The 144,179-nt window shown below is 39.1% G+C and overlaps 9 protein-coding genes across 9 annotated transcripts in view; 2 read left to right on the top strand and 7 right to left on the bottom strand.

Annotated features, from left to right (window-relative positions):
• The window catches only part of LOC134796170 (differentially expressed in FDCP 6 homolog), a 32,287-nt gene extending 10,465 nt beyond the window's left edge, over positions 1–21,822 (top strand). The window contains exons 2-11 of the mRNA XM_063768147.1: positions 5,481–5,669; positions 6,128–6,268; positions 13,990–14,226; positions 14,769–14,880; positions 15,184–15,301; positions 15,974–16,163; positions 16,725–16,861; positions 17,040–17,176; positions 20,243–20,367; positions 21,573–21,822. Coding sequence (XP_063624217.1) covers positions 5,481–5,669; positions 6,128–6,268; positions 13,990–14,226; positions 14,769–14,880; positions 15,184–15,301; positions 15,974–16,163; positions 16,725–16,861; positions 17,040–17,176; positions 20,243–20,367; positions 21,573–21,716 — 1,530 coding nt within the window. The 3' untranslated portion in view covers positions 21,717–21,822. The remainder of the gene's footprint in view (positions 1–5,480; positions 5,670–6,127; positions 6,269–13,989; positions 14,227–14,768; positions 14,881–15,183; positions 15,302–15,973; positions 16,164–16,724; positions 16,862–17,039; positions 17,177–20,242; positions 20,368–21,572) is intronic.
• Positions 21,823–23,532: 1,710 nt separating this feature from the next.
• Positions 23,533–62,397, bottom strand: LOC134796514 (dynein regulatory complex protein 10-like). Its single transcript, XM_063768701.1, has 7 exons — positions 62,283–62,397; positions 56,726–56,973; positions 54,471–54,578; positions 51,728–51,890; positions 51,199–51,334; positions 50,570–50,719; positions 23,533–23,686 (listed from the first exon to the last, which is right to left on the bottom strand). The coding sequence occupies exons 1-7, from the start codon at positions 62,395–62,397 to the stop codon at positions 23,533–23,535; spliced, it is 1,074 nt and encodes a 357-aa protein (XP_063624771.1).
• LOC134796465 (uncharacterized) lies at positions 31,899–36,432 on the bottom strand. Its single transcript, XM_063768658.1, has 3 exons — positions 34,134–36,432; positions 32,836–33,767; positions 31,899–31,934 (listed from the first exon to the last, which is right to left on the bottom strand). The coding sequence occupies exons 1-3, from the start codon at positions 36,430–36,432 to the stop codon at positions 31,899–31,901; spliced, it is 3,267 nt and encodes a 1,088-aa protein (XP_063624728.1).
• Positions 62,398–64,216: 1,819 nt separating the features above from the next.
• Positions 64,217–79,708, bottom strand: LOC134796169 (dynein regulatory complex protein 10-like). The gene is made up of 10 exons (XM_063768146.1): positions 79,567–79,708; positions 75,936–76,183; positions 74,562–74,669; positions 73,480–73,512; positions 71,839–72,001; positions 69,665–69,800; positions 69,114–69,263; positions 67,540–67,669; positions 65,266–65,436; positions 64,217–64,808 (listed from the first exon to the last, which is right to left on the bottom strand). The coding sequence occupies exons 1-10, from the start codon at positions 79,679–79,681 to the stop codon at positions 64,614–64,616; spliced, it is 1,449 nt and encodes a 482-aa protein (XP_063624216.1). The 5' UTR covers positions 79,682–79,708; the 3' UTR covers positions 64,217–64,613.
• Positions 79,709–80,078: 370 nt separating this feature from the next.
• Positions 80,079–89,046, bottom strand: LOC134796168 (dynein regulatory complex protein 10-like). Its single transcript, XM_063768145.1, has 11 exons — positions 88,896–89,046; positions 88,002–88,131; positions 86,418–86,662; positions 86,054–86,161; positions 85,960–85,977; positions 85,543–85,705; positions 83,960–84,095; positions 83,281–83,430; positions 82,470–82,599; positions 81,675–81,845; positions 80,079–80,350 (listed from the first exon to the last, which is right to left on the bottom strand). The coding sequence occupies exons 2-11, from the start codon at positions 88,129–88,131 to the stop codon at positions 80,105–80,107; spliced, it is 1,497 nt and encodes a 498-aa protein (XP_063624215.1). The 5' UTR covers positions 88,896–89,046; the 3' UTR covers positions 80,079–80,104.
• A 598-nt stretch (positions 89,047–89,644) lies between these two features.
• Positions 89,645–109,790, top strand: LOC134796512 (dynein regulatory complex subunit 2). The gene is made up of 9 exons (XM_063768700.1): positions 89,645–89,786; positions 90,610–90,723; positions 97,098–97,236; positions 98,652–98,875; positions 105,223–105,420; positions 105,937–106,131; positions 106,730–106,879; positions 108,605–108,837; positions 109,646–109,790. The coding sequence occupies exons 1-9, from the start codon at positions 89,652–89,654 to the stop codon at positions 109,788–109,790; spliced, it is 1,533 nt and encodes a 510-aa protein (XP_063624770.1). The 5' UTR covers positions 89,645–89,651.
• On the bottom strand, positions 99,427–103,273 carry LOC134796167 (uncharacterized protein DDB_G0284459-like). The gene is made up of 5 exons (XM_063768144.1): positions 103,154–103,273; positions 102,565–103,065; positions 102,278–102,490; positions 101,512–101,638; positions 99,427–99,660 (listed from the first exon to the last, which is right to left on the bottom strand). The coding sequence occupies exons 1-5, from the start codon at positions 103,256–103,258 to the stop codon at positions 99,551–99,553; spliced, it is 1,056 nt and encodes a 351-aa protein (XP_063624214.1). The 5' UTR covers positions 103,259–103,273; the 3' UTR covers positions 99,427–99,550.
• Positions 109,791–110,520: 730 nt separating the features above from the next.
• Positions 110,521–110,940, bottom strand: LOC134796511 (uncharacterized). Its single transcript, XM_063768699.1, has one exon. It carries the CDS (start codon positions 110,938–110,940, stop codon positions 110,521–110,523), a length of 420 nt encoding a protein of 139 aa, XP_063624769.1.
• Positions 110,941–121,624: 10,684 nt separating this feature from the next.
• On the bottom strand, positions 121,625–141,523 carry LOC134796510 (G-protein coupled receptor Mth2-like). The gene is made up of 7 exons (XM_063768698.1): positions 141,305–141,523; positions 138,155–138,346; positions 134,146–134,224; positions 130,723–130,910; positions 123,454–123,613; positions 122,712–122,897; positions 121,625–121,919 (listed from the first exon to the last, which is right to left on the bottom strand). The coding sequence occupies exons 1-7, from the start codon at positions 141,363–141,365 to the stop codon at positions 121,625–121,627; spliced, it is 1,161 nt and encodes a 386-aa protein (XP_063624768.1). The 5' UTR covers positions 141,366–141,523.
• Positions 141,524–144,179: the final 2,656 nt, after the last annotated feature.

Genomic DNA, 144,179 nt, shown 5'->3' with positions numbered 1-144,179 from the left:
TTACCTACCTACTTACAATTACTTTTATGGGTGTGGTACATATAAGTAGGTAGTAGGTATATTCTTACGGTTTCTAATTTCGTTGGAGGTCGTAGATGACCTAAGTTTAAATGGGTACCTACTTGATATACATGTATGATATGTATAATATGTGCCTATAATATAATGCTAACCGCACCAACGAGTCATCTGAGTTGTAGAGATAAGCTATACCTACTACAAACTATAATAAATATCATAAGTAATTTTCATAATAGTATCGAGTTAGTGTGGGCGATAGGTCATTCCTCGCTGACTCACCGTCTGACTGTTTTGGTTCACAAATTATAACATATCATAAATATAGTACACCTTACGCTATGTTGATAGAGGTGTTATTCCATTGACAGGCTAACCGAGAAGTGTTAAGACTACACGTAGGCGAAATAATTGATTACTATAGACACAATGTTTAGAGTACCGATATTTCGCCAAGGCCATCCTAGGTAATTATATGTATCGTAACTATCATACCGTACTACTGCTGCGCTGTTATTTAAAGTAATAGCCTAGGCACATAGCTATTAGGTACTCGTTATATTTTATTTTAGCGAGCTGCAAAATTGCATGGACAAATTATGAGTGGAATTCATTCATACAGTGGACATGCACTTTTGCAGCTAGGTGTACAGTCAACTTTCAGAGACGTTTGACTTGTAGGTATCTCTGCTGACTGATCTTTTATTTCCAGAGGTACTAATACTACTACTTACCTAATACTAACTAGTTTTTCTTGTAAAACGGTAGAGAAAAATGGATATTTTAAAACATCATAAAGGCTATAATTTTATTTATTTATTTATTTATTAGAGCTTTCATTTATTCCACAGAGAATTGTAATTTTTAAGTTATTTATAATTCTTATATTCTATCATTACCTACTACTTATTACAAAATTCATAAACTGAAGGCTTTTGAAACCGAGGCATTTTAACATAGTCTTGCAAGTAGATACAAATACTGTTCTATCAGGAAATACTTCTAACCAGATCTGTTAGATGAGTTATGTGCATATATTATTGCTGTATATTATGTCTATTGAATCAATTTGGCACTAGAGCTAAATTGGCTCGTGCTATTACCATTTAATATGTGTTACCGTTGCCTACTAGAATCAATTGATCGTTCTATTTGAAACTAAAAATAGCGGGCTTGTTCTGCTCTATTTTATAAAAAAAAAACTCTTGGAAAAGCCCTCATAAAAATAAAGGACTCGATGGAAACATTCAGCGGAATCGAGAAGTCATTTTAAGCTCAGTTGGAAATAGTCGTAAGAGAGGCTAAATTTTCCTTAAAATTAAATCATGCAAGATTACTTACATCCACACAAATCAGCTCTAAAGGGACGTGGATGTTATGTCTCCTGGGGTATCTCAAATGGTTCAAATAAAAATAGCACAATGAGATAGGAAAATCACCTGTTTTGTTAAAAACATTACCATCACAACGCTTAAAACAACAGCATGTAGGCAAGTCTTTCTATGTTTTCAACCGCGCCTTATTAACCAAACACTCATTATTAAAGCACGTTACCTACCTACTCTGTCGCCATGATGGATCACGTTTAGCGTCGTCTTACTCACTTAGTTGCACATTAGGTACTCTAAGATAAAGTAACGTAATACTTGGGAGGTTTGGGGGTCGAGGTGAAGACACTGCTATACTGATAGCGAAGCCATTGCTAAACATAGGTAGGTACTGGATATCCTTTATTCGGTTAAGGACAGATTCTGGTTATGGCAGATTCTTCTTATGACAGATTGCTAAATACAATCATCAAAAAAGTGGATAGAGTTAGACCAAGCTTAGTTGTCAGCGATTTTGATAACCCAGACTGTGCAAGTGTTATTTAAAACGTCAACCTTCTATTAAATTATGACGTTTAAATAAGTTAGTTCTTTTCGTCAAAAGTTATTTATGTATAACTATATAAATAACTGCTGCTGAGTGCACGACAAGCTTAACCCTTTGAAAGTCAACACTGCCAGTGCGTGCCTCGGACTCATTACCTTCGATAATCGGCACTTCGGAGAAGCCTCACCTAATTTTAGGCTTTTCGGTACCTACCTACTATCTACCTTTTTAAAATTAAAGTGATTTTAGGGTTCCGTACCCTAAGGGTAATAAACGGGACCCTATTACTAAGGCCCTTGGCCTACGAGAAGTTAGGGGAAACGGTTGAGAAGTAATTAAATAAACACTAAGGTGCAGAGAGGCAATTTCAACTAATGTAAAGCCTGACAACAGTTTATTTAACCCTGAGATAGTGTCGCTGCAAACAGCTTACGTATGGCAATAATGTGCGTACGTCATGTATAGTCGGGGTAGTGGGCATTGGCTTCATGTTGATACTCGTATAATGTCAAAACATTGCTTACAGAGAATTCGGTTCTTTCAATTTACCTATTCGTCAAAATCTGATTCTAAATATTCAATATTTATACATATATTCTTCGTTTTCTGACTCTGACGAAGTCTGATTTTCATCAGATGTTGTGTCGCTTTCAGGACCACCAACCTCGATTATAAAACGTTCAGTCTCCAATTCGATTATAGGATTTTTATCGTTGATCTACATAAACCTTAAATGAAATATTAAAGTTTAAACCAAACAACTAACCAGTTCAATAAAATCGCACTATAAAATGTCAATACCGGTCATGTCAACAACCAACTTCAAAACATTGTTTATTGGAATGCTATGTAATCCTTCGTCTTTTTTAAGCTGTAAGTATTTGATTGCATTCACTACAATTTTTTTCGCATCTTTGGTAATTTTTTTGGCATTTTTGTAATAAAACCGTTTATATTTGAATATATTCGTAGATATTTTCCGTTTGTTTACATCGGTGACATTCGATGACATCCAACGTTCGTTGTCAAACAGTACTTGTTGCCAGTAAAAGAAATTAGTACCATTGAAAATCCGCAAAATGGCGAGGGTCAAATAAACTGTTGTCAGGCTTTACAACAACTAATCTTCCATGTTTTACATTATAACTAGAGTGCGAGAAACTGATAGCGAAAAAGATGATTTTCATTATCTGGACATAGACGTGTGCGCCGATTAAAAAATGATCGGCGGCGGCGTTTGCCAAAAAATCGGCGGCGGCGGCGTGTTTTCGGCGTGAAATCGGCGTGACCTTGACTTTCAGGTTTCTTAAGAAAAATCATTAAATTGTTGTTTTTCTTGAAAATTTGATCAATCCAGGTTGCTGGTCAGAGAACTATACGTTACTACGTATAGTTATGAATAGGCTGTGAGTAAAATAGGGTTTGTAAATCAATATAGGATATGTATAATAACTTGCATTAAGGGGTAAACTGGTCAATGACATTCGATCCGATCGGTAACCCTCCATTTTCTCATGATTTCCATGGCTTATCGTATTATTTAAAAACGTCGTACTTTATTAACACACTCCAAATATCCTTAAAATTTGGCATAGTGACACATGACATAGTGACACACTGCTATGGCTTCCTTTTACCGGATACCGGATAGTGACATTGCTTGATTTCGGAGTAAACAATTTGTATTTAAGAAACAGTCACGGTCATAATCGTATTCGTTTATTATTTTAAAGCAATTTAAACATTCAACTGACTTGCACGCGCACTCATTTCGAACCTAGAAATGAGTCCGCGCGAACGTTTACTAGGAAACAGGTCAAACCTGCATAATGCGCACCTGAAAAACCAAAATGAAGATATAGTTCCGCCGGCCGAATATTCGGCGGCCGGATACCAAATATTCGGCCAATGGTCAGGCTGAACATCCAGTATTCGGTATCCGGCCAAACAACCATCCGTTGCATCTCTAGTATCTTCTTTCTCGTTTTCTTATTACTAAGGATCGCGACCACAAGTAATTTGTCTCCATTTCGTGCGGTCATGTCATAGGACGTGTGGACTGCACGGTGCAGACTGCCGCAAGCTGACCGACCTCTTCATAACGTTCGTCCATCTCACAGATGCTCCAACTCGAGCACGTTTGCCATTCATTCTAAAGTCTAAATTCATGTGTTTCTCCACATCATGCGTTGGATAATATGTCCAATGAATCTAAAGGTTCTCCCATAGCATGTTGTGAAGAGCTGAGTGTCGATATTGAGCTCTCTGAGAATGGAGGAATTTGTTCTTCTAGCTGTAGCTTCTAGCGCCAACCTTTGCCAGTTCACACTTTTTGAGGCTCCATGATTCGGCAACCATACTGGAATATTGAAAAGACGACATCTCGTACCAAGCGCACTTTAGTTGCACGTCGAATACCTGTGTTCTTCCAGATCTTGTCGAGGTTAGCCATGCCAGCTCTGCGGCGTATCTAGGCGATGCAACCACCGGCATTGTTTATTAAACCAAGATACTTATACAAATTAGCTCGCTTTTTCGTAATCGCCGAGTGCGTCGGTAACTGGCAGTATGTTTGCCCTGTCTACTACCATTACGTTGGTCTTGGAATGGTTGATCTTTTAAGACCTCTCTAAAACTTTCATCTTGAATTTTCTTCAGAAGAGCCGCCATTTCGATGAATTTCTTGTTGCCATTTCCAGCTTGCACATTTCTGCGGGGCAAGCATTTGCGCTAATCGCCAGATTGATAGTGAATCTGCAGCGTTGTCACTCTTTCTCTCTTTTTCTATTTCTCGACATTATTGGCACACGACTTTTTTAGGAAACTCAGGGTCTCTAGAGTTTTCGTACATGAATGTTCTCAGATGTTTGCTGGACTCCACTACATGAGCCCTGTATTTTCGTTGCCTAGTTAAGTGTTTTCATGACGGAGCATTCTGCCTTCGTATATGGAAACAATCCTTCTTTTCATATTATCGCTCTCTCATCTTTCTTGACGGTGAATACTTAGGATTACACAGTCTCTTTAATTGGTGTGTCAAATAACTTGTGTAACTGGCTATTCTGTTTCATTTAATTAATAATTGATGTATATTTGACAACTGTAACATATACAATACAAAAAGAAACATATTGTAATCCAAATACCAACTTGGAATAGCTAATTAACAACACTCAAGGTCACGCCGATTTCACGCCGATTATTTATCGGCGGCGGCGGCGTGGCAAAAAAGCCCGGCGGCGGCGGCGCGCCGGCGCGGCGCACACGTCTATCTGGACATATGTATATGGCACTCTAGTTAATAATGTAAAACATGGAAGATATTTCGATTAGTTGAAATTTCCCCGCAGTCAAAATTGTCACTCTGCACCTTACCTACTTATAATCTATTTTAAGCTATACCTAACTGTTAGACTAATTCAAAATTTTATGCTCGAGACTTGAGGACTGGGGATCTCGAAATGGCAATTATAGGGACCTAGCAATTTTATTCTAGTTTGGTAAAATCGAGATCTAAAACAGAGACCGAGGTTTAAAACACAAAATAAATAAGAAAATCCTTCTAACTAAAACTTTGTTCGCGATAGGTGCTCACTGCGAACATCGGCACACTCCTCGACTTATACGGAGTTGAGAAAGGCCTCGACCACTTCAAGTCGTCTGCGGAGCTGACCTTCGACGAGTTCAAACACTATCTGCAGCATGAGGTGTTCAGCAGCCTGCCCAAGACCACCACGCTTCAGGTCGTCAGGGAATACGAGACGAAGATTAGTGAGGTGGGTTGGTTTTATGTGTCTGAATGAATATTTTCGCACTTGCACAACGAAGCTGAATACTATTATGTTTTAAAAACATGACATTATTTTTTTAATTTCAAATAGTTTGATTACATGTATGCCACGAGGGCAAAAACGCCGACCACCATTTATTTCTCATGAGTGACGTCACTATATAGCTGAAACAAGTAAGGTAGAAGTACTAGTGCTCGACGCTGCACTAGTATTCGACATGGGCACTTTATGTCAAACTTCTACCTTAGGTATTTATAACAACGACGAAAAGTTTGCATTTGACGTTTCTTTGTTACTGCACTGCTATTATGACGTCACAATCATGGCATTACGAGTATATAAAAAAATAGCCACAACCGAATAAAGAACCTCCTCCTTCTATGAAATTGAAGTCGGCAAAAAAATAGACTATCCTATTGAAGTCGATTGACAATCTGTTCCAGGTGTGCTGGCTGGTGTGCCGCAAGCATCACCTGAGCCGTGATAAGCCTGTGTTCGACGATGAGTCGGTCTTCAAGCTGTTCCGCATCTTCTGCCTGCTGGCCGACTTGTTGCAGGACGCTGATGCAACTGACCGATATGTGGTAAGGACTACTTTTTATTTATTGACAGCTATTGTCATACACATTGTAAAGTTTTAAACAAAGTCCATGGAGTATAAAGTAGGTAAAGGAGTGGAAACACTTATGGTTGAACAGTTGTAAAAGTATCCAGCAGTCAGCTGCAAATAGTTCCAAATCTCTCCGGAGTAGCACTAGAGTAGCTAGAGTTAAGCCACGAAAAGCCTGCAGCGATTTTGATAGCCCTCGCATTGCCAGTGTTATTTATACGTCATAATTTCATAGAAGTTTGACCTTTAAAATAATACTTGCACTGCGTGGGCTATCAAATCCGCTGCAGACTTTTCTTGGTCTGACTCTAAGAATGGAGGCGTTATTAACGGAGTGAATTGCGCTGTCAATGATTAGAATTTTTTTTCAAGTATTCTAGGTATTGTAGCGCCACCTATTTAAGATTTTTTGATGGATACTTTTTGAGACATGGAGATTGTTTTCCTTACCTTACCTTCCATAAAAAAGTGGTCTGATATTTTGGCTCAACGCCATTTGTAATTTAAGAGCGAGTCCCATTCACAAATGTAAGCGAGAGTTACGACAGCGAAGTAATGATACCAGGGACGATGCTGCCGCGCCGACCCCTTTAAAAGGTCGAATTAAGAAGATGTATTACTAACGAGTTTTAAACCATACATTTGTATAACAATTTATTTCCGTAAGAGGCGTAAGAGAAAGCTCAATATCTTTTGTTCTCAATACATATCCCTACCAGTTTGCCCCAGAAATTTTAAAGGTTATCCTCATTAAGTTAATCATAAATTACAATCAATAACAACCTATCATTAAAAGCGCACATAAATTTAATGCTAAAAAGGTTGCCCATGTTTTTATGGACCTCCCGGGACTAGTGACGTCACGCATATCAAATATCCATACGTTAATCAGACTTGCTTATGAAAGTCCATGTGTACACCATATGCGGCTTGAGAAATGTCGTTGACATTTACACCACTCAACGAGATAATAAATATAATTATCTTTATGAGTCATATTGTAGTCAATTAACGTATTCTTATTGCAGTAATAATTTGGTAGTAGTAGGTAAGTTGCAGGGGCTCAATTACGACTGGGGGACAATTTCGACTGCGGGGATATTTCAACTAATAGAAATATCTTCCATGTTTTACATTATTAAGTAGAGTCACACACAACACACACATACAACACATCTTTTTCGCATATATGGCACTCTAGTTAATAATTGACCGAAGCGAAGCGAAGGTCTACGTTTTGACTCGGGCATTTTGCTTTCGTATGTCCGGATGTTCTCCTCTACAGGTCGCAATTCTTAACCGATTCTCATGAAATTTTGTGACCAGATTCTATGACTAAATAAAATTTTTTTGTCAATCCGGTTTTTGGAAATTTTAAAAAATGGCGGAGTCGTGATACCTGTCGCCTAAACAAATAGTCGTATCGATATCATAAGAGTTTTTTCTTTTTGATATATGTTTATAGATTAAATGGCCAAAAATTCAGAAAATTTGTATCTCTGGTTTCGGCGGTATTTAGATATTTAGTTTTTACTTGAGAATGAGTAGCTAAATTTCGTCAGCTTTAGTAAGAACTATCATGGCGCATTTTGCAAACGTTCGCTTTTTTGTTTGCATAGGGAGGTCCCTGGTTCCATCCCCAGTAATTGTATGCTGCTACATAACTTTTTGTATTTTTTTATACTTAAATTTCGTATCAATTGTTGTTTTTTATTTTATTTTTTTATTTTGAAAAAATTAAAAAAATCGTATTTTTTATTTATCAAGCGCGGGCTAAGCGCATTCGTTTATTTTTTTCAAGAGATGATGGCTTTTTGCGCTTTAAAGAAAATTTGATTCTTGAATATACGGCGCCATACCTTTGGCCTATGCTCGTCTAGATGGCGACACCATTTTATATTTAACAATTTTTACTCATATCAGTAAAAGAACATGGGTCAAAATCATATGGCGTTCTAAAAATAAAAAAAATCATTTATCCATACATATATACATTTATTGATTTTTTTTTTTCATTTTCATTTTAATCCTGTATCGAAAGATGGCAGTAAATTTACTGTGACTACAAAATTTAGTATGACAATAACCCTCTACTACATATAGGGACCGTGCGCGTTGGAGGGTCTGCCATCTTGTGGCCTGAATCGGAAACATGTACATTGCCAAAACAAGTTCTACCATCTACCGTTCTTGTAGGTACGTTTCCTTATGCATAGTAGGTTCTGTCATCTTGTGGACTACATCGGAAGCATAAACGTCACATTTACGCCTCACGCCAAAAATCTGACGGCTCCTATGCTACCCCCTATAGTTCACGCGCGCCCACTATAGGGACCGTGCGCGTTGGAGGGCCTGCCATCTTGTGGCCTGAATCGGAAACATATGTGCACATGTACATTGCCAAAGCAAGTGCTACCATCTACCGTTCTCGTAAGTACGTTTCCTTGTGCATAGTAGGTTCTGCCATCTCGTGGGCTACATCGGAATCATAAACTACATATCTACGCTTCGCGCCAAAGATCTGACGGCTCCTGTGCTGCCCCCTATACACTTTATTCTCTTTAGATTAGATATTTAAATTCATACTCGAGAATAAGTAACCAAATTTCGTCAGCTCATCTAAATGCTATCATAGCGCAGTTGGAAAGACGCTTACAAGCAAGGATATGGGATAGGTACCCGGTTCGATCCCCAGTAAATGCAAATTTTTTTATTTATGTTTTGCACTTAATCATCATATTGCTGATTGATCAAGCGAGCGCGAAGCGCGAGATAAGCGTATTCGTTTGAGTTTTTGTTTGAAAATTTTTTTAGCGATTTTAGTTCAAGGGCATGGCTGTTCCAGGAGTCAATTTCCACTTACGTTTATAGCATGGGCGGTCACCATCCATAAATCGCAGGGGTTAACATTGCCTAGGGTAGTGGTCGACCTTGGGCTCAGGGAACTAGCTGTAGGTTGCTCGTACGTTGCGCTTTCCCGGGCTCAAAGTCTAACTAACAATAATGTTAGTTAGACTTTGAGCCTTTTAATTTGGATCGCCTCGCTAAAATGGCCCATAATTTCCGCAAATCATTTTTTCTTCGAGGCAATTACTCCGTTTTCATTTTTTCCCAGTGGAATTTCTTCGCTTTATTTAATTTTTCGTGTACATTTTTTCATAAACTAAATTTTCCTTTTCTCAATTTATTCCCTTTTCTTTTTAATCCCAGTAGTTAAAATAACCAGTAGGTTTTTTTTTCACTAACTAAATATTCTCTATCTCCATATTTTCTCTTTTTTTTAATGCTAGTGGTAAAAATAACCAGGTTTTTTTTAAATAGGTAGGTTAGGGTTATTTTTTTTGATGACCCTAAAAACGAAACTGCTCCCAGAGATAGGTAGGTTAGGGTTATTTTTTTTTTGATGACCCTAAAAACGAAACTGCTCCCAGAGATAGGTAGGTTAGGGTTATTTTTTTTTGATGACCCTAAAAACGAATCTGCTCCCAGAGATAGGTAGGTTAGAGTTATTGGCTGACAGCGTTTGGTTTTTTACTTGTAGTTTTGTAGATTATGTTTTAATGTTAGTGTTTTTGATATTTGTTGTATGTGAAATACCTACAAGTAACAAATATAATTACTACACTATTAACATACAGTAACAAGAAAATATTATCCTAGATATTTAAAAGAACGAAACCTATAAGGAAAAGATTAATTTAAAAATATTAAAAATAGGCGATTGCGGAAGAAAACCATTGGGAAAATATGGGAACGGAGTAATTGCTACCGAGAATGAATGATTTCGGGAAATTATGGGCAACGCAAAATATGAGAACGGAGTAATTGCCTCGAAGAAAAAATGATTTTCGGAAATTATGGGCCACACTCGCGCACGAAGCTTCTTAGTTGCAGTTTACAGGTTAATTCAAAGGTAATGTTGGTTTCCTAACATAAGTAGAGTTAGACCAAGAAAAGTCTGCAGAGATTTTGACACTGGCACAAATAACATTGGAACTGCGTGTGCTGTCAAAATCTCTGCAGACTTTTCTTGGTCTAACTCTATCCACTTTTCTATACAATTAGTATGGCGACGTGTATACTTAAGGGGCATCGACCGTACACTGACATCGGGATGATATTTAGTAGTCATCGTGCGACTCGCTTGCGCCAATACATGTACGGACAAGAACGAGTGAAATGCACGATAACTAAATGACATCAGTTAGATAGATGTCTTTCTGATATCAGTGTAAGTTTGAATTGGCCTGTTAGCCAAAAATTGTTTCGTATGTCCATATGTTCTACTCTACAGGTCGCATATCTAAACCGATTCCCGAATTTTGTAAGCAATTGATAGTTAAGTTTTTATGGTCAAATTCGATTCTCTAAATTCTTCAAAACAACGGAACCATACATTTATTCAGTTTTAAACTCTGCTCGCGAGGTCTACAGCTCACAGAGCCACTAGTGTAAAACATGGAAGATATTTCGATAAGTTGAAATGACGAAAAGGGTTGATTTTAAACATGTTGTTTAAGTACTTAAATGTGAAATTAAATAGATAGTACCTTAATGTCAGACCTACGGGTTACAGAGGCTTTACTAAGTATAAGTAGGGGGAAGCGGGGTAGATAGGCACAAGGGGCAGTTTTGAACACCCACACTAATTCCTTAACTAAAAACTTATGTTGACCTTCTACAATGCAAAAACGTGGCTTTGTATGTGTGAGTGAGGTACCAGCTTCGGCACATCTCTCCTGCTAGCCGTTGTGGCTTGGTGCGTGAAAACGTGTTTCCGCGGTTGCATAGTAAATAAATTAAGTTTTTTTTATCGAGATGTGGTGCGAAGTTTTAGACTTTATCGGATGAACATTATAATGAGCGCTAAGTACGTTTATTCAGTAATAAAGTTAGCTTATTATTTTAAAGTAATAGTTACAGCCTGGCAAAAAAGAGTAGAAATTAAAAAGTGGCAACACTGTATTGTCGTCCCGTTCTCTTATATATGTTGATTTGAAAGGGACGATACTACAGTGTTGTCACTTTTTAATTTCTACTCTTTTTTGCCAGGCTGTAATAGTATATTATTAAATAAATATTTTTAATTTATTTGACCATTGGGGTACTTTGGTACAATAAAGTTTGGGGCAGCTTTGAACATATCAAAGTGCCCCTCTAGTGTATCTAAGTGCCCTGCCAGTTTTTATGCTAAGAAAAAATATTAAATTATTTTTTTAGTGAATAGTGCTAACGTACAAGGAGAAAGAAAATTGACAAAGAAAAGTTAAAACAACTCAAGTAGCTTTTTGTCAAAAACTGACACTGATTTCATTAAAAGCTTTTTTTTGTTGTTTTAGTGCACCTGCTTAATAAGTGTAGTATGTTCTAATATCACCGCACTTAATAGACGTTTTATAATGTTTAAAAAGTTTACTACCTGGTCAGCTAGCTGAGTTGATCTGTAACGTGTGCTCTGCGGGGCAGTTTGTAACACTTACGGGGCACTTTGATTCACGTGCCATAGTACCCCAAAATGATGTATCAAAGTGTCCCATGTAATATATCAAAGTGCCCTGCAAGTGGGGCACAATTGAACAAATCCCATTTTTTGTTAAAATCCATATATCTCTTTTACTGGCCATAAATTTAACAAAAAAAGGTATACTTTGTGTACCTTAGTAAATTTGTCATCTAATACTAAGTACAAAACTAATGTATTTTGAGTTCATTTTGCGGCCTAAAATCAATTTCAAAAAAAGGTGTACCAAGCTGCCCCGCTTCCCCTAATAGGTGTCACTCGTTGGGTGCAGTAAAAATAAAATAAAGTATTTTTTAATATTACGACGACAGTAGGTACTAATCGGAAATGGTCAAATCTTTCAGCTTAGGTAAACTGAATTAACAAGGGTTAATATAGAAAAATTGGAGTCAAAGACCTCTGATTATCCCTGCATCGTCTCGCATAGCTCACCGTATTAAAGTGATTCACCCTATTAAACTGATTGCTCCGTTCATTCGGACTTTTAGCGTAAACATTTATTGAGTGTATTAACCGTTTAGGGTTATCAGAAATTCAGAATTACATAGTCGGGACTGTTAGTATGGTTTTTTCGATGTAGGTAAGATTGCATATACTCAGGGTTGGGCAGTATTTCAATTACATGTATTTGAAATACGTATTTGAAATACATTTTAGTATTTTGTATTTGTATTTCAAATACTACCTGGAAAAGTATTTTGTATTTGGTATTTCAAATACTGCACTCACATGTATTTTGTATTTTGTATTTCAAATACTTTAAGCTTCAAAATACATTTCTACAAAATACATTTTTTTATTAAATTCTTTGATCCTAAAATGGAACGTTTTTTTAAATATAATGTACGACTTGTACGAGGTACAAATATGTAGGTACAATGCGCGAGCTATTCTGCGCGGAACTTTTCGTCAACAGCCAGGGGATAGGGTCATTCCAGTAGTTTCCGTCCATGCTCTAGTTTTCGACCACTTGACAGATTAGCAATTATATATTTCATTTTTAATTTACTATTTGCCAAATATATTTTTTATATGTAGACAGATATATTGTTTAGCTAAGGATTGAAATCAGTCCAAATTTGTGCAGCAATGTAGGTTTATACCTATTCAAATTTCGTCAAGTGGAAGAAAACTAGAGCTGGACGAAAACAAGCACAATGACCCTATAAGTTTTTAGGAAAGGATATTCGTTAAAAACCGGCCAAGTGCGAGTCGGACTTGCGCACGAAGGGTTCCGTACCATAATGCAAAAAAACGGCAAAAAAAGACGGTCGTTGCTTAACTTCGGTCAAAAATCACGTTTGTTGTATGGGAGCCCCACTTAAATCTTTATTTTATTCTGTTTTTAGTATTTGTTGTTATAGCGGCAACAGAAATACATCATCTGTGAAAATTTCAACTGTCTAGCTATCACGGTTCGTGAGATACAGCCCGGTGACAGACGGACGGACGGACGGACGGACGGACGGACAGCGGGGTCTTAGTAATAGGGTCCCGTTTTACCCTTTGGGTACGGAACCCTAAAAAACTAAATGATTAAACAAAAAAAAATTAAAAGTATTTTGTATTTGAAATACATTATTTTAAACACTGTAATTTGTATTTTGTATTTCAAATACCAGTCACCAAAGTAGTTTGTATTTGGTATTTCAAATACTTTTAAAAATGTATTTTGTAATTTGTATTTGAAATACGTGGAAGCCAGTATTTTGCCCAACCCTGCATATACTTTTTAACCATTTAGGTTCAGTGCAGATTGTACCTACCAAATGAGCAAATCTACTAATTCTAATACCATGATCGTAATAAATATGCTAAAGTTTTTGTTGACAGTCTATTGATTGTGTTTTGTTTGCAAAGTTCCGGTTGTCCCGATCTTAGAGCGTTGAAGTATTTCTGTAGAAGTATATAGCTCAACTGACAATTCTTGAGGTACAACGCACATCACCCAATGGCTCTACCTTTGGTATGACCTTAGGGATATTAGGCATATACGGTAATGTTGATCAAGCATCACCTCCCCAAGCTTTCTATATGGATACCTATATCATGGTCGCACGTGGCACATGACAGGGTGATAATATCAGTATCTGTTTCTTTCAATCGCGCAGTATGAGAAATTGACGTCTGCATTGTAACTTCTGGTCAACTGTCATGCTTTTATACTGCTTCAGGTAGTCCTTCAACCATCAGAAGCCGGCATCGTCGCAGAACAACTGGTCCACTGCCTCGGCCTCCGATGGGACGCTGCCGACTGGGAAGCCCTGGGGGTCTCCATCGGGCACTTCAAATGGTCCGCGTTCCTGGCAGTCCTCGAGGCCAAGTACTGCTGCGAGCAGCTGCACGCGGCCGCTCTAGTCGAGGCCGTGGATGAGATATATGATGTGTTTATCGAGGATATTATTAAGAAGGTAGGAATTATACACGCTGTTGGTTCTTCTGATTGGTACAACCATCAGAAGCCGGCCGGCATTGTCGCCGAGCAACCGGTCCACTGTCTCAGTCTCCGATGGGACGCTGCTGACTGGGAGGCGCTGGGAGTCTCCATCGGGCACTTCAAAATGTCCTCGATATGTTTAATGTTGTGGATTTGATTCTAGAGATTTCGAACTTTGGTTGCTTTTGAGCTCCTAGTTTGATTGTGTTATAAGCATGGATTACCGGATTACTATGTTCCTCAGCCGTCTAGAATTTACTCATTCCATCCACCAATAGTATCTTATTAACCTTTTCGACGCCGTGTCAAACACAAAAGCTGTTACTCGGACGCCACGTCACCGAAGTGTCAAAACTGAAATTGGACTTTAATTATGCATATGCATGTAGATCTATGTTGCTCTGTGGTCTGTGACCGATTAATCCGTCTTTGGCGTTGGACCTGCGGTGCGGATATATCGGTCATTGGCATCCAAAAGGTTAAACCACTTATTGATTCCTCTTCGTAATTTTTCAGGGCTACCTCTTCAAGCGCGGGTACCTGCTGCCAACCATGCGCGAATACTGGTGCGTGTTACAGCCCTGCGCACTCACGTACTACAAGAGCTCGGCGCAAAAGGAACAATGTGGTAAGTATTCTTTAACTTAGCAGGCAGCAATATCATCGGGTTGATTTCATATGTTGCAACCATAATGAAGGGTGATTTACCATCACGCTCCGCGATTGTTGCGGCATTTAGGCTCCTAGCTACATTGGTTGTTCAATATTTCACGCTATAGAATATCCAATTTGGCTAGGAACTACAACCAACAAGTAATTGTGATGAACTTATCATCTGTCCCGTTTGGAAAGTTCCCTTTTATTATATGTCAGCCTAGTCGCGTCGACCGAGAATCGCTGTGGATATTAACTTTCATATGATGACCCACAGGTCGCATCGCTATCGACGAGTATTGTTCAGTAGAGGCGGCGGCGGGCGAGGGCAAGATTCAACGCTTCCAGCTGGTCACACCCGAACGCACGTTCGAGTTTGGCACTCAGGACCATAAGTGAGTAAAACCTCCTACTTTCAGCTCTCCTATCAACACAACAACATTAGTGAGGCTTGGTGAGGCGTAATGAAATTTAATTGCCGAACATTTTACTACACGGTCGAAAACAACCAAGGTCGCAGTGGTCAGAAGCTTCGTTCGTCCAACAGGGTCTATATATACAAGTAGTAGAGTAAGTAACTGCAGAAAATGGAGGGCAAAACGACTGCTTTTCATCTTTAAAATTTGCAAACGCAAGTAATTTGTAAGCGTTCTAAGTTTAGTACCGATACATATATTAATATTGTTGCGCTATATATAATATAATATTGATCGCTGGTGGCCTAGCGGTAAGAGCGTGCGAATTTCAATCTGAAGGTCGCGGGTTCGAACCCCGGCTCGTACCAATGAGTTTTTCGGAACTTATGTACGAAATATCATTTGATGTTTACCAGTCGCTTTTCGGTGAAGGAAAACATCGTGAGAAAACGGGACTAATCCCAATAAGGCCTAGTTAACCCTCTGGGTTGGAAGGTCAGATGGCAGTCGCTTTCGTAAAGACTAGTGCCTACGCCAATTCTTGGGATTAGTTGCCAAGCGGACTCCAGGCTCCCATGAGCCGTGGCAAAACGCCGGGACAACGCGAGGAAGATGATGACATATATTAATATTGCTATCAATCACTTTCAGGAGTCGTCTCCAATGGGTATCAGCGCTAAAGCAGGCGGCGGCGGTGTCGGGCGGGGCGGAGGGGTACCAGCGCCGCGCGCGCGCGGGGCGGCGCGGCGCGGGCGCGCGGCGCGAGCGCGAGGCCAGGGAGACGCGCGCAAGGTTGCAGCATGAAGTGCGCGCTAGGCTAGCAGCGGAAGCCCAGGCACAGGTAATAAAGAACTGTACTGTATTACTGGGGGTGTCGGCTGGGGTGGAGGCCTGGAGGGGTATCAGGAGGCAGGCGTGACTTATGCGAGGCTGCAGCAAGAGCATAACTATAGAACAGTAGCTAACTCCATTACAGGAGAATATCGATATCAGGTGAGAACATGCGATTCGTGCTTGCCACCGCGGTGCAGTATATGTAAGATAGGACATAGGTATGCCAAAAACTTGCCTTACTTAAAGGCAAGCATCATACTACATATTTGGTTTCATATACCGCTGCTGTACTCATCTAAGTGCACGGATTTTAAGATCATAGAGCATTCCTAACCTTTAGAACTTATAGAGACCTCACAATAACTAACATTATTTAAATAGTGGTTTATATATACTTATTGAAATTTTATCAATGTTTACACTTAAATGGAATTTAATAAAACTAATAAAATAAAAAAACCTTGCCTAAAAAAATATTGTTAATTATTGTTGTTGTTGTTGTTATTAAATTATTATTATTGGCCTTGCTAAAAAAATTATGGTATGTAGTGTCAACATTTTTCTGCAGGAGCTAGCAGAATTAGCACAACAAGACAACAAAAAACTGGAAGAGTTGAAAATAACGCAAACAGAACTCGAACGTCTTCTTCAGGAAGAGACCCAGGCGAAAAGAGACGAAGAGATCGTACGAGCCCTTCAAGCTAGGTAAGCAGTAATACCAAAAAATTCAAAAATATATAGTACCTATTTTAGATACAGGGGTAGTAAAAAAAATTATCACTCTGGCCGGATCCATGATAAAGAACAGAAACTTTTAAGGCAAATTTCATCTGATGTTCTCAATCTATACATATGTAACTGAGATTATAATTCTACTTTTCAGAGTCTTAGCTGAAGAGTGGGAGAGGAGAGAAGAGCTAGAAAGACTCCAAGAAGAGCAGAATAGAATGCTGGAAGAAGAGCGCCTAAAACGCAAGCAATTTGAAATACTGCAGGCAGAAAAGGAAGCGCAATACAGAGGTTAGATATAATGTGCCGCATGAAGCAGTCTATAAAAATGCTTACATACTTTAGCTTGAGACTAACAGTCACACTCCATAATCACTTCATTTTTTTACCTTTAATAGTCGATAGTCATAGTCATATATTTATTAAAAAAAAACAATACAGGTATTGTGTTAAGTTTGAAATACATGTCTTAAAACTAAAATTATTAAACACTTAAATAAAATGTAAAGATAATAATATATCCTAAACCTTAAACATTATCATAAATTTCATCCACTGTGTAAAAGCAACTTCTCAATAAAAATCTTTTCAATTCCCTATGAAACAGCGAGGGAACCGTAATGATTTTTAGTTCAGTAGGCAATCTGTTATAAAGGGTTATGGCTTGATGAGCAAAGGAATGCGCAGCAACCTCGAGTCTAGGACAGAACTTAACTTTCATATTTTTGGTGCGCGTAAGTAAGCGTTCATATTGCTCTTCACAAGACTCGTTCTTAAGAAGCTTTGTGAGCAGCAGCAAGACATACACACTGGGTACCGTGAGAATTCCTAATTCTTTGAAAAAATGTCTACACGAAACCCAAGGAGGTATGCGAAACATAGTACGAACTGCTCTCTTTTGTATTATAAGAGCCCTGTTAATATTATACTGGTAGCTGTTTCCCCAGAGTTTAATGCTATATTTTAGCTTAGATTCTATCAAAGCGTAATAGACTGTCTCGAGCTGATCAATTCCCATGACCTCCCTGAGACACCTTAAGGCACCTTCCTTATGCTGATTCTCCATTGAGTCCTGTCGGTTCTTTTTTCCCACCATGTCATTAGGGATTGCAATCCGGTCCGGCGTATCCGGTAATCCGGCCGGATCCGGAACTTTTTAGGAGCTACCGGATCCGGTTGAAATCACCGGATGCGGACCGGATCCGGGAAAATAGAAAAAAGACCGCACGCAGCACCCACTGCGCGTTTTAGGTGAGATAAAGGCGACGGATAGAAGAAAGAAGTTAAACAGAATGAAGAACGAATGAAAACATCCATATTTAGTAAAATAAGAAGATATTAAATATGATTGAGAACAGAAGAGGATTTCCTCTTCTTTCATGTTGGTGGCACGAATCGGCACGATACGACGATTACTTAAATAATTAGAAGTAAAATTTAAAGGATGGAGATGCCATGGAAGGCATTTGTAACGACCGGTCTGGCCTAGTGAGTAGTGACCATTCAGTGACCCTGCCTATGAAGCCGATGGTCCTGGGTTTGAATACCGGTAAGGGCATTTATTTGTGTGAGGAACACAGATATTTGTTCCTGAGTTATGGGTGTTTTCTACGTATACCGGGTGTGGTTTGTAATATGAGCAAAAAATTTAACAGTATGCTGTACTCCTCATACTGACCAACATTTGATCAGCGACTTTTAAAATAACTTGGGGTTTGATTTTAAATACACTTTAAAGTTTATTCTTAGACGCAATGTATTGCGAATTTTGTTATGTTTAAGGCGTGACAAGCAACGTCAATCACAATGATATGTCGTGGCGATGGCGTCCTTTGAAGATAATATTTATTTTGTATGAAAAATAGGGAGTCTAAATACTTCATAATATTTATAAGTTGTTGAACAAAAGTGTCACCGTTTGAGGAGTGCAATCTATGTTTTAATTATTTACTCATGTTACAGGCCACACCCGGTATAAGCATGTATTTATCAATATACTATACGTATATATACCTATCGTCGCCTAGTAGTACTACCTAGAGCTAGCTAGTACCCATATTACAGGCTTTGCTTGGTTTGGGGCTACGAGTAGGTCGATCTGTATAAAATTGTCCCCAAATATTTATTCATGAATTATTTATTTATTTGTGATTTAGGCTATAAAACTATTTTCACCGATAAAAAATGAAAGCAAGATAATAGTGGAGCGCATTTCATACAATTTGGGTTAAAAGTAAAATATCTTGTTACTAGAATGGATGTCAGCGTTACAAATAATTCCATCAAAGAACAGTTACGAAAACTTGTCCTTTCAAGGAGTTCCATTTCCCATCCCATAATTATTCCATTAACAGGCTTTGGAATCAAATTTATATTTTTATTGTAAACGTATAAATTTGACGACCGGTCTGGCCTAGTGGGTAGTGACCCTGCCTGCGAAGCCGATGGTCCTGTGTTCGAATCCTGGTAAGGGCATTTATTTGTGTGATGAACACAGATATTTGTTCCTGCGTCATGGGTGTTTTCTATGTATATAAGTATGTATTTATCTATATAAGTATGTTTATATCGTCGCCTAGTACTACCCATAGTACAAGCTATGCTTAGTTTGGGGCTAGGTCGATCTGTGTAAGATGTCCCCAATATTTATTTATTATTTATTTATTTATTGAGCAGAATGTGAATGATTAAATATAATAAAATTAATAAATGACTTAGATTTCAAATTTTATTTTTAAATTGAGATTGACTTTGACTATGTGACACTTTTTAATACTTAGTTTTATTTTATTGTTAAAAAGTTATTTCTTATTAACTTCAAAATGTTGTTTTATGAATACATTTGTAAAAATATACCCTTTGTTTCTCATATAACGCATACAACTTGAAAAATATGTCATTTAATTAATTTTAATATCCTTATACCTAACCGGATCCGGTCCGGCCGGATCCGGCCGGATTGAAAATCAATCCGGTTTGCAATCCCTACATGTCATATACAACGCATCTACATCAAAGTAGACGCGCCATCTCCCTTTCGATCAGGCTGCCTTCACTCTTCACTGTGGTGTCTAGTGTCCACTGTATCCCACACAGAGCCATTTTGATTTTCGGCTCGCCTTTCCGGATGCATGAAGCAGACATGCCATCATGCCAAGCCCAGTAGTTCTGCTTTTGTGTGTTTAAGCCTATTATTTATTTTTTTACATTTTTAATACATTCATAGATTCGATAAGTTCCGCTCCGCGAACATAGCTCGCTGGCAAACCTTGAGTTTGGACTGGGCAGGTTAGGATGAGCAGAATGCGCATATCAAGAATGGCTATGGAACTTAAAGATTCATATACCTATTTACAGAAGCAGAAAAACGTCTCAAAGAGCTGGAGGAAGAGAAACGAAGACTCGACCAAGAGCTTAAAGCGGCCCAACAGAAGATATCCAAGACTGACCACACTGCAAAAGCTCTGCATGTACAACTCAGGGTAAGAACTGATTGCAAAGGAGTTTTTACACTATTTACTAGTGATACCAGCTCAGTGGGAACCGTACATTGTAGCAGGCAATCCTATCAACTTCGCTCCATATTTTTAGGGTCCATACCCAAAGGGTAAAAAGGGGACCCTATTACTAAGACTCCACTGTCCGTCTGTCTGTCACCAGGCTGAGTTCAGACACAGAATAACTAATAGTACTACCGTACAGAAAATTCACTAGATATAAAATTATACCTATACTCGCCGCCTGCAACAAAATTGAAACTTAAATAACCGCGTATGAACCGTGAATCTTCTTTGCACGCCACAGTTTTATGACCGAGCTGTGAGTGTCGGCACGGGGTTGTCACTTGACAAGTTTTAGTTTAGTTTAAATATGTAGGAATTACAAACATTGATTCTGTAAACATATTTTTTTTATTCGGAGATAGTATGTCTAATTCTCACGGAAGTAATAGGTATGCCACAGCTGTAGGTATTCCTTTGAAAATATGTCGATCAGTTCATAATATTGTTTCTGGGCAACCAATATTCAATAAATTAAGGATGTTTATTTTAACTATTACTAAGTAAGGACTTAGATTTAGGTTTCGAAGCCATTGTGTATTTTCAATAATGCGCGAGCGCCACGTGACACGACTATCGTGCGAGCCGAGTGGCAGCCCACTGCCATACGCCTGCCCGGGAGGCGCGCCGGCCAAATGTACCTAAACTGCGTAGTGACACTCCCCTGGTTCGGGCACAAAAATTTGCACTCTGATCAATTGCCGCCATATTAAAAGGTACAGTCGACGTCAACAATATGTTTACACTTTTGCACCTTACTCCTTTGTAATAAGGAAAAAAGTGTAAACATATCTTTGACGTCGACCGTATGTTCGTATTCCACAACGAATTGCAGTACCATCTATATGTATAGCTTTGCGGATTTATTCTCAATGCCAATAGAATTTGAGGCCATAAGCCATAAGTCACTCGGGAGGAAACGAAACAGATGTGAGGAAAAATAATACATACAATAGAATAAAATACTAGATGTGAAAGTTGCTCATGGGGCGCCGATCTGCTTCTGACAATTTTTTTTCGTCAAAACTTGATGACAATCTTATTGTAAGCATTTATGTGTCCCTCTGTTTCAAAGTCCATATTCCGTGGAAAGTTTCTGATGATGCTGACGATGGTTTTGGTTACAGGGCTTGAAACCAGCAGTATTAAGAAGTTGTGATAGATCTCGTCGAGCGGTTTCCTTCATGCCAACTACCAAGAGTTCATCCGACACTCTCATCGATGTCAGGGCTATACACTGCAAGGTCTTCGACGATGACGACAATTTATGATCTGATTAAACAGTGCTTAGAGTATTATTATAATATTTGAATTACGAAATATAATTATTATTATGCATTTTACTTCGCGACACCCAAGTTTAGTTTCTCATATTTCGAGAAGGTACCATTTGTATGTGTATGAAAAATATAGGCAACTTTGTAACCTGAGCTTTATAATACCGTAGCAAATCTTTGATTTTTATATAAATAGAGTCAGCCAATTATTTGGTTAAATAAATTCAAATGTTTTTATTTACTTTGCATTTATTATTTTATTAACCATAACATAATACAAGTAATAACCTGTTACCGTATATTACACATGTAAATTACAGTCGAAATATAAATATATAAGTTAATCACTATACTGATCAAAAATTAAAAAGTAGAGTAAATCACGCACAAATTAAACTACCTAACATTCATCCAAAAACTAAGCCTACCTGCCTTCTCACTGTGTATCGTACAATATGATGGTATTTCAGCATACCACAAAGCCATAAACCAAGGTTGTACTTACCAAAGCTTCTAATTATTCAAACACAATACGTTGATAATCTAAACCAAAAATAAACATTCTTATTTTTTCGCTTGCCCTTCTGCTGGAGTTCCTAGCCCTTCTGCAGGAGCATCTTTCCCTTCTTTCGCTTCTAGCTTGGCTGTTTTGGCTGCTGCCTTTGCTTCAGCTTTCTCTTGTTTCGCCTGTTTTTTCGCAAGTGCAGCTGCCTTCTTAGCTTCACGTTCTGCTCTTAATTCAGCTGCTTCTTTCTCTGCCTCCATTTTTTTCTTTAACTTCAACAACTGGAATTCGAAACGTGTAGACGTTAAAATTATACGCTTAATCATTTTCATCAATCTATATTGTATTTGTTTAAAGTCCTCCGAGTTTTAAAATTTCATTTAAAATGTCCCTTGTTCCTGTACATATATTTTCAAGTTTCATAAAATATATACGAAGCCAACCAAGCAACGAAGTTACCAAACAGGATCTTCCTGATAATGTCCTGCATTTCTGACAGACAGACAGAAATTCTTAAACTACGTAAAAAAGAAAATATTACCTTTTTCTTCTCTGCTCGGTTCCTCAGAGTATCCCGCCACGCGGTCTGTATGACCCTCGCGGCGTGCTCGATGATAAACTTGTTCAACTTCTCGGTCATCTCCTGGTGGTATTCGGCTTCTTTCTCCGCCATAAGTGGATCGAACTCTTTGTTTTGCTCTTCTAATTTAATCTGTGGAGACAATTGCATTGTTCGCTGCAAAGGGTCTATCGGGAATCGGGATCATCGTAAGTCGAAATTTTGCTGCCTCACTATCGTTGTTGCATATTCGAGTGTTAGAGAGACAGATAACATTTCAATTTTCGACGTTCCTAATATAAACTGATTACGGATTTATTCACGGATTTATTTAATGTTAGTATGTCTCACAGTTTAAATTCGATTACGGATTTATTGTTTGAATTGCCCATGTTGGTGCTTTTCAGACTTTCTTATTTCCAAATTCATGATACCATGTCAGTAAATTAAGGAGCTGACCCATTCCTTTGAATAAATAAAAGTATCATTCCATTTGCTGCCTGCGACTGTAGGCAGCGACCGAAATTCCTCCATAGGTACTACAAATTTAAAATCGTATTGGTAAAAGTAAAAGGCTCAATTTGGAATTACAGAAAAAGTGCATGAAGCACGGCGATACTTTGGACGCATACTTCAGGTTGAACCGTGTGCATTTTATTAAAATTGTTCGATTTTAAATGCTAAATTTTATAGTATTTTAGTCAGAAATGTCAATTCTACCCCTCATGGCCCTACCTTACTGAAACCTAAGAAAAAACACCGTATATTACCTTCAGGACTTCGATCTTCTCACGCTCTTCTTCATGCACCTTGATCAACTCATCCAGCTCTTCTTGCTTAACAATCATCTCCACATCGTATTTCTGCAGCCAAGACTGCAGCTGCACTTCGCATTTCCTTCTGAAATTGTTAAAGCAGAAATAGTAAGCACTTTTTAAGAGGCCCACTGATTACCGGTTCGTCGAACGATACCAGCCTGTCAGTTAAACGCAAAAGGTGACAGTTCCCAACAACTGACAGGCTGATATCGTCCGGCGAACTGGTAATCCAGTGGACCCCTTTACCGGTAGAGGAATTCGCTTTATCTTTTCTTTGCACTATTAAACTTTCTGCTTTCTTAGAGAGTTAAGAAACCAGGAATTTGTGGGTGAAATGTTTCCGTAGGTACCTACATATTCATCATCATCATCTCAGCCATAACACGTCCACTGCGGAACATAGGCTACATATTATCTTACATAAATAAAGCCCAAGAAGATATCTAAATAGATATCTTAAGTTAGCTTAAGTTACTTATAAGGATTGCCATGCCCTAACGGGGCTCATGTTTGAAACTTTTATTTCATAAGACAACAACAATGTACAACATGAATGCAAATAAACTACTTGAATACTTGAATTAATTCTACTGAAGGCATTTAAAGCACTACTGTTTTTTCTGTAGCTAAAATCAGAGAGCACCGTAAACCATAATCACAACTTCTTTAGGTCTTCCGTTTAAGCAACAGCAGCAAAAATACTCCAATAAATTATAAAAACAATGATAAGAAGTCAGATATCTATATTCCTCCTCACACCAACAATAGTCATACATAGTCATAGTTTTAGGTTCGGTTAGGTTAAGATTAGATTCTTTGGTGCTGCTACAACCCATTTTTAGGGTTCCGTACCCAAAGGGTAAAACGGGACCCTATTACTAAGACTTCGCTGTCCGTCCGTCCGTCCGTCCGTCCGTCCGTCCGTCCGTCCGTCCGTCCGTCCGTCCGTCCGTCCGTCCGTCCGTCCGTCCGTCCGTCCGTCTGTCACCAGGCTGTATCTCACGAACCGTGATAGCTAGACAGTTGAAATTTTCACAGATGATGTATTTCTGTTGCCGCTATAACAACAAATACTAAAAACAGAATAAAATAAAGATTTAAATGGGGCTCCCATACAACAAACGTGATTTTTGACCAAAGTTAAGCAACGTCGGGAGTGGTCAGTACTTGGATGGGTGACCGTTTTTTTTTTGCTTTTTTTTGTTTTTTTTTTTTTGCATTATGGTACGGAACCCTTCGTGCGCGAGTCCGACTCGCACTTGCCCGGTTTTTTATTGGAACTTCGTGATATTAAAAAAGAAGTGAAGTATTTCAGGTATTTCAGAATTTCGAGTAAGTCAGAAATAGTGACATTATGTAATTATTATACCTTTCGCGTCGAATGATGCCAATGATGGTCTCTATGACAGCTTCTTCAAGTATATTTCGGTTGGCCTTAGGGTCGGTTGCACCAAACTGTTCGTATAGTTAAAGAGTTCGCTAAATTTTTATGTATGGAAAGTTTCATAGTAAGGCGCCGGGGCGCGCCGGCTGGTGCAACTGGCTCTTAATTTAAAAAGTTATTTAAGAAATATATGTATTATTAATAAATTACACACAGTTTACACAACTAATACAAAAAAGAGATACAACATGACGACATAAGTAGGTACATGACACTGATATATGTCACGTAGTACCCAAAATGTTTGTAGACATTTTTTGATAGTCTAAGGGCCAGTTGCACCAACCACATTTGACAGACTGATCAACGTCAGCCGGCGCGCCCCGGCGCTTTACTATGAAACTTTCCATACATAAAAATTTAGCGAACTCTTTAACGATACGAACAGTTTGGTGCAACCGACCCTAACACATTAATTTATCCCGGCTACAAATATAATGACCACCAAAAAATACTTTGTACCCTAAATAAAAAAATCATGCTTACCAAAAAAAATTACTGAACACCAAAAAAATAAGGCCTAAAATTACAAAAGTACCACCGTTTTAATTACGACTGCACTTCAAATACAAATATATTGAATGATCACCAAAAATCAATCATGAATGAAGACCAAATTAATGCGATATTTTCACCTAAATAAACCACTATGATTACCAAAAAATGTATACATATTACTAAATAAAGTAAAATGATGCCAAAATTACTAGCCCCTCCCGCTCAACCCCCCGTAGCCCGCACCGCATACCTACCTAACCCAACCTACTCTTTTAGTAGCATACTGAAATGCTACTAGAATAGTGGGTTAGGTTAGGTTTGACTGCGACTCTTACAGAAAAGAAATGCTACTAGAAAAGTGGGTTAGGTTAGGTTTGAACTGCGACCCTTACAGAAAAGAAATACTACTAGAAAAGTTTAGGTTAGGTTTGAACTGCGACCCTTACAGAAAAGAAATGCTACTAGAAAAGTGGGTTAGGTCAGGTTTAAACTGCGACCCTTACAGAAACGAAATGCTACTAGAAAAGAGGGTTAGGTTAGGTTTGAACTGCGACCCATACAGAAACGAAATGCTACTAGAAAAGTGGGTTAGGTTAGGTTTGAACTGCAACCCATACAGAAACGAAATGCTACTAGAAAAGTGAGTTAGGTTAGGTTTGAACTGCGACCCTTACAGAAACGAAATGCTACTAGAGAAAAGTGGGTTAGGTTAGGTTTGAACTGCGACCCATACAGAAAATAAATGCTACTAGAAAAGTGGGTTAGGTTAGGTTTGAACTGCGACCCTTACAGAAACGAAATGCTACTAGAAAAGTGGGTTAGGTTAGGTTTGAACTGCAACCCATACAGAAACGAAATGCTACTAGAAAAGTGGGTTAGGTTAGGTTAGAAAAAGATGACGAAGTGGATTAATTAATTAAATAGGATAACGATATATTAAATATTTGCACATTTTTAATTACAATGAGGTTACAATTTTGGTGGTCATTTACTATTTTTGGGTTAACAATGATTATTTTGGAGTCATTTGCTTTAATAGGATAGCAAGATTTAAAAATTTGGTTAGAATTTTACATTAAAATGGAGTTCTAATTTTATTTTCTTTATTCAGTGTTGGCCGAAAGTTAATGCGAATTGAAAATGTTGGCCATTAACCATTATAAATTGAACCTTACACCGTAACGGACGATTACAGTTTACAATTCAATTTATAATGGTTAATGGCCAGCATTTTCAATTTGAATTAACTTTCGGCCCACACTGTCTTTATTCATTTCTCATCTTAAGTTAGGCTATTTATAATATGAATATAAAAGTTAATTTTATTATTATTATTATTCTCTTTATTTATTTTTCATCTCAAGTTAGGTTATTTATAATATGAATATAAAAGTAAAATATAAAAACACTTACAAAACGATAAAAAATACATATAAACACATTATAAAAAACCTAACCTAGGGTGCCGCCAGCAGCGGGGCAAGGCCCAAGCTACCGGTGGTCAGGGCCGCAGAGAGAGGAACCGGCGGACTATCCGCGCCGTGTCCAAGATCACCGCCTTCTGCATCTGACCCTTGATCCAACCACCTAGCGAGAGTCTCTCAAGATGTTGGTCGAGACTCTTCGCTATTAGACCGTTCACTAAAACGACTATCGGGACAATGATCGTCAAATCAACATCCCACATGGCGGTTATCTCGTGAGCCAAGTCTAGGTACTTACTGGACTTGTCCTTCTCGGCCTTCACGAGATTCTCATCATGGGGGATGGTGATGTCAACGAGCACAGCCCGACGTTGCGATCGATCTATTATCACTATGTCAGGCTTATTGGCTACAATAGTCCTGTCAGTGATGATAGATCGATCCCAATAGAGCGTGGCACGACCATTCTCGAGAACAGGCGCAGGTAAGTACTTGTACTACGGTACTTCGCGGTCCACAAGGCCATATAGAAGAGCAAGTTGCTGGTGAATAATCCTGGCTACGAGATTATGTCTGTGCAAATACTCGCCGTTAGCAAGATGAGAACACCCGGAAATGATATGCCTGAGTGACTCTCCGGGACGGCGGCATGCCCGACAAATGTCGACCGTACCGTCCTTCAGGATATATTTCCGATAGTTGTTCGTCATCATCACTTCGTCCGCAATTGCACAGGCAAAACCCTCGGTTTCTCCGAAGAGGTCCCCGAATCGTAACCAGTTCACCGACGCGAGCAGGTCCACATCGGGTCCCGTGAGGGCCTTGTAGAACCGCCCGTGTAGCACCTTACTCTCCCATGTCGCCTTGCGATCCGCAGTACTTAGTACCACAGGTTTGCGCCAGTTCTCGTTTGCCAAGGAGAGCGGCGTGAGGTTCCTGTCTACTGCCACTACATCACGATGCATTCCACACTCGTTGTTAAGGAAATAATTCCTGAGATTGTACACCTCGCGGTTATGGAGATCCTTGGCGTTTAGGAAGCCTCGGCCTCCACACTTCCGTGGGATGTACAATCTCATAACTGACGAGCGTGGGTGTAGCATGCGATGTGCGGTGAGCAGTGACCGGACCCTCCGATCCAGGGCGTCGAGCTCGGTCTGAGTCCACCTTAGTATGCCAAAGGAGTATGTGAGTAGGGGCATTACCCAGGCGTTGAAGGCGCGCACTTTATTGCCTCCTGACAAAAGACTGTTAAGGACTTTTGTGAGCCGACTGAAAAAGCGCTCCTTCACAGACCGTCTAATACCCTCGTCCTCAATACCCAACGACTGTGACATACCAAGGTATTTATAGGTTTCTGATTCAGAGATAGATCTGAAAGACATTGTCTCAGAGAGTTGTAAATTTGTTGAATTTACAACCCTCCCCCGCTGTACATACATAACCGCACATTTATCGACACCAAACTCCATGTTGATGGCACTACTGAAAACTTCGGTGATTTTCAGTAGTTCCAACAAGTCTTGGCTATTTGGTGCAAATAATTTGAGATCATCCATGTACAGAAGGTGAGAGATGACTTCACCCTCTCTCCGAAGCCGGCAACCTAGTCCCAAATCCTTCAGCAGGGTGCTGAGGGGATTCAAAGCTAGGCAGAACCACAGGGGACTCAGACTGTCGCCCTGAAAGATTCCTCGCTCAATCCTTATAAAATCCTGCGGGCCAGGGTGGTCATCCCCGCCTCCTGGTTGACGAAGGACTGTGGTCCACTGCCCCATACACACGCTTAGGAAGGCTCTCAAAGCTGCATCAACTTTGTACAGCTCTAAGACCCTCCCCAGCCATGAATGAGGCACCGAATCATAGGCCTTCTTGTAGTCAATCCAAGCGGCTGAGAGGGCCCCCTTGGTCCGCCGGATTTGTTGGCAGATGGTCATGTCTATGAGGAGGAGCTCTTTAGTACCACGGGACCCAACCCTACATCCATTTTGAGCAGAGGCCAAAATATTGTTTGCGACAATGTGCGCGTTGATTTTTGCTCTCAAAATGGATGTAAGGAGCTTGTAGAGTGTAGGCAAGCATGTGATGGGTCTGTAGTTCTTAGCTTCCGTGGTACTACCGGACTTATAGAGCAGGAAGGTGACACCAGTTGTTAAGGAAGGTGGGAGAGAACCAAGCTCGAGGGCTTGTTGAAATTGTGCTGCCAAGCAGGAGTGCGAGCATCGGAACCATTTTAGCCAGAAGTTGTGCAATCCATCCGGCCCAGGACTTTTCCAGTTCTGGGCCGTGCGGATGGCACAACTGACGTCATCGGGGCTGATGGTGACTGCCCCCATAGGTTCGATGGACTCGCACTCACGCTCGACAACACTCATCCAACTCCCCTCGGTGTGTCCGACAGGCACCGACCAGGCTCCAATTTCACCACGGTGACAGGTGCGACAATTGTAAAACATCACTGTTGCTGACGTCACAGGCATCCATGGGCTACGGTTACCGCTTAGCATCTGGCGGGCCGTATTCCTGTTTGCCACCATCATTGTTTTATTTAAAAAAACTTTATTATATCGGAAATAAACAGATATTTCTCTTGCTAAGTTTATGACAATTGTCACAAGAAACACTACAATTCTCACGAAATTCCGACATATACCTCATTACCTGTCAAGAATTACCTACAATTCTTCTAAATCTTGACAATTGTCAGAAACTTCGCAAAAGAAATATCTGTTTTTTTTCGATATAATAAAGTTTTTTTTTTAAATACAATGATGGTGGCAAACAGGAATACGGCCCGCCCGATGGTAAGTGGTAACCGTAGCCCATGGATGCCTGTGACGTCAGCAACAGTGATTTTACAATTGTCGCACCTGTCACCGTGGTGAAATTGGGGCCAGATGCTACGCCAGAAGTCAGTCATGGCAGTAGCATCCGGCGGCTGCGTGTCGGGCGTACGAAGGTTGGTTTCCTCCCACTTTCGGTACACCTTCCTTTGGTCACTTTGAAAAAGGCGATTCTGCTGGAATCGATCCACACGCTCTCTGTAGCGGCGAATACGGTTTGCCCATGCATAGACTTTCTGCTTTAGAAAGTCGATGCGCTCTGTGACATTGGCCATGTAGTCGCGGGGCCTGATATCCATCCCCGCGAACGCCTGGTTCACAAAGCGCATTACTCGGGGACGATTGTTGCCCCCCCTGAAGCAGATCCGTTTTGCGATGAGAGTCCTAAACGAGCTGATACGTCGCTCGATCCGCGCTTGCCATGCAGGGACACCTCCGACGGTCCTAGGTGCACGTTCAGCGTCCGGGAACTTGACGCGAGCAACACGGCACGCCGCGATGGCTCCGCAGTACATGATCGAGTGCGTATCATCTAAATCTTTACTAGTCCGTAAATGTGGCTCTAGTAAAGCGTTTAGGGCTCCCATTAGCGCTAGATTGCGTCTATTCATAGGCAGACGTGGTAATCGGGGCCTAGAGTTGGTTGTGGCGCGATACTGCGTAATCGCCTCTTCCAAAGTCCTCCTCAGTTGCTCATTAGCAGTTGTACTCACATTCTGACTCGCGAAGTCCCCCTCGTCGGTACAGAAATCAGCCCGTGGCGCCCCCGGTGCCAGGTCGGGTGCGGGCACCGGATCCGGCGACGTGGCGGGCAGATCTCGCACCGAGGTGGAGTCCGCGCGAGCAGAGAGAGCCTCCTGGCGAAGCCGATCAAGTGTCGCGTCATCCAAGCGCTTTAGCCGCTGAATGACGCGCACCTGATCCGATAATCGCTGCTCCGACACGGTGATGGTTGGTTCAAGAGCCTGAAAAAGAGGCAGTATTCTCGAACGGTAGGCGGATAGCTGTTGTTAAGGATCTTCTCTAAATTGAAATACCAATCTTCTGTTAAGTAATTTATATTTTGCACGGTTAACAAACACATATTACAACATCTTATAAATGGACGCCACCAATGTATCCAATCAATCGTAGACAATAGACCTCTTCTTACTTTTTTTTCAATGAGTACAGTAGTGTTGCCAACTCAACACAGTTTTCATAACATCCTCCCACAGGCAAGAAAAATGGGAAAATTAAAACAACATAATAATCGACATACTATAGTGTAACAACTACAAATACTCTCTAATAATCGACATATACTTATCTCAACAGACAATAGAGCATTAACCTTAGCTCGCAACGATTGGCACATAACACTTAACATTAAATGGCAAACAATAAACAGTTTTAAGTGAAATTAATTTAAATACCTTTGAGGTATTTTTATAACGCGGCCTCTTCGCGTTTCGACAGGAATAGGATTAGGGCTGTCATCAGAACTGGGTTCTGTTGCGTCCCTACTAACACCCGGCTCAGTAATAAGATCTAACTTACCTGTGTCTACCTCTTTTAGGGAGTCAGCTGATAGCTCGAGGGGGTAGAGTTTTTGACAAGCTCTTACCTTAGCTCCTGTACCTGTCCTTACCTTAGCAACCCGAGTGAATCCGTCATTCCCAACATAGACTTTCTCTATTACTCCAATCGGCCAATGAAGTCTGATGCTCATGTCCGTCTCGATCAGCACGACATCCCCTACTTGAGGCTCCTTGACGTCATTCCTGTAATTCTTACTTGACAGTAGCGACAAATACTCAGTCTTAAAACGTTGTCTGAAATCCTGCCTTAGCTTCTGTAAGTACTGGTACCTTTGACCGAGATTCTCTGCATCAATTTTATCGAGGTCAGGAGTTTCATTGTTACTTAAGCCTTGAAGAAACATTTGAGGAGTTAGCGGTCTCAATGAGTCATCTTCTGTCTCTATGTATGTTATTGGCCGGCTGTTGATGGTAGATTCACAGTCACATATTATTGTAGATAATTCTATCCAATTTACTGATGCTTTACCCAAGATTCTTCGCAGCATTTCTTTTACTACCCGAATTATCCGTTCCCACCATCCTCCCCACCATGGAGAACCTGGTGGTATAAATTTCCACTGAATGCTTTGTGAGGCAGTACTACTTTCTACTTTAGCCCAGTCTATATTCTGTAGTAAATTTGCTGTTCCTTGAAAATTGGTCCCATTATCTGTCCAAATCACACTGACTCTTCCTCTCCTTGCTAGAAATCTCCTGAGTGCCATAATGAAACTAGCCGTAGAAAGTGATTCTACCAATTCAAGGTGTATACCTCGGTATGTGGCACATGTAAATAGCACAATCCAGCATTTTTGCTTGTCTATGAGATACAGAGGTCCTGCTAGATCGATTCCGGTTACTTGAAAAGCTGCTGTAGCTTCTGTTCGATCCGTAGGTAGTGGGGCTTCAGGTACTCTATAACTTTTACATTTGTATCTTTTGCATATAATGCACTGTGCTACAATTTTCTTAGACAGACGTCTTATATTTAATATCCAGTAGGTATTTCTTAAATCTGTCATCATTGTTAAAGTACCTGCATGGTTCAGCTTCAGGTGTCTGTATAAAACTAATCTTTGTACTATTTCATTCTTTCCAGATAATAGTATTGGACAAATGAAGTCTTTACTCTCGTTACTGAAATCTAATCTTGTCTTCACTTTTATTATGCCGTTTTCGTCTACTTCTGTACGTAACTTTCTTGGTATGTTAGCTTTGTCTTCAAAACTTTCTTTCTGTACCAACCTTATCAAGACTAGTTCAGCATACCTATATTCATCATTTCCTATATCTTCTTTTCTTGACGAAAATCGGCGTCTCAATGTAGGATTCATTCTTAATAGCCATGCAACAAGTCTGACTATTTTATTGTACTTTGAAAAATACATCAATCTTTTACTAAAAGGTAGTGTGTTTGTGTCGACATTTATTGCTGCTCTCTTTATCTCTTCGGTACATACAGCTTTCTCGTCAATAGGGATGTCATTGATGTTTGATTTTGGCCACTTATCTTTTTCTAGTTTAAGCCACTGTGGGCCTTCCCACCAGCGACTTTCGAGCAGCGTTCTTGCATCACAGCCGCGAGATGGCAGGTCAGCAGGGTTGGCGTTTCCAGGTAAGTGGTACCAATCTTCCTTTTTTGTGTTCTTGCAGATCTCTGTGACCCGATTACTAACAAAAGGTTTCCAAGATTTCTGTCTTTTCAGCCATGCCCAGGCTACAGCCGAATCAGTCCAACAAAAAACTTCATAGTTTTTACATAGAGTCAATAGACCAGAGTTAACAACTTCTGTGAACAGTCTTGAAGCAATTAGACAACCCATCAGTTCAGCTTTTGGTAGACTCATCTTTCTTTTGGTTGGTGTTACTCGACTCTTGGCTAGCACTAGTTGGACATTGACTTGATCACCTTGCTGCGTACGTAGAAAAATGCATCCTGCATATGCATCTTTGCTAGCATCACACATCACATGGACACTAGTTTCGCATTCTTCAATTGGTGCACTAGTCAGTCGTCTGGGAAATCGACATTGGTTTATATAGTGCAGTGTGTCTAACCACTCTTTGAACTCTTTTTCTAATTCTTCTGGAATTGGTTCATCCCATCCTGTATTATTCAGCCATGCTTTCTGTGTTATAAGTTTAGGTATCAAGGTGACCGGAGAGACCAATCCAAGCGGGTCAAATACTTGCTGGGTTATAGATAGCAGCTCTCTCTTAGTTATTCTGTTTTTGATTCCGTGTTTCAGGTTTACACTGCACTCTAAGTCATCCTGTACAGTGTTCCATATCATACCTAAAACCGGTACGGTAATCGTGTCATCTATTCTTTTTGGAGCTGTTACCCATCCTCGAAGGTCGAATTTTCCCATGTTCATTAGTTCTTTTGACTCTGCAATAAATTTGTTCATCTGGTCTTCGGTTTCCACACTTGTCACACAATTATCTACATAGAATGACTCTTTTAGTTTCTGTGCGGTCTCTTTGTAGTTCTCAGGGCATTTCTCTAAATGGTAGTTAATTATGGCCGCTAAAATAAAAGGGCTACATGTCAGACCAAAAACTACTCGTTGATGCCGATATGTTACTACATCTTTACACAGTTCTGTATTTTTCCACCAAAGGAACTTTAAGTAATCTCTGTCTTCTTCTTTTATTGATATGTTTAAGAAGGCTTTTTTGATATCCGATGTGATTCCGTAGGCACTCTTCCGGAATAAGATCAATAACTTCGGGATGAACTCAATTAAATTTATACCTTTGTCCATGCAGTCGTTCAATGACCATCCATTCTGATCTTTCATTGATGCATCATAAACTGGTCTCACTTTAGTGGTGTTGCTCGACATCTTGATAACAGGTCGGTGGGCTAGATAGTGGCCTTTCCCTTTATCATCATCTTTGACTTCTTCGATAATTCCTTCTTTTTCCCATTCTTGGAAAACGTCATCATAAGCCTGTAGATTTCCTGTTTTCTCAAGCTTCTTTGATGTTATTTGAAGTCTCTTGAATGCTTGGTCATAGTTCGGTTTTAAGTCTGGAGTGTCTTCTTTCCACAGCAGGTTCACTTCATATCTGCCTGACTCAGCCTCTGAAATATTATCATTAAAACTTTTTAATATTTCCTCCTGTTCTCGCTTTTCTTGTGGGTCTTTAATTCCTAAGAGCTCTATGCTCCACAAGTCTGTAATATTATTTGTTTGTGAGAAACATGTTTGTAGTACTGTACAGTTATAAGCACTTAATGTAGGACCTTGTAGCGTCCATCCCAGCTTTGTTTTCATGGCAAACAAATTGTTTTCAAGATATATTATTGTGCCTGATATTACTGCACCCATGTAATCTGATCCTATCAATATGCCAATGTCAACTATGTCATTTTCAATGTCTGATAATTGTACATTCAAATTGTGAAGTTTCTGCATAACTTTCTTATCATCCATTTTAGGCAGAACACCACAAAGAGCAGTGTTTTTAGCAAGAGCTTTTATGGTTATATCAGAGGAATTGTCTAATGAACTCACCTTAAATTCGTATTTGTTGTAGACCTCAGGTTTTGTTTGTATTGCCCCAAACAATGTGTGTCCAATCTGCTCTCGACCTATTACCTTTAGGTTCAGTTCTTCAGCCAGGCTAGTCTTGATATATGTCCGCTGCGAACCACCATCCATAAGAATCCTCACCTTCTTTTTCTTGCCTCCGTATTCAACCACTGCAACCACTGTCTGTAACAGAGTGTTTGTTATATCCTGACACAAAGTGACATTTTCGTTTGGTTTTTTCGATACTTCAATTTCTTTGTTCTTTTCGCTATGCAAATCTGGACATAAAACAACTAAATGCCTTCTTTTACATGCTATACATTTTAAAAATGCTCTACATTGTTTTGCCATATGACCCCGCTTTAGACATATATAACACCCACCTTTCTTTTTAATTAACTCTTTTTTCTCATCCAAGGTCAAATCTACCCCCTTACTACACTCATTCACTGTATGATTCTCCTTATCACAAAAATAACAACATTCCTTACCTCTCTCCATTGTTACCTTTGTTGTAAGGCATGTCGCTGTCGGTTGAATATCTGATCCGGACACTGTCTTGGGAGACTTGCTAGAAATAAAATCTGATCTAGCAAGCCTAATCCTCTCTTCTGCTTGTACTTCATTCTCAAGGAACTTCAACAACTGTGCCAATCGTTCTGAGCCCTGATGTAATTGTATACTTTGTGACTGCGCCCTACTGTATGCTAACAGAACTTGTTCGGGCATAGCCGATTCAATTAAAGGAAAAAGCATTGCATCATACCTATCTTTAGTTACTTTCAACGTTTCCAGAGCATGCAGGTATGTACTAATTCTATCATATAAGGTCCTTAAGTCTAATACGAGTTCACCACGGACTTGTGCGAGCACCATATTTAACAGTTCTCGGATGTACACCTCCACTAACATTTCTTCTCGTCCATACCGGTTCTTCAGCTGTTCAAGAGCCTTCGGGTAATTGCCTGCAGAAGGTGGGAAGCTCTCCACTAAGGCACGGGCATTCGAGTCATCCTTCAAGCTCTGAAGTAAGTACTGGAACTTGTCCTCTTCTGTGATGTTGCGGTCCTCATGTATCTTCTTATATTGGCCCCAAAACTGAATCCATCTTTTGGGGTCATCGTCGAATTTCTTAATTTCTATTTTTGGAAGTTTGAAGTTTTTCTTGTTTTCTGGGACGGCCATCATCGTCATCGTATGATTAGTCTCTTTGACGTCCGGCTTCAAAATGTGATACTTATGTTTGAAGTACACGTATTTCGTAAGAAATTCTTCTGCCTCATCCACTTCCTTAGTGAACTCCTCTTCATCGAAATCTGTCTTCGCCGACTGCAAACTTTGTATGATTTCGTCGAGCACCCGCAAGCGATTGAATTTTTCCGATAAGTATAAGAAGTCCACTTCCACCGCGCTGACATCCTGTTCTACTATTTTTTGTTCTAGCGCGGTTGCTGTTCTATTGAACAATCTGCGTATTTGTTTCCTTTCGCGGTCTGCTTTGAGATATTCCGCCATCTTGATACACTGTAGTGTGCACCCCTTGTTGAAATAATGCGCTTTTTTCCCACGGTCGCCACTTGTTAAGGATCTTCTCTAAATTGAAATACCAATCTTCTGTTAAGTAATTTATATTTTGCACGGTTAACAAACACATATTACAACATCTTATAAATGGACGCCACCAATGTATCCAATCAATCGTAGACAATAGACCTCTTCTTACTTTTTTTTCAATGAGTACAGTAGTGTTGCCAACTCAACACAGTTTTCATAACACTGTGTTCCCCCCTCTATAGCCCCATAATAGGCGCGCATGACATTCTCGTTCATGTCTCGAGTCCATCGCATGCGTCGCACTATACCACCGGTAGCGGGAGCCGTGGGCGGGGCAGGATGTCCCGCAGGCCCCAAGCGTGCCGGCAGCGGTGGCCGTCCTCGTCGCGCAGGTGGTCGTGGCGGCGGCGGCGGCGGCCCGGTCTCGTCACTGGACCCGTCTGTGTCAGGCGCCGTTGCGAACTCGTCGCCTGACGACGATGTGGACGAGGAGGTGGACGAGGCGGGCGGGGGTGGTGGGCGTGCGCTTGTTGTTACCGCTTTAGCTCGACTCCTTGTAATCATCTCTAATTTCGTAGTTTTGCCAGTGGTGTACTCGTATGACAAATGTCAACACGGTAGTAATGCGACTGCGACCCATGGTCGCGGTGTTTATAGTCAAATATACCAATTGTCCGCATTATTTACTAATAACTCGGTTGACACAGAGCAAATTATCAGTATTTTAGGGCAAAAACCACATGTAAAAATATAATTTACGAAGAGAAATGTAAAAGGACGTCTGTCAGTGTCAGCGTTTTTTTTATTTAATTATTATTATTATTCTCTTTATTTATTTTTCGTCTTAAGTTAGGTTTGTTATAATATGAATATAAAAGTAAAATATAAAAACACTTACAAAACAATAAAAAATACATATAAACACATTATAAAAAACCTAACCTAGGGTGCCGCCGGCAGCGGGGCTTGGCCCAAGCTGCCGGTGGTCAGGGCCGCAGAGTGAGGAACCGACGTACTATACGCGCCGTGTCCAATATTACCGCCTTCTGCATCTGACCCTTGATCCAACCACCCAGCGAGAGTCTCTCTAGGTGTTGGTCGAGACTCTTCGCTATGAGACCGTTCGCTGACACAACTATCGGAACAATGATCGTCGAGTCAACATCCCACGTGGCGGTAATCTCGTGAGCTAAGTCTAGGTACTTGCTGGACTTGTCCTTCTCGGCCTTCACGAGATTCTCATCATGGGGGATGGTGACGTCGGCGAGCACGGCCCGGCGCTGCGATCGGTCTATCAGCACGATGTCAGGCTTATTGGCGACAATAGTCCTGTCAGTGATGATAGATCGATCCCAATAGAGCGTGGCACGACCATTCTCGAGAACAGGCGCAGGTAAGTACTTGTAGTACGGTACTTCGCGGTCCACAAGGCCGTATAGAAGAGCAAGTTGCTGGTGAATAATCCTGGCTACGAGATTATGTCTGTGCAAGTACTCACCGTTAGCAAGATGAGAACAACCGGAAATGATATGCCTGAGTGACTCTCCGGGGCGGCGGCATGCCCGACAAATGTCGACCGTACCGTCCTTCAGGATATATTTCCGATAGTTGTTCGTCATCATCACTTCGACCGCAATTGCACAGGCAAAACCCTCGGTTTCTCCGAAGAGGTCCCCGAATCGTAACCAATTCACCGACGATTTTCAATGTTATTCCCGTAGTAGTCCCATATTTTACATTGGCGACGAGCTGAACTCATGTTATTCTCGATGTTGGATTGTGCATAAGCGTGTGGTGTCGTGTGGGCGCAATGACGGTCGGTAAAATTGAACCATTCGACGCGAACAAAGATAAGTGGTCGTCATACATGGACCGCCTTGAACAATATTTTATTGTTAATGATATCGAGGAAGCAAAGAAAGTTGCTACACTAATTACGTTTATTGGCGGCCCTACATATGAACTGCTAGTGACTCTTTGTTCACCAAAGAAACCACAGTGAAATATGATGACATCAATAAAATTATGCTACAACATCTGCAGCCAACGCCTAGCATATTAGCTGAGAGGTACAAGTTTCGGCAAAGAACGCAAACTAAAAGTGAGTCTATATCGGACTACGTGGCAGCTTTGAAGGAGTTGGCTAGAACGTGTGACTTCAAGACGGGATTAGACGACAATTTAAGGGATCAGCTTGTCTGTGGCTTGTTTAGTGAGATGATCAGACAGAGACTTTTTGCGGAAGATGAAGTTAGTTTCTCAAAAGCTTATAAACTAGCCACCGCCTTAGAAGCGGCGGAGACGAACGCGGCGGCAGTGGTGAACGGCAAGCGACCGAACGACGACGGTGCCGTGGCATGTCATGCTGTCACGAGTGAAACTCGCCGCAGCGAGGGACGAGCGGGACGACGCGCGACAGCGGCAAGCAGCGAGCGAACGCGCGGTCGCTACAGCGAGGGCGCAGCCGGCGGGAGCGGCGCGCCGGGCGCAGCGGCGGGAGCGTCGGGCACGGGCCGGGGGCGCGCGGGCCAGGCTGGCGGAGCGGCGAGCGGGCGCGGCGCCGGGAGCGGCTGGACTCGCTCGACTTGTCGGGCTTGCGGCGGACAACATGATGCAGCCGGATGCAAATTTCGCGTATACGTGTGTCGTGTATGTAATCGGGAAGGCCACCTTAAAAGAATGTGCCCTAAACTTGGCGCGGGCGGCGCGAGTTACACAGACGGCAATTACGTAAAAGAAGTAGCTGATTCGGATACCGACGATAGCGTCGAGGTAATTACTTCAATTTATAACATATAGTAGTATACCCTATAATGGACACGGAACCAGTAATGGGACAAAAAAACACAATTCCTCTAAAATAAGTATATAAAAGTAGTTTATAAACACTCGATATATTTTCATCATAAATAACAGTCCTAGAGCTGATTATGTTTGAATTTTTATTAAATTCGGTAATTTTTTAAGAAATGTGCGTCAACCCAAAAGTTGTCGTGCCACTGAAAAAAAATATCACTAAAAATTCTTAACAACTTCGCTAAGAGAGGTGAGTTAATTTATTAAATTTTAATTAATTAATACTTGATGAAAACTAGAATGTGTTTTGTTAATTGCATTTACCATGAGATAAGGTATACAACACACTATGTTGTGACTCCACAGATGTAAAAAAATAGTGGTATTTGGCCCAATCCCATTATAGGAGCTGTAAAACTGCATACCTCCTATGATGGGACAATTGACATAATGATGCTTGCCATGCCATAATTTCATGTTTTAAACAATACAGAAGTAAAATGTAGTTACGAAATATGTCAACCAGGAGGTATTCTCGAACTTAGGATAAATTAATATCGTCTTTCCAAACTTTTATTTAACTTGCCTTGTTAGTTAGTGTGGGTCAAATCTTGGTAGCTGAATTTGACCCACTTTTCGATTTCCGATTCAGTTGAAATTTTGTGTAAGTACGTAATTAAGTATGCAAATCGGATGATAATGCAATATTATGATAACATGGACTTGATCTGATGATGGAGACAGGAGGTGGCCATGGGAACTTTATCGCAATAAACCCTAACTAATTGTGTTTGGGTATATTAGAATTGTCTCGATGAATCTAATACAATAATAATTGGCTGTGGAAAGAAAAATACATTCAGCGATAAAAGCTTATACCAAAAATTGATTTTTTTGCCATAACTTATTCCCCATTTCAATATTTTATACTGATAGAGCAATGTCCATTATAGGGGGCCCATTACTGGATCCACGTCCATTACCGGGGGCCCATTACTGGAGCTTTGGTGTCCATGACTGGAGAAAAAAAGCATAGTTTTAATTTGTTAATTATGTGGAAACTCATTGCAGTATCTTTGATACAACACGCCTAAAACATGAAAGGCGGATAGGACTTTCATCTTTTAACACGCTAAGCGGAAGACCAATTACATGTACAAGGGAAATATCATAAATACTCCAAATTTCCTCTTAAATGTCCCATGACTGGTGCTGTTACTATAAGTCCCTCAAAAGACTACAAACCATATATCTTAACATTACTTGTTAATAATAAACAGTTGGAAATGGAGGTAGACACTGGTAGTCGCATATCGTGTATTAGTCTTGATTGCTATCGCGAAATGTTTATTGACTGTGATTTAATAGATTCCAATCTGTCTTTGAGATATTACACCGGACCGCCTGTAACTATTGTAGGCAAAATAAGGCCTGTTGTTAAATATAAGGATCAGGTACGGGAATTTACTTTGTATGTCGTGAAGGGCGGGCGGACGTCTTTAATCGGGCGCGAATGGTTAGAAGAGCTCGGTATTGTGGACCGCGACAGTTTCCCGTGTAATAGTATTGTTACGGGAGGGAAATTTGATTTGCACACGTTCAGTTCCAGATACGCGCAAGTTTTTGAAGACGGGCTGGGGTGCTACACGGGTGAGCCGGTGGGCTTTCGGCTGCGAGACGGCGCGACGCCCGTGTTCTTGCGCGCACGCCCTCTAGCATTTGCCTTGCGCGAACCGGTCGACCGCGCGCTGGACCAGCGGGTGAGTGACGGCATCGTAACCCCGGTCGAGTGTTCGGATTGGGCCACACCTATTGTACCAGTAGTCAAATCGGACGGCTCGATTCGTATCTGTGCTGATTATAAACTTACGCTCAACAAATGGCTAGAAATAGATAGGTATCCTCTGCCTAGGATAGACGATCTGTTGGTAAAATTAAATGGCGGGGACAAATTTTCTAAAATCGATCTAAGACAGGCTTATGCGCAATTTCCGTTGGATGATACCAAGAAATTTACCACAATTAATACCCATAAAGGCCTATTTCAGTATAATCGCCTCGTCTACGGGCTCGCGTCGAGTCCTGGCATCTTCCAACGTAAACTTGAGCAAATGTTTGCTGACTTACCCTCGGTCGGAGTCTATCTAGATGATGTGATCATAACGGCGAAAAATGACGATGAACATTTAAAAATACTTTGTCAGGTTTTTGACAGATTACTAAAGTACGGTCTGAAAATAAAGAAAGAGAAGTGTACTTTTTTCGCAGAGTCGGTCACCTATTTAGGGTTTGTTATTTCAAGAGATGGAGTATCAGCAAGCTCAAGTAAAGTAGAAGTCATCAATAAAATGTGTAGTCCACAGAATGTTTCAGAGTTGCGATCATTTCTTGGAATGATAATGTACTACGCAAAATTTGTTAAAAACTTGAGCACAATATTATCTCCGATGTATGAATTACTCAAAAAAGATGTCAAGTTTGTTTGGAGTAAAGAGTGTCAGGCCGCATTTGAGAAAATAAAGAAGATGTTGCAGTCGAGTGAGGTGCTGGCGCACTACTCGAGCGAGCTGCCGCTGGTGCTGACGACGGACGCGAGCAGCACGGGCGTGGCCGCCGTGATCGCGCACCGCCTGCCCGCCGGCGAGCGGCCTGTCGCCTATGCGAGTCGAGTGTTAAGTTCAGCGGAGAAACACTACTCGCAGTGTTACGTTTCAAACGTAGCAGGGGAAATTCCTTTTTTTACTTTGGTACTCACAACGACACCTAGCGGCATTGTGGTTGAATAGACCGCACAGGATTGTCTTCAGCGCCATCTATCCGCACAAGATGGCACTTGATCACTTAGTCGCAAGCTGTTACTCTAGGAAACTTTATGGTTCTTATTTAGTATTAAAGATTTTCTTTAATGATTGAAAGATTTAGGTTTAATTCTTCTAAAATATTAATACTCAATATCGTTAGTCTTTTAATATGATAATTTTCAAATATTGTTTGGGACATCGTTTGCAATGCCTGGCAAAATTCCTTGGCTGTGAAGCGCGGATGTGGATTGAAAAAAAAATAACAAGAGAGGAAATTAATTGTCGAGCGCGATCAAGTCACTGAGATTTCCGCAGCCATGTGAGAAAGTTGGTGCAGATCTTCTCTGGTCGCTTTGTACGGGAGCCATCCCCGTAAAATATGGAAACACACCTCGACTTCTTGTAGCAAGCAAACAGAACTCAACATGGCGTCCCATATTAAGTCCCTGTAAGGGCAAATTAGGATTATTTTTTTATAAATGTCGGCAGTGTAGCATCGGCAGCTTCAATTGAAATCCGGCTTTAATGCCGGTCTCTACCCTGGGTTCTTTCTTCGGGCACGTGTCGGCGCTGGGCGTTGCTGTGGACCTTGGGCTGGAGCTTCGTGCTGTTCAGCGCGACGTTGGCGAAGCGGGCAGGCAGCCACCTGGACACGTGGCTGACGGTATCACCGCGTGTCACCGCGACTCTTGGCTGTTCCCCTGCGCGCCTCTAGAGCAGTGCGTGGCCACGGCTTCACCGTCGTCCGCTATGGACACGTGACTCAGGTGTGGTCAGATCTAATTTGTTATTGGCTCTCTCGAGCTCGTGATTACTGTTGCGCATCGCGACGTTGGCGTGGTAGATAGGCGGCCACTTGGACACGTGGCTGACGGTTTCGGCACGTGTCACCGCGGCTTTTGGCTCCAACCTATGCGCCTCTGGCGTAACACGTGGACACAGCCAGACTGCCTTTTACTATAGACACGTGATTTAGGTGTGCTAGTATTAATAGACTTTAATTAGCTTCACGCAATAGTGGCCTCTTAATAGACTTCAAGTGCTCAGTGCATAATTAGTGTATAGACTTAATAAACTTTAACTGAGACTGCCTAGCCAGTCCGATAGCATAGTGTTCTTAGTATACTTAATAGCATAAGGTTATTTTCTGTACTGCTTTACTGTACTACTACTGTTTTCCTTGTGTGAAGCTTTGGAAATTATATTTAATTGTGTCGAGCTTGAACAATAGTTTTCTTTTTTTCATCTTAGCTTTACCTATTTTGTACGCTCTATAGCGTGCTGGCGCCCAATATTACTCATTTTCTCTCTCTAGAATTAATTTAGTTGGCAAGTAGATTTTTAGGAATAACACAGACATGTAGTGTGACAATAGAGCGTCAGACCCACGAACCCTGAGTACCACCAATAGTCCATGGCTTAATAAGACCAAAACGCTTGTTACAGCAGATCGAGAAAGAGGCACTTGCGATTATATATGGTGTTCAAAAATTTCACCAGTATTTATATGGAAGGAAATTTCTCTTGAAGACGGATCACAAACCCCTGGTAACCATTTTTGGAGACAAAGCCGGAATACCTGCTATGGCTGCGAGTCGACTACAGAGATGGGCGGTGATCATGTCTGGGTATAATTTTGATATAGAGTATGTTCGGAGTGAGGAAAATGGAGCGGATGCCTTGTCGCGATTAATAACCGGACCCGATAGAACAGTACGATCGGAGGTGACTTATCTTAATTACGTGCAAAACTTTTTACCTATAACAAGCACGGATATTAAAAAAGCAACGGACAAAGACTCCATTCTGGTAAAAGTTAAAATGTATATTGCTTCGGGATGGCCGACTTATTGCGATGATGAGAATCTTAAACCATATTACATCCGCAGAAACGAGCTGTATATGGAGGCCGGGTGTATACTATGGGGGTAGAGGGTGATAGTACCTACGGTTTTTCAAAATAACATTCTACAAGAGCTACATGTTGGCCATGTCGGCATGGTAAAAGTGAAGAGCACGGCCCGCAGTTACGTGTGGTGGCCCGGCATCGACGCGGACGTGGAGCGCGTGTGCCGCGAGTGCGCCGCGTGCGTGGCTGAGAGCAGCGCGCCGCCGAGGGCGCCACCCAAGCCGTGGCCGTATATTACAGAACCATGGACGCGTCTACATGTTGATTTTTTAGGCCCTATTGAAAACGAATCTTTTTTTGTTATTGTAGACTCGACGACAAAATGGATCGAGATTTTCCGAATGTCAAGGACAACTGCGTCATCGGTGATTAAAGTTTTGTGTGAAACTTTTTCTAGATTTGGTTTGCCTAGGTCGATTGTTTCGGATAATGGCCCTCAATTTTGTAGCGCAGAATATGATCAATTCTTGCAATCAAACGGCATTTAAAAAATACTTACACCGACATAACATCCCGCGTCTAACGGCGCTGCCGAAATCGCCGTGAAGCTCTGTAAAAAAGCAATCAAGAAAGCAAAGCGAGAGGGGGTCGATATCGACTTAGCCTTGCAAGCATACCTGATGTCCTACAGGAACGCAATCCATGGCACGACGGGCGATTCTCCTGCGCTATTGCTGCAAAAACGCAGGCTGCGCTGCCGATTAGATTTACTTCGTGGAGGGGAGGAGCGTGAGCGTACTGTGCAACGCGCGCAGGAGCGGCAAGTTCGAGCGGCTGGGGGTCGCGAACGTCAATTTTAAGTTGGGGACCTAGTGCACATGCGTGAGCAGGCCAATCCGGATAGGTGGGTAAAGGGTACAGTTCAAAGAATATAATACTCACTAGGAGAAGAACGGTAACTCCATACAAAAAAATGTCCCCAACCGTTTATACGTTTATACTAGTGGCGCCGTCTTTGTGTACCAATGGAACTAAAGTTGACAACCGGTTTAGCCTGGCGGGTATTGGTAGGTAGTAATTCTGTTGATAAACATATTTGTTATCTTCATATCACGAAATATATGCAAGATGCAAATATTACCCCTTGTTTGTGGTATTATCAATTGATTTAAATAAAAGGCATGTTTATGTTTATAACATTATATATATTATTTATTAAAAAATGTTTTACATATAAAAATATACACTGAAAACTGGCAACTGGCACTTTATAAAAAAATAGACATTAATAAAGCGCATTCAGAAAGTTTTCAGTACCTTTTATACAAATAACATTAGGCATGCCTACCTATTACACTTTACACATAGATACACTACACTTTACATACGGCATTTTACACAGATTTCCAACTTGTATTCATACATTTCTTCACGGTTAATTAATACGCTTTCCAGATGCGTTATGACTCGGTTCCTTCTGAACCCACTAAAGTTGTAAATTTCACTCTGGCTGCTTCAACAGCCGTTGCTCCGCATTTAGCACATTTTCTATGTGCATTGCTGTAATCCATGTAGGTACAGACTTACAGTCTTAAGTGGTACGTAGCGGTACACGTTGTATGTATTATTTAAAGAGTTAATAAATAAAATTTTCGTTATGAACTTTAACCACAGCAGTTGGACAGAGTCATTGACAAATATATTTTTTATTATGGTGGGTAGACGTACCTACCCTCCATATATTTTATGAACATTGATAAAGACAGTTGGAAGCAAATATTCATTATAAAACTTAATCGCATGTAATTAAGTTTTAAGCGTTTTAAGTCCCGTTTTATGATTAATATTGTATAAAATTCGTGATAATTTAAATCAGAGTTGGGAGCAATGTTGCTGTAGAAAAATGTTTTTATTTTTATTACTCGCAACTTTTTCCCGGAGGCCAACGCACACATAGAAGATTAAGGCGCACACATGCGCAATTATTTGGGGACATAACTTTCTTAGGAAGTGAACAGGCCTTGGTACAGTTAAAGAGGTAGTAGGCTCTAGGAATTACATGGTGGAAAGGGCGGATGGTACCCTAGTCAAAAAACATGTTGACCAAATTAAGCACAGTGTGCACAATCGTACAGGTACTCGGTTGGTGTGGCCTGATTGGGATACGTCTGGTGGAGAGGTGCCTGGTCCAGTCGACGCGGCTTCGGCAAGCGCGAGTGTCGCGGCTGCGCATGAGCACGGGCCCGAGCCGGCCACTGCTGAACAAGCGGTACCGTTGCCGAGAGCTCAAGCGGGTACTAGTAGTTATGGTCGGCCCTTAAAACCCGTTTGATACTTCCCGATGCCAGAAATTGATTAAAACTGTTTTGTTATAATTACATGAAGATTATAAGGTTTTGTTTATTAATGTTTAAGTAGTTATAATTCTGGAATGCAGTATACCTACTTAAAAATAAGTGTGAGGGTGTGTTGTATGCATACTGCATGTAGGTTATGATAAGTCTTCTGTTGACATGTGTCTATTTGCGATGTTCATTCCTTTAATACAGATAGTCTTGGTAGCACGTATTTTCAATGTTATTCCCGTAGTAGTCCCATATTTTACAGAAATAATTCCTGAGATTGTACACCTCGCGGTTGTGGAGATCCTTGGCGTTTAGGAAGCCTCGGCCTCCACACTTCCGTGGGATGTACAATCTCATAACTGACGAGCGTGGGTGTAGCATGCGATGTGTGGTGAGCAGTGACCGGACCCTCCGATCCAGGGCGTCCAGCTCGGTCTGAGTCCACCTTAGTATGCCAAAGGAGTATGTGAGAAGAGGCATTACCCAGGCGTTGAAGGCGCGCACTTTGTTGCCTCCTGACAAAAGACTGTTAAGGACTTTTGTGAGCCGACTGAAAAAGCGCTCCTTCACCGACCGTCTAATACCCTCGTCCTCAATACCCAACGACTGTGACATACCAAGGTATTTATAGGTCTCTGATTCAGAGATAGACCTGAAAGACATTGTCTCAGAAAGTTGTAAATTTGTTGAATTTACAACCTTCCCCCGCTGTACATGCATAACCGCACATTTATCGACACCAAACTCCATGTTGATGGCACTACTGAAGACTTCGGTGGTTTTCAGTAGCTCCAACAAGCCTTGGGTATTTGGTGCAAATAATTTGAGGTCATCCATGTACAGAAGGTGAGAAATAACTTCACCCTCTCTCCGAAGCCGGCAACCTAGTCCCAAATCCTTCAGCAAGGTGCTGAGGGGATTCAGAGCTAGGCAGAACCATAGCGGACTCAGACTGTCACCCTGAAATATTCCTCGCTCAATCCTTATAAAATCCTGTGGGCCAGGTCGGTCATCCCCGCCTCCTGGTTGACGAAGGACTGTGGTCCACTGCCCCATACACGCGCTTAGGAAGGCTCTCAAAGCTGCATCAACTTTGTACAGCTCTAAGACCCTCCCCAGCCATGAATGAGGCACCGAATCATAGGCCTTCTTGTAGTCAATCCAAGCGGCTGAGAGGGCCCCCTTGGTCCGCCGGATTTGTTGGCAGATGGTCATGTCTATGAGGAGGAGCTCTTTAGTACCACGGGACCCAACCCTACATCCATTTTGAGCAGAGGCCAAAATATTGTTTGCGACAATGTGCGCGTTGATTTTTGCTCTCAAAATGGATGTAAGGAGCTTGTAGAGTGTAGGCAAGCATGTGATGGGTCTGTAGTTCTTCGCTTCCGTGGTACTACGGGACTTATAGAGCAGGAAGGTGACACCAGTTGTTAAGGAAGGTGGGAGAGAACCAAGTTCGAGGGCTTGTTGAAATTGTGCTGCTAAGTAGGAGTGCGAGCATCGGAACCATTTTAGCCAGAAGTTGTGCAATCCATCCGGCCCAGGACTTTTCCAGTTCTGGGCCGTGCGGATGGCACAACTTACGTCATCGGGGCTGATGGTGACTGCCCCCATAGGTTCAATGGACTCGCACTCACGCTCGACAACACTCATCCAACTCCCCTCGGTGTGTCCGACAGGCACCGACCAGATGCTACGCCAGAAGTCATTCATGACAGTAGCATCCGGTGGCCGCGAGTCGGATGCACGAAGGTTGGTTTCCTCCCACTTTCGGTACATCTTCCTTTGGTCACTCTGGAAAAGACGATTCTGCTGGAATCGGTCCACACGCTCTCTGTAGCGGCGAATACGGTTTGCCCATGCATAGACTTTCTGCTTTAGAAAGTCGATGCGCTCCGTAACGTTGGCCATGTAGTCGCGGGGCCTGATATCCGTCCCCACGAATGCCTGGTTTACAAAGCGCATTACTCGGGGGCGATTGTTGCCCCCCCTGAAGCAGATCAGCTTTGCGATAAGAGTCCTAAAAGAGCTGATACGTCGCTCGATCCGTATTTGCCATGCGGGGGCACCTCCGGCGGTCCTAGGTGCACGTTCAGAGTCCGGAAACTTGACTCGTGCAACACGGCACGCCGCGATGGCTCCGCAATACATGATCGCGTGCGTATCATCTAAATCTTTACTAGTCCGCAAATATGGCTCTAGTAAAGCGTTTAGGGCTCCCATTAGCGCTAGATTGTGTCTATTCATAGGCAAACGTGGTAATCGTGGCCTAGTATCGGGTGTGGAGCGGTACCGCGTAATCGCCTCGTCCAGAGTCCTCCTCAGTTGCTCATTGGCTGTACTACCCACACTCTGCGCGAACTCCTCCTCGTCGGCACTGAGATCTACCCGCGGCGCCCCCGGTGCCTGGTCGGGTGCCGGCACCGGATCCGGCGACGTGGCGGGCGGATCCCGCGCCGAGGTAGAAGCTGCGCGAGCAGAGAGAGCCTCCAGGCGAAGCCGATCAAGTGTCGAGTCATCCAACCGCTTTTGCCGCTGGATGACTCGCACCTGATCCGATAGTCGTTGCGCAGTCACGTCGATGGTCGGTTCGAGGGCCTGAAACAGTGGAAGCATTCGGACACGGTACGCGCATAAGTTGATTCCCCCCTCTGTAGCCCCATAGTAGGCGCGCATGACGTTCTCATTAATGGTTTGAGACCATCGCATGCGACGCACTACACCACCGGCAGCGGGAGCCGTGGGCGGGGCAGGATGTCCCGCAGGCCCCAAGCGTGCCGACAGCGGTGGCCGCCCGCGCCGCGCAGGTGGTCGTGACGGCGGTGGCGGCGGCCCGCACTCATCGCTCGACTCGCTGGTGTCGGGCGCGGTGGCGAATTCATCGCCCGACGACGATTGCGAGGAGACGGATGATGCGGACGGGGGTGGTGGGCGTGCGTTTCGTGGAGACGCTAGTTGAGCTCGTGTTTTGCTTCTCGTTTGCATTTTCTTTCACAGGGAGTTTTGTCGTACATGTTAGGACATCATATTCTATGGCCAATTATAACCCTTATATATATGTAATAGTACGCAGCAGTCTTGGGTTATATTTTTCATAAAAATAATGTAGAAAGCAACATGTAAATACAAAATCTAGAAAATAAGTTGAGAAAATTTATAAAAACACGACTGACGTTGACAGCGTCATTTTTTTTTTTTATATAATTATGGGCGAGCAGCTATTTAGCTGATGAGCCTATGTCACACAGTGTCCAGTACTATATAGTTCAAAGTTTGTAAAGTCATATCACATCACTAAGTAACATCGTCTATCTTATTGTTTAAAAGCCACTTGTCCAATCTGTTTTTAAACACATTGACCGAAGGAGCAGTCACAACACTATCCGGTAAACGGTTCCAAGCCACCACGACACGGTTGGACAAGGAATGATATGCAGCTTTAGTAGTAGTAGTAATTTTGGTGGTAATTTACTATTTTTGGGTTTACAATGATTATTTTGGTGTCATTTTATTTAATAGGATAGCAAGATGTAAAAATTTGGTTATCATTTCACATTAAAATGGGGTTTGAAATTTGGTAATCATTTACAATTTTTGGGTTGATAATGATTAGTTTGGTGTCATTTCCTTTAATAGGATAGTAAAATGTAATAAAATTGGTAATCATTTCACATTAAAATTGTGTTATAATTTTGGTGATCGTTTATTATTTTAGGGTGGTAAAGTAGATTTTTTTGGTATTAATTTTTATTAAATCTGGTGATCAGTTAAATAGCAGCCATTTATCCCTTTAGAAATGCATGTAACATTTAAGTAATAAAAATACAGTTTCCGGCTTATTTTATGTTTCTTGCCTTTGTTTCTTTTTTTTTGTCTGTTACCTTCCGTGATTATTTTTCACTTGATGGCCTCGTCGGAAGATCAGCGCTGGAAGTCGCCAGCAACATGCTGAGATGGGGCCATTTCGTGACACTATTTTCACTGTGTTCTTTCTATGTAGGTACGTCGATTGTCTGTGCGTTTACGAATAAAAACTATTCTATTCTATTCTATATAATATAATACATAGGCCTACCTACAAATGAACTATCATAGGTACCTACTCTCATTTGAAACGAAAGGTAATTTTTGGAATTACCCGCAGAACTCGAATACACCCTGTGTAGGTCTGCGGGCGCAGCACGGTTTCATTTTTATCGACTATCACACTCTCCCTTCCGCACTTACATACTTGTTAGAACGTGACAGGCATGGTGACAAGGGATAAAAACGCGACCGTGCTACGCCGCCTGATGTGAAGTTCTTACCTACGATCTCGGAGTTGTTTTTCAGCCAATAGACCGCGGTGGAGCAAGGAGTGATAACCGTCTTGGGTCTCTTCCGCCTCCTCTTTCAGCATCTGGTACTTGACCGTGTGAGCTCGAGTGGCCACCACCATTTGCCGTTCAGAATCAAGGCTGCAAGGTTTTTTTAGGACTTTTATCCTTGTAGGGTCCATAGTTCTACTTGTAGTAGATACTAGTTACTTCAATATAATTTAAAAAAATATTTTCAATGGACTATATGTAGTAGAGTTAGACCAAGAAAAGTCTGCAACGATTTTGATAGCACACGCATTAGTGTTATTTTAAACGTCATACTTCTATAAAATTATGACGTTTAAATAACACTTCCGCGTATGCTATCAAAATCGTTGCAGACTCTGGTTTAACTCTACTAATATCCACTATAGATTTCAAATTTAACTGCATTTAAATACTAATATTTTATAATATTAAATTTTATGCAATCTAAACAGTGAAATCGTGCTAAGTGAACTATGATTTAGACGTAGCAGCATAAGCTGCCTGTCTAAAACGAAATAATAAATACATATATATAATAAATAAATATTTTTGACTTTAGAGTAGGTATATTATGTTGAAGTTCAGCGTACATTTCCTTTTTCCTCTTTATAATCGCCTTATGGTGGTTAAGTTCGAGTTCTTGCTTCAGCTGCTCAATCAATTCTAATTTCTCACGCATTATCTGCTCGTGGTCCAGCTTCTCCTGTTCAAGGCATTCTTTGTCTTCTAAAGAGACATTAACATACTATTTATTGATAAGAACTGAAGTAATTATACATTTAATATTATTACAGTGACCCGCCCCGGCTTCACACGGGTTAACAAATATGCACCCAAACCTTCCTCAAGAATCACTCTATTGGTAGGTGAAAACAGCATGAAAATCTGTTCAGTAGTTTTTGAGTCTATCGCGAACAACAAACACACAAACAAACAGACGCGGCAGGGGACTTTGTTTTATAAGGTGTAGTTGATCATTAAGAAGACGGGACATATATTTAGGTGAGTTTGGAAAAACTCACATTTGCCGGCTATTCTATGTTTACAAAAACGCCTACCTATATAGACATAGGATAAACCACCGTAAAAGCAATATAATAAGTGTCATAATCAACTAACCTCGAATCTTCTCCAGACTCTCGTTATTACTTTTCTCAAGCTTCCTCGTGTTTATTATTGCAGCCAACTCGTCTGCAGCCGTAGTTTTCATCTGTATCACCATCAGGTCGCGGAACTCCTCCAACTTTTGCAGATATTTCAATCCAACGGAGGGGCCTTTGACCTAGATCATTGTAGTCCAGTAGGCCAAATGTATGGGTGCCATCTTTTCGAGCGATGGCGCCATACCTTTGGCCTACTCTCGAGTAGATGGCGATACTTTTTGACATTTAACTAATTTAACATATATCAGGGTAACCGTTGTGACTATGTATCATTTTAACATCTTATTCGACACGGTAAACAATAAACGAATTCTTATTCTTATCAGTGAGAGAATAAGGATCAAAATCAAATGGCTCTCAAAAAGTTTTAATCATTTGTGTCGAAAAATGTTTGCTTTGACAATATTCCTCTATTTCAAATCTCTTTGATTTGTTGTTTCTTATTTGTGTGTATCAACATTCATATACTTTAGTACGTAGCCATCTTTGCGTAAAAAAACTGTCTGTACTAAAATCTGTAAATTTTTTTAAACAAAAATACTGACAAAATATACCAACATTATTTATAGCTCCGCAATATGAGACATGCATGGGCTCTTTGCTATTTCTCCTTATTTCGTTTTTCTTCAGCTGCGAAATTAGAATGCGGATAAATAAAATTACAATAAACTAGTAGTTCGCCCCGAACTGAGAACTCGCAGTTAACCAAAAATTATTATAGAGCGATTGACTTTGTTGCATCTACTTAGGTATCGTATAGTGCGACATAAAATAGAGTCAGACCAAGAAAAGTCTGCAGCGGATTTGATAGCCCACGCAGTGCAAGTGTTATTTTAAACGTCAAACTTCTATGAAATTATGACGTATAAATAGCACTTGCACTGCGTGGGCTATCAAACCCGCTGCAGACTTTTTTTGGTCCGACTCTAGTAGAAAATAAATGAGAGCACCACTTTCTACGTAACCTTAGAGGATATAACCAACGGAGACGCCATGTCTAAAATTTTCGGTACAAAATAGTCTGCTGTTTTTTGCGGGGGAGGGGCACATCAAATGTATAGGTACGTCATGTCAGATAAACGTCAGTCCATACATATGGTTGACATGTGGTTGACCATTGGCCGCCTATTTTCGACAGAGGGGAACGCCTGTTAATGGCGGCTCCATTGTTAATTACTCCGAGTACGTAACTGTCACATTTTTGACGTAAAATGCTTACACATGGCAACAATTTAGTATGGACATTTTTGAGTTCCATTTTATTCAATTTCTACTAATTCATGTCGCACTATAGGCGGCAATGGATCAAAATCGCCTGGATTTATTGCAAGGTCTGTGGAGCCCTTGACTGATAGATTTAAGCAAAGAGTAGTATGTATAATATATAGGACAAAGAGAGCCCTCTCGTGGAACTTTTTTGCATCCATTTTGAAGTGCCATCTGTAATTCTTAACCAGAAATATCAACGTCAATATCAGGGGGGGGGGCATAAATTAGCGTCTAAGTATGTTGCGAACGTAATAAACTTTGAAGAAAGGCTTCAGGATATTTATTAATACACGAAAACAGAAAAGATACTTTTAAATTGACTGTTGATTTAAATAAATTACCTATCATACACGGCTGGAATAACACACAATTGACCACGAAACACAATTACACGCAGCAGGTTGTGAATCTACCCGCCATAATCTTTCTATTTTTTTGGTAATAAAGTTCTCAGCAACTGTGATGGCGTATGAAAACTTTGTTTCTTTTAACATTGTAAAACTGAAAGTATTTTTATTTATCAGAATTATGTCGTAGTACAGACAATAAATGGGGTGCTATAATATTTTGAGTTTTATTTGACAAAGTTGTTTTTTTGTGACAATCGCCTCCATGGCAACGATGGCCATAAATAATCTGTTCTAACAGATGTTTTTTGTTAGATCCATGCCTTAGATACAAGACTTTTAACACGTTCTGACGAAATAAAGTGAAGCCATATTTAAAAAAAAAAGTTTAGCGTTAAGTAATATAGATGTCGCTATTTTTTTCGAAATAAGTGCTTTATATACGACTGTCCCTCCCCTAGATTTAAGTCATAATAGAAATCATAGAGATTAAAATAAACTGTATCTGTGCTAAGCCCAAATATTTCCTGTCAAATGTCAAATACCTATATTATGTTTATATTATTTTATTTTTATCTTGCTAATTATTTCAAAAGGGTAAATTTAAAAACGTTATTATAAAAGTGCAAACCGAGCACTTTCATTTGATACTAAATTCGACCATGTTTTTTGCAAATAAAATGACCAGAATAGCTAGGCCCCTCACAAACAGCGTTTTGGCCTTCTAAGCTAACTATATACCTCAATAATCCCTTAATCGAGCCTGCTCATAATTTAATGACTAAATTATAATGCCCTCAACTACACGTTTACCCAATTTCATTTAAATTAGAACAAATTTACTTAAGTTCTTGAGTATCAAACTATCCTCTGATAGTTCAGCTTAAAAACATCGAAATGCCGGGACGTGCCCCTAGCCAGCCGCGTATCCCAAGTCGAATGTAAGAACTTCGTTCGCTTCGCTCGCTCGTTCGAAAATATAAGCACATCAATTTACTCTCTAAAAATGAGCTAGGAATAGGCAGGTTAATGTACGAAATTCTTCGCGCTTAGCGTCTTTACTTTAGTACGATTACTTTTTACCTGTTCCGTGATCCTTTCTACATGCGGTTTCAGCTCTGGATAACTGCACAGAGTGTACATCATGAAACATAAGTCAGGATTGACACGGTTTTTCAATGATAAATCTCCCTGAAATAAAAAAGTACTTAATTGTATTCTTAACCTTAATAATTAAGAGTTCCTAGTCCTAGTGGACAACGGAACCCTAAAAAACCTTGGGCTATCAATTCATTTTTTTTTTACTTTTTTAAATTATAAACTGAAATAGATCAAACACAAATCAAAATATTTAATATAATAATTTGATTTATACCCAAAGTTATGTAGGTACTTTTTAAAAGTTTTTTTTTACTTTACCCGGGCTTTCGTTCATTTGTAGGTACCTACTAAGGCCAAATATTGAAAGCCAAACTCACTACACAGTTTCGTGCAGCAAACGAGCATCGACAGGCGCTCTTTTCCTCAATTTTTCATACATTTTGATAAAGCAATGGTCGATAATAGGTAATTGACCGGCAAATATGGAGCCTGCCTCAGATTTTCGTATAGTAATACAGTAAAATTATACATTTAGCGTTTGCGTCTAATCCGGTAGTTCTGATTTTTTGCAGACTTATTTATAGAAATAGAAATAGAAAATATTTATTTGGCATAAAAACATACATTAGGTACAGCAAATTAAATAAGTACAAAAAAAACGTACACCAAATAGGATGCCGCTCAGCATAAGCAGTGTCTGTAAGACACGGCGCTGCATGGTTTTCAGGGCACCCAAAATTAAAACTAAAACTTAAAACTAATACAGAAACAGATAGAAACAGAACAAGACAGAACACGGGTAAGAAAGAAGGAGAGAGAGAGAGAGAGAGAGAGACCACATTTATTTCTCATAGTAGTCATAGTTCACAAATATGTTTTTTTTTTGTTTTTTTGAATATGTCCGCTTAGCTATTATAACTGGTTATAAACTTTGTTGGGTTGCGAGTAAATACTGTTTTAGGTTGCACTTAAAAGAGATAACGGATTTGCAGTTTTTGATTGGTGGCGGTAAATTGTTCCAACATTTCGTTGCAGCATATCGGAAGCTGCCACGAAAAGCGGACGTGCTGTGTTGCGTAACGTTAAGTTTGAGAGGACCTCGTACATGACCTTTCGAAAACTTAAGTTTTTCAAAAAGATAAGACGTTATGATGTTGGTCCAATGAATAATCCAAGTTGGTGACCTCGAGCGCCGAACGCAACTCTGTTCTCTTAAAAACACGTAACAATAGTACAAGTACCTAATCAATCAATAGTACAAGTACCATTGCGGCTGTGTGCCAGATACAAATAGTCGCATTTTTTGTCTTCAGTCCGACTCACGCTTGAACCTAAAAGCACGCCACTTCGGAACGCTCCGGGCCTTCGGTTTTATGCGGATATCGGCTTAGGGCCTTCGCAATAGCTTGTATACTCCACGTTTTACTTAAACCATTGCGGCTGTGTCCCTAAAAAGCCACACCGCATTTTTGTTCTTAAATCCGACTCACGCTTGACTGTAGATTTGTAATAGGTTTTCTTGTCATCTTTCAGTAAAGAACTATTTTGTGTATTGTTTTCAATATTTTAGGCCCAGTAGTTTCGGAGATAGGGGGGGGGGAATGGTCATTAATTGTCCATTTTCTTGAATAACTTCTAAACTGCTTATTCTAAAATTATAAAAAATATATATTTGAGATTCTTACAATGAGCCCTTTTGTTTATATAACACGATATAGTTTGCAAAACTTTGTTTTTTAATTTTCTCATTTACCCCCCAAAAGAGGCCCCTATGTTTAAAATGTATTTGTTGACGTTACATGTCCGTCTTTGGGTCACAAACTTACATATGTACCTATACCAAATTTCAACTTAATTGGTCCAGTAGTTTCGGAGCAAATTGGCTGTGACAGACGGACAGACGGACGGACAGACAGACGCACGAGTGATCCTATAAGGGTTCCGTTTTTTTCTTTTGAGGTACGGAACCCTAAAAATATCTAAGTAGGTATTTAAAAATGTATTTTTTTACAAGATTAATCGGATCCTACTAGTTTAGAATTACCCGGATAAAGAGACAGATCAAATATAATTCCTTGAAATTTTCTATTATATTCAATAGTAGGTAGGTACCAAATTAGACTGGAATTGGCACTGTACGTTGGAATTATTTGTTGCCTTTTTTAGTAGTTAATAAGTATCATATACCTATTTTGATGACCTAAAGATAATGATATAATATTTTAACTGATTCTAACCGCCGAAATATCATCCGCGGCTGCTATATTTATTAAACTCGCAGCATACTCGTACACAGGTCTGTGGTACTGATAAATTGTAGAAGTAACAGCGTCCAAGTGTTTCTTCGTCAAAATATTGGCCAGGATATTGTCATTCATCAGGTTGTTAATGCAAATGGCCAACTTTGTCTGGTACACCAACTTGTCCAAGGACTTTGTAATACGGTCCGTTTGGATGATTCTTTCCATATCCATCGGAGAAGACCCTGGAAACGAAAGTACCTACGTATGAACTCAAAAACGTAAGATATTTAACAGGATGTCAGATTGCTCGGTCCAGCTCATAATATTTAAGCCCAGAGCGAATGCACGCTGAACGCATGTATCATTTGTGGTATATTGTACAAAAAAAAACCGGTCAAGTGCGGGTCGAACTCGCGTCCCAAGGGTTCCGTACTGCACACATTTTCGAACGAGCGAGCAAAGCGAAGTTCATAAGCACATTCAACTGTTCATTCAAGTTTTCCACACACGGCTGGCTATCTTTAATTTTGTTCGAAGTTCGCAAATTGCTGGCATCTCACTCTGTCACTCTAATTACCTACGTTTCATTGGAGTAAAAGAGAAATCCCCGCAATATGCGAACTTCGGTGTTCGCGCTCGCGGTAGACCCTCTGGTATACGGCAGTTCAGTACGGTTACCATCAGTTTGTCACTGACATAAACGCCGTCGAGAACGTAATTTACTTTCTATACATCTCTCTCGCACTCGCATATTAGTGCAAAAGGGATGTATAGAAAGTAAATTACGTTCTCGACGGCGTTTATGTCAGTGACAAACTGTACGGACAGTTCAGCCTTCTCATTTAGCTACTCGTACTTAAACCAATTATTTGTTCTGTTTGAGCACTAACCTCTTAAAGCTCATCCTTCGACCTTGCGTGGAGGCGCACCTCTCTTGGATGCTTCAGGCCTTCGGCCCAACGCAGAGCTCGGCCTTGGACCTTCGCACTAGCTGGCCACACCACGTTTCACGTAAATAAATTGCGGTTGTGGCCATGTTAGAGCTTATCCGCAATTCTTATTCTTAAGTCCGGCTCACGCTTAGTTGCAGACTTCTTATACGTTTTTCCAGTAATCTATAGGTATCGGGTCCAATCGCTTAGCAAACGATAGAACAAAATCGACGATCTCCTTTGCAGGAAGCATGTACATGTCGGAGGCTCCGGGCCTTCGATCTTCGCATTTAGACACTTGTACTATAATTGTTCTGTGTTTGAACACTAACCTCCCGCATCTCGGCCTTCGGCCGTGCGTTTCAATAAGCTACTGGGGGATGCTTCTTGCCTTCGGCCCTACGCGTAGCTTGGCCTTCGGCCTTCGCAAAAGCTGTCCACATCGAATTTCACATAAACCATTACGGCTGTGTCCCTAAACCAGCCCAACCGCGTTTTTTTTCTCAAGTCCGACTCACGCTTGACTCTAGATTTCTAATAGGTTTTGCTGTCATCTAGAGGTAAAGAACTATTATGTGTATTTTTTTCAAAATTTTAGACCCAGTAGTATCGGAGTTAAAGGGGGGGGGGGGGATGGTCATTTTTTGCCTATTATCTTAAATAACTTCTAAACTATTTCATTTAAAATTATAAAAAAAATATATTTCAGATCCTTAAAATAAGCCCTTTCATTTAATTAGGGCGAGCGAAGCGAGCCCTATCACTATTCGACGAACTATGCATTCTTGTGGTACACTTTACGGAAAAACTACTGCACTGTTAGGTTTGAAATTTGACATAGTAATGTAAATTCATGTCTAGATGTGTTATCAAACATAAAAATATAATTTTATAAACCTAAAAAAATTAAATAAAGTAATAACACTTTGTATTACTACTAGCGCCATCTGTTGGCAAAATAATGAATTATCTACTTCTGTAACAGATGGCGTTACTAGTAAAAAAATAAATAAATATTGGACATACAAATTGACTAAGCCCCAAAGTAATCTCAAGGAGGCTTGTGTTGTGGGTACTCAGACAACGATACCTATGTGGTGTTTTCAATTTCAATAATGTCGATGGCGCTTACGCCATTAACAACGATGAATACAAAAGTGGGTTAAAATTTTGGATTCAGACCCACCTCGCTTCGCTTGGTTTGACTCCCAATTTAGCAATTAAGTTTCTGTGAATACCTACTAGAACAATCAATCTTGCTGTATACCTATTCACTGCGGAGGTCAATTTTGGTTTTGTGACGCTGATGAACTGATCAATCATGTTGTGTTAGCAAACTTAAATCAGGGTATACTCAGTTCGAGAAACAGTTTTGGCGCCATTAATTTATTACGTAAGACGATTTTGGGGTGGAGGGGGGTCGAACATATCTTATTTTTTCTTACATGGGGGTGGGAGGGGGTTTTCATAGTTTTTACGTAAGATCACAAAGGTGCGACTTTTTATTTAATTTCTATGAAATTATGACGTTTAAAATACATAATAATAATACTTCCACACTATGCTATCAAACACGGTGCAGAGTTCGCTTAAACGAGCTCAAGTACCTTTGTACAGGTACATAATTATATCACATTCAAAAAAATTTTTTTTGAAAAATAAGCACTAATACAAACCAAACGTGTAGGTACTCAATTTTTCCTTTAGATTCTTACGTAATATATGGTAATATAGGGGAATAGGAGAAGGAGGGGGTCAGCCTATTCTTATTATTTCTTACATAGTGGAGGGAGGGGGTCAAAAACTGGCAAAAATTGTCTTACGTAATTAATGAATGGCGCCTTTAGTGTTACTATTGCTTGGAACTGCTAAAATTATAAATAAAGATAAGCATATTAATACAAACTTCAGTGACTTAGGGCCGACACACGACTGCAACTTGTATGGGAACTACACGCCGACTGCACGCCAATTGCAACGACGGCGTGCAGTTCAACAAAATGACCCAGAACCCTGGCAGTTCCTAGTGGAACTCAGGTTTGGTGCAACTAAGGCACATTATGTTTTGGTCATCCGACTCATCTTGATGAGCACTTAGGAGAGTTAGTTCCCAAGATAGAGGTGATGCTGAACCCTGGCAGTACCTAGTGGAGCTCGGGTTTGGTGCAACATACACAATTACACACGCTGTTGGTCATCCGACTCGTTTTGATGAGCAATTGGGAGAGCAGTACCCAGGATAAAGCGGATGCTGAACCCTAGCAGTACATAGTGGAACTCAGGTGGTGTGTAGCATAGGCGCACGCTGTTTTGGTAATCTGACTCGTCTTGATGAGCATTTGGGAAAGCAGTAACCAAAATATCCTTTATCCATTAGGTATAATGGAACTCAGGTTTGATGCAACATAGACACACATTGTTTTGGACATCCGACTCGTCACGATGAGCACTTGGGAGAGCAGTACCCAAGATAGAGCTGATGCTGAACCCTGGCAGTACGTAGTGGAACTCAGGTTTGTTGCAACATAGGCTCACGCTGTTTTGGTCATCCGACTCGTCTTGATGAGCACTTAGGTGTAGTACCCAAGATAAAGCTGATGCTGAACCCTGGCAGTACCTAGTGGAACTCAGGTTTGGTGCAACATAGGCACACGCTGTTTTGGTCATCTGACACGTCTTAACGAGCACTTAGAAGAGCAGGACCCAAGATAGAGCTAATGCTGAACCTTGGCTGTACCTAGTGGAACTGTGTGTGTGTGTGTGTGTTTATGTGCGGAGCAGTGTGATTACCGCCAGTAGGTGTCCAGACCGGATAGATTTTCGCTGAATTGTGTGGTGTGGACGCAAAAATTAATTCAAGGATAATTGGCTCGCTGACCCAACATTGTGTAGGAAAGCCAGTTGGCATCCTTACAAAAAGTACTGGGCGACCGTGTAGGATCTAATAAGCGCTTATGAAATTGTATATTACGTGTAGATGATATTGGCAATTTGATTTTGTCGTCTGGAGACGTTTTTAATGGACAAAGTAAAAGCTGTAACATACAGGCGTACTTGACAGCAACCGGGGTCCGGTTAGTATTTGTCTTTCTTGCTCTCACTTATAAATTGCGTTCTTAAAGGCCGTAACACACTATCGCACCGTACCGAGACCTTGGTGCAGTGCGATAGTGTGTTACGGCCTTAATTGACTTATTACATACCCACCCACTCGATCGAACATGAAATAAACCTCGGATTGGATCAAAGTCGCGGTCCGGTACATACGTTTAGGTAGAAAAACTCCGCGAGCCCTTACAAAGCTCTGCTTTTTGCTAGTATGTAACACGATATGGTTTGCAAAACTTTGTTTTTTAATTTTCTCATATTCCTCCTAAAAGAGCCCCCTATGCTTGAAATTCATTTGTTTTTATTACACGTCCGTCTTTGGGTCACAGATTTCCATATGTGTACCAAATTTCAACTTAATTGGTCCAGTAGTTTTGGAGCAAATAGGCTGTGACAGACGGACAGACAGACGCACGAGTGATCCTATAAGGGTTCCGTTTTTTCCTTTTGAATACGGAACCCTAAAAATCAGCCATATCGTATCTGGAGGAGCCCAAAATAGTATGTTTTGAAAATTATTTCTGTTTTAATTTAAAAAAAATGGCTGTAATGTAATGATGTGATATATTTTTAGAATCGCCTCAAAAAGCCCCTTCATATAATAACACACACACAACAGGTTTCTAAAAAAAAAAATTTTCCATACAAAAAATGACTCGGCACTCCTAAGGGAATTTTTTTAGGCACTGCGGATCAAAAATGTTGTTTTGACCTCTAGTTATGCGTGTGCCAAATGGCTAACCTGTACAACGATTTGCGGTTTTTCTATGAATTGGGGTCGTACGGCTGCCGCTAGTGAGACTGTTACATGACTCCGGTCAAACTAAAATGTAGTTTTGTGAAGCTTTGTCCATAACAAAAACCGGACAAGTGCGAGTCGGAATCGCGCACGAAGGGTTCCGTACCATAATGCAAAAAACGGCAAAAAAAAAATCGGTCACCCATCCAAGTACTGACCCCGCCCGATGTTGCTTAACTTCGGTCAAAAATCACGTTTGTTGTATGGGAGCCCCACTTAAATCTTTATTTTATTCTGTATTTAGTATTTGTTGTTATAGCGGCAACAGAAATACATCACATGTGAAAATTTCAACTGTCTAGCTATCACGGTTCGTGAGATACAGCCTGGTGACAGGACGGACGGACGGACGGACGGACGGACAGCGGAGTCTAAGTAATAGGGTCCCGTTTTACCCTTTGGGTACGGAACCCTAAAAAGTAACTTCTTGTGTAATTAGTAATAAATAATAACTAAATAAAAAATAAAATAATTCAGTCCATATACGTCCCACTGGTGGGCACAGGCGTCCTATCATGCGCGAGAGGGCTTGATGGCTTGGGCTATTAGTCCCCGTCCCCACGCTAGCCCAATGCGGATTGGGGACCTTACATACGCCTTTGAATTACTTCGCAGATGTATGCAGGTTTCCTCACGATGTTTTTCGGTGAAGGAAATAACTAAATATAATATAATAATTGTGTTTAATAAAATAATAATACAGGTTACCTACCATCGTCTCTCTCAGGTTCAACTTTGGTCCCCGAGTGTTCAGAAGTCTTACTGCTGCCAGTTTTGGAGCTGTCTGATGTATGTTCCGACAGGGATGAAGCAGATACTTCGGTCATTTTGAGTTGGCGAAAAGCTTTTTTTTTTTAAATATAAAATGGAATAATGTTTAATAGGAATAAAATTCTCGAAAGCAGAAATGTCAAGGAAAAAATAAAGAACAAAATAAAACTCTGTCAATATGACATTACAATCATATTATATTCGTATCAAACCTCACATCAAGTAATTGGTCGAATGACTTCTTCACCTTCTTACCTTCTTCTTCTTTCTTAGGCCAAGCGCGCACCACGTCTTTTTGTCGCGCGATAATTTAGTCGCAGAAATGTAACGTATGTGTTTATATGGCAGTGCACGCATATGCGACAAAAAAATCGCAGCGATTTTAAAATTGTGATTTGTCACATTTTTCCGCGACTGCTCGCGACGCGATTGTCGCAAAGTGAATTGCAGCATACGGAGTTGTATGGCCCTGCGCGCACTGCGATAATAAAATCGCACCCCGGACCTCAGCCTAAGCGCGCACCACGACTTTTTGTCGCGCGATAATTTAGTCGCAGAAATGTAACGTATGAGTTTATATGGCAGTGCGCGCATATGCGACAAAAAAATCGCAGCGATTTTAAAATTGTGATTTGTCACATTTTTCCGCGACTGCTCGCGACGCGATTGTCGCAAAGTGAATTGCAGCATACGGAGTTGTATGGCCCCGCGCGCACTGCGATAATAAAATCGCACCCGGACCTCAGTCGGCATTTCGCTCTCCAAGCGTCAACATGTCGGAACCTGCTGCTGAAGACGCTAGATGTTGACCATTTAATTATGGAAATAGAAGCTCACCTTTGTGGTATAAATACTCAAAGTCATACAGCGATCGCATATTAAAGACAACGTTTCATGACAAACGACTGGTACGAAATCCATGTTGAGAATGAACAAATCGTCGACTTTTTCATCGCAGTGCGCGCAGTGAATTTTCTGCGATATATTACAGCGCGATTCTAAAATCGTGTCGCAAAAATTAAAATCGTGGTGCGCGCTTGGCGTCAGTCGGCACTTCGCTCTCCAAGCCTCAACATGTCGAAACCTGCTTCTCCGATGGAGTCTCAAGATGAGACGCTAGATGTTGACCATTTAATTATGGAAATAGAAGGAGATCACCTTGTGGTATAAATACTCAAATTTATACGGCGATCGCATATTAAAGACACGTTTCATGACAAACGACTGGTACGAAATCCATGTTGAGAATGAACAAATCGTCGACTTTTTCATCGCAGTGCGCGCAGTGAATTTTCTGCGATATATTACAGCGCGATTCTAAAATCGTGTCGCAAAAATTAAAATCGTGGTGCGCGCTTGGCCTTAAGCGACGTTTAGACTGCGTTTGAATACAGTTTACCTTAGTAGTCGGCAATGGAACGTAAATTGCATGCAAGTTCTGGCCAGTGTAGCCCTCGCTTTAGTTGTTATATCGCTTGTGATGTAAGATAAATTAAATAAATAAATATTTGATTTGATTTGTGACATTTTGGGATTTCCTATTTATTCCGCCCGAAAAGAGCTCTTCAAACTTATCAAATATTATAAAAAATCTGACAAAAAATATCGATAACAAATAGGAACAACTTTATTGGTATGCTTTGCCCTAAGGCTGCCTGGTACACAATGCTTTTAAGTCCCCCTTTTGCAAAAAATAAACAAAAACTTCTTAACAGAATAAAAATCGTAAGTAAATTATTTGCTTTTATTATTTTAATTCAAATTATACAACATATACCTAAGTTACGCAAGAGATAAAAAGAAGTAGTAAACTCGACATATAATAACAAACAACAATAAACAAAATCAATAAAATATATAAAAATATAATCAATAAAATAAATAATACAAAGGTAGGTAGATAATCCTCAAAAATACTACAAATATTTGTTTCTAAAAGGAAAATAAAATAATTTTAATAACAAAACTTCCGTGAGACATAGACATATTAAATATATTCGTGAGTGACCCGTTCTTAATATATTTAATATGGAAATAAAATACAATGTCAATAGAACCCAATTGATAATCTTCATTGTGTATGCTCACAAGTCACAACCAACCCGGGAAATATGCAACTATGCCCACTCTATTGTTCTGCTTGATTTTGTTTCTGTTCTCAATCTACCTATCCTTGTTTATCTTTGTTAGCTTTAGCTTCTACTTTGGCAGATTTAGCTTCTAGTTTGGTAGCTTTGGCTACTGCATTCGCTTCAGCTTGTTTCTGTCCTTCTTAATCTTCTTCTTCTTCTTTATCTTTATTAGGTTTAGGTTCGAGAGAGGCAGCAGCTTTAAGTGCTGCTTTAGCTTCAGCTTTCTCTTGTGCTCTTTGCTTTTTCTCTAGCAACTCTTGCTGCTTGGCTTCAATTTCTGCTTTTCTAGCCGCTGCTTGCCTCTCCGCTTCCATTTTATGCTTTAACTTTATTAACTGAAATTGAATTAAAAAGATAGCGTTACAGGTCGGTTTCGGTCACTGTGGTGTCGATGTCGTTAGATAGGTCTTTCAAAGTCATAATCTTAAATATCGTTTTCTGATAAAATTAATATTTATTTTCCACAGGTCTAGAATAACGCTTGCCTACGCTTATAAATAATTGGAATATACTGTTACAAAACAAATTATTTAATACTTTCAATGACATGTGACATTCCGATTTTCGTCTCACTTTTGTTTTTGACAGGCAGTCTTGTACATTCTAGACCTGTGCATTTTCGGAACAAATCTCTCCAAAAGCGATTCAGGGGCACAAAGGCAGAGTGTAAAAGTAGCATTATAGTTTTCTTTTCTTGACGATTCCGCAACGTCGTTCGCCAAGCTTCCTGGTATGCCCTGAATTTCTGACAGACAGACAGAAATTCTTAAATTATGGAAAAAAGAATATTACCCTTCTCTTCTCTGCTCGGTTCTGCAGAGTATCCCGCCACGCGGTCTGTATGACCCTCGCCGCGTGCTCGACGATGAATTTGTCCAACTTGGCGGTCATCTCTTGATGGTATTCACCTTCTTTCTCCTCCATTAGCGGGAAGAACTCTTCGTTCTGTTTCTCTAACTTGAGCTGTGAAGAAAATACTTTTTTTTATTATTTTATCTGCGCAAACTAAAAACTCACTGTGTAAATTGTAATTTAGCAAATCACGTTTTAGAAAATTACAAACACAATTTGTTTGTTTCAAAGGTTTTATCCACATAAGGCGGTATAAGAAGAATCTCTATTAATATAAAAAAAAACCGGCCAAGTGCGAGTCGGACTCGCGTTCCAAGGGTTCCGTATATTACACAATTTTTAACAATCAGTGCCGGATTAAGATATTTTGATGCCCTAAGCATTTCTAGGTGCCCCCTCTCCCTAGGGTCATCAAGATTACATTGATTTTTTGGTAAATTGAGAGAAGTTCATTGCCGCATTACAGCTGAGAATGGAAATCAGTCACATCATTTTATCACGAAAATTGACAGTGCCGCAGCAGTAATGTTGCAACAGAGTACCTAATGCTGTTGCAGTCGCCACCCGAATGTCACCTTTATCATAGCGTAGAAAGTAATAGAAACGCGAGCGAAGCGAGCGCGGAAATTTTTCGATATAAAAACGCAATATGATAGACAGTTGTACATTTTTACTTTTAGTATGGAAATCAGTCACATCATTTTATCACGGAAGTTAACAGTACTGCAGCAGTAACGTTGCAACAGAGTAATGTTGCTGCAGTCGCCACCCGAATGTCACCTTTATCATACCTTATAAAGTAATTGAAAACGCGAGCGAAGCGAGCGCGAAAATTTTTCGATATAAAAACGCAATTTTAGTTTTAGTCCCAACCAGGCGCGAATCCAGGATTTCATACAGAGAAGGGATGGGACAGTTTTCTATCAGCCTAGCTTCGCTTAGGGCTCGATATTTAAGGGTCTCAGCGAGGTTGTTTTCATGCATAAAATATGCAAGAAAGCAGAGAGCTTGGAATTGAATTGGCGAAGTGTGAGAAAGGCAGTAGGCCCAGCTGCGAAAGAGGAAAGCTTGGATTTGGATCCACGCCCAAGTGTAATTAAGGCAGAAGATCAACTTTGCCGTAAGGCAGAAGGCCTCGCATAAGACCTAACGCCGAACCGCAAAAGAGTGGGTTGAAATCGAATCTATGCATGTAATCACGACTCTTCTACTGCTACCGATTGTTTCCCAAAGAATTACGCGCCATTATTTTTGCAAATTAGCTTTTGGACAGCTAAAAAAATCGTGTGGTAAAAACGATGTGTCTGTCCCTAATTTTAAAATTTGTTCACCTTTTTCAACCTGGCATTTTGGTGCCCTCCCTGAACGTGGTGCCGTAAGCACGTGCTTGTTTTGCTTATTGGTTACAAAGTCTTTATTAATTCAACCATTAAAGTCGACCTGTACAAAAAACTTTAAGCTAGCTCTCAATTTAGCATTTTTTTTAAACATTATTTTTAATTTGACCTTACAATTACTCGTAAGTAGGTAAGACCGTTAAATATTTAAAATGATTATCTTATCAGAAATTATCACCAATTACTCTAAGAAAACTACTACTCTAAGTAATCCGGCACTGTTAACAATGTATTTTTTATGTGAAACGTGAGTGAAATCTCTTTAAAAAATCCGTAGGGGTCGGATCAAAAACTGTAATTAAGTCCGACTCACGCTTGACTGTACATTTCTAATAGGTTTTCCTGTCATCTATAGGTATAGACCTATTTTATGTATTTTTTTTAATTTTAAGACTTAGTAGTTTCGGAGATAAGGGGGGGGGAATGGTCATTTTTTGCCTATTTTCTTGAATAACTTCTAAACTGTTTACTCGAAAATTATAAAAAAAATATATTTGAGATCCTTACAATAAGCTCTTTCATTTGATATGTAACATGATATAGTTTGAAAAATTTTTTTTTTTCATTTTTTCATTTACCCCCCAAAAGTGGCCCCCATGTTTAAAATTCATTTGTTTACGTTACATGTCCGTATTTGGGTCACAAACTTACATATGTGTACCAAATTTCAACTTGATTGGTCCAGTAGTTCCGGAGAAAATCGGCTGTGACAGACGGACAGACAGACAGACGCACGAGTGATCCTATAAGGGTTCCGTTTTTTCCTTTTGAGGTACGGAACCCTAATTATACAGAAATGTGAAATGAGAAGAACCACCTTCAATTCGTTGCATTTCTTAACCTCATCTTCATACTGCTGAGTGATCCCGTCCAGCTCTTCCTGCTTGGCCGTCATTTCTAAGTCATATTTCTGCACCCACGACAGCAACTGCGTTTCAACTTTCCTTCTGAAATTCATTAAACACCTAAGATTCATCATCTTCCTTGCGTTATCCCGGCTTTTACCATGGCTCATGGGAGCCAGGGGTCCGCTTTGCCAACTAATCCTGAGAATTGGCATAGGCACTAGTTTTAAAGAATGCGACTGCCTTCTAACCTTCCAATCCAGTGGGTAAACTAGACCTTATTGGGATCAGTACTTAAGTTTCGAAAACCTCATTGGTACGAGTACGAGCCGCGGGGTTTGAACCCGCGACCTCCGGATTGAAAGTCGCACGCTCTTACCGCCAGGTAGGGTTGCCAGATCGAAAGGCACTATTATCGGGAAAAGATATCAATTTTTCGGGATTTTGGGACTTAAGTGGGGAAAAAGTAATTGTATTAAAAACAATGATAAGTATTTTACATTATTATTGGCACTACGTCAGCTGCTCTGCCCATAGACGTTTATATATAAAAATAGTATAAATTCTTTGAGATCTTGAACAGTCTCTTGCTCATCTCTCGACGCGGGTCGCTCTCTCGCTCGACGACAGTTCTGAACTTGAAATTATTGTTTTATAACGTGAAGCTGTTTTTCGGGACAGTTTTCACTTTGTCGGGAATCGGGAACACATGCTAAAAATCTGGAGAATCCCGCCAAATCCCGACCATCTGGCAACCCTGGCGCCAGGCCACTAGCCCTTTATTTTTATTTTCATTAACACCTTACCAGACTTGATTAGTCTTTAATTCATTCAATCATTCAATTCATGAGTTGATATTGCTGCGATGATTAACGTTAGAAATACAAATACGAGTACAGTTTATGTCTTCTACGTATTTTGTACCCTTTTTGAGGCGATTTTTTGCAGCAGATGAGGGCAAGTCACGAATTGCTTTTTCAGCAGCGGACGTACAAACAGCAACACTCTTCACTGTCCATCGGTGGACCTTATCTTATGGCTTTTGTGTTAAGGTTTACGAACTGTCAGTTAACAATGTGGGCGATGGTACATTTTGATATGTAAATGATGTCATTTAGTTCGTTTGCGCGTGAAATTTTCTCGTACTTGTCCGTAAATGTATTAACGCGAACGAGACGCACGGGCGATTGAAAACAAAAAGACATCATTTTGATGTCAAAATGTAATTTTGAATTGGCCTCCTTTATTATCTGACACGGTCATTGACATATATCTAGGACTTGCCTTACGGGTACTTTAAATGGTACTAGTTCAGCGGTGTCACCCACGAATTCGAGTCAATCGTGCAGTCTAACGCAACTAGTTGCAACCAATCACGCGCGTGGTGCAAACTCATCAACCAATCGCGCGCGTGATGCGAACTCATCAACCAATCGCGTTGTAGCGGTGTCACACCGCTGTTCTGGCGCTATTCATGCCTTATTCTTATTGCCCATAAGGCCAGTCCTTAGATATCTAGTCAATGGACACTGTGATGATTTCGTACCTGCGATCTCGTAGTCGTTTTTCAGCCGTCATATTGATAGTGAGTGAGTTGTTGTATAACTCTTTGCTTTCGGCCTGTTCCTCTTTGAGTATTTCGTACTTGACCTTGTGGGCTCGCGTAGCCAGTACCATTTGACGTTCTGAATCCAGGCTGAAAAAGTTGAAAATTTGAAAGTAAAAGGGCCACCCCGCACTATTATAAGCGCCCCGCGAGAGCGAGCGAGAGAGTCCGATAAAAAATATTTATTGCCGCGACGCTCAGATGGTAATGGCTAATGGCCCTACAATAGCATCTTCCAAGTGTCGGCGTCTAGTTAACTGTATGACTGCTGCTGGACGCAACATTGGCGCAACTGGACAGCGACGCCATTTTCCATAGCGCTGACTACTTAGACGCCGAGAAAGAGAAGAGTCGTAGAATGTATTGGATCCCATACATTTCACGACTCTTCGCTTTCCGCGCAGTTTCTAAGTACTAAATATTATAATTTATTTGTTCTACATTCAATCCTACATTAAATCGTACGGAAAATTTATTATATCGTGCCTTACATCTGTTTTTTCCTCCCAATGGAAGATTTTCGCTGGAGTTCTTGTAGCTCCCGTTTGAGCCGAGCTTTCAGTTCCGTTTTGCTTCGTGTTTGCTCTTCGTGCTCAAGTTTTTCTTCATGTAGGCACTTTTTATCCTCTACATCGACAATAATTATTATAATATAAAGTTAGATAACAAGTACGTAGACGTGGAAAAGCAAACATAAAATTTTAAGTAGGTATATAGAGGGTCATAATCTCGTAATACTCTTCAATCTTATCATCGCAATGTGTAGATGTTGATGCGTAGGCTTTGATTGGGGTTAAGTTAGGTATATGGATTTGGGATTTGGGATATGCTTAACGTCAACACAGCCACCTTGTCGGAGTAATTTGATAAGCCGACAATGTTGTCCTTCTACTTCTTTTTGACGACAAAGCGTACTCCATATTGTCCGCTGGCTGTTCCAAAATGGTAAACGGTTCACGCCTTCTCGTCGAACATTGACAACCCCACAACGTCCCATTAATTTCTTTTACGCCGTGTTTAAGATGAAACAGGAGCTGAGTTTTAAATATTTTAGGTAAATATACCCGTCTCGCTAACGGAAGCGGCACCTAAAAGTAGTGCGATAAGGACAAGGCGAAAAATCCTGCGTAAAAATCTCAAAAATCGAGGTTTCGTACTCCTCTGTTTCCTCCTCCAAAACTTAACCAATCGTAACCAAATTTGGAAATCTAAATGATTATGAAGTTATCTGTGTCGGACTGTTTTGATTTTTTGGCTAATTGATATCAGTTTTGAATGCCACGCCTCTCATTGCGGCATAGTCAATTAGGCCATTTTGGCCATTTTTGAAGGGCTCTAGCGCCTTAAAAAACAAAAATATCAAAAAAAGCAAAACGGTCCGACACAAATATTGACAATATTAATCTGTGTTGAAAAAATCATTGCTCTAGCTTGAAAAACCACGGAGGAAAACGAGGAGTACGTTTGTATGGAGAAATGACCACTCCCGTTGGCTCTTAAGTTCAGTGAGACAGTCTTCGTTTATCAAAATGCGGTCTGTATACTTGGTGTTGAAGTTCTTTTTTCTTGCATGGGTCATTAAAATCTTTTTGTGGGTATCTTCCGCCGAGTAGTTTCAAAGTAGCGCCAATAACAGAAAAGCTAACGGAAAAACGTCTGAGGTGGTACGGTCATTTAGGTACATAGGCGTCCTGTAGACTACATGGTTAAGGTAACGCTCGATATTTCAACGACGAAGCGAGGACGTGGAAGACGTGGACTTGCCACCTGGCTGACGACGGTTCAGCGAAACCTGAAAGACCTCAATATAGACGCCGACCTTGCACTTGTGTAGAATGGAGGAAAAGAACAGGGAAGGCCGACCCCAAGTAAATGGGAACAAGGCCTAGCAGGATGATGATGACGTGGGTATCTTCCGCCCGGGGATTCTTAGGACCACTTTTACAGGGCACTTAGCGCCGTAACGTGGAGTCGTACATGTCAAATGAGATTGGGCCATAAGCCCACCATGCTGGTCCAGTGCGGGTTGGTGGATCGCCAGAGGCTTGTTTGTTATTCATCAGGGTGACCACGTGCAGGAGAGGCTGGTTTGGGATCCGTTACATGACATGCGGGCCCCTTACATCCCATCCCCTAATAATTATCCTCCCCTTTATTTATTTACTTTGGTAATTTTTGATCGCAAAAATATAGCCAAACAAAACAAGCTAAGAATACTCTAGTTTTAAAGAAAAAAAATGTCTAATTTGCTAATTTTTTAAGACTGAAAGTCGCTTACTTTAATAAATATTAATTGACATCCATGTAAAATGGTTCTATTTGCGCTTTTTCATTGAAATAAACGTTAAGTTATTTCAAATAACTGGATATAGTGTCACTGTTCCATAAATTGAATCAATATTATAAACGGAAAAGTGACATTACAATTTTCTTTTAATTGAATTATCTTAGAAATTAAACAAAAAAAACACAGTTTACTCTAATGGCTCACGAGCTTAGTTAAAAATCTAACAAAATATAGCAAAAAACTCTTTCTTTTATCACTAGTACGGCAGTTTTAGACGTTTAAAGATTTCGAAAACTTTAAAGCCCTGTACCCAAAAAACACGTTTTTCGCTTAATGACACTGTGTTTCTCAAGGAGCCATATCTTTGGCATTATTTACCTGCGATTTTATTTAGACACTCGATGTTGCTTTTTTCAAGCTTCTTGGTGCGTATTACAGCTGAGATTTCTTCGGCCGCCGTAGTTTTCATTCTCCGCACCATCAGGTCACGGAACTCCTCCAACTTTAGCAGATGATTTAAACCGGCCGAGGGATTTATACTCTAGAAAATTTAGGCGCTTTATATGGAGTTAAAAAAAGTTATTTATACTTCAACTGATTTCAATGCGGTATATTCATAAGTTGCCAGATACCTTGGTCTTGGTAAGTATGCAAATATTACCTACACTGATATTCAATCTAGTTTTGAATCGTGTAAACGCGATAAGTTTCAACCTTACTATACAGTCTATATATAAGGTGCTACTTTATTAGTTGCAGATAGTTTAACATATGATACTTTACTTTAAAACAATAAACTTTAAATAGAAATTAAGAATATTTAATTATTTTTTTTTGTTTTAATTTACTTATCGAAGAAAAAAAGAATTATAAGGAAAAGGTTGCAAAAGGTTATTAGGATAAAGTGGCCAGACAGTTAGGTGTTAGGTAAAATAGGTACTAGAATCTGTTCAATGAGTTCACATTTAATAGTCACATTAACAGGGTGTTTTTACGTAGCAAAATATTATTTCAGTTTTCTCCAAAAAAAACATTGTAAAAGCTATAACGTTTCATACTTAAATATACTCCAGGAACCGAGTACTATCAGCTGTATAAATATCTGCAACTAATAAAGTAATTATATACACTAAAGTCGGTTATCCCAGATAATGAAATAACTTTCCAATCCAACCAAAGCCAGTACAGTCAAAGTCAAATAATTAATTTGTAAACACAGTCACCTGCTATAATATGTTACTCTTCGAAGGCCGCAATAATATGTGACACCCTCTTATGGCTCTACAAATAAGATCGTGTCAGATAGTTTTGCGGCCTTCGTTGTGTAACATATTATTGTTTCAAGTTTCAAGTTCTAGTTGCAGGTGACTGTACCAATTGACAATCTTAATAATCCCTTTCTTAGCTAAATTAGTAATTAATAAGTTTGTAAAGTTTAGGTTACTACTTTCAATAATGGATGAATTAGATGCCTTTGTGTCCACCTACCTACTACAAGGTATTATTTATAAGAAGGGTAGATATTAGTACTAGATACTAGGTAGGTATATCTTAATTAATACCATTAAACGAGCAATCCTTATTTATTTATATATTTCGGGGATCTCGGAAACGGCTCTAATGATTTCGATGAAATTTGCTATAATTATGGGGGTTTTCGGGGGCGATAAATCGACCTAGCTAGGTCTTATCCCTGGGGAAACGCGCATTTTTATATGTAGTCTCGCAGATATTAAGTACCTAAATAATAGGTACTTATATTAAACCTTTTCGACTACGTGTCAAACACAAAAAGCTGTCACGCCACGCCACCACCACGTCACCGAAGTGTCAAAACTGAAATGGAACTTTATGCATATGCATTTATGTCTATGTTGATCTGTGGTCTGTGACCGATTAATCCGTCTTTGGCGTTGGACCTGCTATGTAGATATATCGGTCATTGGCGTCCAAAAGGTTAAGAATTTACTTATAGAAGATAACTTGCACAAACAATATACAAAAATAGCATGTAGGTACCTGGTCTCCGCTGCATAAAGTATCTCTTTTCATCTGAAAATTACGATAAAATTTTGTCAATGGAGTCGAGGAGTTGCTTAATCTGATTTTGTCAATTCAGATTAAGCAACTATTTACGGTTTTAACTGGTTTTGACACGACCTTTACCACTACCACCAGTGGCCTATTTTATAAAGCTACAAGTTACAATTTACAAGCGGAAGTCTCTTTCTAACTCTATGTGTTAGAACGAGACTTCCGCTTGTAAATTGTAGCTTGTAGCTTTATAAAATAGGCCACAGATTTGACATTGAGTACTCACGTCTAAAGTAACTTACTTTCTATGCCTCTCGCTCGTACTCGCATATTAGTGCAAATGAGATGTATAGAAAGTAATTTACGTAGACGCGAGCTAATATGTCAATGTCATAACTGGTGGTAGCCGCACTGGACGATTGACTGACGATTGGCGCCCATCTCATGGCTCCTCTACACGAGGGGCCAGTGCCGGCCACTCCAAGGGACGCAGCCATGCGGTAGAATGAGATAGCATTATCACTTGCTCCCTCTAACGCATAAATGCGTCCCTTGGAGTGGCCGGCGCTGGCCCATCGTCTAGAGGAGCCAACGCACGTCTTTCACTTCATTTCGCATGCACCAATCAGCGTGAGTGTTCTTCAAGGTTGTAAGTACCAAAAAACTGTTTTGAAAAAAATTTGACTGATGATTGATGATTTCAACATTTGATAAAATTCTATCAAATTTATAAATAATCCATATATAATATGTGCAGGGCCGTCTTAAACTATGCTGGGGCCCCTGGGCACATAAGAATTTGGGGCCCTTTTGAAAAGTAAAAAAAGCTAATTAAACTAACATTTTTCTACTATGATCTTCTATTTATTACGGGTAATCAAATATACTGTTACTCTGTCCTTCGGGGCCCCCTGACGCTGGGGGCCCTGGGCACGGGCCCCGTGTGCCCTTATGGTAAAGACGGTACTGTATATGTGTACGAATGGTTGTTAAAATTCACAAACACATTTCTAAAACGCACGGAACAGTCAAACGCATTAATTTACGGTAAATAAACGAAGACTAACTTTTTCTACAAGTCTTTCCACGTGAGGCTTCAGTGCTGGATAGCTACACAGAGTACACAACAAGTAACTTAAGTCAGAGTTCACACGGTGCTTCAATGACATGTCTCCCTGAAATAACATCTCATCGTTAGAAATAAATTAACACTACTGTACACTACCTTACTGAGCGACCTCCTAGTCCGAGGTCAGTCTCGTTTTTTAAGAGGTTGTTTTGTAAAAGAAATTGTTTCTTAGGTCCCTTTTATTGATTTAACCTTAAAGATAAAATTCTTCCTTTGATAATTAAATAGCAATTACCTCCAATAATCAGTTAGTTTTATGGTGGTTGTAATTTTTAACAAAGAAGCTGGAAAACTATCATTCTTCCGGAGTTTGATTAGGTCTGGCCAAATGTATAAACATTAGAATAATTTAATTGCTATATTCAAATAGGCTATATAACGCTGATTCTTACCATATGTGACATACTTAGCCCTGGTCTACACTACCACTTAATTACACTTAAAGCGTCATTAATCATCATCAAGTCTTTCATATAACGTTACATGGAAGCGCTTGCCCGTCCTTTATTGGTTTGTGCAGCTACCTCGTGGTTAATTTTAATTTTATTCACATGGATATTGTAAGGAATCATCTACCATATTGATGCATTTATTGGCTAACCAAGTGCGTCAGAGTTTTCCAAAGGGATATTTCCATCTGCATTTACTAGAATAAGGCCGCGCCGAACTATAAGAAAGTTTTATGTATGACTCCCACCAACCAGCTGGACTCGTGCCGCGCCTGAGCGCATTTTCAAATTGCCTATACAATATACATTATGTATGGCAGAAGCGACGAGATCCGACCGGAGCTGTCCGTATCCGCTAGCAGCCGACCGGCTTGCGGCCGTACAAACCCGCCCGTTCGGTGGAAATCGTACATTAGGTGGCAAGGATGCTACGCTTTCTGGGGATCCGATTTTACAGAGGTACCTTATTCTTATTCATTCTAATAGAAAAAACAACGGGTTACACTCAGGGAGTGCCGGCAGAAGTGAAAACTCAATGTCTAGTGCAAAATGCACTATGTATAATTGAGGTTAACGCCATCTAGCGTTATTTCGTCGCATTACTTGAAACCCCTAAGCACATCACTGTTAGTACTCATATTAATACCAATTAGAGCGAAACTCACTAGATGGCATTTAAATCAATAAAGAAAAACTCAATGACATTACATTGTAACAGGTCCGTTTTACGGTCACGTGACCGTCTTACGGTGACGTAATCTCACGCGAGTTTAACATTTTTTCCCCGCCTCAAAAAGTGCACAGCGCCGCTAAAGAAGTTTTCACTTCAAAAACTGTGGAATAAAAGTCTAACTCGTGCTTACCGCTTGTACATCTTCAATAGCATTCATATTCATACAACTGTTAGAAAAAGAATCATCGTACTGATAAAAGATGAACACAACTTCCTGTAAATCTGTGGCAGGTAAAATATTGGTCAAGATTTTGTCGCGCATCAAGGCAGGAATGCAGAGGGCTAGTTTAGTCTGGTACACCAGCTTGTCCAGACACTTTGTGATGCGTTCTGTTTGGATGTTGCATTCCATGTCGATCGGGGACACACCGGACGAATCTAAAAATAAAGGACGAGCATTTTATAGTATAGCATTTAGCCTATATACGTCTCACTGCTTGGCACAGGCCTCCTCTCAAGCACGAGAGGGCTTAGGCTATAGTCCCCACGCTAGCCCATTGCGGCGGCAGTAAAAGCGGTGGTGGCCGAGTGGAAAAGCGGCGGTGGCCGAGTGGTTCTGACGTCAGACATTCGTGGAGGAGGTCGTGGGTTCAAATCCTGGCTCGTACCAATGAGTTTTTCGGAACATACGGAATATCATTTGATATTTACCACTACATTTTCGGTGAAGGAAAACATCGTGAGGAAACCTGCATACATCCGAGAAGAAATTCAAAGGTGTATGTGAAGTCCCCAACCCGCATTTTTTTTTTTTTTTTTTTTTTTTTATTGTGAATCAAGAAACAAACGGTCATTTACATTAATGCGTAATGGTTTAACATTGCATCTTAAGGTTAGACCTACAGTTTCCTTAATTGAATATAATCGTGCTAAATTTTTATACACTATGGTTTTTCTTTTACATTTTTATTGCTACAGAAAATACAGAAGATCGGTGCTTATTATTTCTCTAATTATTAAAAAATACAAAACTTGTTTAACTGCAAAGTTATTAACTTACTATACTATACTAACTAAATATACGCCATATACAAAATATCTAGTTATACATATATTTTACTTAATAAAATATATTCCTAGCTATATTTTCTTTCACAAACAAATGCTTTTTTTATGGAGACTATATCACAGTAAAAAACATCAATATTACAGAGATTTAAACATTCGTTATAAAGTCTACAGGCACGCCTTATAAACATATTTCGTGCATAGCAAGTTCTGCTAAACGGGACAGCAAATAACTCCTTTTTGCGACATTTGCGCTGACGCGCACGAGGGACTTTTATATTTATTTTTTGAAGTAGTGAGGGAATCTCCAATTTAGAATTTAAGATTTTATAAAGTAAGACCGAGTCTACGCAGTCACGGCGGTCTTTAAGAGACTGAATTTTATGGTATTGCAATGAGGAGGGGTAATCAACATAATTTTGTCCAGTTCTAAAATCTAACGTTTTTACAAACTTCTTTTGAAGCCTTTCTATTCTGTCAATATGGACAGCATGAAATGGCTTCCAAACAGCACACGCAAATTCAAGACGACTTCTTACATAGCTGTTATAGAGAGTTATGTAACTAAAAGAATTTTTAAAGGGTTTGCAGACTCTTAAGATGAAACCTAATAGCTTAAACGATTTAGCAACTACATTATCAATGTGAGGAATAAATGACAACTTAGAATCCATTATTACTCCTAGATCTCGAATTTGCGTTACCCTATTTAGTATTTTACCGGAAATTGTGTAATTATGATCAATATTTTTATTTTTCCTAGAGAAAGTTATAATGCTACACTTTTCATTGTTCAAAAATAGATTATTATCAGTACAGTATTTCTCTAAGTTAAATAAATCCTCTTGTAATAAATAACAATCTGAAACATCTTTAATAATTTTAAAAATTTTGGCATCATCAGCGTAGAGTAAAACTTTAGAGTACTTAATGTAGTCGGTTATATCATTAATATATAACACAAAAAGAAGAGGCCCCAAATGGGATCCCTGTGGGACTCCTGAAGTGACGACCTTGTACTGTGATGTGTAACCGGACAATACGACTGCCTGAGTCCTAAATTCGACATAGGATTTAATCCATCGAAACAGATCACCATGTATACCGAGTCGCCAAAGCTTATGTAATAATGTACTGTGACAGATTTTATCAAATGCCTTGGCAAAATCGGTATACACGGCGTCGACACAGTATCCACTCTCCATTGCACCAAGAACTTCCCCTGTAAAGATTAATAAATTACTGTCTACCGAACGACCCTTAAAGAAACCATGCTGATAGGGGGTAATATGATTCTTGACGACTTCAAAGAGTTGACATTTTACTATCTTTTCTAGAATTTTACTAAATTGACAAAGTTTCGATATAGGTCGGTACTTCTCAATTTCGTGACTAACTTTTCCTTTTGGTATGGGAGTTATCCATGCTTGTTTCCATATTTTTGGAACATAGCCTTCACTTAGAGATCTCTTAAATAAATAACATAATGGTTTTGCCAAAGAGTTAGAACATTTTTTTATGAACACAGGGTGGACCCCGTCAGGACCAGAGCCTTTATGGACATTAACGGAATTTAAATGTTTAAGAACTATGTTAATATTAATTTCTATTGAATTTATATCAATGAGAGGATTCGAAGGTGAATCTAAATTATTATTTATATTTGGTATATTATCTGAAAATTTCTCGAAAACAGAGTGGAAATAATCGTTAAAATGATCACAAATTTGTTTAGCGTCTGAGGAAGAGGTACCATTGTAAGACATTGTTTGAGGGAGTTTATTTTTAGAGAACACGGATTTAACATATGTCCAAAAAAAAGCGGGATGTGTTTTTATTTTTTGTTCCGAATAGGCAATATAACTTTTATAACATTGTGACTCCATTTTCTCGGCACGCTTTCGTAGGTTTTTAAAATGAAGGTAATCAAGAGGGTTTTTGTATGTTTTCCACAATTTGTGATACTTACGTTTTTCGTTTAAAAGTTTTCTTAACGCTTTACTATGTGTATGTATGTATTTTATAGTGATTACGAAAAATACTAAACATGAACCTAAGGCCCTTTCCTGGCCCAGAAACAGGAGAACACCATAAACCTTTCTTTGTCCCTCTCAACGGCCTAAGAAAATTCAAAGATTTACGTATAATTAACAGAAGTAGGCCTAACAAACGTTGGCTGGACTTCGTGATAGCGGACATGGAAGAAAACAATCTCACACCTAAGCATGCCGAAGTCCGGGCAAAGTGGAGAAGATTGAGCAGGAAAGCGGAGCTTGGCGCTAGGCCGGGAAAACGCTAGGTTGAAGAAGAAGACATAAATTAACGGCTGCAGACACTTCTACCAGATTAACACGGAACTAGGGATTCGATCCGCTCGCGCGCCATTGTTCCTATCAGAAATAGCCCCCGTGCATGAAGTATAGGGGGCAGCATACCTAACGACGAGAACGGTAGATGATAGCACTTGTTTTCGCAATGTACATGTGCACATATGTTTCCGATTCAGGCCACAAGATGGCAGACCCTCCAACGCGCACGGTCCCTATACTGCGTACCTACTATATGGATCAAGACTGTGCTGACAAGACAGGCAAAGGTCTACGCGGAAATATTGGTGCATATTGCTAAACGGTATTATATAAACCAAATAGCCTCCCGAGGCAAGCTCCTTTCTCGTTTGAGCCATTACCAATTGTTGGTTGTTACCTATTAGCTAATCATCTACACATATGACCATTAATTAAGGAACCTACCTCCAACTTTCAGATCTTGCGCCGCTGATCCTACACTGCTACTAAGGCTGCTTGTTCCAGTGTTCTCAGATGGAGTTCCGGAAGAGGAGGATTGCATTGAATTGAATTCACTCATTGTGACGTACGTTCAAGAAGATTATCAAAAGTGTTTTATAAAATATGTCGTAGAAAATAAATAATTACAAATTAACATAAACGTAAATTCATAAAAACATCAAAAGAAAAAGTAGTAAATAATGACAAGATTTGTCAATTTATGATAATTAAAAAAATACATCCAACACTCACCGTAGAGGCGAGGCAGTGTTACTTTTAACCAAAGAACAAAGAATAATACTCGAAGAATTATTGTTTGTCAAAGGACTGTCTCATTTCAATCATAGACAGATAGAATCATACTATTTTTGTCTTACTCGGCAAATTCATTTTCATGTTTGTCTTGAATACAACCGAACACAAAAGCACTAAGATCCCTCCCTTCTCGTATTTTAACATAGAAATATAAACAATTATAAAACTGGTAAGAATAAATAAATTATCACTTTTTTACAGCCGTTTGTTTAGGTTTTGGACGACCAACGCTTTTTGGCGGCTTCTTTGTTTTTAGCTTATTATCTAGAGGCTTGTTTATTTTAGGGTTCTCATCATTATTGTGCGATTCGTTTATTTTAGGCCTGTTAACAGTTTTGACGATTTTGTTTAATTTTTTGGAGGTTTTCTTTTTTCGCAACTTTTCAGCTTCGTCTTTTTCCATTTTCCTTTGTTGTTTTTGTAATTTCCAAAGCTGTAAATATAACTTCTATTAAGTTAACATTTTCAATCTTCCTTGTTACCTGTTTAGACCGTTTTCGTGCTGCCAATAGTACAAAGAGCAACACTCCTAACTGTACAGTCGACGTCAAAAATAGGTTTACATTTTTCGCCTTATTACAAAGGAGTAAGGTCCAAGGTTATGTAATAAGGTCCACCGATGTACAATTAACAGTGTGGGCGATGGTATTATTGCATGGCAGCCAAAGTTAACTTCTATGAAGTTATGACGTAACTATATATAACATTTGCACTGCGTGTGCTACCAAAATCGTTGCAGACTTACCTCGGTTTAACTCTACCCGATTTGAGTTTATACTCGGTTTGTTCGGGGAATTATTTTTTTAACGTGCTTGACAGATGTGGAAAACGCACAGCTATACCTAACTACAAAAAAAAATGCTTGTTATTAAAATGTGAACTCATAATTTCATAATAAAAAAAATAATACTTCACTTATATTTACAACTAAAGTATATGTCTCTTGTCTACTTGTATTTTTGTAGGTACTCTATCATAAATCATAATCATAGTTTGCTATGTTTTTTTATGAACCACCAATAAAATATTAATATAAGCCGCCAAAGGAAAAAAAAAAAACAAGTTTTGAAAATTTCTCCTTTATTACATTATTTTAGATTACGCTTTCTTCTTTCCCTTTTTACCTTTTCCTTTCTGTTGCATGTAACAAATTAAATAGTTATTATATATAAAGAAACCGATAGGTACAATCAGCAACATAAGTGGCTAAGCGGGTGAGATATTCAAAGTAATCTCCACAAACATTTGTCCAATTCATAACAAAGATTTTTCAGATAATTTTGGACAAAGCCCACTCAACAAGACGTATGTATAGTGCGACATAAAATAGTAGAAATTAAATAAAATTGAACTAAAAATATCCATATAGAATTGATGCCATGTTTAAGCAATGTCAAAAATGTGACAGTTACGTAGGAAGTGGCGCCCTCATTTATTTTCTACAATTTCTTGTCGGACTACACACCTGACCTGACATACATACGTTTATCTAAATTTTTAATCATTAATATCGATTTCAGAGCTCTCTTACGCTAATGATAAATTATCACATTGAGTGCCAGGAGCCCGCTCGGCGGAACCTCTGTTCATAATCGCTTCGCTTTCCTCTACGAAGCGGGAAAACGCAGAATCTGTTACGCGTGTAGCGCTACGAAAACGTTGGTACCTAGTGAATGCGTTCAAGAAATACTTGCTGTAAAGAGCTACTTAAAACAAGGAAATTCTCACAGATACCTATTTATTACACATTACATTACCTTCTTTCTTTCAGCTCTGTTAAGAAGGACTTTGCGCCAGGCGGACTGAATGACACGCGCAGCATGTTCTCGAAGGAACTTCTCCATTTTCTCCTTCATCTCTCTGTGGTATTCTTCTTCTCTCTCCGCCATCAGAGGAATGTACTCTACATTCTGGATTTTTAGTTTCTCCTGAACAATAGAAAAAATACTCTCTTTCAAAATTGTATAAAAATATGACATTTGGACAGTTAGCTTAACCCTTAACTCTACGCTTATCGTGTGCGACGCTTGATAATTAATTATTGTGAACCTTGTCGGAATGCACAAAGGTTGAAATAGAGCTGTAGCCGCGCGCGTCACTTGATGTCAACTAGTGGCTCTGTGAGCTGTAGACCTCGCGTTAAGCTTAATGTAAAAGTAAAAAAATACTTAGTTCGTTGAGTTCGTTATCACAGTGGCAATGGTAATGGTGGCATTAGACTCTTAAAGGATGATTCACTTTAGACCGGGGCGTGCCCGGGCCGGAGCTTCCGGCGCATCATTTTCTATGGAAAGCATCGCGTGATCACCTGTCATATCATAGAAAAGTAAGCCCCGGAAGCTCCGGCCTGGATACGGCCCGGTTTAACGTGAGTCATCCTTATGTCCTTTATGCCAATTTCCGAATTTCGAAAAATTTACAGAAACTGGATCGACAAATTCACGAGAATCGGTTAAGAATTGCGACCAGTAGAGGAGAACATCCGGACATACGAAAGCAAAATGCACGAGTTAAAACGGAGACCTTCGCTAACATTACGGTAAATTGGTTACCTCCAGGTCCCGACATGCGCGCACTTCATCATCGTACTTCTGCTGGAAGTCGTCGAGCTCGATCTGCTTGTCCGTCATCTCCAGGTCGTACTTCTTGATCCAGGAGAGTAACTGTGTCTCCACTTTCAACCTTGATTTACAAACATTCATTTATGTATTGGGTGTTAGATAGGATAATTCTGTTTAGTACAGATTGCTATTGATTAGGTATGTTTTATCGACATCGGAACTCACTTTTTGATTCGATTATTTTTAATTTTTGGGTAAAATCAGAGTTCCTTTATTACACGCTCACGAACACTTAAAGTGTTACAGCACGTCCGCAGCAAGGAAGTAATGAATAACCGCCTGACGAGAGGGTAAAAGCAATGTTTTTGTTTGTTTTACTTTGGTAATATCAAGTAATATCCTATTATAGCCTCGTGCCGCAGACATAGGTATACAGTCAGCAACAGAAGTTGCTAAGCGGGCCAGGTGTTCAAAATGATCTTGATGCGACTTTATTGTTAAGATAATAAGAGCGTGTCAAGGTAATTTTGAACACCTCGCCCGCTTAGCAACTTCTGCTGCTGACTGTACAGTTTTAATGTTTCATTAAATTTTCGAAGAAGTAAATGAAATATAACCCCATTAATAATACAAGATGTAACTTCCTGTGAAAACATTTTAAGCTTAGAATAAATTTAAAAGTGGAATAATTACTGTCTTGGGTGAGACTAGAATTATTCACGGCCTCTGGATCGATACTCCAGCGCCCTGCCAAAAAAAAATTAGTTGGTGGGCACAAAGATAAAAGTCTGCTTGAACCAACCTGCGAGCTCTCAGTTTCTTCTCCTCCTGCACATGGGTTGCCAGCAAGGTTTTGTAGACGCGCGTCGTCTCTGCCTGTTCGTCTTGCAACATGTCGTTCTTTACAGCGTGCACGCGACTGGCAAGCACCATTTGACGTTCGGAATCCAAACTGAAAAAAGTTACATGAATTAATCATTAATAAACCTAGTGAAAATAGGATAAAATCCAAAAGCGTTTCTAACGGCTCGATTTGATCAACCTACTACGAGATGCTTTTGAGCTTTACATTTAATCGTATTTTAACGTTATATGCAGTAATTCCTTTTAATTACGAACGCTTAATTAATTAAGGGATATCCCTTAGCATGATACGTTTAATTATGAAGGGATATCCCTTAGCATGATACGCCAAGCCAAGAGTGACATCAAATTGATTTCAATGTGGATACGTCTATATTTAATGAAAGAGACAAAAGCAAAAACGTTTAACAGAAATGGGCAGATTTTAAAAAGTATAACCCCCTTATTCATAAACGCGCTACAAACCTCAATTAGCTAATAATCATTTGTCTTTATCTGTCACTTCGACTGATGTATTTGTAAGAAAGGGATAAAACATAATATAACTATATCAGGCCCGTTAAAGTGTTAAGTGTCTATATCCTCTACTGCTTGGCTATTTTATAGGTACGTCATACATTTTCTGTTTGATATCCTTTGATGCTTCAGTCTGTATTTCCTCCAGCTCGTCTTGTAGCGACTTAATCTTCTGTCTTTTCTCTTCCATCGCCGCCTCAAACGCTTGTTTTTCAGCCTCCAATGCTTCACATTTTTCTGCAAACGGTCAAAATTAAGGTATTTCAAGGACACTGTATAAACAAATGCATTTTACTTTTCATTTCTCATGCTCGGAAAGTGGATCATTCTTGTTCTACGAGGTGTGCAGAAAGTGATACGTTTTTGTACTAAGTATGTAGAGCATTTTACATGTCAAGTACTTTTTTTTCATTTTTTTCATATCTCATGCTCTGAAAGTGGGTCGTTGTTGTTCTAAAAGGTGCGCAGAAAGTGATACGTTTATGCTCTAGCGCAGAAAAGTGGTGTACTCCTCTGCGTCCCCGTCCCCCGTGGAAACAAAATGGAAAAATAGTGTCTTTATTTCCTCGCCTGGAACAATTGGTAATTGTTTAATTTTACTAATCCCACGTTGATCCTTTTTTTATAAAAAAATATGTAAGTAAATTGTTAAAAACAAATTATTCTATATTTCTTTCGTTGAATTCTATTTACTCGATTTCATAAGGCGGGAACCAAAAGAAATACACCAAAAATATTTTTTTAAACCTTACACTTGCGTAAATGAGTAAAGGCAGAATCTTATACAGCCACAGTTAAACGCTTGTACGATATTAAATTGGTTTTTAAAGTTATTTAGCACTATATTCATGAAAATAAAATAAAATACAAGATAAAAATGTCTTATATTATTAATTAAATTGTTATTTAATATTTAAAATACTTTTATTATACGTGATGCGGCGCGCCAAGGTCGCGGTGCGGTCCGGTTGCGGCTTTTAGAACGAAAAACTATAAAATTAAAAAGTAAGAGGCAATCCCGCTGATTTTCATATTATACAAATGAACAAATAATTTTGAAATTGCTGCAGTTTGTTAAAAAATGTGTGTTTTCGTAAATATTGCAATCTAAATGATTTTCGCTAGGGGTTATTAATCTTCACACATGTAAAGTATCCGATTGCAAGTAAGTCCTAAGGAAAAATACATGGCCGTAGGTCTATTAGGAACTTCAATTACTGATTTTGCGAAATTGCCTTGTCTTGTTTGGTTTCCTCGCATTCGATATGAAAAGTAGAGTGTTTAACTCGGGTAAAAGGCACCATTTCCGTCTCGGACTATTATAAACTACCTCGACAGAAATGGGTGCCTTTCAACCCTTGGTTAACAATCTACTATACATGCCTTGGTTAACAATCTACCTACTATTATAGGCACAGTCCTCAAGACAACTAATTTTTCCGATATATCGGACAATGTGAAAACGCTATAATGATCTAAAAGCTAAGAAATCATATCATATTGGTTCATAATTGTCACAGACAAATTAATCTTCTAATTTGCCTTTTTGTATCCATTAGTGAAGATCAATTGTGATGTGAAGTAAATGACCACATTTTGATACAGCCTAAACCTACGTCGAGCCTAAAGCCACAACCAAAAATAAGATTTTATAATAAGTTCAGCCCAGTACGACCTTTATTACCTTTAATATTAGCGATTAGTTTCGCATTCTGTGCCTCAAGTTTCTTAGTCTTCAACTTGGTGGCGAGCTCTTCGGCCGCTGTTGTGGACAGCTGTCTCACCATCAGGTCTCGGAACTGCTCCAACGTCACCAAGTAGTCCAGGGACGGTGGCATTACACCATCCTGTCATGGTGTTACAGGTAAATAGAAGCACTTGGGCTTTCCTATCTGTATCAAATAACTATTTAGGATAGATATGCACATATAAGTAATTTATTTCACACAAAAATTCAAAAGCAATAATACAACATTGTTTTTGCGTGCGTGTCTAAAGAGACACAACTTTGATAGTTGAATTGATCGCGCATAGATGGCGTTAGCAGTAATTTACGGCAATATAACTAAAGAAAGAATAAATACGCCATTCGATATCTTACCTGACAGTCAAGTTTCATCTGAAAATAAACAACGACTTCATTTACATGAGTTCACCTCAAATAATTACTCAAATATAAATATTTCGCCAAGTACCTTCTCTACCATTTCTTCAACTTTAGGTTTCAATGCAGGGTAGCTGAACATAATGTACATAAGGTGACCTAATTCAGGATTCAACCGGTTTTTCAGCGTGCTTGCTCCCTGAAAATAGGTACGATTATTAATAAAAACAAGTAAAAAACAGCTACTACTTAGTACGGGCTAGCGCTAGTCATGCTAAATGATCAATGGAGGATTTAATAAGTAGTATTTCAAAGTCTATAAGCCCAAAACTATGTCGACTTGGCTTTAGTCGATATAACGATATAATTCACAATCATAAATTAAGCGCAGTATAATTGCAACTTCCGGGAGAAAAATATATTTTTGTTTTTCTGTATGATCCACCTAAACTTACACTTTTAATCTCCTCCAAAGCCTCCATATTCAAGAAGCTATTAGACAACAGCGGCTTATCGTACTGCTCAAATATGAAGACCAGGTCGTCCATGTTCTGACTGGAGAGGATGGAGCTGAGGATCTGGAAATCCTTCACCAGGTTGGGGAGGCAGATGGCCAGCTTGGTCTTGTACACGCACTCGTCGAGGATCTTGGTGATGCGCTCGGTTTGGATCAGAGCTTCTAAGTCCACGGGGGAAAGAGCTGGAATATGGTTACATTTGGCCAGGGACTGTCTCACTTCAAACATAGATACAGAGAATCATTCTGTCTTTATGTCTGTATCTTTAGGTATTTAAATAAAAGTAAACAAACAATTTGTAAATTTTCGGGTAGTTATAACATTTATTGGTTAACCGACTAAATACAAAACCGCCCGGATCAGTCACTGATCGACCTGACTTTAACCTACATTATTTGATCAAGTAATGTTTTCATCTACCCTCAACTTAAGGCTTAAGAAGCCATTTGAGGGTAGATTTTGTTTACTTTTATTTCAATACCTATAAAGATAAAAAAATAGTTTATTCAAGTAGGCATATAGTATATGTAGTATATAGTATATGTAGTATATGTAGTATGTAGGTATATGTAGTGTTCTAAAAGATACAGAGTATAGTGCTAGCAACCAACAAAAAGGGATGACCATAAACTTTTTTCTTCTTATTTACCTACTGACAAATTGGGTTTGCCAGACTATAAAATACATTTGTTTCTCAATCAGACATTACACAAAACAAGTGAACGGAATTCGGATTTTGAAATTTTCTACACAGGTTGATTAATCCTCTAAGCGCCACTTGCACCATTTCACTAGCCCGGGGTTAACCCGCTAAACCTGAAGTTACCATGGTTACCAGTACAATTTGACACTGGGTTAACGGTATAACCGCTTAACTCCGGGTTAGTGGGATGGTGCAAGTGGCCCTAAGGGGGTAAAATGACGGTAGCAAGTACAGTATGGATATGATGGTCGTTCTTGTCTACGTGACTAAACGGTATCCGTCACTTTCAATCACGCGGTGTTAAAATAAGTGACGGATATTTTGTCACGTGTGGATAAAGCAATCCATAATAGGCCTGCAGGACTACAATGACATAGTGTATAGCATTTTAATGTTGTCATCATGCATGTCATACCTAAATCGAAAGCTCGTGCAGTGGGATAGGAATATAAAGCCGTTAAAACGTTTTTCCTAATATGGCTGACTAAATCCCTTAAATAAATTTAACCAATAACCATATTTGTTTATTATTGGTTTAATTGGTTATGAGCGAAGTGCGTGACGGGGATAATACATACCTACAATCGACGACAACCGCAGGGGGCTCAGCCAAGATGACAAGATGACTGATAGAAAACGAAAACGCCAATCGAAACTTAAATAATGTAAGGAAATGTCGCGTAACTTTTCGTAGCTATCCCGATGCATGTTTTCTTTTCGTTTGGCGTTTGTCACTGTAGGATTGAGTAGGCCCCAGGCCCCCAGGGCAGTCATGCGGAGAACGAATAGGTGTACTTAAGTGTATAGATCTAACTTACACTCTTCCATACTCGGATCGAAGTCATCCCTGGCGCTGGGGTAGCCCTCGCTAAACGCAGAACCGCTGGAGAGTGAAGTCAGCGATGTGGGGGTGGCGGTGGAGGTAGACTGCCGTGACTGAACTTCCATCTACAGGCCAGTAAAGCCAGGGATCAAATCATAACTTAAATTAAACTTTTACAAATAAAGAACCAAATACACGAAACAGTTGACTGAGTTTTTTTTAACGTGATTACACAGTTTGGTCGACATATTGACCAGCGATTGCTTTTTTATGAGAAGATTGGTGTAGCAGCCGAAAGGGCCACGTAACAGTTGACTGTGATATATGGACTAACAGACATTACGAAAGACTATGGTTGACTGGTAGAGAATGCCATTTGGCATTAAGTCCGCCATTTGTACATTTTTGTATATACTTTGTGCAATAAAGTTTAAATAAAAATAATAAATAAATAAAGTCTGTTTTTGTTATTTTTGCTAATGAACCCTAAAAATCAAGCACCTTTGAAATTATGAAAGTGGTCAAAAGAGACATGAACCTGACATTCAAAAACCTTCGTCGTCCCGAAAAAACGTTGAAACACTGTAGAGAAAATGATTGCCAGTTTTGGTAAAATATGAGGCATAATTAAGTAACCCATCCCACCCAACTACCTGATAGTCCAAAAGCTCCCAAACCCAACTATGGTCCAAAACTAACTTGAATATAATCCGTTTATTAGGTAAGGCTATTTTTATGAATGAAAAAACGCAAACAAAATAAATAAAACAATTTTACAATGTTTTATGGAAAATCTTCTAAGTGACCACAGAAAGCCCTAATTAAGGTAATTACTGAGTGACATAAGTAGCGTAATTATCTGTTTAATTATGATTGATTGATTATTTACCTTGTTAATTGATTATCAGTTACGCTTCGCTCGTTCAAAATATTCCAGGATCCTAAAAAACTTAACCCCTCACTAAAGTTACCTCATAGGAAAAGTATAGCCAATTCATAAAAAACACGTGTCACTGATAAGGTTATTTAAGAAAGATCTTTGTATTCAGCGTTAATCAATAAGTTGATGTCGCGTCCTTAACAACCGATAACAGACAATCGCTGCTAATGTGTGTCCATAACAACGCCTAGTGCGTTGTTATAGAAATAACAATCTTGCGTAGATATTTTATTGTTAGTTGCCAGTAATCTACTTGCAGAGAAAGTGCATATTGAGTAAGTTAGATAGTGCTGAAATTTTTTAACTCTGTACTAAATTATAAGTTATAAGTGTTATAACTCTAAGTTATCTGAATAATAATTTCAATTATTTAAATAGGTAAGACATGTGGAAGAAGATACTTAATTTAAGTTATACGATATTGCATTGTAAACTTTTTTTTTCAAGATTATAAATGTATTAAAAGAAATATTGTTTTACTTCTTAATGCACTTCACACACAGCTTCGGTAGCTTAGTTAGTTACAGCAATACCTATACCTGCCTATCTTACAAAGATAGTAACAACTACGAGTACGCGTTGATAAGCGCGGGTGCAGTTTCCAGCATAATATGATTTAATAATATGCATAAATACTTTGTCAACATATCTGATCGTACACCTTTGTTCTAATTTGCAGTAAGGGCACGAGTGAAATAAACCAAAATGCCGAAAAAAGGGAAAGTGAACAAGCTCGCGCGCATGTCCGACGAAGAGCGCGCTCGATATCTACAGCATCGCGCCGATATAGAAGAGGAGGCTCGTAGGCGCAAGCGTGATCTTATCGCACTCTTCATTAAGGTAAGAAAGGCATGATCATCGATGCGACAAAGATCTCGCACGCTATCTGCAGCATCGCACCTATATATGTACTCGTATATTACTAAATAGAAGAGGCGCAAGCGTGATTTTTTTCTCTTGCGCTCTTCGTCAAGGTAAGAATAGGTAAGAAAGACATGGACAAGATACTCGTATGAAAAATGGCAAATCAGGCACGATCTATTTTTTTTACATGGAAAAAAGCTGTTAACCACGTACCGTAAAATGGAGTGAGTTGGGTGAAATTTGACTTTCAAACCTCGATAAAATTTTATTTTTACATGTGAAAACTGAATGGTGTATATAATAAGTGGTTCGGACGTTTGTATTTTATTTTGGGTAGTTCTATTTCATAACTTTGACGATAAAGAGGAAAACCCACCTCACCCCGTAGTGCCTCGTATTTGGGGTGAGAGGGTTTTTCATACAAAGGTGATTTTGGAAGATTGTTGGATCGATTTTTTTTTTATTATGATTATTACTATAGCTCCATTTTAAATTGGAATACATTATTTTTGTAGCAGTAGCCTAAAAAACCCACCTCACCCCCCTCTCAATCCGTCTCTCCCCATTCATAACCCATAGCTCCCCGCGAAACCTACTCACCCCGTTTTACGGTACCAAAGGGAAAAAATACGAATTACTTAAAATTCTAAGGGTAGCTGCCTAACATTTGAAACACAGTGTCTTGTTTTAATATTTAAGGGAACTTTATCAATTGTCTTTAACACTTTCAGTCCGCAATTTAATTACTATGATGATTAAGTAGTAAGTATAATTATGGAATTTTATTCTAAAATTTCAGAACAAACTCGACAAGGAGCAAGCGTACAGTCGTACTAACACCGCGAAATTGAATCAGGCATGGCGATACATTCTCCGTCGCGTAAAATGCAAGCAAATGGCTCTAGAGATACAGGTAAGCCAGCATGGCATTATAATTCTTGTCTACAATAATACTGTTATGTAACATACCAGCTATACCTAAGGTACATTGAGGTAACCAAGAAGGTACAATATAACTAGATACATTTTGCTGGAAATAATACAAGATTTCATAGGTCCACCCGCCAACCTGACGTCAGGTGTTTTAGGGAATGGTACACTGGTTTTTTTGAAGGTACAATGAGGCTAGGAGAAGATGAAATATGCCTGAATTGAATAGAATTCGCGAAAATCCTGAATGGTTATTATTGTACTGTCGAATGTATCCCTAAAAACCTAGCCGGTGCAAAAAAAGCCTTGACTTGCGTTTTTAACCAGATATTGTGTAGCTTTATCATGATTTTAATTGAATGTTAATAACTTAGAGATATTAATTATGTTATAATTTAATTTCCTCTTTAAAGTAACTAGTATAGTTCGCCCCGAACTGAGAACTCGCGGTTTGCCAAAAATTATATAGAGCGATTGACTTTGTTGCATACTTACTCGTATTATATTTCGACATAAAATAGTAGAAAATAATTTTCAAGAAAAAAAAACGAATTCTATGGGGGCCGGTGAAAGATTATTGTACAATTGTACATAGATAGTGCACTATGTAGAAAAGGAGGTAAAACCACCCACTTTTCTAGTAGGTAGCATTTCGTTTCTGTAAGGGTCGCAGTTTTAGCCTCACGAACCCACTTCTCTGAAAGCAGTGCGGTTCTGTGAGGATTGCAGTTCGAACCTAACCAAAACCACTTTTCTAGTAGCATTTCGTTTCTATAAGGCTCACAGTTCTAACCTAACCTAACCCACTTTTTTTCGGTTCTGTGAGGATCGCAGTACAAACCTAACCTAACCCACTTAACGGCGCGTGCGGTGCGGTGTACGGGGGTTTGAGCGGGAGGGGCTAGTAAGTTTGGCATCATTATACTTTATACCTACATTGAATATATTATATAATATTTCTACCTTAGTCCTCTTTATCTTATGTTATTAGTTAATTAGTATCTTAGTTACTTTCAAATGATACGTATTAATTAGATACAATTTGTACTGGCTTTGTTCACATATGTGGTTGTGATAGTGCGTAACCTTAGTTTTAAGTAGTAGGTACCTGTTAGTTCAGTATTATGTCACTACCTGTGAGTTCCTGTAATTGGCTTCCTGTATCTATTACAGTTTCTATATTATTGACATAGCTGTTGGATCTCCAAATGAATAAATTAAAAAATATTTTTTTTATGGTAGGTAATCATATTCATAGTGGTTTATTTAGATTAGGTATCAGTGGTTTTCCGGGTAAAGTCCGGGTCCGAGTCCGGGTCCGGGTCCAGTTCCGAGTCCAGGATCAGGTCCAGGTCGAGGTCCAGGTCTAGGTCTTGGCCCAGGTCCAAGTCCAGGTCCAAGTCCGGGTCCAGGCCGGGGTTCAGGTCCAGATAAGAGCCCGGATCCGGGTCAGGTCTGGCTCCAGGGCCAGCTCCGTCAAAATCGAAATTCGAAATCGCCAGTCGTGTAGTCACTGAAGAGTTCTGTTCTGATCATCATCAGCAGTTCCACTTCATCAAATGCGACAGTTTTTAATGTAAATTCTTGATTTTCTGATGAAAATACACAAATCTCTCTCCCTCATCATCAGACCTCGAGCTTGATAAAAATGTGGCTTAAAAACTTAACTTTCTTAACAAACATAACGAAGAGGACAATTCGCCAAACGTGAACTATGCGTCGTTGAAGAGTTCCGTTCTGATCATCATCAGCAGTTCCACTTCATCAAATGTGACAGTTTTTAATGAAAATGCTTGATTTTCTGATGAAAATACAAAAATCTCTATACGCATGCCTTTAAGATTTGAGGAGTTCCCTCGATTCCTCGTGGATCCCATCATCAGAACTCGAGCTTGACAAAAATGTGGCTTAAAAACTTAACTTGCTTTATAACAAACATAACGAAGAGGACAAATCGCCAAACGTGAACTATGCTTCGTTGAAGAGTTCCGTTCTGATCATCATCAGCAGTTCCACTTCATCAAATGTCTCTTTTTTTAATGTATATGCTTGATTTGTTGATAAAACACATAAATCACTATATGTATGCCTTTAAGATTTGAGGAGTTCCCTCGATTCCTCATGGATCCCATCATCAGAACTGGGTTTTGACAAAAACGGGACCATTCTGTATCCATATATACATACAATCAAAAAAAATATTTTCAAAATCGGTCCAGTAATGAGATATGGAGGAAAAAACATAAAAAAAAATCACAATCGAATCTCCTCCTTTTGAGATTTGGAAGTCGGTTAATTCACTTTCTACGTCGCTGTCACATTTTTGACGTAAAATGCTTACACATGGCAACAATTTAAGCCATTTCCGTCAGTAGAAAAAAGCGGCTAAAAAATGTAGGCGCAAAGGGTTATCGTCCCATAGAAAATTTGAATATCGTGCCTTTTTCTACTTGTTTGACCGACTATAGTATGGAAATTTTAGAGTTTAATTTTATTTAATTTCTACTATTTTATGTCCTAATGTCCTGATTTCTGCAGATTTCCCCTATCCTTTCATAAAAAGAACCTACATAAAACAATAGTAGGAAAACATGAACAAATGTACACAAACAGTACAACAGGAACCCACACAAAGCAACATCTGCCTACACTTACACATGTAACAACACTTCGCAAGCATATGTCACTCACCTTCGAACTCACTCAAATACTTACCGGTCATGGATATCACAAAGCCTATCTAGCACGCTTCCACATCACCGACACTGATACCTGCCCATGCGATGACACAACTCCACAAACTATCGACCATCTCCTCAAACACTGTCCCAAATATTCATACTTCCGCTGTGACCACGAGTTTCTCTGTGAACTACATCAAATAGACCCATATGACATATCAAAAATAATAGAAAAAGAAATAACAAAAACATCGTTCGAAAAATTCATAAGTAAAATAATAAACACACTTAAAAAATTTAATAACACCTAAACATGCTATATACTAGTGGCTCTGTGAGCTGTAGACCTCGCGAGCAGAGCTTGAAATAACATGGTGCTAAGAGCTTTAAATACACCGTGTTTTTTTTGATTTCCGTTAATTTCAAGGGTGCATTCCTGAGCTTAAATCAAGTAACTTTCTCAAAGACACCGATGTTCTAATTAAGTCCATTTCGGAGATAATCCATAATTTATTTTTTTACTATAAGGCCTCTACAAGCGTGTACACTTGCCTTAGGGCCGGCTTACATATTGATTAGTGTTTAGAATGAGTTCATACATTTGCTACTAAACTTAAGTACAATCTCGGTCGATTGATGTACGAAATGACATTGATATGTCACAGATTTCAATTGTTTGGTTGAGTTAAATGTAATGCCCGTGTTACAACAACGCTATATGCTACATTTAATTACTTTTTAAACAAAAAAAAAACAAAAAAGAAAACAAAAAAAAATTTTTTTTTTGAAAATTAACTATGCCATTTAGTTCTTATAAACGTACTTAACTATACCCCGAAGTTAACGGAATTCAATAAAAACACGGTGTATAGTCAATTAAAGAAAAACAATACGAAATTTATGTGTAAAAAAATACAAAAAGTTATAATATCCCAGCATACAATTACTGGGGATCGAACCCAGACCCTCTGTGCAAACAGAAAAAGCGAACGTTTACAAACTGAGCCAAATAGTTCTTAGATGGGTTGACGAAATTTAGCTACTCCTTCTCAAATTAAAATTAGTTAAAATTAAATATCTAAATACCGCCTAAACCAGCGATAATTTTTTTCTGCATTTTTTGCTATTAACTCTGTAAACATGTTTCAAAAAGAAAAAAGTCTTATGATATCGATACGACTATTTGTTTAGGCGCCAGGTATCACGACTCCGCCATTTTTAAAAATTTCCAAAAACCGGATTGACAAAAAAATTTTATTTAGTCATAAAATTCGGTCACAAAATTTCACGAGAATCGGTTAAGAATTGCGACCTGTAGAGGAGAACATCCGGACATACGAAAGCAAAATGCCCGAGTCAAAACGTAGACCTTCGCTTCGCTTCGGTCAACTATAATATGTTATATACGTAAATAAAGTGCCTAATATATATGCATATATAATTATATTTATAATATTTTATATATCTAAATAAACTGCATAATAATACATTCATAAAAACTAATGAAACGAAGTAATAATAGTTATAGGCCGCCCGTATTGAAAGCGAGGACCTACAACTATAAAAATAGTTATTACAAGGTCTGTAGAGCATTAACTGATATTGTATCTGTGGTAAGCCGAAATATTTCCTGTCAAATGTCAAATACCTATATGATGTTTATTTTTATCTCGCTAATTATTTCAAAATGGTAAATTTAAAAACGACATTATAAATGTGCAAGCCGAGCACTTTAATTTGATACCAAACTCGACCATACTTTCTTGCAAAAAGTTGACCAGAATAGCAAGACCCCTCACAAATAGCTTTTTAGCCTTCTAAGCTCTTCTAGCTCAATAACCCCTTGATCGAGCCTGCTCATAATTTAATGACTAAAACATAATGCCCTCAACTACACGTTTACCCAATTTCATTTAAATTAGAACTAATTTACTTAAATTCTTGAGTATCAAACTATCCTCTGATAGGTCAGCTTAAAAACATCGAAATGCCGGGACGTGCCCCTAGCCAGCCGCGTGTCCCAAGTCGAATGTAAGAACTTCGTTCGCTTCGCTCGCTCGTTCGATTAACAGTTTTTCAAGAGTGTAACAGAAAAATATCAATTAAGGGACTGTTATAAAGAATCCTTTTGAAGAATTTGACGCATCAGGAATCGCGTGTTTATCACAATCCAGTTAGAGAAGTAGGTACATAGGGTTTCTGGTTTCTCGACGTTTTTTATTTCTCGAGGCACGGGAATTATCGACCAGGATTTCTCGAGTTTCTCGAGTATCTCGAGAAATTTTGAAAGTTTCAAAAAACACCATGTTATTTGCATTTTTTTGCGTTATTACAAATCAGACTCATAGGAGTCGTAGGTGAGATCAATAATCAAACAAATGGTACATTTTTAGTTACCATAAATTGCACTTAATAATCAAAAATTCAACAATAGACAAAATAAACAATATGTGCAAACGTACGCGCCGACGATGCGATATGCTATAGTGTATTTCTTAAGGTATTTAACAAAATGTAAACAAACCACAATATGGTATTTTATTAGACAAGAATAATCAAGCCAATTAATTTAACTCGATGTGACAAACTTACAGAATAATCAGAATATTATACTTATACTCAAAGTAACAATGAACCTGCTAAAATGTGCTATTTTAATAATAGGAATAAGTATATTGGGATGATTTGATTTATCAATAGTAATTTAGGTTTGTAATATTTGTTATTACATGGCCCTATAATTCGTTTTTTTTAGCATTAGAAAGAAGATAAGTGATCTTGACGTGTCTTTTAATTGAAAAACACTTTTGAAAATTAATAAAACATTTATTTACATACAATATATATACAGTGGTACTACTAAACGAAATTAATAACTAGCTTAAATCTAAAATAGGCCCTTGAGGCATTGTACCATTAAATTATAGCAAGCATGTAACAATTACAAATCATATACGATTATTTACATATTTTTTTAAAAAGCGGTTTCAATAAAAAGGCAAGATTATTTAGAATAGAATAGAATAGAAGAAATTTATTCAGAAAACGCTTAAATTTAGGTATTACATGACACAACAGAACTAATTTATTATTAAACGTCACTGAAAAGGTCTCCACTCAGCGTAATGTCAAGATACCATCTAAGGATCTCGACGCTGGTCTTCCGTACCTTTTTTCTAATGCCAAAAAAACTAAGTACCTACCTATACGTAGTAATGAGCCTAAAACGAGACGAATTCTTTAGACATTTGAGGGTAGTACTTCAAAAGTTTCTAAACTTGAAGCCCAACGGTAGAATACGGATCAAGCTGGTTTTATTTTTTGGTTGGTTAACTAATAAACGTTTTAAGTACCTGAAAATGTAGAAAAAAGATTGGTTACATTTACTTATTTAACTACCTAAAGAAATACACATCACATGTTATACGCGTGTTTTCTTTTTACTTATCACAAGAGATTTATTTCTCGAGTTCTCGAGGCATTGAGATTTTTTTTCCCGTCTCGACGAAGGACGAATTTCTCGAGATTTCTCGCCTCGGGATTTCTCGAGCAGAAACCCTATAGGTACAGTAAAATGATGATTTATATAAAGATTTTTTTTAATATACCCTATTTTTTGAATAAAGTATATTTGAGAAGCACCTTTATATAAATCATCATTTTAAACGGATTTTAGGGCGCCATGAGCAGTTTCAACTTCATGGTGGAGCGCAAGGATCGGCTACTGGCGTCGCTATCGAGGGCAGTCGAAGACTCGGACGAGCAGCATCGCCGCGCTTTCCAGGCCCACACCGAGACCCTCAGCCACTTCCTAAGTAACCGAACCATCCTCTTTACATAAGCAGTTTTAAACTTAAAGTGGAGCACAAGGATCGACTGCTGGCGTCGCTGTCGAGGGCAGTCGAAGACTTGGATGAGCAGCATCGCCGCGCTTTCCAGGCCCACACCGAGACCCTCAGCCACTTCCTAAGTAACCGAACCATCCTCTTTACATAAGCAATTTCAAACTTAAAGTGGAGCGCAAGGATCGGCTGCTGGCGTCGCTGTCGAGGGCAGTCGAAGACTCCGATGAGTAGCATCGCCGCGCTTTCCAGGCCCACACCAAGACCCTCAGCCACTTCTTAAGTAAGCCCCGAAACATCCTCTTAAATAAAATGTTAGCAGTAATATAAAATGAGATAGGTTTATCCAAAATGTGACGAGAAAGCGAGCAGCCATCGGACTACTTTTAGGCGAAAAACGGGTCTCCGTCAAAATCCTTATAACTTTTGTCCTAACATCACTTGCCCTAACCGTTACGTCCTAATGGGTAACGGTTGTTATGACTACTGAGCATTAGGGTTCTAATGCTCAGTATTTGTCATAACACTCATTTGCCATAACGTAGTGATTGTCCTTAAACTCATTATTCCTAAATGTTATTGCCATAACTATCAAAAATCGTAATTATTTATTAACCATAACATGTTTTCAAAAAAAAAAATCCTCTAAAATCACTTGCCATAGTTACCAGAAGATTCAATTACTTTAAATGGATGACACACATACCTATGGATCAAACAAACGATCTTTATGACAAGTTGCTCTTAGGGTTTAACATATCTGGACATTAAGTAGGTAATTTTGGCCAAGTTTTGGGCAATAATATTAGGTTATTAATATAGGTACATTAATAAAAAAAAAATAGTTAACGATGTTAGGACAATCATAATAAGTGAATAGGAGTGTTTTGCATCAACATTTTACTATACAATTAAATTGCTTTTACGAACTTTGATTATTGCAAATTAATTTGAAGTAAAATTATCAGCGGTTGTTTTGTATTTTTATTGGTTACAATGGTTACATCAACATTATTATGATATCCTTGAAGCTTTCCTTGTTTTCAGTCACGTCAACCGCTTTAATAGCGATTAATAGGTATTATAAAATTTGCCTTTTATGATAGGTTCCTACTTTGTTTTCTTAATAGGGTTGTTTCCAATTTTTTGAAACGCTTTTAATACCTAAGTTCTATATTAACCAAACGTTGCACTCAAATTCAATGTATTGGGATACAATTCTACCCTCAGATTTATAGATGGAACCCTATTTATGACACAGGAGCGATGATTCCTCTAAGTATTTATTTACATTAAATCCATAAAATATCTCCAGGTAAAACATTGAGGAAAAGATAAGAATTTTTGAGAATTTCGTCTGCTTTGTTAATAACAACTTTTAACTTCAGACATAGGCTCGCAACGTCTCGACAAGCTGCACACAGAATATGAGCACCAGAAGAACAGTCTTCTGGACAGTTGGGACAAAGAGGAAGGCGACAAAATTGACAGCCAAGAGCAGGCGGAGACCAAACTGATGCTTATTACGTACATCCAGGACAGGGACTTCCAGGCCAATAAGAAGGACAAGGAACTGAAACGCGCGACTGCTAAAAATGAAGCACGACTAGAGGTAAGTGAGGGAAACTAAAATGACGGTGTTGAACCTACCTTAAAATGTGCTGAGGTATTTTGCTCTAAAATTATTATATTGTGGTAGGCTGGTAGGTAGGTATGTTGATATAAGTATATAGTATATATTATATACCGATTTAAAGAAGTCATTCACTACTATCATATCGTAACCCTTAAATGAAGTATTATAGTTACCTATAGGTAGGTACTTAATATAGTTTTTATTTTTATACTGTTGGTGCACAATTACCTGGTAGGGGCCAAAGTAGGCACATATTACGGTGCATAATAAATTAAACATTTGATGTAGAAATTAAAATAATTTATAGCTAAAAATAACAATAGCCTATAGGAAAAACAGTAAGTAAATTATTATTTAGAGTAAAAATATTTCTGTTAGGTATATTTCTAATTCTATAGAATATTTGTAAGCATATTCACCGCAAATGACGCGTGTAGTTTATAATTTATATCTGATTAAAATAATTTTATAAAGCTTAACAAATGGATAGGGTGAGTTTCTACGAAAATTAGAGTAACATAAACAAGTTTTGCAATGATTACACTGTATATTAAACCCATAATAAAATTGACAAGGAACAAAATCACATTAAAAAAACATTAGTAGGTATGATATGACACACAAAAACGGTTAACATTATACAGCATGTGTTCAGTACTTCATTTTAAAGTCGTCTTTCCAATCGTCGCAGTTAGATCGGCCCTTCTCCGATAAACACATCATTAGGTTCTTTGAAAATTCACACTTGTCGTCTGTGTTTTCTGAAAAGAAAGAAATAATGCTTTCAAAATCAGGTAGAAAATAATTCGCTGGTTTGTTAGTGCACGCCGTTGTATGGGGACCTTGCACTTTGAGACTATGCGCTGAAACTTGGCACAGTTGATTGTTAGCTGGTCTTGAGCAGATACAGACCGGGAGCCGTCGAGAGCCACCTCTCATTTAATGGGGGGGAGGGGGGAAGTTCGACGCTGGGGCGCTTCACTTGGAGCAACATTTCTCTAAAACTATACCTATTAGGGCATGTAAAATATCATTTTCGGATAAATTAAGGATGAGAAATCTATTTTTAGAACAAAAACAATGCACTATCTAACAAAAAAAAAATAATAAAGTAGAAAAGACTTAAAAACGTATTTTTGATTTTTTTATAATCACCAATTTTTTTTAAAGTGTAGCAGGAATCCGAAAACAAAAAATATAGTCGTAAAGCTACACTTATTATGTTTATAAAAATATATAGTTTATTATACAAATCTGTTGATAAATGGGAGATAAAAAATAATATTAAGCGTGGGTCAGAGTGATCTCAATGCAAAGTATTATTAAGGTGGGAAAGTTACTTATAATTTGTTCTACAATCGTTTTTATTTTAGATTTTTCGTAAATAACTCGTAAACGGTAGACCACAGCAAAAAAAAATGTTTTACGTAAATAATCTGTTGCAGATTTCTTATAACATAAGTGCTATTTTTTTCGCTATATTAAAAAAAATATTGAAGGGAGAAAATAAATTTTAAGGTCCCCTTTTTTAGTCATTCGTAAATAACTCGTAAACGATGGCCAATAGCAAAAAATATTTAAAAAGGGGACCTTAGAATTTATTTTCTCTCTTTAATATCGTTTTTAATATTGATCCTAGCGAAAAAGCCTGAATAACCTTTTTTGTAGTGAATTTTATGTAGATTATTCATGTAATAAAATATTTTTTGCTATTGGCCATCGTTTATGAGTTATTTACGAATGACTAAAAAAGGGGACCTTAGAATTTATGATTTCCCTTCAATTTCTTTTATTGATCCTAGCGAAAAAAAGTAGCACTTTTTTTATAAGAAATCTGCAGCAGATTATTTACGTAAAACATATTTTTTTGCTGTGGGCTACCATTTACGAGTTATTTATCAAAAAATAAAAAAAATAAACGATTGTAGAACAAATTATAAGTAACTTTTCCACCTTAATATGAGATCACTCTGACCCGCGCTTAATATATTTTTTTGTCTCCCATTTATGAACGGATTTGTATAATAAACTATATATTTTTATAAACGTAATAAGTGTAGCTTTACGACTATATTTTTAGATTTCAGATTCCTGCTACACTTTTATAAAAAATTAGTAATTATAAAAAAAAAACAAATATACGATTTTTAGTCTTATCTACTTTATTCTTTTTTTTTTTTAAAGTGCATTGTTTTTGTTCTAAAAGTAGATTCCTCGTCCTTAATTTATCCGAAAATGATATATCACATGCCCCAATAGGTATAGTTTTAAAGAAATGTAGCTCCATGTGAAGCGCGGCAACGTCGAACTTCTCCCCCTCCCCCCCACTAAATGAGAGGTGGCTCTCGACGGCTCCCGGTCTGTATCTGCTCATGACCAGCTAAGAATCAACTGTGCCAAGTTTCAGCGAATAGTCTCAAAATGCAAGGTGTCGTGCACTAACAAACCAGCTAAATTGTAGTTACAATGTAACAAGGTACATACTTTTTTTTACTCGGACTAATATATGTAAAGATACCTAATTTTCTTTGTTCTTTTTTCCCATCATCTGGGGTCAGCTCTCCTTGTCTGTCACATAGGACTAAAATGGATAAATTTGAATCTATACGTACCATTATAAAGAATTTGGAAGCACTCATCTATAGATTCTTGTAGGAAATCTTTTAAATCTTCATTCTTCACGTCTTTCGTAATCGCGTGTGTTACGAGGTATCTATCCGGCATGCCGTTGTCACCAGTCTGAAATTAAATAGTCGTTAATATTAGGACCATTTTTTTGTAGATTTCCTTTTGTCGTAAATTTTTGATAAAATTTGGTAGATAGATAGAGTTCCATATTTTGTTATATAAACACAATTACACCGTACGTCCTACAAAATCGTCCTCTACCAGTACCACCACTAAGTTCGCAAACCTAAAATCTATTTATATTTGGATATGCATAATGTGAAAATGTTTTAATATTATACAATGTCATAACTGAGGAAACCCCATAGCGGGAAATTTGTCCTCTGGTATGTCGAATATGTATGTCGTATTTTCCTTATACATTCAAATATACCATGCAAAAAGGGAATTTTAAATGTATATTGTTTTAAGCTAATACCTATCGGATCAACATTTGTGTCGGCATCCTCGGTTTTGTTTTTTGGCGAGCTTTAGGGCCAAATCTCGCGTTATCATGGCCGACCATGGGCTCGTGAATTCCGCAGCTATTCCGATAAAACCCGGCTCATCGCGGTATTGGTTTAATGTAAAAATATAGCTACTCCTTATCTTATCTTGACGAAACTAGTATTCAAAACAAAATTTGGTTCTACTTTTACAACAAAATCAAAATGATACTCGTATAGGTAAGCAAAAATATCAATATTTAACCATCTCTAATTCCTCGAGGAAGCAATGCAGCACGCATCCTTTCGTGTCACTATCCCTGCTGGAGTTGTTCTCGTTGGAGTTTCTCTCGTCGTTGCCGTCGCCGGACCGCGAGGAGTTGGGGTTATACTGGCTCCGGTACCCAGAGTTCTTGCTAGGACGCTCGCGCCGGTATCTCTGGGAATTCTGCGTGCCACGGTACGGATTAAAACGATCCTGAAAATACGAACAATAAGTTTTATACATACACAAATTCCAATTATTCATTTGAATTTTCCTTAAATACTTACGTTTCCATATTCTTGGCTGTGGAAATCTTCCCTGCCGTTGATCAAGTCATCTCGTCTATACCTATCGTCACGCCCCATCCATTCATCTCTACCATTTCTATCGTTTTGTCCATCCATCCTATCACCTCGTCCACCCATCCTATCATTCCTTCCGTCACTCTGATAGTGCCTACCGTTACTTCTTTCATCGCTATCCATTCTGTCCCTACCTCCCATGCGATCTCTGCTACCCATTCTATCGTTTCTACCCCTGTCATAACTTCCATCATCGTCTCTATCATGATCATGTCTGTCAACCCGACTGCCCGTTCTGTCTTCTCTACTTGAACGGTCGTCTCTCATGTCCCAGCGGTTTTGATTTTTCTTCCTCGATTCTCTCCAGTCCTGGTCAGAATGCCTGCTGTCACTGAAGTTTCTTCCCTCATTTCTTCTTAAGCAGTTCATATATATCCTTTTCAGTTCATCGTCTTTAGGACCTCCATCCGATCGGCAGTTGAGGGCCTGTTTGTACAACAAGAAGTATCAATAAGCAATACGTTTCTGGCAATATTTAGGTATCTTGTTTTAGATATCAGTCAGAACTACTCACAAAACAATGCACGATCAACACACAAAATATGACAAGGCAACATTTTAAAAGCCGCATCTTCACGCGGCTGCACCAGCCACAATGGTGGCGGTGGTCACGCAGCATCCTATTATAACAAGCTCCACGCATCACTACTCTCTGCACAAAGGGTTACAAACAGCACCCAAATAACTTAATTGTCTAATGGACTATGCGGGATATGAGTAAAAAGTAGATGTACGGAATAACTTTCATACAGGATTTCTTTTATAAATACTTAACAATGTAAGTTTCTACAATAGGCACGTAGGAGTACCTATTATAGATATTATATACATTTGAAGAACTATATAAGGGTGGTAGATACACTTTTGGCTTGTTATTTTGTCTACTACTTTTGATGCTAACTTTACTTTCTTACCTAATTTCTAACGTTAAGGACTCATGATGGTTAGGTTAGGTTAAATATTTCTTAAATCTAAGCCCTTAGCCCGGCTGATTGTTTGGATTAGGTATAAAGATGGACGCGCGAAATGAATGACCTCATTGGACGCTGCAGAGCGTTTTCCAAAAAAAAATTACATTTCATTCATGTCTTCAAAATATTGACTTCTTGGGCTCATTTTACTCAGAATCATTTGTACATTCACGCCTCATACATGAAAACTGTGTCCCAAAATGTTGTATGAAAAAATATTTTTCCAGTGCATCACGTTCATACAAATAAAAAAAACTTTTCATACAAAAATGTGACGATCTGGAAAGGAAATCTTGGGGCACATTTTTTCATGTACTATGAGGCGTGAATGTACTAATGATTGTGAGTAAAATGAGCACAAGAAGTCAATATTTTGAAGGCATGAATGAAATGTACATTTTTTTTGGAAAACGTTCTGCAGTGGGCTGTACAAACAGCAACATACATAACTGTCCATCGGTGCCGGTAGACCTTAAAGAGCAAGCGAATGAATAAACTTCCTTGTCTATTCTCTGTATCTTTAGGTTTTTAAATAAAAGTAAACAAAATCTACCCTCAAATGGCTCCTTAACCCAGTTGAGGGTAGATGAAAACATTACACGATCAAATAATGTAGGTTAAAGTCAGGTCGTTCAGTGACTGATACAGGCGGTTTTGTATTTGGTTGGTTAACCAATAAATGTTATAACTACACGAAAATGTACAAATTGTTTGTTTACTTTTATTTAAATACCTAAAAATACAGACTAAGTACAGTCTCAGAGGACGAGAATCCTACTTAAATCGACTTTTGTTTACGAACAATCTATGCACAATTTGATATCGCTGGCATGTCACGCACAATGGCCGTGTCACCGAACATCTGTCACGGCTGTCACGCTGTCAGATGTCATCGTCAAAGCGGAAGCGTGCGGGCTAATCACCGGATGCTGGTCATGACCAATCGAAAATTGCGACGAATCGCCATCATATGCTTGACGTGCTGTGGCGCCATGGCTTGAAACATTTTGTAAAATATTGCAGGTACAGTCAGCAACAATAGTAGAGGATGTAACAATGCGCCAAAAGTATCTACATATATTATGTACAGTCGCCATCAGATATATCGGAGCGGCCAAGGTGTTCACAATATCTGAACACGCGTTCTAACGCCCTGACAATAGAGGCGTGTTCCGATATTTGTGAGCACCTTGGCCGCTCCGATATATCTGATGGCGACTGTACCTACCTACCTATAGATATACATATACGCAAACTAATTATATGTACCTATAGTACGTATTCCTAGAAGTTTTTTACCAAACAATTTTATTTCCTCGCAATAAAAAAAACCGGACAAGTGCGAGTTGGACTCGCACACCGAGGGTTCCGTACTTTTTAGTATTTGTTGTTATAGCGGCAACAGAAATACATAATCTGTGCAAATTTCATCTGTCTAGCTCTCACGGCACAGAATAACTAATAGTACTACCGTCTCACGGTTCATGAGATACAGCCTGGTGACAGACAGACAGACAGACAGACAGACGGACAGCGGAGTCTTAATAATAGGGTCCCCTTTGGGTACGGAACCCTAAAAACACACTGTATAGTGTATTGTCTATGTTTCAAGCACGAAGAAGAGATGAGAAGCCTCTGCCGACCAAAGAAGCTGCAAATAGAGATGTACTGGAACCAGCTCCGAGACGTGTACAACTCTTTCTTGGAGAGGTTCAACCCCATCATGAGCCACTACAATAGTCTGAGAGAGAAGGACGACTTCTACCAGCAGGATATCGCTAGGAATGATATACAAATACAACAAGCGTCGGTAAGTGATGGACTTTTCATGGTCGGTTTAGAAACATACACTGAACGTTAATTGCATACCGACTATTATTAATTTGGAACCAAATTTGGTAGGTATAGGTACAGCTAGTCGACGTCAAAGATATGTTTACACTTTTTGCCTTATTAGTCTTATTACAAAGGAGTAAGGTGCAAAAGTGTAAACATATTTTTGACGTCGACTGTACAGTTTGACAAGCCATTTCCGTCAATAGGAAAAGGCGGCAAATTTGAAAAATGTACCTACGAGAATACATAGGTATGCAATATTACATCATAGCGACATATATATATATATGTAGCATGTAGCTAAAGGCATAGCATAGTTGTAAACATAAATTTAATATCCTCGTTTTTTGTATTCTCTGCCTAAAATACGAATAGTCACCTAAAAGCGTTACTAATTTACCATCCAATAGTCGGCGACAAAGAGTTTGTGATTAAGGATGTGTTGAGATATATTTGCCTACTGGCTGTCACAAACTATATACCTTTTCAGGAACTGATATTAACTTTACAAAAGGAATGGGTGAAATCTACAAACACTATGGCCGCGAAACTAAAAAGAATGTTGGCGCACAAAGAGGACTTAGCGAGAAAGTACTGGCAGATGAAGAGAGACGCAAAGATAGAACGGAGCAGGACAGAGGAATACCTGGCAACGATGGTGGATGCCAGTCAAGACGCCACAAAAGTGCGTCTTCTTAACCTATATTTATTTCCGCGTAGGCACGTGCCAAGGTTCCATCAAGAGAGGCACAAGATGTTTTCGTTGTATCTGTTAAATTTTGGCTGGTATACATTCTTTGAATTTTTTCTATCTGGCTCTAAACGCATTTCTCATGAAATTTTGTGAGCAGGCCGCGTAGCCAACATGCCTAGCGCTTACGCTTCGTAGCGATCGAATCCCAACGGTCACTGTCGTACTAATATGGTAAAATGATAGAGAGACACAAAACGTTTCGTTGTCGTAGCGATAGCAATTGTCAAGTTGGCTAGGCCGGCAGATTCGATAATTATTGATAAATTCGACTTTCTTGGTTATACTACGTCGGTGGCAAACAAGCACTCCAGAGGTGTTACATGCGCGTTGCGACCCTAACACTCCGCACCCTCGTTGAGCTCTGGCATTTACATACAAGGTAGACTTTACCTAATATACTTAGGTACTTAACTCTTTGAGGTAGACCCAAATCCAAACTTTCAAACTGTGTTACCTATGTTTAACCTAATAAGTAAACTTATTTCATTTACCATTACTTTCTGAGCTTAGCTACTGAAATAAATTACAGCGGCTCGAAGATGTAAAAGAGAAGTTGGATAAAATAATGCAAATGGCAGAAATATGCGGCAAGTACGAGGTAGAGGGAGACAACGATGTGATGCAGAGTGAGGGAGACGGGGAGATACTGGAGTTTGAGAACCTGGACAGCGCTATGATCGTAAGTTCAACTTCTGCCTCTAAAATAAAACAGTTGGCAGAGATATGCCGCAAGTACGAGGTCGAGGTTGAGAGAGACAACGATGTGATGCAGAGTGAGGGAGACGGGGAGATACTGGAGTTTGAGAACCTGGACGGCGCTATGATCGTAAGTTCAACTTCTGCCTCTAAAATAACGCAGATGACAGAGATATGCCGCAAGTACGAGGTCGAGGGAGGCAATGATGTGATGCAGAGCGAGGGAGGCGGAGAGATGCTGGAGTTTGAGAACCTGGACGGCGCTATGATCGTAAGTTCAACTTCTGCCTCTAAAATAACGCAGATGACAGAGATATGCCGCAAGTACGAGGTGGAGAGAGGCAATGATGTGATGCAGAGCGAGGGAGGCGGATAGATGCTGGAGTTTGAGAACCTGGACGGCGCTATAATCTTAAGTTCAACTTCTGCCTCTAAAATAAAACAGTTGGCAGAGATATGCCGCAAGTACGAGGTCGAGGTTGAGGGAGACAACGATGTGATGCAGAGTGAGGGAGACGGGGAGATACTGGAGTTTGAGAACCTGGACGGCGCTATGATCGTAAGTTCAACTTCTGCCTCTAAAATAACGCAGATGACAGAGATATGCCGCAAGTACGAGGTGGAGGGAGGCAATGATGTGATGCAGAGCGAGGGAGGCGGAGAGATGCTGGAATTTGAGAACCTGGACGGCGCTATGATCGTAAGTTCAACTTCTGCCTCTAAAATAACGCAGATGACAGAGATATGCCGCAAGTACGAGGTGGAGGGAGGCAATGATGTGATGCAGAGCGAGGGAGGCGGATAGATGCTGGAGTTTGAGAACCTGGACGGCGCTATGATCTTAAGTTCAACTTCTGCCTCTAAAATAAAACAGTTGGCAGAGATATGCCGCAAGTACGAGGTCGAGGTTGAGGGAGACAACGATGTGATGCAGAGTGAGGGAGACGGGGAGATACTGGAGTTTGAGAACCTGGACGGCGCTATGATCGTAAGTTCAACTTCTGCCTCTAAAATAACGCAGATGACAGAGATATGCCGCAAGTACGAGGTCGAGGGAGACAATGATGTGATGCAGAGCGAGGGAGGCGGAGAGATGCTGGAATTTGAGAACCTGGACGGCGCTATGATCTTAAGTTCCTAAACTTCTGCCTTCAAAAACAAAACGGTCATAAAATTTGACTGGAAGAGATCGCTTTTTAGCGATGGCTGTCTGTTGTTAACCTCTAGGTACTCTACTTGATATTTGCTGTAGGTATTCTCTGTGTTATTTTCTTGTATTGAGGCGCGCAATAACGAGTAAATATTTGTATCTATGTACTTACGGTCGGTTGCACCAAACCGACTGTCACCGTTAAAGCGTTCGCTAAATTTATTTGTATGGGAAATTTCATACTTCACTGCTGTTTGACGTTAATCAGTGTGTTAAATGTGGTTGGTGCAACCCGTGCAACTGGGCCTAAGTATTGTAATGTGATGAAAATTTAAACAGCACATCTACCTCGAACTAACAGCAAAACCTTATAGATGGGCCGAGTTCAGTTATAAAGCAATACCTAGGTACAGTCGCCATCAGATATATCGGAGCGGCCAAGGTGCTCACAAATATCGGAACACGCCTCTATTGTCAGGGCGTTAGAGCGCGTGTTCAGATATTGTGTGAAGTGCGTGAAAACACTTCTAAACTGTTTAAATAAGTGTCTTATTTTAGAATGAATATAAAGAATACAGCAAGATGGATAAACTGATGCTAAAAATGAACAAAGTGAAAGTACAGACCATTTGCCTTCGAGCCGAGAAAAACAAACTGGCCAGCGAGAACGTGCAGCTCAAACATTACATAAAGAGGTTCTTGACGGAGCTGGCCCTTAAGGGAACAAAGGCTAGGCCGCTCAGTGTATCACTGCCGTCGAAGACGCAGAAGATAGACGCTGGGAAAGCCTTGTAAGTATCATATCGTCAGGTGACAACCAAAACTCACTTATTACTAACAAAATATTAAACAAAAATCAACCTTATTGTAGTACTAATATGGTTCATTATGGCTATGAACTTGTGGTAGTAAATTAGTGATGATATACTGATGGGTTCACAATGCAACAACTGACGCCGAATACAGATTCCAGAATAAATAATAGTACTAGGTACAGAACGTTCACTCTCTAACAAAACGCGTCTATGACGACAGATATGACCGCAAGGTGGCGCTAACGCGAGTAGGCGTCCGTTCCGTAGCGGTGCGCGGCAACTACTACTGCTTGACACCAAAATTGGTGTTTGCCATGTACTTGAAGCGATGCGACAAAATCGCAGAGTGAGCCACGCCTGACCGAGTTGAGACTTTTATCATGGCTATCGTACCTAATCATCGCTATTATTACTCACCCGCTCTACCACTTGGAAGCTAGCCAATATTATATATAGGTACCTATATATCTCTCTCTTCTCTTCCTAGCTATGTAACCCACACTGCCAAGGTTCTCCATCACTCCATCTAACGTTCTTCATCTCCTTCTAACGTTCTCCATCACTACGGTCGGTGCCGGTGCCTCTACTCCTCCCTACCTAATATCTGCTAATATCTACCTATATCTTTAGATTTTGTGCGCGGGAAAGTAGTAGAGCCCAATTCCAGCTGGTCTGCTTTTGTGTGACCATACCATCGCCTTCTCTTTTACAATAGAATATAGGTACCTACATAAATATCGAAAATACAACAGTATTTCATACTAATTAAGCCCCAAAATTGCAGGAACCGTCCAGTAACATGCATAGAAGGAGCCCTTTCGAACGCGGTCCTTCACGAGAAACGGATGAAGTTGGAGGCCCGGAAACAGAAGGAGTGTGCCATGCGGTCCTACCCCCGTGTCCAGTGCTGGATAGACAATGCTTATTAACAAACCCTGTTATAAATTTTGCAGTCTATTTTAATTTAAACAAAGGGTTGGCAAATATAGGCAAGCCAGAGCTTATGCAGCCAGTGGTGGATTTGCAGTGTTGGCCACCCCAAGCCCCAGACACTGTAGTTAGTACAAGCCGCTCCTTTCTCAGCACCCATCATATTGACGGCTACAACTAATATCTGGCCGCCCTAGGCCCGGGCCTACTGGGCAAATCTGCTACTATTATGCAGCCTGCATTGTCTTGATACCTATATGATACAGTGATCTGTTGCATATTATTAGGCAATCTGGTGGGAATCAAGCACAATGAATGCTACCTACTATTTCTAAGAAAACCTAATTTTACAGCATCTATCTCCCTTTTGATAGAAAAAGACACTAATTATCATTCATCAGCACTTTGGTTGCCATGCAACAGGATCTAGCTAGTATAAAACGCTTGTATCAATATGCCAGTAAACCACCCCACAATAGTGATGTGAATAGTGTAGTGTGTGTTCATAAAAGTTCTATTTTTTAAGTATCTACTACAAACATTGAATAAAATAAAAAACATTGTATTTTATCCCTGGTGGCAACCAAATCACCAATCATAACTAATTATGGTCTACTAAAATTAAAGGAAATGGTTTAACAGAGTACTAGAAATACCAAATGTTTTATATGATTTTTATTCTTGAAAGTATAACAAACTTACATGCTAAAATATCCAATAAAGCCACAATCATTCCATTGGCATTACACCATTTAACCCATTTGATCCTTCGTCCCCAAGGTTCCAGGGATCATCCAGGGCTCCTAACAGTCTCGCCAAGCCTTTGTGTCCTTCTACATCGACATTTTTGGTCATTTCTTGATTAAATGGTACATATTCATCGCATAGTATGCTTTTCCCTTGAGACACGCCAAAAATCTCGTACCAACCTTCCAAAGGCTCGTCTAAGGGCTTCCTCAGCTTGATAAGTACTTCTTGGTCATCGACGGTCTTGATGTAAAAGCCCTCGCTCGCTGATACTCTAGTGATTTTGCCCCAAATCGCCACTTTCGCGCCATTTCTTTGTGTGAGATTGCCGGCAGTCACGTATGGAACAAACTCGTCGTTGTCTGGGTACTGGTTATCTTCAAAGTCGTCGTGATCGCCCATTTTCTTTTTAGTGTTAATATAAGACGGGATTTTAGGGTAAGAATTTGAGATAAAGTACAAAATTATCACACAAAATAAGTTGGTTACCTACTTTTTTTACTTTTTGCTTTTGACAGAAGCACAGATAGTATAGAGCTGGCTCTGAAGGGAACGTTCAGAAATAATAATTCTACTCAATTAGTCGGTGATTAAATTCAAATTATACGTACGTCGGTCATAAAATATATATAGATTGGTCAAGCAAATCTTGTCAGTAAAAAAAGGCGCGCAAATCAAATTTTCTATGAACTATATCTCTTCGCGCCTACATTTTTCAAATTTGCCGCCTTTTTCTATTGACAAGATCTGCTTGACCAAGTATATTCGAGTGCACATTATTCAAAAATTTTTGACCCGTATAATAATAGACCTGTATTTCAAAAATAATATTAAAATTTAAAATCGTCATAATCATGCTAAATTATAACCGACCTATTTTTATTTATTTAAGTAAATTTGGAGTTCGCAATGCTACATGACTGTTCCTAAACGTACCATCGCCAACACTGTTAGGCCCCATTCGCACGACAGCTTAAAAAGCGTTGCGTTAAAACCCGACGTTGGCGCTTTTTTACCGTTTCCAATATTTGTGTTCATATGAACGCTTAAAAATCACTTGTGAGTCGTACTGCCACGTACGCATCTCAGCAAAGGCATACTTTATTTGCTATTACGACGTATTATTTGAATATAGCTTGAATATTTCAGGAATTTGTAAGCATAAGTTGACATTTTTAAGGTGAAACTAATAATAATCTTGACGATTGACACCAAAAATTGACACTTGACAGCCAACTGACAGCAGCGCCGGCGCTTTTTCAACGCTTGTGAGAACAGATACACGGATTTCCGTATGGTCTATTCAATTTGACGCCAACGCTCAGCGCCGAAAATCGAACAGTGCTCGATAAAAAAGCGCCGCGCTTAAAAACCGCCTTCGTGTGAATACATACATGGTTATCCATTTGTGTCATTCAAACGCTTTTTTAACGCGCGTTGAAAAAGCTGCCGTGCGAACGGGGCCTTAAGGCCCCGGTACACAATGGGCCATCGCTACTACAAACAGCTACAGAAACAGGGGGTCTACCGCGAAAACCAAAGTTCGCAAATTGCGGGCATCTTTCTCTGTCACTCTAATTACGTCTTAATTGGAGTAAAAGAGAAAGTTGCCCGCAATTTGTGAATTTTAGTAGTAAGTAGAATAAACGTTTAATTTTAATTCTAATAAAATATAGTCTGTCAAGATATTTCTGTCAGTTGAAAACGGCATATTTAAAATGTAGGCGCGTAAGGTAATCGTCCCATAGAACATTTGAATAGGGGGTATTACTGCAATGTTCTGCCGCCAGAGTGCAGCACTAGCGCCTAACGTATACCATAGACATATGTACATATCTAGAGCAAGGCCTGTTCACTTCCTAAGAAAGTTATGTCCCCTTAAGCCCCCTCCAGACTATGCGCGTGAATCGCGGACGAAGCCGCGAACGCGAGTGTGGAGTCGATTTCGCAGGTCTGCGTTCAGGACTCCACACTCGCGTTCGCGGCTTTGCGCCGCGATTCGCGCACGAGTGTGGAGGAGGCTTTATAATTGCGCATGTGTGCGCCTGAAGCTTCTATGTGTGCTTTGGCCTCCTAGAAAAAGTTGCCAGTAATCAAAATAACATTTTTCAAGTTTCAAGTTTTTTATTGTATGTAAAGCCCCCTCCAGAATATGCGCGTAAATCGCGGGCGAAGCCGCGAACGCGAGTGTGGAGTCGATTTCGCTGTCTGCAAAAATCGACTCCACAGCCACACTTGCGTTCGCGGCTTCGCCCGCGATTCACGCGCATAGTCTGGAGGGGGCTTAAGAATCAGGTTACATTGTAGGTGGAATATACAATTACATATTTTGTTACACCGAAACTTTACCTTTTCAGGTGTACATACATTTACATATTTAGTTACATATTAGGAACACTCATGATAAACTTAAATAATCATTTATACAGTAAATACATTTTTCTATTATAGTTTATTGAAATTAGCTAAAATTACGGCATAATTAATAGAAGACTTTTTTTAATTGGGATATGTACGTTGTCGACCGAGGTTATTCTTCATCAACCCTCCCCTCCCCTCCCCCCTCTGCGTCACCCCCCCACACCCCCGCAAAGGGTCCAAAACCTAGTTTTTCTCAATTTTTAAGAAAACCGTCCAAGATACAGAAAAAGGGTGTAGGAACGAAGTGATCCTTATTAAATTTTCTGTTTATCTCTTATACACACTATATTGCTATCACTTATAGTTTTTGCGCAATACGTCACGGAAGATGCTATTTTTAGCATTTTCAGTGTTTTTTTCTTCTAATGAATTTTCTCAAATAACACTTACGATATCTTTCACGCTTTTAGGGTTCCGTACCTCGAAAGGAAAAACCGGAACCCTTATAAGATCACTCGTGCGTCTGTCTGTCTGTCTGACCATTCCTCCCCCCCCCCCCCCCTTTATCTCTGAAACTACTGGGCCTAAAATTTTGAAAAAATACACAAAATAGTACTTTACCTATAGATAATAGGAAAACCTATTAGAAATGTGCAGTCAAGCGTGAGTCGGACTTATGTACGGAACCCTTGGAACGCGAGTTCGACTCGCACTTGACCGGTTTTTTTTATTTAAGTAAATAGTTAATATGTTATTTAAAATGGGTATTATTTATTGAAAGAGTTTTTGTATCTGGGAACCTTGTTCACTAGGGACGGTAAGCATGATAAAGACATTAAAAGGAGAGTGAATGCTGGAAATCGTGTGAATGGAGCACTTAACGCTTTAATGAGCAGCCAGAAGGTGTCGCAAAAAGCACGGTTGGCTGTTCATAGAGGGGTGTTGGTGCCTACACTTATGTATGGTAGCGAAAGTTGGGTATGGCAGAAGAGGCATCAGAGCCAAGTGAATGCAGTGGAAATGAGAGCACTGAGAAGTGTGTGTGGTGTGAGATTGCAAGATAGAATTAGGAACAGTGTGATAAGGGAAAAGTGTGGACTGAATGTTGATGTAGTGACTAAAATTGAGAAAGGTATTTTGAGATGATTTGGACATGTGGAAAGAATGAGGAACAGTGTGATAAGGGAAAAGTGTGGACTGAATGTTGATGTAGTGACTAAAATTGAGAAAGGTATTTTGAGATGATTTGGACATGTGGAAAGAATGAGTGAAAGAAGGCCAACAAAGAGAGTGTATAAGGGAGAAGTGGAAGTGGGAGTTGGAAGGGGTCGACCTCGGCGGATTTTCTCTGATCAGATCGGGGAAATCCTGAAGAAAGGCCAGGTCAAGAGCACCCTAAACCGGCGAGCGTGTATGCGTGCGTGAATGTAATGAAAATGAAGGAAGCGAAAGAGGTATGTCAGGATCGTACCAAGTGGAAAACCGTGGTCTCTGCCTACTCCTCCGGGAAATAGGCGTGATTATATGAATGTATGTGTTATTTATTATTAAACTACTTCATTTGACGATCCTATGCCATTTTTAAAATACATCGCATTCAAATATTTTCAATGTCAGCTAATATCGTTATTAACCACTTGTCTGTATATGAAACGGATCCTGACCGAAATTTATAGGTACAGCACAACCGAGGGTGAACCCACGATTTTCGATCACCACACACATCTTCTTCCTCGCATTAGTTGTCGCTTTTCGGTGAAGGAAAACATCTTGAGGAAACATCCCAGTAATCCCAGTAAGGCCTAGTTTCCCCTCTGGGTTGGAAGGTCAGATGGCAGTCACTTTCGTAAAATCTAGTGTCTACGTCAAATCATCAGATTAGTTGCCAGCGGACCCCAGGCTCCCATGAGCTGTGGCAAAATGCCGGGAACAACGCGAAGAAGATGATGAACTTTTCATGTGTGTGGTGGTCAAAAATCGTTAGTTCACCCTCGTTTGTGTTGTATAAAATTCGTTCAGCGGGCGCAGCACGGTTCCATTTTTATCGCCTATCACTATGCGCGTCCCTTTCGCACTTACATACTTGTTAGAGCGTAACAGGTGAGGCAACATAGAGGTACGATAATAGAGAGGAAACGGGGGAGGGGCCAAATGACCGAACGAGATACACTTATAGAACTTTCAGTAGGAGTAGCAAGAAAGCGGTAATATTGCTTGTCCTTGTCACAGTCTCACGTTTGTTTGTTCCCCACCATAAATTTAGTATGGGTTATGGTGGGCAACAAATAAAAATTTTCATTTCATTTCATTTCAATAACCCGACCGAAATACGTAGATAATTGTTTTTGGTATATTGTCAGGAATGTTAAAACGTGTTTTTAATATTGTCGCATTGCGTATACTTTGTCCCTCCCGGAGGCACGCGCACACCACTTCTATAGGCTACCTTCTATGTGAGGCAAGCTATAAAAACGCGACCGTGCGATCTGTTTCACAGTCAAGTGGTTAATAGTAACGATGTTCGGTGAGCTTAAAAATGTTTGAAGACGATGTATGTTCAAAATGGCATAGCATCGTCAAATGAAGGAGTTTAATAATAAATAATACACCATTTTAAAGAACATATTAACTATTTATTTAAATTAAACAAAATTTGGCGATATCGTAAGTATATTTTGAGAAAAGTTATCTTACAAAAGAAAAAAAACGAAAATTCTAAAAAAATTGCATACATGGTGACAGATTTCACAAAAACTATAAGTGATAGCACTATAGTGTGTATAAGAGATAAATAGCAAATTTACTAAGGATCACTTCGTTCCTACACACTTTTTCTATATCTTGAACGGTTTTCTTAAAAATTTAGAAAAACCGCGTTTCGGGCCCTTTGCGGGGGTGTGGGGGGGTGACGCAGAGGGGGGAGGGTTAGGGAGGGTTGATGAAAAATAACTTCGGTCCATAACGTACATATCCCAATTGAAAAAAGTCTTCTATTAATTATGCCAAGTTTTCCATATATTTTTTTCCAGAAGCAACGTACTATTAGCCACATTTTTATATTTGATTTGAAATGCTCAAGTTCGATTTCTTTAAAACGATTAGGTAATTTGTTGTAAATTGTGATACACATAATATACGCATTTTTAGCAGTGAGCGACAAATTAACATATGGCCTAGGTAACCTGTGTCTGTATTTAGGTCTTACTACACGAGTACCCAATGATATATTTTCTGTGAACAAATATTTATATTTGTGAACAAAAACTGAAACTTCATAGATATAGACACAGGGGAAAGTAAGAATATTATTTTGTATAAAATATGGACGGCATGACTCATTGTCAGTCGGACTAATCGAAAAAATGGCTCTAATACAGCGTTTTTGAACAATAAAGACATTATGTTTGTCTGTGCAGTTTCCCCAGATTACTACGCCATACCTTAAAATAGAATTTACATAACCATTATATGCTATTAACGCTGCTGGAATAGAAACAGTTTGACTCACCCTTTTTAAGGCAAAAACGAAGCTATTTACCTTGAAACATAGTTTATCTATATGATCCAGTTGAATTGATTATCAATAAGAATACCTAGAAATCGTGCATGTTGTACTTCTTTTATAGATATATTGTCATATTGTATGTTTAACTGTTGTGAATTGCCTTTGTGTGTATGAAATTGAATGTAATTAGTTTTCTCCAGATTTATTTTCAAATTATTTCTATCTAACCATTTAATTGTAAGAGCAAGTGTTCTGTTAAGGTCATCATTATAAGCTAAAAGATCTGTACATTTCACAATTATTGATGTGTCATCTGCGAATAATATACTATTATGTGGAAGGCTTTTGGGCATATCATTTATATAAATAATGAATAGCAGGGGACCCAGAATACTGCCTTGAGGTACTCCATAATGATTATTGACGAAAGTTGATCTATAACTATTTAGAGACTTAGTTACTGGACAGTATTTTATGGTCTCTACACATTGGGTTCTATCACTTATATACATTTTTATCCATTCAAGAGCAGGACCACGTATACCATATTTGTATAACTTTACTAATAATCGTTTATGACATACAAAATCGAAAGCTTTACTCATATCCAATAATAATACAGTTACCGGAATCTTATTATCTACTGCATCTAGAACATTTTTTACCAGTTTAAATGTGGCTAAGGAAGTACATTTAGATTTACGAAAACCATGTTGGTGATCGGATATTATATTATATTTATCAAGGAAACTTATTAATCTACTAAACATTACTTTTTCATATATTTTGGAGAAAACTGAAATTAAGGTTATTGGTCTGTAATTTCCCATATTAGTCTTATCGCCCTTTTTATGAATCGGCTTAACCACAGACTTTTTCAATATACTTATTTGGAAAGCTACCTTGGATCAATGAAAGATTTAGTGTATGTAACATGGGCATTAAAATATACAATACACATTTTTTAACAATAACTGTCCTCACTTCATCATTTCCTACTGATGGTGAATTTATAAGTGACATGATTATGCTATGGAGTTCAGAAATAGTTACAGGTTTGAGATACATGGAAGAGATATTATTATCAATATTATTGTCATAGGTAGAGTTTGTAGTTACATTATCGCTTATAATCTTTACAAAGAAATCATTAAATTGATTGGCAATATCTTGTGGGTCTACAGCAAAGAATATAATACTCACTAGGAGAAGAACGGTAACTCCATACAAAAAAATGTCCCCAACCGTTTATACGTTTATACTAGTGGCGCCGTCTTTGTGTACCAATGGAACTAAAGTTGACAACCGGTTTAGCCTGGCGGGTATTGGTAGGTAGTAATTCTGTTGATAAACATATTTGTTATCTTCATATCACGAAATATATGCAAGATGCAAATATTACCCCTTGTTTGTGGTATTATCAATTGATTTAAATAAAAGGCATGTTTATGTTTATAACATTATATATATTATTTATTAAAAAATGCTTTACATATAAAAATATACACTGAAAACTGGCAACTGGCAACTTAATAAAAAAATAGACATTAATAAAGCGCATTCACAAAGTTTTCAGTACCTTTTATACAAATAACATTAGGCATGCCTACCTATTACACTTTACACACAGATACACTACACTTTAAATACGGCATTTTACACAGATTTCCAACTTGTATTCATACATTTCTTCACGGTTAATTAATACGCTTTCCAGATGCGTTATGACTCGGTTCCTTCTGAACCCACTAAAGTTGTAAATTTCACTCTGGCTGCTTCAACAGCCGTTGCTCCGCATTTAGCACATTTTCTATGTGCATTGCTGTAATCCATGTAGGTACAGACTTACAGTCTTAAGTGGTACGTAGCGGTACACGTTGTATGTATTATTTAAAGAGTTAATAAATAAAATTTTCGTTATGAACTTTAACCACAGCAGTTGGACAGAGTCGTTGACAAATATATTTTTTATTATGGTGGGTAGACGTACCTACCCTCCATATATTTTTTGAACATTGATAAAGACAGTTGGAAGCAAATATTCATTATAAAACTTAATCGCATGTAATTAAGTTTTAAGCGTTTTAAGTCCCGTTTTATGATTAATATTGTATAAAATTCGTGATAATTTAAATCAGAGTTGGGAGCAATGTTGCTGTAGAAAAATGTTTTTATTTTTATTACTCGCAACTTTTTCCCGGAGGCCAACGCACACATAGAAGATTAAGGCGCACACATGCGCAATTATTTGGGGACATAACTTTCTTAGGCCCCGTCTGCACGGCAGCTTTTTCAACGCGCGTTAAAAAAGCGTTTGAATGACACAAATGGATAACCATGTATGTATTCACACGAAGGCGGTTTTTAAGCGCGGCGCTTTTTTATCGAGCACTGTTCGATTTTCGGCGTTGAGCGTTGGCGTCAAATTGAATAGACCATACGGAAATCCGTGTATCTGTTCTCACAAGCGTTGAAAAAGCGCCGGCGCTGCTGTCAGTTGGCTGTCAAGTGTCAATTTTTGGTGTCAATCGTCAAGATTATTATTAGTTTCACCTTAAAAATGTCAACTTATGCTTACAAATTCCTGAAATATTCAAGCTATATTCAAATAATACGTCGTAATAGCAAATAAAGTATGGCTTTGCTGAGATGCGTACGTGGCAGTACGACTCACAAGTGATTTTTAAGCGTTCATATGAACACAAATATTGGAAACGGTAAAAAAGCGTCAACGTCGGGTTTTAACGCAACGCTTTTTAAGCTGTCGTGCGAATGGGGCCTTAGGAAGTGAACAGGCCTTGGTCTACAGCAGGTTTCTACAGCAACATTGCTCCCAACTAATAGTGGTAACACACTATCGCACCGCACCAAGGTCATTGTGCGACGCATGGACGCACCCATAAGTAAGTCGCTTTCTCGCTCTTACTTATGGGTGCGTCGCAAAATGACCTTGGTGCGGTGCGATAGTGTGTTACCACTATTATCATTGATTCTTAACGAGCCTCTATGAATTGTACTCGTTAGGCCCCGTTCGCACGGCAGCTTTTTCAACGCGCGTTAAAAAAGCGTTTGAATGACGCAAATGGATAACCATGTATGTATTCACACGAAGGCGGTTTTTAAGCGCGGCGCTTTTTTATCGAGCACTGTTCGATTTTCGGCGTTGAGCGTTGGCGTCAAATTGAATAGAGCATACGGAACTCCGTGTATCTGTTCTCACAAGCGTTAAAAAAGCGCCGGCGCTGCTGTCAGTTGGCTGTCAAGTGTCAATTTTTGGTGTCAATCGTCAAGATTATTATTAGTTTCACCTTAAAAATGTCAACTTTTGCTTACAAATTCCTAAAATATTCAAGCTATATTCAAATAATACGTCGTAATAGCAAATAAAGTATGGCTTTGCTGAGATGCGTACGTGGCAGTACGACTCACAAGTGATTTTTAAGCGTTCATATGAACACAAATATTGGAAACGGTAAAAAAGCGCCAACGTCGGGTTTTAACGCAACGCTTTTTAAGCTGTCGTGCGAATGGGGCCTTACATTCAATTTGGAGCTTTGATAAAAGATAAAAAATAGTGTATTCAAGTAGAGTCTGGCTAGCCAAAAATTGTTGACAGATATTTCGTTGTTGTATCACCAATTGTCTATGATTTGAAAAAAAAGCTAAAAGTCAGTTGACAATTTATGTCATTCATTCAAATTGTTTGCGGTTTATAAGGGGTTTATTTTAAGTAATATTAATAATGTCTATACTGAGTGAGGTTCGCAAACTATTATTTAAGTTCGTAAATAATTACGACAATGTGCGAAGTCGACGTGTAGCGTTATACGAGGGTTGCACTGAAAATCGGGAATAGAGAAAACTGTCGCATCTAGACAGTCAATCTTTATTTTAATGCATACTTAAACTCAAACTGACCACGCATATAAATTTTCTTTTGAAAGTAATCATTCTGTAATGCACACGGCTCATAATCCCAAAGTCCTTTTTGTATGGCGATTTTGGGGCCTTAGTGGTTTTGTATGAAATTCGTGGAGTAGCCAACGGAATTGAAGTTTTTTTTACATATATATATATATAAAAGATTTTTTTACTGTTGTCATATGAATCTTTAGGAATGTTGAAATCTGCCGATATGCAACTTTTTTGGCAGTCTTTTTAATTAACAGCACAAATGCGATTTAAATTTTTGACGTCGCTTTGGAATGACATGCTTCTTTAAGATCACCCATGGTATAAAATGAAAGTGACTTTCATATTTAATTTTAACTGCAAACGAGCGTACGATGAACTCTAGTTCATAAAAAAATAACAGAAGCCCATTGTAACTTTTATTTGTTCGCTGAGGGCATATTGAAAACCGTTTAAAAATATGATCCGAAAAATCACTTGGCCAAAAATTCAAATAATGTTCGACATACAATTTTCAAATTGCCAGTAATTCTTAAATACAAATGACAACCAAATGGAATATACCTTAAAAGTTTTATAAAGAGTTACATTTTTATAAATTATATGCCTGTTTCTATTATGTTATTTCTAAGTGTCCCATTCCCGAATCTTTCAGTGCGACCCTCGTATAACGAAAAACTGCAATGTTTACAACTTCTAAGCAAATGTAAACAAATTAGAAGGTTGGTGCTCTATAAATATTTTGATACTTAGCATTTAACATATTTGGCATAGTACTTGTGTATTTTTTTGGTGATGCATTAATATTACGGTATGATCGAGCTAGGTCTTATTTACACTACATTTCATTTTTCGCCTTGTTACAATGGTATATGGTGAGAAAGTGTTAACATATGTGTTTATCGTTGACTGTACTTCACATAGTGGTAGAAATTATGTGAGCCGGCTTTGAGTGCACGTCAACGTATATTTAACTTATATCCTTAGGTACCTTACGTGTGCACAGAAAATCAAAAATATTTTCTAGTATCAATACTATAATTCCTACTACACAAAGTGTGATCAGCCAAAGATTTTTTGAATTTCCCGCCAAACATTTGGGTAAAATTTCAGTAGCCAGACTCTAGGCATATTACAATGCGCTTATGAACGTCAAATAAAGCTATACCGGCTCCAACCATACACCTCTGCCTCGAGAAGATTTAAATCCCCCCTCAATTGGAAGAGGGTATCCCAATACGGGATGGCTATGGTTCCTTCTATATTATTATACTCAACATAATTTGAAAAATACTTATACATATTATTTTACTGCAATTTGAATTTGGACCATAGTTGTGAGTTGTGGACTAAATTTACACAGAACCATCTGAGGGCGCACAAAAAACAAACATCCTCTAGTTTATTATTCAATTTCAAGTCTCCATGGTCGATATAGTATTTTTTCTCTTGATCTTCAACATCACTTGCATCCGTTTCGGAGTCTAGGATTTTTCTTCTGCTGCTTCTATTTCTGCTGTTTAACCGCGTACTATCAGTATTGGTACTATTGGTGGAGTCAACCGGCTGCCATTTCCGTATTAAGTCATGTCCAATGCCGAACCTGCAATTTTAAATACTCAATTAAAATGCAAAGCTTTTTTTTGGGATTAAAAACATAGCCTAGTCTTGATTTAGCTTTAACCTAAGTTTTATTAAAATTATCTATTTTTCATCATCATCCTCGCGTTGTCCCGGCTTTTTGCCACGGCTCATAGGGGGTCATCCATTAATTACGTCACACGAATTTCTAGGTTTTTTGACCCCTCCCCCCCTCCTTGTCACACTTGGTCACATTTGGCAAACCTAGTGTGACGTCACATTTTTTCTACGAAATCGCCAAATCGAATTAAGTAAGTACCTAAGTAAGTATTATTAATAATTTATCAAAATATTTTTGACGATATAAATATTAGTAATGTTATAACCCAAAACTGCTTAGGAAAGAAAATTATACGAATAAAAACGATTATCGTTTTAAAAACTTGTTATATAAATGTACAGCGAATAATATAATTTAAATAAATTTTCGGTTACTGATGAATTTAAAGTGACGTCACAAAGTTTGTGTCTCCCCCCTCCCCCATGTCACAATATGTCACATTTTCTTGACCCCCTCCCTCCCCCTAAACGTGTGATGTAATTAATGGATGACCCCTAATAGGAGCCTGGGGTCAGCTTGGCAACTAATCCCGAGAATTGGCGTAAACACTAGTTTTTCCGAAAGCGACTGCCATCTGACCTTCCAACCCAGAATGGAAACTAGGCCTTGTTGGGATTAGTCCGGTTTCCTCACGATTATGTGTGTTTATCAACTACAAGTAAAATTTACAAATTATTATGGTAAGAAAAATACCTTTTACTGAGTTGGATGATAATGCTCCACTTGCAAATGAATATTATAAAGATGAACAGTCCGGTGAGCGAGTTAAAGACGTCTGGAGCATACCACAACACGGAGTCCTTTTCTATGAAGGCACTTACTACTTCCAGAATCCAGTTGAGGCCCATAACGAGTGATAGCTTAAGGTAGATGCCAAATCTATGGAATATAAATCATTATTTTACATCACATCTTGTGCAGTTGGTATACTGTATAACAATCGATGCATATCTACTTATTTAACCTTTTCGACGCCGTGTCAAACACAAAAACTGTCACTCGGACGCCACGTCACCGAAGTGTCAAAACTGAAATTGAATTTTATGCATATGAACGTGTCTATGTTGCTCTGTGGTCTGTGACCGATTAATCAGTCTTTGGCGTTGGAACTGCGGTGCGGATATATCGGTCGTTGGCGTCCAAAAGTTTAAGCCATTTTAAAATCCCTACTTATAACAATACACTCCAGCGGGCAGTTTGGTGGTTGGTAAGGTTTACAAAAAAAAAACATCTTAACTTACGACTCTTACGAGTATAATGTATAGTGTGAATCTTATGATCTGAGCTAGTTTACTCAAAGAGTCTCAAGAATACAATACCATTTGAGTGGTAAACCACAAATTAGTATAACCACCTCGCGAAGCGACGCCATTTTCCATATCGCTGATTAGGTGCCGACGCTCAAAAGACGCTTATGTAGGGGTGTAAAATTTACCTGGTCTCATCCTTCTTGTTCCTCCCGCTGTTGCCAGCGTTGTGCTGAGTCACGCCATGCTTGATGCGCCATATGTTGTACGCGGTCATCAGGAACAACATAATGTTGACGCCGGTCGTGATTAAGATCGGACAGTATAAGTACAACAGCAGTTCTTCCCCTGCGCAGACGTAAGAATTTAATTTTAAAAAAGAAACGCTATAACAGATACATTTCATGAGAATAAGTTGTGATTGCTGGAATTCTGCATCTACATCTATTTTACTTAACTGCATATTGTAGTAAAAAAAATAGAAAGGGATAAAGCTAATAATAAACTAAAGATGTAGTTCGGATACTTCGGATATTGCACCTATTTGGTTTGACACTGACTTCAAGCACATCAGTTGGTAATGCATACAGGATAATGTTTTGTTTTAACCTTGAATCCGTTTTATTTATATACTTAGCAAAGTTGTTTAATTGTATTTTTAACTTGTCGATTATTGATGTGATTAATAGAATATTCCAATTGCAGTGCCACATGGGTCCAATTATAAATCTGTTCAGTTAATTTCTTCGCTCAAATAAAAGAAAACAAAACAAAACAAAATTTAACACGTTCGCGGACGCTCAGTCACACCAGTTGGACACCTAAATTTTGTATGGAAATATTGGGACTGTTATAGCATTCCTGTCGCTACAAATATATCTTTTAGGTTTGTATATGACGCGTAATGCTATGCAAGGCGAATGCTATGCAATCCGCGTCAATATGAAGTATATTTTTTATACGCTATGTGACAACAAATGCTATGCAATTCGGATGCATAAGCATGTCTGTCACATGACGTAGTCAAGATGGGATCTTATATGACATCGCATGTTATAGCATTCAATACATCGTGCTCGATGGACTTGATGGCTGAGACTTCTGACTTCCTAAAGGCGCGATTTTTGCTCTAAAGACTCATTTGCTGACCTCTTCAAACAATTTTCTTCTTCTGTTTTGTTCCCTCTTTGCTTATCATTGTAATATTGAGTCCATCTCATACATGCCCTATCCCAAGCACGTTCGCTATTCATTCGACCTCAAATTATGCGTTGGAGATCGGCTCTAATCTAAAGGCCCAGTCATGGGTCTCATAGCATGTTGTAGAGAGCCGAGTGGCAATGTTGAGCTCTCTTAAAATGAGAGGTTTGTTCTTCTAGCTGTCCAAGGTATACGCAGCATTTTACGCCAACACTACTGCTCAAAAGTGTCAATATGTACCGCGTTACACTTTTTGAGTTCCCTGTAACGCACCGCCGCGTTAAGTTCTGGACGTAAAGCGTCCACCATTTTTCCTGCCAAGCGATGATTCACCCAACTTTATATTCTTTTTCGGATGCATCTGCACCAAATACAAGGCGTGAAATATACACAGAATGATACCACAAATGCGTGTCATAAGGTGCTTACCTTGTGGGAGGTCATCATCGAGCGCCAACAGGCTATAATTCACTAGTATATGACCAAAACTATGACTATAGTAACGTAATTATTTCAATAATAGGTATACACATTCATGCCTCACTTTTTCACATTAACCGTTATCAAAATTTTACTGTAGTGTGATTAACAGCAAGTAAACACGTTTGTTTATTAAAACACAATGAAAAACTTAAAGAAATTGTTAAGAAAAACATTCATTACGATTTTATAAAATTACATCAAAATCGCTATCGCGCACAAAATTCACCCAAATTACATGTGTCCACTCCCAGACGCACCTGTCGCTGCCGGGCTACTAAGGGAACTGCCATACAAAGACGAATGCTATAGCATCTGCGTCACAGAAAGGGGGGGCAATTTGGAGACGTCACAGGATAATTTTTAACTTGGCAGTTTTAATATGGCAGTACGCATTATTTGACTCTGGTGACTGGTAGAGGAAAAGTTGGTGAATAATATTATACTGTGGTTAAAGCGGATTGATAAGCATTTCAACGAAGAAATTTAAAAAGAATAACGGATGCAATAGCAGGGGCGGCACCAGGAGGAGTACAAAAACGGATGCTATGCAATCCGCGTCCGCGAACGTAAATTATTAAAGATAAAGATAAAGATATTTATTTGCAAAAATGTAGTGGTAAACATAGTTGGACAGTAGGTGATTTAAGTGCGTACATTTACTTAAAGAAGCATGCAAACTTTCCTTATTAACTAGGTACTATAACTAAGTATATACATATAAAAAGTTATAGAACAATAATAACTCACATACTAATTAATTTATGTCCTCGATATACAATATATTATAATTATTATCCATCATCATTATTTTCCATTACTTATCATATATATTCATTATTTACACATGTCAAATATTCGTCGATTCTATAATAACACTTATCCAAGCAAAATTTATATAGTTTGTTTTAAAATTCAGGCATGTCAGAGTTTCTTATTTCTACGGGTAGATTATTAAATATTTTTATAGACATACATAACACATTGTTTGCAAAGAATGCTGTCTTTGGGTGGAACGGATAGCATAGATCAGTGCCGTTTCGAGACGGATATATTGTGGTAGTTGCCTTATTTCTAAATAAACCTATATTGTGTTTGACATATAAACTTATCTCATAAATGTATAATGAGGGTAGCGTCATCACTTTTAATTTATTGAAAAGAGGTCGACAGGGTTCTGTTTGATGGACACCACATATAGCCCGTATACATTTCTTTTGTAGCAGAAATACTTTTTGCATATTACTACAGTTACCCCAAAGTAATAGACCATAGCGCAAATTGGACATTACATGTCCATTAAATGCTAAGAGTGCAGTTTTTTGTGACGATAGTTGAGAGAGCCTTCGTAGGGCAAATATAAACCTGTTCAATTTATCAATTAGCATTTCAGTATGGTCTTTCCAGTTGGTGTGGCAATCTAAAATAACACCTAAGAAACGAATTGATGACACACATTCAATCGCATGACCATCATAGTTTATATTTACATTCCTCGGTTTACCTTGTGGTGCATAAAATTCCATAAATTTTGTCTTAAGTAGATTAACTTTTAGATTATTATTAACTAGCCACAAGTTTACATCATTAAAGACTTGGTTGATTTCATTCTCATAATTTTGGGTATCTTTCTCTTGTACTACTATAGAACAGTCATCAGCAAAAAGCGTCATCTTGTGATTAGTAAGAGATGGCAAGTCGTTAATATAAACAAGAAAAAGCAATGGTCCAAGGACGCTGCCTTGAGGGACGCCAGTTGTAACTTTAAGACAATCGGATCTATATTTTATTAAAATTTTTGTGGTATCGTCATATTTCGGTATTTCTGTACATTGCACACGCTGCTTTAAGTAAGTTCTTACCCATTCATGGCAGTTCCCTCTAATACCAAGGTGGTATAGTTTTGTTAATAATATGTTATGATCTACTCTGTCAAAAGCCTTTGACATGTCCATAAAAATGCCAGTGACAGGTATTCTATTATTCCTACAATTCAAAACATTTTCCATAAGATCTAGTACAGCTAATGTTGTAGATTTATTTTTACGGAAACCAAATTGATCTTTTGATAAAATATTATGTTTTTCCAAAAAATCTGTCATTCTTTTATGCAAAATCTTTTCAAAAATTTTGGATAATATTGGTATTAGAGCTATGGGTCTATAGTTTAATGGATCGGTTGTGGCACCCTTTTTCAGTAATGGTTTAATAATAGTGAGCTTAAGTTTGTCAGGAAAGACGCCTTCAGCCATTGACAAGTTTATCAAATGACTTAGTACAAAAGCAAACACTGTAGTATTTTCTTTTATAATTGACGTGGGTAGTTCATCATAACCAGCTGCTTTAGAGTTTTTAAGTGTCGTAATTACTCTTGCAACCTCAACTGGGCTTGTCGGATATAAGTAGATTGTTGAATCTAAGTTATGTAATTTATATTGGTATTTGATTGTGTTACTGTGTACGTTGTCTGTTACAGTAGTGAATTGATGATTTAGTTTATTTGCCATTTCTTTTGCATCAGTAATTTGTTGACCGTCAAAAATCATACTGTCAGTGAAATGGCTTGGCTGGCGCTGCCCTATATGACTGTTTATAACTGACCACGTTGCTTTCCCTACATTATCCGCTTTATATATATAATTGTGATTCTGTAACCTATGTGACTTCTTAATGCACTTTTTTAGTAGAGCTGAGTATTTCTTATATTTTGCTTTATGCATGTTGTCAGATGAATGAATGCATTGATAGTATAGTTTTCTTTTTGTCTTTATAGCTTTTTTTAATCCTACAGTGATCCACTTAGGTTTGCAACTTGCATTTATTCTCACTTTTTTTAAAGGAAAGCACAGATTAAAAAATAGATTAATTATATTATGGAAGTTATTAAAGGCACTGTTCGTATTATTGGATGACGAGATAATATCAGAAAAAGATAGGCTTTGTATAGCTTGCTGAAACTTCTTACGATGTTCTATATTGAAGTCTCTTTTCCATTCGTACCAATATTTCACAGAATTAAGACTCTTAACTGGGACAGATATTGTTTGTGCTTTGTGGTCTGAGAGACACAAGTTGTGTACATCACATTTAATTGTACTTTTAAAGTTAGTGGCAATATTGTCTATGCATGTGTTAGAGGTACTTGTGACGCGTGTTGGTTCACTAATTTGTAGTTTAAAATTATAGCTTTGCAATATTCGCTCAAATTCTGTATTAATAGTATTGGTATTTAAACGATCTATATTGTAGTCACCGCATATAATTATACGTCTAGAATATTTTTGTGATTTTGTAAGAGTAAGTAATAAGTTATGGAGTTTTTCAAAAAACAAGTCTAAATCCGCGCCTGGTATGCGATATATACATATAATTATGATATTATGTGACGGTATATTAACACCACAACACTCGAAAACTTTTTCAACACATATGTCTTTAATCCATAGCAAAGGGTTGAACTCTATATCTTCCCGAAGCAATATACACGTCCCGCCTCTACTTATCTTTTTACGGCAATAACAAGCTGCCATTTTGAATCCATTGAGTATCAAATTACACTCGTTTTTTAATTGTATAAAATGTTCAGACAGACATAACGCACTTATGTGATTATTATTATTAGCTAAGTTCTGCAGTGACAGCTCAATGACATCTAGTTTTCCGAGAGCGCCTGCAATGTTTTGATGCATGATATTAAATGAAGAGTTAGCATCGAAAGGAATGCTGCATGGGTTGAGTCATATTGAGTGCAGACATTTCACTTATTCTATTGCAGTTTGATGATGATGAATATGAACCACTTATTATACGTATGAAATCAGAGACATTCTTAAATATTATATTAAGCCCTCTATTATTAATCGTACCTACGCCTCGCGAAAACATGTAATTTGTGTATGATATATTTTTGTTCGAATCTAGAATATAAGCATATTCGTATTGTGTATTGTCTAGGTACAATTGATAATTAAAGTAATCTACCCTTTTGTTAAATAAAGCTGCCTTATGGCTAAATTTAAAAGTAGGAAGACATATTATAACGTTAGTATGTTGTACTCTTTGGAGTTGTTCTCTTATAAACACAATTAACTCAGCATAATTAGATGTTACAGTATAGTCTTTTTCGCCAATATATATAATACAGAAGTCATCCAAGGTAAAGTTGTGTAGTTTTCCTTGCAGCTCACTAAATAGTTGTTCAATTCCACCTCCAGATATACGATAGTGAAGACAGTTATTGAAATATCGGTTGGTTATTTTTAGTAAACTTGAATTGTTCGCACTTATAACACATATTTTCGGCGGCATTGAAGTGTCTTTTCGTGGCTCGCGAGTAGGTATTTCCGGCGGCGTCGGTGGATCCCTTCGCTTCTCCTTGGTAGACTCGCTGGCGAAGTTGTGGCTAGTGTTAAATGTGAAAGAAGAATTTGAAGCTTTGGAAGTCTCAGGACACGGCTGGAGATATTCTGTCGGCTGTATTTTTGTCACCGTGGAGTGTAATTGTGAGTGTGAGGTTTTACAGTTTAGTAATTCTTGCTCAAGTCCATTAATTGCTTGGCTAAGATTTTTAATATCTTGTTGCGACTCTAGCAGCTCAGTCTGTAGTTTGCGTATAGTTTGTTCCATTGCCAGTATTTTAATTGAGCTTTCCGCATGTAATTTAGATTTAAGACTGTCGATCGGGCTCGCTATCGGCGACCGACCCTTACGAAGCATGGGTTTAGGACGTTGCGGAGAGTTACATATGTTTTTTAATGTGTATAATTCTTGAGATAATTTTTCATTTTGGCGCATAAGGTCATTTTTTTCAATAATTACATTTTGTAACTCATTTTCGGTGCTTGCAAGGTCAAGTTTTAATTGGTCAATTTCACACTTTAGTTCGATCACAATACTGGCCTCGTAAGTTATTTCCAGACTTCTTGATAGATCTTCATCTAAAAGTTGAAGCGTAGATGGCATGGAGTCATCAATGAGTGACACTGATTCAGTTGACTTCGATTTTGTTAGGCCCTCGTGCTGTCGCCTACTGGGAGTGGCCTGAACAGGCTCTTGCATCTCAGGGGAACTGCTACGTGCCGGCGATGCACCCTGTGTGCTGGGAGAGGCCTGGACAGGCTCTTGCATGTCAGAAGATGTGCTACGTGCCGGGGATGCACCCTGCGTGCTGGGAGAGGCCTGGACAGGCTCTTGCATCTTAGAAGTGCTAGCTATGCTGGGAGAGACCTGGACAGGCTCTTGCATCTCCAAACAAGTGCTACGTGCCGGGGATGCGCCCTGCGTGCTGGGAGAGGTCTGGACTGGCTCTTGCATCTTAGAAGAAGGGCTAGGTATGGTGGGAGAGGCCAGAACAGGCTTTTGAATGTCAGAAGAAGTGCTAGGTGCCGGGGATGCACCTTTGTAATTTCTTTTCCTTAGTGTTACATTAGGTTCATATTTGTGTTTTCCCAAGGTTGGTTTATTTGTGACAGGGAGGCATAATAGACATGACCATTCTTTTTTGGTTACTGCTGTCATTTGTAGAAGAACGTGAATTAAAGATGAAATTTGGGCTCGTCATGACTTGTTTTTATCCGCAATCCGCTCCTATCTTTTGTTACGACTAACCCATTTATCTATTCATTAAACTTAGCAAACCTTTCTTAAACTTTGACCCTTTCTAAGCACGCACGCAAACGTCAAAATGACAGATAAGAACAAACGATTATCAAATGGCTTGTTAGACTTGGCAAGTGTTTATAAATAACGCCATAATTGGAGTATTCATTTAAATTTACCTTCGATAGAACCCATTTGGTTCATATAGTTGGATTTAACGAAATCCGGCACATGAGTTAAGTCTTGGTTCTCGACAATGATGATAAAAAGGATGAGCAGCAGCGGCGCGCCCCAGCCGTACAGGCTGTACCACCCGAACTTCACCAGGATGCCGCGCCGGTGGATCTGACGCATCTTACGGAAACCCCTGTGACATAAACATACATATATGCTTAAAATATCGTTTAAATAAGGCAAAATTAGTGAGCGGCATCGTTCGACAAGTTCACACAAACTGCAAAATTCGACAAGCGAATTTTACATATTGGATAGGTACTTAACTACATTTTAATATTATAAAAATCATAAAGGCCGATTACTTTTCTCTAATTTCAGCGTAAGCACGTTTTTCATAGACTATCACCCGTATTCGAACATCAAGATATTCACAAGAGACGACACGTACTAGATCCATTCTAGATACGTTATAGTTTAGATATCAACTAGTCCTCTTTTGCAGCGCAATTCGGGCAACCAATGTCACTTTTACGTCAGATAGAGTAAGATATCTATAAACTGTAGTCTCCTCGGTATAAATATTGACGAAAACATTAATTGGAAAACACACATAGATAAAATTAGTTTAAAAATATCATGCTTTGCTTATGCCCTCAGAAATATTAAAAAAACTTCAGACTTAAAAACAGCTTTTAGTGCTTATCACGCATTTACACAGACATGGCTCCAATACGGGATTGTATTATGGGGTAACAGCACAAATAGTGTAGATTTGTTCATACTGCAAAAAAGGTGTATTAGAATATTAAGTAACATAAAAAATCAAGAAAGTTAAAGCAGACCTTACTTTAAAAAATTAAATATTTTAACTTTACCATCCCTTTACATCTTAGAAACATGCAAATTTGTACGAAAACATCCTGACCTATATATGAAAACTAAGAACCGTCATACTAGTAACTTGAACTTAAGAAATCAAAATAAGATTGCCCTTCCTGCCAGTAATTTACAAATGAGTAATAAAAGCCCCTATAGCATACCTATAAGAATTTTTAACAGTCTTCCTAAAGAAATAGCGGAAGAATTAAAATATGTCAAATTTGTAGGTTGCTTGAAGACTTATTTAATAAGTAATTGTTTTTATTCTATAGAAGAATATATGGATGATAATAAATACCATAAATAGGCATATATTATACTATAAAAAAAATATTGTGACTACTATTTGTTTGTGTATTCTGTAATTTGTATGTTATAATTGTTTTATGTGTTAGTGTTAGATAAAATTGCCATACCCTTACAGGGTCTCATATTGTGAAACATTATTAGTTAAGAACATCTATGTAAACACCAATATGAAAGCAATAAACATATTATTATTTGTATGTCTTTCCCATCACGGAACAATGGTGTTCCGGACCTTTGGGAGGCGTGCGCGGAGCCGAAGCCAACACGTAGAGGCCCTTTTGACACTTTAATGAAATGTAAGGGGTACACCGAGCGGATACTGCCCTTACCCGTGTCATGGGACGCACGAAGAGGCAGCACCCGCCAGGGTGTAAGGGCTATTGAGAGTTGATGGTATCTAAAATGAACTAGGATATTGGGTGAAAGCGATGGACTAAGTACTGAGCTATAGGGTAAAAAAAAGGACGCCTGCCTAATAAAACGGTATGCAATTTTATTTCCGGCAGACGGTGACTCGCCCTCACAAGATGGGCCCCCACAAAAAGCGACATCTAGGATGGCTCAAGGGCAACACCGGTGTGAGCGGCTCAGGGGTGTCGAGAGGTGTGCGCCGCTTTCTACCCAGTGGCTATTAACAGCCACTGTGCCAACTCGCGTCTTATGCATATTTCACTTCCACCCCTGGAGCTTATAGCTCTAACGACTCCACTCTGGCCGGCCGGCTAAGGCAAGCCAGAGGCAGAGAATCCTGTAATACCCACCCTCCCTCCTTGCGGGTAACAGAACTCCCCAGGAGCACTCGGGTACGTGAGGTCGCTAATCCCCAACAGCTCGCCACAAGCTGCCCTGCGTTGACTGATTGCACTGGTAAAACCAGCGGGCGATGGGGTCGTCACATCCCTACGCCATATTATTATTATTTGTCTGTCTTTCCATATCTCGGGACCATGTGGGGTCCCGGACCTTTGGGAGGCGTGCGTGGGGCCGAAGCCAACAGCGCAGAGGCCCTTTAAGACAAATTAATCTAAAGGCAAGGGATACACGTGGCGGATACCATCCCCGAACGCACAACATGATACATCCGGAGATGGTCCCCGCCAGGTGCAAAGACTATTGCAGTGCAGCACTTTTGTGCTGCGATGGGAGCTAAGATCATAGGCTATAGATTTGAATGTTGGATGGACTGGATACCGGGCTATGGGAGGAGACTAGCGGACACCTGCCGTGACAATCAGTCTCAAAATTGTATGAGACAGGTGGTCACTCGCCAACTCATTGAGTGGGCCCCGCAATGGACGCACGCACAGTGCGACAACAGGGCAACACTTTGGAGTGGCTGTGAGGTTGTCGAGAGGTGAGTCTGCGGTAGCCAGATCCCGGTAATCCGTTCAGCAGGCCGCCGGCGTTATGACATTTTACACTTCCAACCTGGAGCATAGGTCCCGCTCTTACGACTCCACTCTGGCCGGCCAGTCAAGGCAAGCACAGAGGCGAGGGCCAGATGAAAGTGCCCTCTGGAATAGGGGTCCGCGGTGTCGCCACTCACCGTCAGCTCGCCACAAGCTGCCCCCGCGGGGTTATTATTATTATTATTATTAGATGTGAATTGGATCTCTAAGTCATATCCTGTGGAAATCGTTCAAGAGTATCTCCAGAATCGCGCAAATGTCAAATTTGACAGGTTAGATCTTAAACATATCGTTATCGTATCTTGGTGATGTCTAAAAGATATGTAATAGATGTCTATTTCAAAATCCGAATCGGGCCCTATGTTATGACGTTATAAAGTTGGGAAGATGTGATTGCAACATATACCTATTTTATTTATATTTTATTATATTCTATATTTTATTAGAGGGTGACGACACACATTTGATTATCATATCATAGCCGTCTGTACAATGGGGAATGCTCCAAAGAACTGTTTGAATTGCTGCCATCCGTCTCGATTTTATCATCGTACTTACCTCCCGCCAAACTCATCCTTACTTCGGGAATCTCCCTCGGTTCTTCCCAGAACGTACAGAATGTGCAATGAGTTGCCTCCTGAGGTACCTATTTCCTTTGCGCTACGACATGGGGTTCTTCAAGAAGCGGGTATTTAGGGCTCTCAAGGGTCGGCAACGCTTAAGTGGCTCCTGTGATGTCACTTATGTCCATGGGCGACGATGACCGCTTCCCATCAGGCGGCTCGTCTGCTCGTTTACTGACTATGACAAAAAAAGCAATTATCTTACCTCATTGACCACCAGATGTCGAAGGACATGACATTCATCCAAGTAAAACTCGCCACCACAGTATAATGCGCTAGAAGACCTAAAACATAGGTTTAAGAGGGTATAAGTATACATTTTTAACGAGATTAAGACCTACAATCAAGTTATTACTCATTGTGCTGTTCTTTTGGCTTCTTTTTAGGTATCGTCTTGGGTCGTCCCATTCGTTTTTCGTCAAGTTCTTAAATTAGTCCTATTCTGCTTTCGTCACTCATTCTACATTCGTCACAATCGTCGGTGGCTTTCAATGTAAAATGAGTGACGAAAGCAGAATAGGACTAATTTAAGAACTTGACGAAAAACGAATGGGACGACCCAAGACGATACCGCTTTTCAGACCCAAAATCATGAGGACTAAGTATGAGTCAGTTTTGTGACAATTGATACAAAATGTAGGTATGTGGAAATGTGTCACAAAATAGCTGAATTATTGAAAGTTTTTTTTTAGGGTTCCGTAGCCAAATGGCAAAAAACGGAACCCTTATGGATTCTTCATGTCTGTCTGTCTGTCCGTCCGTATGTCACAGCCACTTTTTTCCGAAACTATAAGAACTATACTGTTGAAACTTGGTAAGTAGATGTATTCTGTGAACCGCAATGATATTGAGGTTTCTAATACCTATAATTTTTTTCTAAACTGAATAGTTTGCGCGAGAGACACTTCCAAAGTGGTAAAATGTGTCCCCCCCCCCCCCGTCTTAAATTATCCCACGTGTAAATACCTACTTTATTTTCTAATTAATGGCTCTGGATTGGCAATATAGGTTAAAGATCGCCAAAACATCTTATCCCTTTAAACGAGCTATCCTTGTATATATATATAAATATATAAATTTCGGGGATCTCGGAAACGGGTCTAACGATTTCGATGAAATGGGGGTTTTCGAGGCCGAAAAAAACGCGAATTTTTGAGTTTTTATGTCTCCCAGATATTAAGTAATTAAATCACCAACCAATTTACCGTCTTAAATTATCCCACGTGTAAATACCTACTTTATTTTCTAATTAATGGCTCTGGATTGGCAATATAGGTTAAAGATCGCCAAAACATCTTATCCCTTTAAACGAGCTATCCTTGTATATATATATATATATATATGTCGACGCTCAGGTGATGTAATTGGTAAATTGAAAATAATGGGCGCTTACATGACATACTTACGATTTATCAAAAACACTTGTAAGCGACGTGGGTAATAAAGATGTCTGTTCAAGAGGCTATGGGAGCGTATTAGAGGCGTCAGGGGTTTTTGTAACGTCTGAATGTGTTCTCGGAAATTGCTGTTTGATAATTAATTAGCTTATGGTTTTTGTGGACTAGAGTAAGTGGGATCGCCAGGCTGCAGGCTGGCGTCACTCTGGGATTGAATCTCAATCTGGTCGGACAGTAGCAATAGAGACTGCATTACGCCTCGCGTACTTGTACTCGCGTTAAATATCTACGCCCTACGGATGTACCACCTAGTGCATCTAGCCATTCCTGAATACCTAAACCTACATTAAGCCCCGACATTATAGCCGTTGTCGACGCATAAGAATGTATATTCTTTGAATAATTTGGATGGCTGAATATTGGAACTGAAATTCAGTTGGTTTATGTGACTTCAATGCAAAGTTATTTTAGAAAGTGACAACTAAGAGTAATTTGAGTATTGATGACTTTAGTGACTTATGTAGGTGCATCACTTTGTGTTTAGCTTGTCGGTCGATCGTAGGTCACATACCCGAATCAGATATATTCTCACGCATATTTAGTGAAAATGTGTTTGGTAAAGGAGGCTGCGCGGCGACCACAGGTGATGATACATAGTGTTAGGGATGATGATGACACCCGTGGTGGTGTTGATGCCTTGTGTGGCATGGTTTGGGTTCCTGTGTGGAACCGTTGGAGTGATCGGTGTATCACTTTGGAAGTGGCCTGAGTGCTGCTGTGGTCAGTGGACCATATGTGTTGTGATTGACAATGTGAGTCACGCGTGTTGTGGCCGGCGTGCCACAGGTTTTGAGATGTGACAAGGTATGTCGCATGTGTTGCGGCCGGTGTGCTACAGGTATTAAGACTGTTGAGAGTTGATATGTGATAGTTGAGACATGACATTTTTGTGACTTGTGATGGACGTGGTCGGTGTACCACACGTGTTGTGACGTGACAAGGTGTGTCACATATGTTCTGGCCGTGGTGCCGGGTATTGAAACGGTTGAGACATGACAGCTTTGTGACGAACGTGGTCGGTGGACCATGTGGTTACGGCAGGCGTGCCGTGTGACAATTACTATGAGAGACAGTGACATTTAGCGCAAGCCTTATCGCCTGTAGACTTGCAGTGGTGGTGCCCGGATGTGGTGCGGGCCAGAGTGCTTTGAGATTTGAGATTTGAGAAGTCACATAAATGTTATAACAACGAGGTGTTGTTTTGATCAATGTAATTTAAATGATATTGATGATGTTCTTATAAGAAAATATAGATACTCAAACTATTCTTTGTTGCTTGTAGGTATTTGTAAAAGAGTTCATTCGATTCGAGCATTTTATTGATTATTTATGTTTGTACTCTTAACGATATTCGTGGCAGAATAACCTTCGTTAGTTAGGTCGAATCTTCGCCGATCGTTCGTCGAAAGTTAGGTCGGATCTGTAGCGATATTAATTGCCTAATGGATCTTAGTGACCTGTAGTGATGTTAATAGCCGAATGGATCTTAGTGATCTGTAGTGATATTAATAGCCGAATGGATCTTAGTGATCTGTAGTGATGTTAATAGCCGAATGGATCTTAGTGATCTGTAGTGATATTAGTGGCAGAATAGCCGAACGGTAAAGTTGAATTAAAATTTGCTGAGTTGTCATAATGACTATTAAATGTCTTATTGCACACGAGGACGTGTGACAGTCAGGATCGCCGTGTCGACGCTCAGGTGATGTAATTGGTAAATTGAAAATAATGGGCGCTTACATGACATACTTACGATTTATCAAAAACACTTGTAAGCGACGTGGGTAATAAAGATGTCTGTTCAAGAGGCTATGGGAGCGTATTAGAGGCGTCAGGGGTTTTTGTAACGTCTGAATGTGTTCTCGGAAATTGCTGTTTGATAATTAATTAGCTTATGGTTTTTGTGGACTAGAGTAAGTGGGATCGCCAGGCTGCAGGCTGGCGTCACTCTGGGATTGAATCTCAATCTGGTCGGACAGTAGCAATAGAGACTGCATTACGCCTCGCGTACTTGTACTCGCGTTAAATATCTACGCCCTACGGATGTACCACCTAGTGCATCTAGCCATTCCTGAATACCTAAACCTACATTAAGCCCCGACATATATATAAATTTCGGGGATCTCGGAAACGGGTCTAACGATTTCGATGAAATGGGGGTTTTCGAGGCCGAAAAAAACGCGCATTTTTGAGTTTTTATGTCTCCCAGATATTAAGTAATTAAATCACCAACCAATTTACCGTTGTAATGGTTGTCTTGTCAATCCCATCAAAAACATTACATGTAAAAAGGTGCAAGTCTCGCAACGCTTTTAAATGTTTTTGATGGGATCTCATCTCTTTTTGTAGGCAGTCCTTCTTTTCGGGTACTCATACCCATACTATGTATACACATATCATAACTAAACATATCTTCATTCATACTCATACTCTGTAGGTACCAAATTTCAGCTCTCTGAGTTTATGGGAAGTACTAGTTCTATTCTGATGATCATGAGTGAGTGAGTGTCATAAATGCGAAACTTTGCTTTCGCTTAACTTCGGAACTAAATGACCTACAGACTTGAAATTTTGGATTTTAAGTATGTGATTATAGCTTACTGGAGGACCAAAATTTCTGCGTTCTGGTCTTATCCAGAGGTTCTCAAATAGGGGCCTGAAAATGCGGCGAAATGGTTCCAGTAAAGGATGGTAGGTACGGCAGTGTTTGCTTCGCGCTCGACTTGGCGGGGGCACTGCCGTGCCCCCAGATCATACCTATCCATACGCGCTTGGCCTTCGATATCATGGTGTATTTGATAAGAAGAATCTGCAAGGTCCTGGTCATGAATGTTGCGGTGAGAGAAGACACGTAAGTCATCATCATCCAGCCTGCCAGGTTGCGCAGCTCCGGCAGCACCAGGTAGACCGCCAGCACTAGCAGCAGGAACACGCATGAGACCAGCATACCTGCATCATAGTCATTATTATGGAAATGCTGCATTACATGATGATGGTAGGTAGACTATACTCTGTATCTGTAGGTATTGAAATAAAAGTAAACAAATAATTTGTAAATTTTCAGGTAGTTATAACGCAGCGTACTACTACGTACACGCGAACGCGAAGCGAAGCGATGCGGCGCGAAGCGATGCGGGGAATCAATCCTTTGATACCTATAGAAGTTTCCTACGTGGGCGATCTCGTTGCGAACGCGAACGCCTTGAGCCCGCCGCGCCGCGTCGCGTTCGCGAGTTGTTTGCTTACGTAAAACGCAGCTTAACATTTTTCATATATCATGCTCTGAAAGTGGGTCGTTGTTGTTCTAAAAGGTGCGCAGAAAGTGATACGTTTATGCTCTAGTGCAGAAAAGTGGTGTACTCCTCTGCGTCCCCGTCCCACGAACAACTGTGTGGAAACAAAATGGAAAAATAGTGTCTTTATTTCTTCGCCTGGAACAATTGGTAATTGTTTAATTTTACTAATCCCACGTTGATCCTTTTTTTTATAAAAAATGATGTAGGTAAGTAAATTCTTAAAAACAAATTATTCTTGATTTCTTTCGTTGAATTCTATTTACTCGATTTCATAAGGCGGGAACCAAAAGGAATACACCAAATTTTTTTTTTAAACCTCACACTTGCGTAAATGATCAAAGGCAAAATCTTATACAGCCACAGTTAAACGTGTGTACGATATTAAATTCGTTTTTAAAGTTATTTAGCACTATATTCATGAAAATAAAATAAAATACAAGATAAAAATGTCTTATATTATTAATTAAATTGTTATTTAATATTTAAAATACTTTTATTATGTTATTACGTGGTGCGGCGCACCAAGGTCGCGGTGCGGTCCGGTGGTCTGTTGGGGCTATTCATAAATTACGTCATTTCAAATTAGGGGGGGGGGGTCTGGACATCGGATGACGGTAGCATGAAGTAGGAGGAAATGGGGTCATTTGAAGCATGATTTGTGGATGATTATAGGGGGGGGGGGGTCCAAAATCGTCAAAAATCGATGACGTAATTTATGGACAGCCCCGTTGCGGCTTTTAGAACGAAAAAGTATAAAATTAAAAAGTAAGAGGCAATCCCGCTGATTTTCATACTTTAATGAACAAATAATTTTAAAATTACTGCAGTTTGTTAAAAATGTGTGTTTTCGTGAATATTGCAATCTAAATGATTTTCGCTAGGGGTTATTAATCTTCACACATGTAAAGTCTCCGATTGCAAGTAAGTCCTAAGGAAAAAAATGATGGCCGTAGGTCTATTAGGTATAAGTACTTCAATTACTGATTTTGCGAAATTGCCTTATCTTGTTTGGTTTCCTAGCATTCGATATGAAAAGTAGAGTGTTTAACTCGGGTGAAAGGCACCATTTCCGTCTCGGACTATTGGCGCTCTCACTGCGTTCGAGCGCCAAACTACCTCGACAGAAATGGGTGCCTTTCAACCCTTGGTTAACAATCTACTATAGGTATTGGTTAACCGCCTGGATCTGTCACTGAACGATCTGACTTTAACCTACATTATTTGATCAACATTACGTTTTGATCTACCTACCCTCAACTGGCTTAAGGAGCCATTTGAGGGTAGATTTTATTTACTTTTATTTAATTACCTAAAGACACAGACTATAGAGACCCAAACTAAAAAAAAATTTGCATAATAATGTTTTCGGTTACCGCGATAGTTATATAGGTTAGGTTACTCATGAAACAAAACTATGGAAACGGATAATATCGTGCGCGCATGTGAATTTTAAATTGAATGGCGTGGACACTTTTATTATTAAAAATAGTCGTAATGTATAAATAGCCTAGATCCTATTTTGCATGTATACCCAGCCTTAAATGAAAAAAAAATCATAGGGTTTGTATCTTTTTATGTATGTGGGTAGTTTTGCACATTGTAATTTTGTTAGAGGTAAATATATAAGTTTTCCTCAGTCATCCGTTGAAGACGAACACTGTAAAGGGTTCGAAACGTATTAGGGATGTATTATAATTTATTTTATGCGGTATAATCCATTTCCTTACTTTTGTTCATTGTGCACCTAAAATTCCTAAAATAATTTATGTAATTTATGAATCTTATAATTAAGGTGAGATCATGGACAGTGAGATCATGTACTTAACTAGGTATGTGATAATTTTATTACACTGTTTCTAAATCTATTATAACTTAAATGAAAAATGTCTACATCATTACAAATCTTGTTGTAAGAAGTGCTATATGCACGATGCTAGATGCTCGAGCCAGGGGACTATGTTGTGAAACATTATTTGAAGCAGCTGGAACTATAGTGCTGTGTTAATCCTAAGAATACAATGTTAAGAGTACTATCATTTTGTACCATTTGGAGTTGAAACTTTAGGTCCATGTGCTCCCAGCGCGCATAAGTTGTTCGCAGAAATTGCGAAGCGTCTGGTTGACGTAACTGGTGACCGAAGAGCTGGCGGCTACCTCGCACAACGTATCAGCATTGCAATACAGAGAGGAAATGCCGCCAGCATCCTTGGTACAATGCCTCAAGGGCCTCTTTTAGATTTAAGCTAGTTATTAATTTCTTTTAGTAATACCACTGTATACATGGTGTGTCTGGACCATGGGGCTTGAAATCCAGGTCTTGATTTTACTTGCTAAACTGAGCTACTTTTACTATGGGACCAACCCTAAAATCGGGGAAATTTTTTTGGCTTTTCCATAGAAAACGTCGACATCTGATCAGCCAAAATGTATGAAAAAGTAAAAAATTTTTTCGGGATTTCGGGGTTGGTGCCATAGTAAAAGTAGCTCAGTTAAGCGAGTAGAATCGAGCCCTGGATTTAAAGCCCCATGGTCAGTAACACACTGTATATCTTGTTTGTAAAAATAAATGGTTTTTTGGACGGGTAAAAAAAAAAGTAATCATCCAACTTACAACTGGCAGTTATTGTACTTTTGTCAAATGTTTTTTTTTCTTCTTTCCCATCTAACCGCATTCTGATTACCAACTCAGGTTTCGAGATTTTGCCATCGGCATTTAAGCCGATCTGGTGCTCGATGCAAATATCACCCGGTGGAATGTCGAGGTACCATTGGGTCCAATAATTTAGGCGTCTTACTACTGCACCGCCGCTCTACAAAACAAAACATGACACTTTCAGACATATTTTCAAAACACAATAGGTGAAACTTCGGTGCCGAGTGCAAACCATTTTTAAGGTTCCGTACCCAAAGGGTAAAGACGTATTACTAAGACTCCGCTGTCCGTCTGTCCGTCCGTCTGTCTGTCACCACTCACCACTCACCAGGCGGCTTAGCACGGTCGCGTTTTTATCCCTTGTCACCATGCCTGTCACGTTCTAACAAGTATGTAAGTGCGAAAGGGACGCGCATAGTGATAGTCGATAAAAATGGAACCGTGCTGAGTGATAGCTAGACAGTTGAAGTAAAAAAAAAAAGTAATTGAAGTAATTGAAAAAAAAAAATATCATAAAAATGGCCATTTATGATCTACTTAACACCATAATGACACAATTAGATAAAAAAAATCCTGTTACAGCATTATATATGGATTTAACAAAAGCTTTTGACTTTGTTGATCACAAAATCGTATCAAAACTGTATAATTATGGCATCCGTGGAAATGCCTACAATCTACTACAATCCTACTTAATGTACCGAGAACAAGTCACACAAATTACTCGAATTTGTATTAAATCTAAGAAAGAAGTCACATTTTGTTCAGGTTTAAAACAAAGAAATTCAGGCGTCCCACAAGGAAGCGTTTTGGGCCCACTTCTCTTTTTAATCTACATTAACGATATGCCACAATCAATAATAGATAAGATAGTTTTATTTGCAGATGATAATACGGTGATTTTTACTAGCGAAGACCCATCATCATTAGAGCCACACATCAACAAAACATTAGAAATAATAATTGATTCAGGCTACATAAAAATTATCTCTCTATAAATTTAAGCAAAACCAAAACAATGAACTTTAAACAAAGAAAATTAGTATCTTATTTAAAAATCACATACAAAGATCAGGCTATAGAAGAAACAGATTCAACCACATTTTTGGGGCTAAGTTTAGATCGTTCATTTTAAGTTGGAGCAATCACGTATATAACACATGTAAAAAACTAAATAAATATTCATATGCCTTACATAATTTGCGAAAAGTAGTAAACCAGTCGACTGTCTTAATTAGTTATCACGCCCATGTAACATCAACTCTGAGGTACGGGATTATATTTTGGGGCAATTCTGCCGCCTTAAGGAAAAAAACCATAAGTGACAATTTTTGCGAAATTGAGTTATTGACACCCTCGAAATCAGAAAGAAAAATGTGATTTTTCTATCTAGCTGTTATTTCTTTATCTCTAACAGGTCACGATTTAGACAAGCATAACTACACGCCATTTTGGTAAAGTTACTGCCTTTTTGAGAAAGAAAAAGCATAAGTATATATTCATAGACAGAAAAGTACTAAATTGACGACTTGTGTTGTTTTTCCTTTGTCTTGAATTAGAGCCCAACAATTATTTCACAAGTAGAAAAACCATATATTGGTATTATATAAAATTTATATGTAAAAAACCCATAAGTTGACAGAAATGTTCATTCTTGTTAGTATAAAATAATTATTAGTCATAACTCTCGGAATCTGAAATAACATAAGTTGCACGTTATGTTTTCTCTATCTCGTATGACTCTTCCTTATGCTTTTTCTGCTTAGTGTCGGTTTAAAAAAAGTAAACTTGTGCTTTATTTATTAAACGTTGTGGTCAGTTATGCTTTATCAGGCTAGTAGGTAGTCCCCCTCCGGTCCCCTCAAGGACTGATTTCGGCCGGTTCACTAGGCGCGTGCGGCTTGATAGGGTACTTTCCTTCGGAAGAGGTTGCGCGTACGACGCACGTATTAATTACTCCTGTGCCTACTTCGAAAAATATTAGAAGTGTTAATGTGTATACGTGATTGTAATAAGTGTCAAAAATTATTCGTAAGTATACTTATATCCATGTTACGTTTATCACCTTTCGCATATTCCAGATTTTGCCTATATTTTTGAATAAATTTAGGTATATTTATCGCGGTCATTCTAGTACCTACGTTAAGGCTTGGCGTGCGTATTCAAATGTATATGCGTATCTGGAATTAACATTACCTATTTATTTATATTAGTGTTAAGTAACTTGTCTATTGGGACTGGTGTTGAATACCTACCTATTTTACATAACCTAACCACGAATTTAAGGTGCATTGGTTTAAAATAACGTGGCTTTAAGTTTCGGTCCTATGTATGATCAATCCGGCACCACCGAGCTTTATGTATGTTGCAAAATAACACGCACAGTTTCAGTTTTACATTGGCACATGGCTTAATTGACCGTAGTTCTGTAGAAAGCGACCAACTTTTTATTTTTGTCAAAGTGACTTACACCCTAACTCAGTAACTTTGGTCGCTTTCTGCATTGATAAAAAAATTGAGTTGGTCGTTTTCTGCATAACTACTTACGGTCAATTTTAGTACGGGATACAATACACCGCCCATAGTCATGCTTGTTCATGAAACAGGCTTTTCCCAACTACTTATTTTTCATTATGTTTGTGTCATGAGTATCGCTGTGTTGTTATTTTTATGATTGCAAGTTTTGTTATAATAAAATATAATTGATAATTTTGTGAGTGTTTGAGCTGTATCTAATATTCTAACCATATTTTATACTAAAACTGAAAGGCTGTATGTGCTTGCTTCTTGGCTGTGGGTGTACATTTTTTTTGTTTTGGTTATCAGATTTACT

Source organism: Cydia splendana, chromosome 13 (genome assembly GCF_910591565.1).
Source record: "Cydia splendana chromosome 13, ilCydSple1.2, whole genome shotgun sequence".
Taxonomy (NCBI): domain Eukaryota; kingdom Metazoa; phylum Arthropoda; class Insecta; order Lepidoptera; family Tortricidae; genus Cydia; species Cydia splendana.
Note: the sequence above shows the minus strand (reverse complement) of the source record. Positions and strands in the feature narration are given on the sequence as shown.

Excerpts from the sequence above, each read along its gene's own strand:
- LOC134796465 (XM_063768658.1), bottom strand. The coding sequence starts at position 36,432 with ATGGCGGAATATCTCAAAGCAGACCGCGAAAGGAAACAAATACGCAGA. Across the intron at positions 33,768-34,133 it reads GAACGACTGCATGGACAAAG|AGTCAAAAGAACTAATGAAC; the intron begins GTATAAATTTAA and ends AATTTATTGCAG. Across the intron at positions 31,935-32,835 it reads TCCCTATTGACGAGAAAGCT|GTTCTCCATGGTGGGGAGGA; the intron begins GTATGTACCGAA and ends TTATACCACCAG.
- LOC134796514 (XM_063768701.1), bottom strand. The coding sequence starts at position 62,397 with ATGACCGAAGTATCTGCTTCATCCCTGTCGGAACATACATCAGACAGC. Across the intron at positions 56,974-62,282 it reads TGAACCTGAGAGAGACGATG|GGTCTTCTCCGATGGATATG; the intron begins GTAGGTAACCTG and ends TTTCGTTTCCAG. Across the intron at positions 50,720-51,198 it reads ATAAAGAGGAAAAAGGAAAT|CCTTGATTCTGAACGGCAAA; the intron begins GTACGCTGAACT and ends AAAACCTTGCAG.
- LOC134796169 (XM_063768146.1), bottom strand. The coding sequence starts at position 79,681 with ATGAGTGAATTCAATTCAATGCAATCCTCCTCTTCCGGAACTCCATCT. Across the intron at positions 74,670-75,935 it reads CTATTGAAGATGTACAAGCG|GGAGACATGTCATTGAAGCA; the intron begins GTAAGCACGAGT and ends ATGTTATTTCAG. Across the intron at positions 67,670-69,113 it reads AAACGACTACGAGATCGCAG|AAGGAAAGTTGAAACGCAGT; the intron begins GTACGAAATCAT and ends AATGAATTTCAG.
- LOC134796168 (XM_063768145.1), bottom strand. The coding sequence starts at position 88,131 with ATGGAAGTTCAGTCACGGCAGTCTACCTCCACCGCCACCCCCACATCG. Across the intron at positions 86,162-86,417 it reads CTTTGGAGGAGATTAAAAGT|GGAGCAAGCACGCTGAAAAA; the intron begins GTAAGTTTAGGT and ends ACCTATTTTCAG. Across the intron at positions 80,351-81,674 it reads ACAGAGCTGAAAGAAAGAAG|CTTTGGAAATTACAAAAACA; the intron begins GTAATGTAATGT and ends TTATATTTACAG.
- LOC134796512 (XM_063768700.1), top strand. The coding sequence starts at position 89,652 with ATGCCGAAAAAAGGGAAAGTGAACAAGCTCGCGCGCATGTCCGACGAA. Across the intron at positions 97,237-98,651 it reads GACCCTCAGCCACTTCCTAA|ACATAGGCTCGCAACGTCTC; the intron begins GTAACCGAACCA and ends TTTTAACTTCAG. Across the intron at positions 108,838-109,645 it reads ATAGACGCTGGGAAAGCCTT|GAACCGTCCAGTAACATGCA; the intron begins GTAAGTATCATA and ends CCAAAATTGCAG.
- LOC134796167 (XM_063768144.1), bottom strand. The coding sequence starts at position 103,258 with ATGCTGCGTGACCACCGCCACCATTGTGGCTGGTGCAGCCGCGTGAAG. Across the intron at positions 102,491-102,564 it reads ACAGCCAAGAATATGGAAAC|GATCGTTTTAATCCGTACCG; the intron begins GTAAGTATTTAA and ends TCGTATTTTCAG. Across the intron at positions 101,639-102,277 it reads TCCTCGAGGAATTAGAGATG|ACTGGTGACAACGGCATGCC; the intron begins GTTAAATATTGA and ends ATTTAATTTCAG.
- LOC134796511 (XM_063768699.1), bottom strand. The coding sequence starts at position 110,940 with ATGGGCGATCACGACGACTTTGAAGATAACCAGTACCCAGACAACGAC.
- LOC134796510 (XM_063768698.1), bottom strand. The coding sequence starts at position 141,365 with ATGCGGTTAGATGGGAAAGAAGAAAAAAAAACATTTGACAAAAGTACA. Across the intron at positions 138,347-141,304 it reads AAGTACAATAACTGCCAGTT|GTATGCTGGTCTCATGCGTG; the intron begins GTAAGTTGGATG and ends ACTATGATGCAG. Across the intron at positions 130,911-134,145 it reads GACATCTGGTGGTCAATGAG|GGGTTTCCGTAAGATGCGTC; the intron begins GTAAGATAATTG and ends TTTATGTCACAG.